The sequence below is a fragment of the Boleophthalmus pectinirostris genome, unplaced genomic scaffold (assembly GCF_026225935.1).
Source record: "Boleophthalmus pectinirostris isolate CB_2022bp ecotype Guang Dong unplaced genomic scaffold, ASM2622593v1 HiC_scaffold_11, whole genome shotgun sequence".
Lineage (NCBI taxonomy): Eukaryota > Metazoa > Chordata > Actinopteri > Gobiiformes > Gobiidae > Boleophthalmus > Boleophthalmus pectinirostris.
Window position 1 is genome coordinate 14,915,440 of NW_026570994.1, and position 144,179 is coordinate 15,059,618.

General features: G+C 37.7%; 5 protein-coding genes and 2 pseudogenes across 6 annotated transcripts; 5 read left to right on the forward strand and 2 right to left on the reverse strand.

Moving 5' to 3' along the window:
• Window positions 1-1,455: 1,455 nt before the first annotated feature.
• On the reverse strand, window positions 1,456-40,468 carry cfap221 (cilia and flagella associated protein 221). Its single transcript, XM_055166914.1, has 27 exons — window positions 40,330-40,468; window positions 39,750-39,862; window positions 38,767-38,944; window positions 36,910-37,010; window positions 34,940-35,026; window positions 34,172-34,267; window positions 32,264-32,364; window positions 31,352-31,455; window positions 28,427-28,586; window positions 24,927-25,029; window positions 24,339-24,450; window positions 22,131-22,221; window positions 21,953-22,046; window positions 19,487-19,576; window positions 18,681-18,776; window positions 16,593-16,680; window positions 13,628-13,716; window positions 12,076-12,153; window positions 11,885-11,992; window positions 11,760-11,816; window positions 11,058-11,162; window positions 10,868-10,965; window positions 10,050-10,098; window positions 9,681-9,784; window positions 4,301-4,387; window positions 2,828-2,917; window positions 1,456-1,577 (listed from the first exon to the last, which is right to left on the reverse strand). Exons 3-27 carry the CDS (start codon window positions 38,891-38,893, stop codon window positions 1,523-1,525), a joined length of 2,370 nt encoding a protein of 789 aa, XP_055022889.1. The 5' UTR covers window positions 38,894-38,944; window positions 39,750-39,862; window positions 40,330-40,468; the 3' UTR covers window positions 1,456-1,522.
• Window positions 40,469-40,762: 294 nt separating this feature from the next.
• On the forward strand, window positions 40,763-50,382 carry sctr (secretin receptor). The gene is made up of 13 exons (XM_020917176.2): window positions 40,763-40,953; window positions 41,032-41,119; window positions 41,706-41,801; window positions 43,129-43,235; window positions 44,113-44,225; window positions 45,166-45,298; window positions 46,612-46,765; window positions 47,259-47,319; window positions 47,396-47,465; window positions 47,550-47,641; window positions 48,905-49,043; window positions 49,125-49,166; window positions 50,206-50,382. The coding sequence occupies exons 1-13, from the start codon at window positions 40,822-40,824 to the stop codon at window positions 50,380-50,382; spliced, it is 1,404 nt and encodes a 467-aa protein (XP_020772835.1). The 5' UTR covers window positions 40,763-40,821.
• A 1,704-nt stretch (window positions 50,383-52,086) lies between these two features.
• On the forward strand, window positions 52,087-56,468 carry LOC129412371 (uncharacterized). 2 transcript variants are annotated; one of them, XM_055166026.1, is made up of 6 exons: window positions 52,087-52,194; window positions 53,591-53,628; window positions 53,765-53,953; window positions 54,752-54,869; window positions 55,535-55,714; window positions 56,302-56,468. In XM_055166026.1, the coding sequence occupies exons 1-6, from the start codon at window positions 52,171-52,173 to the stop codon at window positions 56,392-56,394; spliced, it is 642 nt and encodes a 213-aa protein (XP_055022001.1). In that variant the 5' UTR covers window positions 52,087-52,170; the 3' UTR covers window positions 56,395-56,468. The 2 variants fall into 2 exon arrangements, with proteins under 2 accessions (XP_055022001.1, XP_055021995.1); XM_055166020.1 differs by having other exon boundaries at window positions 53,591-53,627; window positions 53,746-53,953.
• Window positions 56,469-58,211: 1,743 nt separating this feature from the next.
• Window positions 58,212-74,559, reverse strand: LOC110153273 (metalloreductase STEAP3). The gene is made up of 6 exons (XM_020917154.2): window positions 74,522-74,559; window positions 72,758-72,987; window positions 69,000-69,266; window positions 67,564-68,091; window positions 66,439-66,603; window positions 58,212-61,141 (listed from the first exon to the last, which is right to left on the reverse strand). Exons 2-6 carry the CDS (start codon window positions 72,971-72,973, stop codon window positions 60,854-60,856), a joined length of 1,464 nt encoding a protein of 487 aa, XP_020772813.1. The 5' UTR covers window positions 72,974-72,987; window positions 74,522-74,559; the 3' UTR covers window positions 58,212-60,853.
• Window positions 60,222-60,339, forward strand: LOC129407207 (5S ribosomal RNA; annotated as a pseudogene).
• A 7,440-nt stretch (window positions 74,560-81,999) lies between the features above and the next one.
• LOC110153301 (complement C1q-like protein 2) lies at window positions 82,000-83,733 on the forward strand (annotated as a pseudogene).
• Window positions 83,734-102,406: 18,673 nt separating this feature from the next.
• Window positions 102,407-105,323, forward strand: LOC110153319 (homeobox protein engrailed-1-B). Its single transcript, XM_020917205.2, has 2 exons — window positions 102,407-103,191; window positions 104,881-105,323. The coding sequence occupies exons 1-2, from the start codon at window positions 102,693-102,695 to the stop codon at window positions 105,198-105,200; spliced, it is 819 nt and encodes a 272-aa protein (XP_020772864.1). The 5' UTR covers window positions 102,407-102,692; the 3' UTR covers window positions 105,201-105,323.
• Window positions 105,324-144,179: the final 38,856 nt, after the last annotated feature.

Sequence of the window (144,179 nt, forward strand, 5' to 3'; positions counted from 1 at the left end):
TGTTTTATAGTAGCAACAGCTTATGAACATCGGAAACTACATATCCCATGATTCATTTCAATGCAGAAAACATGAAGAAATATGTTTTTGACTTGAATTCTTGGGATTATGATGGAAATAATTCACACCAAAATCCAACCAAAAGTGTTGTAAAAGCAAAAAAGTGTCCCATCTACAATGATATTAGCCTCTTCAAAATATCTCAACAAATATCGTGAGTATCGTGAGATTCATATCGTGATAATATCGTACCGAGAGATTTAGATATTGTTACATGCCTACTAATTTAATAAGACGAATTAAGGTGCAGTTATTATTTTAAAAATCTACCCATTAACTTTATACGTCAAGTTGTGAACAGATAAAACTGAATACTCTCAAACTGAAAACACTCTGTTCCAGGTTGTGATGTCATGTGGTGATACAGGAAGTGCTCATTTGGAATCATTTGGCTAGTTGCGATTCGTGACATCATAATGTGAAACAGAGCATTTTTCACTTTGGAGATGAAAACAGACTAAAAATAGACGGTTACTCAAACAAAACACAAGTCCAGATTCATATTTTTGTTGTAATTCAGTGAGTTCTTGGGTGTTGTAATGGATAGAAATGATCAGGTTCGACATTTGTGCATTTATGTTTTGAATATTTCCTGGCAAAGTATCTAATTTATCGGGAAAACTTATACTACTATTGATACTACTACTACTACTACTACTTTCGAACTGTGAACTGAACTACTGACACAAACGCGGCCATAATCTAATGTACTGACTGTAAATTGGCGTTAAACTACCCACATTTCCATCCAATTTGGCGACATCTCTCTTTCATAAACCTGAATTTGAATTTAGCCGTTAACAGAAATGAGCAGCCATCTTGTGTGCGAGCGTGTGTATCATGTTTAATTGAATGGCGGTACAGTGAGGAGAGAGTGGGCTGAGGAAGGGAGTAGGGATATTCAGGCTTTGTCAGGGCTCAGAGGGGGGCGAGATCTGCGGGGAGTAGAGGAGGAAGAGCCGTGCGGAGCTAGGTGGGCGAGTGAATAGAGACCGCACTGTACACTGTGGCTATGAGTATAATGGGGTTTGGGCCGGATCCAGATAGGATTAAGTTACTGCGGTGAGATATCCGTGTATACCTCCAGCCTGTAGTGTAGTGGCCTTATCTTCGTGTTTTAAAGGTCCTATATTACACAGAAATGACTCTTCTGAGCTTTAAATCATGTTACAATGCTGTTGCCTGGTCAAAAACAGACCTGGAGTTGTGTTTTGTTTCATTCACACGTGTTTGAGTAATCCTGGTTTATTAGTCTGTCTGCCTTTCCAAAGCTCAAAATCCTCTGTTCCATCGTGTTTTGAGAGATTTTGAGAGAAAAACTCAGCCAAAATATGCAGGATATGTGTGTTAAACATGTGTGAATGAAACAAAACACAACTCCAGGTCTGTTTGTGATGAGAAAACAACATTATAACGTAGATCAGAAAACTGTGTAATATAGACCCTTTAAAAATACTTCACTTCACTTCTTGTTGTCTTTCTTGAGTTCTTTCTTCACTGGTTTTGGCGGTTCTGACCTGGAATGGAGAAAAAACAAGTTGAAACAAATAATAGTTTTTTTCTGACCAATATAAATAAATACAAATACAAAATCTGTCAATGCTGAAATATTAACTGTCAATCAAAGGAGCAAAGATTTAACATACTGTATCTCTTAAAGCGTATGTGGCAGGTTAGACTCATTTCACTAAAACAGGGGTCTCTAACTTGTTGCTTAGGAGCTACCAGTAGCTCTTCTCCCCCTTCCAAGTAGCTCGCCAAGGAATTCGGAATTATACATATTCCACTAAATAACTCAAATTTGATTGATTAAATGCCTGTTTGCTTTGTTAATGTATCATTTTGATGCCTCATTTGTGCACTGATGACTGGATAATGGGTTATGTTTTATAGAAGTCTAACTGTACCTCATCTTCGTCTTACCATGGCTCTTATTTTTACAACATTTCTGGAGACTGCTAAAATTAGTAACTCTCTGGCATTTTCATTTTACAGAAAGTAGCTCACAGGAGGAAAAAGGTTGGAGACCCCTACACAAAAACATAGTTAAAGGTGCATTGTGCAGCTTTTCTGATGCTTTTCTCCATGGACATGTTATTGCTTTGTCTGGAATGTTTCCCAGTATGGCTTTAAAGTCAGAATGCCTGTTTTTGTAGGTATTTTTGAGCTATAAAACCACCTATAATTGAATACATGTGGAGTAGATGTGTTTAAAGTCATACTGTGGAGCAATGACAGGCAGAGCAATGACGTATCCATAGAAACAAGCAGGTAAAAAGTTACATAAAGCAGCTTTAACATCAATATTAGATTTCACTAAAAGCGGGCAGCAGGCATGGAGGTACTGTACTTCCTTAACTGTTACCTAGCAACCATAGTGGTAAATGGGCACATTTCTGTATAGCGCTTTTCCAGTGTACACAGACACTGGGGGTGAGGTGGGTTAAGTGTCTTGCCCAAGAACACGTATTCATTTGTGAGAGCTGGAATTGCACCGCCAATCTGTGGGTCAGTGATTCTGAAAACTTGAGAATTGTTTTTTAAAAGTTTCCCAAAAAACTTGAGAAATGACTTAACCAATTATGACGAGGGCAATGATATAATAAAATAACAGAGACAGGCTAATTTCTTCAGTAGAAAACATAAATAAGTGTAGACTATTATAATTTGACATTTGACACTTTAATAAATCAGAACAGCTTGAAGAGAAATATTACAGCATGACAAATTGTAAACAAAGCATTTTTATATAATTATTTGTGTTTACCTGGATGGTTTTGGCACCTCACTCTGAAACACTTTGAGCATCTCAGCTTTTACCATCTCCGGAGTGAGTTCAACTGGAGATGTTGTCGGCCTGAAACAAAACCAGTAAAAAAAAAAAAAAAACAAAAAAAACCTCATATTATCCCATGTTATGATATTTTCTGATCTATGTTATAATGTTGTTTCCTCATCACAAATAGACCTGGAGTTGTGTTTTGTTTCATTCTCATATGTTTAACACACAAACCCTGCTCATTTACTGCTGCAACACTCTGTTCCACCTTGTGAAGTCATGTGGAAATACAGGAAGTGCTCCACTGTGTTTTTAAACTCCATACACCTTCACTAGAATCATTTCAGCCCTGGAATTTCCTACCTCTGCTGAACAAAATGACATCACAAGGTGGAACAGAGAATTTAAAGCTTTGGAGATGTGGACATAGCTACCCCACTAACCACCACGTTCAGGTAGGGAGTAGCACGGGGGCACTTATTTTTCTAATATTTAATGTATTTGTACACTACCGGTCAAAAGTTTTAGAACACACTTTTTCCAGTTTTTGACATTGCACTCTGAAATGAAAGCACATAATATATAGGCAATTTGAGTTGAGTTATAGACCAAAATGTATTCTAAACTTTTGATTCATTAATTTAGCCACCTTAGGCAGATATAACAGCTGAACACACTCGTGACATTCTTTCTACAATAGAAATCAAATATTCTTCAGAAAGTTCTTTGCAAGCTTGTTGTAGAAGTTCCCATAAATGTGTGGCACTTGTAGGGGCTTAAGTCTGGAGACTGTGCTGGCCACTCCATGCTCTCAAGCTCACCATCTTGTTCTTTTTTGCTGAGGTAGTTTTGGCAGAGCTTGGACTTAGGTCATTATGTTTTTGCCTCTGGCTGTTCAGTACTTAACTTTGTACCATTTCAAGCTCTTCATTGGACTTGCACAACTTGAACTGCAATAAATAACTGGAAAAATTAGGGTGTTCTAAAATTTTTGACCGGTAGTGTATGTCCACATATGAAATATAAAACATTAATTTTATCTTTTAATCATTTTGATGGAATGCAGTAAAGTCACAATTGAATAATGATTTGCAAAAAACTATTGAATGCCTGAACAGCCCAAAATGTGTTGAACATATATGTCTACATATGTGGTCGGCAGGTCCTGGGAGGCTACAATGTTTGGATTAACCCTCTCTACATAAATTCCTATTCCTAATATCAACCTGGCTCCAAATTCGCTCCTATATCTTGGTCCTTAGTCGTTTTCTTTATACAGTTTATGAGACAGACTAATCATAAAGGATTACTTAGACATATGTAAACAAAACAAAACACAGCTCCAGGTATGTTTTTGATAAGGTAACAACATTATAACATGGTTTAAAGCTCACAAGAGTCAATTTTAGACCTTTAAATTACCCCCAAAAGCATGGAAATCTAAAGATAGCATGCTCTTACGGTTTGTCCTTCAAGTGGCTCAGCTCATCCGGCAGACTTTGGAGATAAGGTGCTTGAACAGGGAGGAATTCTTTATTGTAGCTGGACCTGGAACAAAAGAGGAGGACACAGGGATATTGGTTCAACAGAGATCAAAGAACCCAGCTTGTATAAACATCTTGGAAAAGATGTTGGAGAAAAAAGCATTCCCAAAAATCACTCTTGGCTTTGTAAACAAGACTCTGGCTACATGCACAATGGAGTTTTGATTATTCTCAGATTTTTTCATTTAAAAAACTATTAAAATGAAATGTAACCACCAAAATCATGTGGTTTCTTTCTCAGTGTGGTCCCTCTCATTACTCACATGGGAATTTGTGGTTTATGCCTAATTTAAATATTGTTAAATGTCTAAAAATGAGATTATAATCAGAATAGAAGCAAAAGCAGACTAAATAAACACAAATGAACTCTTTATGCGTCTCAGTACAAATGAAGGAGGTGGATAGGGCATCTGGTCTAATGATTCAAATTGATTGATTGCAGATTTGTTGTGTTTAATATCCCTGTAATCACTGGGCCTATCCACATGAAAGAATAACAAGTACAATGTTCAAGGCTTTCTCTGTCAGGATAAATAAACGCGAGCTGTAAGGAGCCACAAGATTAATATAGCAAGTTTGGAAAGCCAGTCAAAAAAATAAGTTTGGATATTTTCTCAAGAAAATCTCATAGAATTACTGTATATAGGCCTGTGCTCTCCATCTGTAATTAAATTCAAATTCTGGTACATGAACCCAGCCTGTTAGTCCGTCCATTTGACCCAATCAGCGGAGGAACAGTCAAGAGTATCTCCATATCTTCAACCTTCAACCATATCTTGGCCAGGAGCAGTACCTAGCTGGAGGATTTGCCAGTAGGCTTGATGGAAGGTTGCTAAAAATGAAAGTAAGCCATCCAGACACAGAGAGAACTTGCAAACTCCACACAGAAATGCTCCACCCAGTCTGGGAGTAGAACCAGTGATCTTCTAGCTGCACAACCTGTGGGAGCTGTAGGCGTTCGAACTCACTATCCCTGTCTGAATACAAACCAAAAATAAGTAGCACATTTTCAGGAGCTTGTGATCATGGGCTTGTTTAGGAGTTTGATTTTCAACTAAAAGGTGAGAGTGACTAACTGAAAAACTAGTTGTGACTTTAATTTGATGTGAGAAAGACTTGTTTAACAGCACAAAGCAGCTCTCTTTTTGTAATTCCAACTAAATCAAACTTTAATCTGAGCTTTGTTTGAACACAATTTGACCAGAAATAACTAACAAAGCCTCTTGCAGAACAGTGCCTACAGTTAGCATCATACCCCCAGGTAATGTTGATGACATCAGCTGCAAATTATTAATATAGCCAAAGAATTTTTACTTTTTTTGTATTTTGTTGTTTTAATTTCTGTGTGTATTATAAAAGAGTTGAAAATCAGCACTTTTGTTTTATAACTGTGTCTAACAGTATCATCCCAATCAAACCAATAAATAAAAGCAAAAACATTATAATGTTCAAAACCAGAGCTTACAGGTCACAGCGAGGGCTCTTCTGATATTACCACATGACATCACAAGGAGAAACAGAGAGTTTTCTGTTTGAGAGAAGAACGTGTGAAGGAAACAAACCACAACAAGATGAGAAAAAAACATTATAACATAGATCAGAAAACAGTGGAATATGGGCCCCGTAAATGTGCGGTTACATTTCTAGTGGAGGGTTGAACCTTCTTGTTTCCATGGAAATGTTGTTGCTTTGTCTAGAATGTTCCACAGTATAGATTAAACCCATCTATCACAAGGGAGGCAAGCAGGTTACAGCACTACTTTACATTACAATTCAGATCTGTGGAGAGTCGCCCCTATTCACAGAAGACACTATTGTATTTTTGAGCAATAGAAACATCAGTAATGAATAAATACTAGATGGATATGTTTAAAGTCATGCCCCTTTAAGGACTTGCCCTGCAGTGACTTATCGCAGCGCTAAAAAGCCGTAGATTTCCTGAAAGCAGCTCAGATATGACTGTACGCCGCCTCAGAGCCCGCCCTGACCTTTTCTACATCTGTTAAGAGAAAGTTCACTCTCCTCAGTCACAGTGCGCATCATGAGGGAGCGCAGCCATTGCCCGCTTGGCCTTTTTACACTTTACACTACGCCCCAAGGTACTGCTTACACAAGAGCCCCTTTACTCAACATGGTACATACAAAGAGACAACAACACACGACAGCTACGGTCAACACTATCACATCAACAGCCTGCGAAGGGGAAGTAATATGATTTTGTGTACGTGTGGTTTGACGGTGCTACTACACAATACTACTAATCTGATTTTCAACACGTACTAATACGATTTTAAAGTGGGGCTAAACATCTAAACTGCAGCCGTAACTGCATTTCAGATAGAGCTGCTAAACTGGGCAGTGCCTGGGGTGGGCCAATGGGACAAGCGCACAATGGTGTTTTGTTAAAATAAGAAAAAGTCAAGCATTTTCTCAGTTGGAATGAAGAGACAAAGGCTACTGCTTTCGAAATAAACTGCTAATCTCTTGGCGAATCTTGTTTAAAAGGTGAATTGTATAACTTTTCTGGTGCTTTTCTTCATGAAGATGCTGTTGCTGTGTCTGGAATGTTTCACAGTAGGGCATTAAACCTTTCTATCATCAAGTTACAGGTCAGATCTGTGGAGAGGTGACCCCGCTCACAGTCAGAATGCCTGTTTTTCTAGGTATTTTTGAACTATAAAAACCACCTGTAATTGAATAAATGTAAGGTAGAGCTGTTTATTGTCATACTGCGGAACATTCCAGGCAGAGGTTTGACATGTCCATGGCCCCTTCACCAGAAAGTTACACAATGCACCTTTAAGTGATTGGTACAAAGCACAATATAAACCTAAACTAGATGTTCTTAAGCTTTATGACCTTGGGGCCCGAAAGTATTAAACTCTTCTGATTTTACTGCTTTCAGGTGGGTGCTTGTGGTGCTACTTTGAACCTATGGTTAAGAATCCCTAGCCAAGCTGGCACCACAATGTCTCAATGCTCAATTTCATTTCTCTCCAGTGTCTAGGTCAGGAATCGGAATGCACTTGACGATTTGCAAGAACCCCGGAAGTTGAAGACCGTGCACTGGCCAATCAGTGAAGAGCTGTGAAACCATGACGTCAAACTCAAGCGCCTGTCTGGGTCCCTTTTGTGGTCCAGCACAGCAGTAAACAAAGCGGTCAAGATGGATGTAGACGAAGACAGACATTCTGTGTTGGCAACAATTCCCGAGATCAAGGATTTAAAGCCAGAACAAAGAAAATGTTTGATAAATTTTATCAAGGGGAAAGACGTTATTGCCCTTCTTCCTACAGGATTTGGTGCATTACATACGTCACGACCAAATAGCAGCGACTGGTTAAATAAAAAAGTACCCGCCTACCATTGAGCAAATGAATCCTAACGCTGTGAGGTCAGATGGTTTCCACGAAGTGAAACCGGCTGATGAATTAGGCTAAAGAATCACTGACCTAAACCCTAATATTTAGAGGAATGTGTATACTTAATCTGGTCACAACAAACAGTGATACTACTACTTCAGCTGTGATTACTGCAAATTAATACTTTGCTGTGACGCCACGTTGGGGGTGTTCTACATGCAGCTGAATGGTAGAACAGTTACCATGGTGACACAGTGCAATCATTAGCAAACAATGACAAAAAGTTTTAAGATGACACATTTTCAGGAGCCTGATCAAAATGTACATGTGGTTAGATTGTGTTAAAATAAAGCTCAGATTAAAATTTAACAACACTTCAGACAGAGCAGTGCCTACAGTTAGCATCGCACGACCCCATCACAGGAACGTTGCTGACATCAGCTGCAAAGTATCAACACACACGGCTACTCAGCAAGTCCATACTGTATATCATATTTGTATTATATAACAAATAAACGGTTTGTGTCTGTCTGTTGATATCATAAACCGTTTTCTTTCTTTTCTTTTTTTTCCTTTTTGTCCTTTTATAGAGTTGTGTTCTTAGAAAAGCAGAACATATAGGACCCACCGTGTTCAGCCTGGGGGGAACATGCACAAACCCTGACTTATTTATAGTGTCCATTTAGGCAATAGGCTGAATAAATCATTACAGACAGTATAGGATAGAGAATACTGGCCTAGATACTCCACTGGCCGGAGCTTTACCTTTCACCGAGTCATTACATCTGTGGTAGAAGAAGCTTGTTTCCATGGAGATGTCACCGCTCTACCTGAAATGCTCCACAGTATGACTTTAAGCAGCTCTACCTTACATTTATTCAATTACAGGTGGTTTTATACCTCAGAAATACCTTTAAAAACAGGTATTCTGACTGTGAGCAGGGGCGGCTTTCCACAGATCTGACCTGTAACTTGGTCTGGTTTGGTCTCCATGAAGATAGAAAGGTTTAATGCCATACTGTGAAACATTCCAGACAAAGTAGAAGCATCTTCATCGAGAAAAGCATCAAAAAAGTTACACAATGCAACTTCAAGTAAAAGTACAGATATCAGAGCAGAAAAACTCAAATAAAAGTCTCAGATGAAAAAGTTAAAGTATCAGATGAAAGAAATCGACTCAAGTAAAAGTATCAGATGAAAAAATCAAGTATAACGTAAAGTATAACAGTACATATTTAAAAACGTACTTTAAGAGTAAAAAGTAAAAGTATTTCACACAGATTCAAAGGTTCAAAAAGTATAAATTTTGATACAGATTTGTGCTAAATTTTGTTCAACTGAAACAATTTAATTTGTTGTTTTTTACTACCTGTTTTAATTTGTATATTTTTGTTTGCTCACATTATTAATGTGCTAAAATTAAACCCTCAGCCTTTAAAGCAGGTCTCACACAACCATGAAAAATACTTGTACTTTTGAGTCCAGTTATAAAAAGTGTAGAGGAGTAGATAGTAAAGATACCTGCTCTCAAATGTAGTGAAGTAAAAGTCAAAAGTATCACCTTTAAAATGTACTTAAGTAAAGAACTCCACCAGAAAAGTTACACAGTGCTCCTTTAGGTACAGTACTTTACTATTTTTACTTCTTCATCTTCTACCACTGCATCCACATTCATTCACGAAACGATGTGAAGTGTGAAAATATCTGAACAGCGCCCAGTTCAAATCATTTTCTACCCAGAGAGCTGAGGAAGTGAACAACAGGCTCTCTCCCTTCTATAAACATCTAGAGTAAACAGTGGTGACAAACCACAGATGCATTCGGTTTGACAATCTCTCCACTTGAAGTCAATTTCCTCTTTGGGAAAAATAGAGCCGAGAATGATGGAGGATTTGGAAGATAAATGCATTGTGGGTAGTGGTAGTAGTTTTGTACCTGCTCGGGAGTTCCATGTGGGTTTGAGAGCGATGTTTGGACAGACAGTTGGACAGAATGGTGCCAAAGTCTTTCTTCCAAGTCATTATCTCCTCAGCTACTTCCTGTTAACAGAGAAAATATAGATAGATATAGAAAATAGCAAATATCTGAGCTTTTGAAAGGGATATTACTCCATTTTGTGATCTGTTATAATGTTTCCTCATCAAAAACAGACCTGGAGTTGTGTTTTTGGATCATTTAAAAGTGCAGTATCATTCAAACATGTGTGAATGAAACAAAACACGACTCCAGGTTTGTTTTTGAGGATTTAACAAGAAAAAATGGCGCACAAGAGTAAATTTTGCGTATAGGACCTTTAAGTGTTACCTTGTCCATGAGGTAGTCCTGAGTGACAGCAGAGGCGTCATTAGAAGCTCTGTCAAAACAATAGGAGTTAAAATTATGTCAGCATTTCTCAAATTGTAGTACGTGAACGTGTGCCGACTACAGCGGTATGCAAGGTCATCTACAGTTCTTGTGTTTGTTTAATTTAGAAAAAGATAATAACATTTTGCCATCCTTTTTTATCTTTTCTCAAGTCCTGCTGTAGTTCCGTTTCAGACCAGATTTAGACCTTGTTTAGTCTCTTTTTTCCCCTTAGGTCCTTGGTGAATCATTGGTTTTAATAAAAAAAAAAAAAAAAAACACCAGTTGTGATTAGATGCATGAAGAGCACCACAACAGCGGCCTTTTTTTTACATCAATTTGTCAGGACATTCCCATACTTCTGAACTCATATTCTTGGATCAGTTCTGAGGAAAATCTGTGTATATAAAGTCCATTCACCACTATATATTCACTAGTATCATTTGGATATTTTCATTGTGTAAATTGCCCTAAACTAGCCCTTATGAATTTGAGCATTTTTTGGGGGTGTGGTGTTTGTCCAGCTGCTTCACTCCTCAGTGCACAAGCAGCTAAAAATCAGGACTAAGGTGCACTGTGTTCAAGTTATCCTCTGGGAAATATCAAAAAGTAATCTAAAAACATCTTCTAACTCACTGTTTAATAACTCCCACCCACTACAGATGCCATTATTTATACTGTTTATTTTGCCTTTCAGTGATCGCAATGTTATGTTTGCTCAGTGAAAATATATACCGTATGAGGAAAAGTTTGAAAATTGCATGTTAAAACTAGTTTACTTTTGTTGGTATGTCTGTTGTGGGCACAGGTAGTACTCAGGATAGCTTTCCAAATATTTCGGAGTTGGACGATGGGCGTGGAGTCCTGGAGCTGGATTCTACGATTAAAAGAGTTGGTAAGTTAGTTAGAAAAGTTATGATAAAAACAAATTGTGTAAATAGACTATGATATATATGAAAAATGTCTTACAAAGATGCGAAGCGGATGAGCTGGAGCAGGTTGAAAATCAGGTGCAGTGAATTTATAACTTATAAGATCTTTTAACTTTGGTTCCAGTCCTTCTGTCTTTTCCTCCTGGTATCAAATAAGACAGAATAATAAGTATATAAAGGCAAAAAGGGATTTAACTTGAACATTTTAAAATAGTAAATTAAAGGGCTCATGTTACTCTGTTTTCTGATCTGTGCTGTTTCGTCATACAAAAAACAGACCTGGAGTTGTGTTTTGTTTTGGTTCATTCATACATGTTTAACACACATAATCTGCATATTCAAACTGAAAACACTCTGTTCCACCTTGTGATGTCATGTGGTAATACAGGAAGTGCTCCACTATGTTTTTAAACTCTGTACACCTTCACTAGAATCATACGGATAATTTCAGATGTGAAATTGTCAATCTCTACTAAACTAAAGACAAAAGGGAGCTGTTAACTTGAAAACTATCACTTCATGACATCACAAGTTGGAACAGAGCATTTTGAGCTGTGGAGATGTGACAGACTAATAATAAAGAATTACTGAAACATGTGAATGAAACAAAACACAACTCCAGGTCTGTTTTGGAGGAGGTAGCAACCTTATAACATGACTTAAAACTCACATTTTGCAGATTATAGGACCTTTAAATTCTACATAGTTTCAGTTCAGTAATTTAATCTTGTGGTCTTACATGCTCAACAGCTTGACTCCCATGATCCTTTGCAGCGCCCTCCTCGGCTTCTTCCTCCTGGTGAAACAATGCAAAATGTATCCACAGCTTCTATCAATATTTGGTGATGTTGTTTGCTCACTCACTTCAGGCGGAGAGCGCAGCGGTCTGGCCAAGGTTGTGGGAATATAAGAAGTGTATGCATCTAAAGTTGAGACAGGTTCGTAGCCCATGAGTTTAAAGTGCTGCGGAACCTGGAATGAGAAAGTAGAAATATATTATAATGTAACTTCAACTGTAGATAAATGACTATTATGATTAAATGCAAAATTCTTACTTTCAGTTTGAAGAAGGGTACGCTTGTTGTTATAGACCATTCAGTAGGAGCAGCAGGTAAAGGAGACAAATCAAGTGCCTAGAAATATATTCATCGAGAAAGTTTAATTATTATTAAAAGTACAGTATGGAATGTTCTGGAAGTTGCGCGTCACCTGTATTATTCCACAAAAAAAGAAAGGTAAAACTACACTTTGGAACATTATTCATTTAGTTATGTTTTATGCAACACTGTGGAAGATGACTGACACTTGCTAATTGGAAGCACTACTCTGTTAGAAGCTCTCTTACTCAAGTTATACTTTCATCTGAGTTTTATTTTAACACAATCTGAACAGAAAGAGCTGACTTTGTTGGAACTACAACAAGTGAGAAGATTTGTGCTGTTTTTGTTTTTTTTTACACCTTTTCTCTTGAAAATCAAACACCTACATGACCATGGACTCTCAGATTCATCACAGGCTCCTGAAAGTGTGTTATTTAAATCTATTTTGTATATTTGTCTTGAGTTTTCAAACTTTTTTGTCTGTGTTTGCTAATGTGTGCGAGCCTGATTCATCAGCCGGTTTCACTGTGTGGAAACCGTCTGACCTCGCAGCATTAGGATTCATTCGCTTGACTGTAGACGGGTACTTTTTTATTTAACCAATCGCTGCTATTTGGTCGTGAGGTATGTAATGCACCAAATTCTGTAGGAAGAAGGGCAATAACGTCTTTCCCCTTAATAAAATTCACCAAACATTCTCTTAGTTCTAGTTTTAAATCCTTGATCTCAGGAATTGTTGCCAACGCAGAATGTCTGTCTTCGTCTACATCCATTTCGACCACTTTGTTTACTGTTGTGCTGTACCACAAAAGGACCCAGACAGACGCTTGAGTTTGACGTCATGGCTTCACAGTTCTTTGCTGATTGGCCGGCGCGCGGTCTATAATTTTCAGGGTTCTTGTAAAACGTCTAGTGTATTTTGATTCCCGATCTAGTCCCTGGAGAGAAATGAAATTGAGTGGAGGCACTAGGCAGCACCAGCTTGGCTAAATGTGTGCAATGTGTTACCATACTAACTACTCAACATTCCGCCAATAGAGATACATGTAGAACACCCCCAGCGAGATGTCACTGCAAAGTATCAATAGCCAAAGAAACAACATTTCTATGGAAACAAGCAGGAAGAGGCCCTGCTCTAAGCCAAATCAAAGTCAGGTTTGTGGAGATGCAAGCCAGCTCTGAGTAAGGACACATGCTTTTATCCATTTTCCATGCAATAAACACAACCAAATTTATTTAACTCTAATTATTTGGCTAAAAAGTTACACACTATAGTTTTAAGTTATTCATTATTACATCTAGTATTTGTTTTACACTAGCATGTCTATAGCTTCAATTCAATATGGCAAAACACAGGTAGCTAAAATAATGCATTTTCTAACAACAGCTGAAAAAGCAAGCATTATTATAACAGTGCTTATTGTAGTTTTGAAGCCGTAAAAATCGGGTCCATTTAAATAATTCAGTCCCTTAGCATTAGATGGTATTATAAAGTACAAGCACTCACCAGGGGGTCGTCCTCGGCTGAGAAAGTGGGGTGGGAGAATATGAAGAGTTTTTCTGGAGAGATCCTCGTACACTGCACCACTGCTGTTTCTGAAGCACAAAGGGATGTAATATATAAAATTCATCTCTAAAATGTAAAAATAGATATGGTACAATGCAACAGTAGCAGAGACACATGTGGTTTAATAGGACTAAAAATGTAATACTGTTTGAGAGGTTTTTATTGGCAAGTGGAGAAAGAGAAGAAAGCAGAAATTAAATTCTTTTAACAGACAATCCGTGTGTCATTCGTTCATTCGTTTTTCAAAATAAAACCAAAAATAAGAAAATGACAAAACAACAATTTTCTTCATTATTTGTGTCCAAAACCAAAATGAAAAAAACGGATAATGATTTTTATTTTTTTTTCAGTTTTCGATTTTGTGTTTAAATGAAGAATGGAAAAAACGGATAACGGCTGTTTCCAGTTTCCGTGACTTAAACTACGATGCTGGAATTTTGTGCCGTATAGGGATTGAACCAGGACTAAAACAGGACTAAATCAAAGCTAAATCAGGTCTAATCCAGGAGTAAACCAGGAGTAAACCAGTCTCAGTCCCACTCTCAGTCCCAGTCTCAGTCCCAGTCCCAGTCTCAGTCTGAGTCTCAGTCTCAGTCCCCAGTCTCAATCCCGAGTCTCAGTCCCCAGTCTCAGTCCCAGTCCCAGTCTCGCTCTCAGTCCCAGTCTGGTCCGGTCTCAATTCAGTATCCGTTTTTTCATTTTGGTTTTGGAGACAAGCAGTTGTTTTTTTGTTTTCTTATTTTTTATTTTATTTTGAAAATTTAATGAACGAATGATACACGGATTATAGATAAAGATGGGATTCAAAATGGTGAAAAATTAGGACTGTTGCCATAGCAATTAACAATTTAAATGACAGTATTATATCTTTTGAATGGTGAAAAGTCTTAGAAATATGACCCATGAAAAGGGTTATAAATGAGCTCAGTTAAATCATCCCACATTCAGTTTGGCCCTGTCAGACGAGGCGTAGAGAATATATTGTTAGAAAAATGCTGAGGTTTGAGGCATAGGCCAAAAAGAAGAATTGCAAATGTTGTTAGAACTGTCATGTACGACATATTGACTTGTTCAGTAAATAAAATCCACATTTTATAGTTAAGGTTTATGGTTGAATGAAATCTAGACTAAAATCTTTTTTAAAACTTTGTAAGTCTGATCAATGGTGAATCTCCTTGAGTTGAGATGGGAGTGATTGATAGGTGGATTAACCAATCAGAGAGCACCAAAGCACCAAAACAAATATGGCTGATGTTTGAGTGTTTATGAGGAAAAGATAAAGAGAAAAAAAAAATCACAGGGGACGGAGAAACACGAGACATTTCTGCAGAATCAGTGAGTGAAGCACTAAACCGTTTGAAGTGTGATGGAAAAGTGATTTTGTTTGTAAATGATATGTGACCAGTGAGTTTCCTCTTTACACACGGATCACTGAAATAAACACATCTTATCATTTTGAGTCTCGTGACACAATGGAGGGTGTAGGAACCAGACTGATAACATCTGTAGAAAACATACCATTGAGAATTTTCAAGGCAACACTAGTAGCTGCAAAGGGACAAAATAACTAACTACTGACAAAAACGAAAATCTGTTGGTCTTTATCTAATGCTACAAACCCTATAGATGCTAAAATCCGAAATGCAAAAGGTTTTAAGACATTATAGCAAAAAATAAACAACAATTTAGAATTTGTGTCTTTGTTAAGAGATAAATAAAAAAAAAACTCTAACCTCAAAATTGTATTTGAGCTTCACAAAAAGTATACTTTATGATGATATGTGTAAAATATCTATAGATGAAGTGACAAACTGTAGTGGCCTCATCTTTTTCTGTAAGGACTGGTCCAATAAAACCTAAAACTCTGGATTTTCTCTTTGAAAACCAGGATTAATTTCAGAATATTACAACATATGGAAAATCAAGGGAAATTTGGCAAATGAAAATCAGATGCTTGAGCGTGATATCAGAACCTGGTTTAAAAACATTTTCAATTGTTTTTTTGTTTTTTTTACATTATTTGTTAAGTGATAAAGAGATTAAGATGAAGATTTTGAGGTTTAACTGGACAAATCCTAACAGAAATATTAAGATCACTATAATTACTTCATCTAAAGAAATAGTAGAAAATTCACCAATTTAAATGATACTTTTTCTGAAGTTCAAATACAATTTTAAGGTTAGTAAATTGTATTTTTTCCATTATTTTTTAACAGAGAAGAAAATTAACTATTCAAAATTCAAAATTGTTGTTTATTTTTTGTTATAATGTCATAAAACCATTTGCATTTAGACAGTGTTGGGAAGTAACTGAAGACATGTACAAAAAATACATATTCTATATATTTTGAGTACCTGTATTCCAGTAGAATTACTTTTTCTTTTGGTAGTATTCAGATTACAATTACTTTATCATGTAATTTATGCTTCAAAATGTTTCCATCTCCAATTAGTGATAATAAATGCTTTAAAAATGTGAGGCTAATATAAAGTGTTTTCAATACTAAGTTGCATTTTTACACAATAATTTAAATGTAACTCAGTGTATTCAGAACACAGTACTCTGATTGGCCCATTTATCAGAATACGTTAAGAAACACATATTAATGCAGTAACTAAATACATTTTCGCAGTATTCTTCCCATCACTACACTTAGATCTGTTCATCAGTTAATCCTTGAAAGTACATTTTATTTGCTTCATTTTGCCTCCAGTTGAACTCCATTCTGGATATTTGAACATTCTGATGACAAAGGATTTTAAAAAGTCTGCTATTACTGTATTATTGCTAATATTTTCTTTTCACTACAAGAGTTCATTGGGTGTACAATTCTGCTAAAATGAAGGACGAAGTAGCTTGATGAGAGAAGAGGATGAACGAGGACAGAGATTTGATAGACAGCACCTTCTTGTGTGGTCCGAGGCTCTTTCATTTCCTTGATCAGTTTCCTCAGAGAGAGCAGCCTCCTATTCATACGGCACTGGATCACAATCTGAAGAATCAACATGACACAAGCACTCATTTATATGTACGCTCACGGCGGGCGGCGAGTGGCTAATACCGCGTATACAAGAATCCACTGCCTCCGCTGGCCTCTACTGTAAAGATCAGGTTCAAGTGAAATCCCATTGTAAACTGCCAATATTGTAGAATTGAGGTGGAGGGCAGGTCAGACTCGTGTGCTCTGGTTTATGTTTAATACGGATATTTTGCAGTGATGTCACCCTGGGGGGTTCTATGTGAATGTTTATGGCAGAATGTTCAGCAGTTATTCTGGAGGCACAATGCACATGTCAGAAAACACTGCCAAATAAGTTGAAAACTGGAATTAAACAACACATTTTCAGGAGCTTGTGATCAATGCAGGTGTTTATATTCCTGTTTAGGAGTTTGATTTGTTGGCTGTTGTGTTAAATCTCAGTTCAAAGTCCAGTAACAGCGCAGTGCCTCCAGTTAGCTTCACACTCCAGAGAATGTTTATGACATTACAGCACTTTACAGAACTGAAGAAGCCACTTGAATAACTTTTGCTACGGACATAAAATCAGTGTTCATTTCGTCAACTAAAATATTTCACCAAAGTTTAAATTTTTACTGATAAAAACTAAAGAAATGACTAAAATTAAAATTACAGACATTTTCTCAGTTCTTGTCAAAGTGATTAGTGGTCTAAAGTCCAGTGTGCCCACTTTCTGTCAGCTGTAATGGGTGAAACAAAAGTATCTGAAAATATTACTCAAACATATAGACATGATCGTTGTTGTTATGAAATTCAACATATGTGGATTTTCAGTTTGGATATTTCTCTCTAAAACAGTAAACTGCACAGAGTCACACAGCATATGTCCTCCATCTGACACTATACTGTACATACTATGAATACCAGAAGGTTGTGAGCATGACCTATTGAGTGTCATATATTTAGTACGGGTTTCCATATGACTGAACTAAAGGGTTGGGACCTCTGAGACATGGAAGTGTGCATCAGATCTCTGCTGAAGTTCAGACTGTGTAAACTATAGGCCTGTCACGATAAATACTACATCAACTTATTATTCAAGACATGAAAGTTTTGGGTTTTTTTGCACTACTGGGAATTTTTTTTGGCTATATGGTAAGATATAAGCTGTATTAAGTATAGGAACTAAAAATGTTTATTTAAAAATTTGGAAAAAAAGAGAGAAAAGGAATTTCAATTATAAATTGGTCAAAATATATCAATGTAAGGGGGCCTAGTGGTGTGTTTATGCTGCACTACCACATTACTTTTGTTTTATTTAACTAAATTTGTGTGTGTGTGTGTGTGTGTGTGTGTGTGTGTGTGTGTGTGTGTGTGTGTGTGTGTGTGTGTGTGTGTGTGTGTGTGTGTGTGTGTGTGTGTGTGTGTGTGTAGGGGGGGTTGCATTTGTTGTGTTGCTTTATGTTTTTGTGTTTTGTTTTTATATTGATTATTGTATTTTGTTAAATGTTATATTCTGTTGTCTTTAAAAAACTAAAAAATAATTTCTATGGCTCATTACAGAGGTAAACTAAGTACTAAAGTAGTAGTAGTAGTAATAGTAGTAGTAGTTTGCAGTAGCAGTAGGTAAATTGTGTAACTTTTCTGGTCTAGGATCCATCAAAAGCTTTTCTAAATGGAAATGTTATTGCTTTGTCTGGAATGTTTCGCAGTATGGTATTACACTTTTCTATCTTCTATCCAACTTAGAGGTCAGATCTGTGGAGAGGCAAGTCCGCTCACAGTCAGAATGTCTGTTTTTCTAGGTATTTTTGAGCTATAAAACCATCTGTAATTGAATAAACATAAAGTAGAGCTGTTTAATGTCACACTGTGGAACATTCCAGGCAAACAATGATTTATGTACAGAAACAAGCAGACAGTGGAATAAGTGAGTTTGAGTGTTAACATTTGTCATCTATATTTACTTCAAAATTTGTTATCATGACAGGCCAAGAGCTGACGTAGTACAGAGGAGGACTGGAGAGAAGTACCTTATACGCAGCCTGCTGGAAGAGTTCAAGGCATCTGTGTTTAAAGTCCCAGTTTATACACGGGTGGAACTGGAACTCTGGGGTGATATCTGGAGTCTGCAATGAGTTAAATCATAAACGTTTAAGTAATGAGGACAATCTGAAAACATAAACATTGCATTTTGTGACATGTTAAAAAATAGAAACATAGATAAGAAACACTTTGAAATGTTGCCAAATAGCGATGAGAAGTAATAGAAGCAGCGGGAGGAGTACTTCAAAATCGTATTCTTCACATTAAGCACTTTTTTTTTCTAGATTAGTAGTAGTTAAAATTTGTAACGTTTCTGGTGGCGGATCTGGGATCTGCTTGTGTCCATGGAAATGCTATTACTTGGCCTGCAATGTTTCACAGTACAGCTTTAAACCTGACTACTATCTACACAATACAGCCAGATCTATAGTAAGAATGTATATTTGTTATGGTTATTTTCTTTCTTTTTTGAACAATAAAGCTGCCCAGATCGCCCCAAGACACGCTGGAGGGACTATGTCTCTTGGCTGGCCTGGAAATGCCTCAGAGTCCCCCCGGAGGAGCTGGGGGAAGGGTCTGGGGTGAAGGAAGTCTGGGAGTCCCTGCTTAGACTGCTGCCCCCGTGACCTGGCCCCAGATAAGCGGAAGAAAATGGAAGGATGGACAATAAAGCATCAGTAAATTAATAAAAGCCATTTATATACGTCCATGAACACAAGCAAGTCAAGTGACGTTCCCTTCACCAGAAAAGTTACATAATGTACCTTTAATTACAAAACCATGTGCTACTTGCCTGTCCAACGTCTAAAACCACTCTTTCATTTGACAGTAGAGGTTTTCCAAAATAAATCTCTCTCTGTTCTGTTGCCTCTCCTCTTTGAGCCTAAAAATATAAAAATCCAGGTAGAAAGATTAAGTTGTGTCTACATAAATAGCACATTATTTTATACAGACATATTCAAACATCTTACATAACCTGGCTGGTCCCACATTATGCAAAATTGATTCTTGTGTGCTTTAAACCATGTTGTTATCTCCTCAAAAACATACCTGGGGTTGTTTTGTTTTGTTTCATTCAGCCATGTTTGAGCAATCCTTTATTATTAGTCTGTCTGCATTTCCAAAGCTGAAAATGTTCTGTTCCAGCTTGTGATGTTGTGATAGTGATAGTTTTCAAGTTAACGGCAAATTTTTACCTTTATTTCAGGCAAGGAAAGTTTATTTGTACAGCAGAATTCGTACACAACGTAACTGAAAGTGCTTTACAGAACAAGAAAGACATTAAAGTCGCAATACAAACTAATCAAAGCATGAATAATTATCATAAAATTAACATTAAAAAAGAAGAGTAGAACTTGGCTGAAATTATACAAATTATGAAGATGAAAAGTGAAGATGTACAGAGTTTAAAAACACATTAGAGCACTTCCTGTATTACCAGATCACAGGGTGGAACAGAGTGTTTTCAGTTTGAGAAGAACTCGGCGTAAATGTGCAGGATTTGTGTGTTAAACGTGTGTGAATGAAACAAAACACAACACCGGGTACGTTTGTGATGAGAAAACAACATAGATAGACGCTGTAACCTGTAATGAAAACATCAATCAATTCCGATTACATTCTCTTTTGTTTACAGCCTTTGTATGATTCTAGACAATTCTAAAAGATCACCTGTCCACAGAGGGATTACACTGTCATTATTAAGTACATCCTGACAGCTTTATGCAGTTATGAGAGATTTCATATTGAACATAGATCAGTGTATTGTATTTTTAGCTGTCAACTGGAACGGATCATCCCATTACAAAAGAGCCATGTTCCCATAACACACCTGATGCAACTCGCACCTCGGAATGGAAAATCTATGATATATTTGTATAACTGAATAACTTTTGTAAGGAAATTCAGAGGCCACATTTTAAAAAGTGACAAGGGTTTGGCCGAGCTTGCACTTTTTCAAACTGCGGTCCCAATAAATCGTCTCGTAAAAAGCCAGCGCGCGTCGTATTTTTAAATGCAATGTGATACTAGAGAGGCTACAATAACGCGCTAACAGTGAAGTGTAATGACAGGGACTGTGTAAGTGTCAGAGGAAGTAAATTGGAAAATATGACAAACTGAAGCATATTGTGTAGCCACGTAGTAAACTCAAATTAACTTTGGATTCTGTGGAATTTGGATAATTTGCTTCGAAGTGCAAGCTGCTGTAGTAGTGATAACAGTTGGTAGTGACAGTAGTAAAAGTAGAAGTTGTATTTGTATCTGTCATGATTTGTGTGCGTATTTCAGCTGTCAGAGAGATAGGAGAATCTCAAGGAGTAGTAGTAATAGTAGTAGTAGTAGTAGTAGCAATAGGTTTACTTGTTGAAACAGCTTTGGTGACCATGATAGTAGTAGCCAGTTGCAGTAGTAGTAGCAGTAGTAGCAGTAGTAGTAGTGGTCGTGGTAGTAGTAGTAGTAAAAGTAGTAGTAGTAGTAGTAGCAGTCGTAGTAATTCTATCTATCATGATTTGTATCCTTATTTCAGCTGTCATAGTGATAGGAGAAATCTAAGTAGTAGAAGTAGCCTATTACTACTACTTAGATTCATAGTAGTAGTAGTAGTAATAGTAGCAGTAACAGTAGCAGTAGGTTTAGTTACTGAAACAGCTTTGGTGACTATGGTAGTAGCCATAGTACCAGTTGTAAGAGTAGTAGTAGTGGTAGCAAGAGTAGTAATAGTGGTAGTGGTAGTAGTAGTAGTAGTAGTAGCAGTAGAAGTAGCAGCACCAGCATCAGCAGTAGTAGTACTAGTAGTAGTAGTAGTTTGCAGTAGCAGTAGTAGTAACCCTAGCTGTTGTATCTAAAATGGTAGTAGTTAGTAGTAGCAGAAGTAGTAGTAGTTGTTGTAGAGTAGTTGTATTAAAAAACAGTGTAGTATCGCTAGTGGTAGTAGTAGTAGTAGTAGTAGTAGTAGTAGTAGTAGCAGTAGCAGTAGAAGTTGTAGTAGCAGCAGCAGCAGCAGTAGTAGTGGTGGTAGGTGTAGCAGTAGTAGTTTGCAGTAGCAGTAGTAGTAACCCTAACTGTTGTACCTACAATGGTATTAGTTGTAGTATAAGTAGTAGCTACTGTAGAGTAGTTGTACAGAAACCAGTGTAGTATTCCTAGTAGTAGTAGTGGCTAAAGCTATAGTTTAGATATTTTTCCCAACATCCCCCTATAAAGTCTGGTATATGAACAAGTAGTGATTTTATACTTGATATATTTGTATTTAAAGTACCTTTGTATACATTTGCAGGGCCTCCTCTCTCTCCTCCAGAATGTCCCTCCTCCTCTTTCCACACACGGGCTCCTCTCCCACATGGTCCACCTGCCTGCTCAAACATACACTTTTATACTTCATAGTACTTTCACCTTAAATATATGTACTTTTACTACCTTTGTAATATCAAACGTACCATTGCCGACAGCGCTCTTGTCTGTTCCTCTCATTCTCGGTTACTTTTTTGAGGAACAGGGCCTCCTTTACTTGGCGGCTCAGCGTGAAATCTGGACCCCCCGAGGACAAAAATGAATTGGATACGGAAAATTAGCTTACAGTGTTGCAATACAAATAACTTGGCTGAACAGTGCAGTGTGGTGTAGTTTGAGAAAAGTGATTGTATTTTACAAGTTGATATGAAAACAGTTATTCAAGGTAGTCATTTATAAGATTCAGTTTTTATGGAAAATTCTCTCTTTAATTCCAGTATTTCTTTCATTTTCCATAACTCTTAAATCGAGATGCACTGTGTCATGTTTCAGTTAGGGGTCTGCCACCTTTTTGTTTTTATGGATATGTCATTGCTGTGCCTGGAATGTTCCATAGTATGACATTAAACAGCTCTACCTTACACGTTACTTTATTCAATTAGAGGTGGTTTAAAAAATATACATATAAAAATACCTAAAAAAACAAGCATTCTGACTGTGAGAGGGGTTGCCTCTCCACAGATCTGACTTGTAATTTGGTCTGGTTTGGTCTCCATGAAAAGTTTAAAGCCATTCTGTGGAACATTCCAGACAAAGCAATACATCTCCATGGAGAAAAGCATTTGACGGACCCTCCACCTGAAAAGTTACACAATACACCTTTAAACGAACTATACGTAGCCTGCGCTCATATAGTTTTAAGAAAAATACTACGTTACGCTTGCAGCTGTTTTAGTTATCAGTATTTGTGCAAGTATGGAGGTTTAGGTAGAGAAAATTCAGATTAGAGAGAGTCCTTTTACTTTTAAACCAGCTGAATTTTCGTATTGAATCTGGCAACCCAAATGACAGATTAATAAAGTCAATGGTCTTGAGAACCTAAAAAGGCAAATTGGCAAAGGCAAAAGTACTATAATCACAACTGAACCTAAGTTTTAACCCGCAAATAGATTTGATCATACTATCAGTATTATAGAGGATTCAAATCAGAGAGTCCTTTTACGTTTAAACCAACTGAATTTTTGTATTGAAACTGGCAACCCAAATGATTCACATAAGGCTTCTATTTTCTGATTGTACTCGTATAACGGTCTTGAGAACCAAAATCCTAAATTGTAACACAAACAGCTTCATGTGCAATGTTTTTGCAATTCATTTTGTTAAAGAATAAATCAGTATTAGAGCTGTTATCAGTAAACGCTATATTTAATTTGAACAAGTCTGTCTCTTATCTGCGGATGCAGTTGGGTCATGTTTAAGGAATTTTAATTTAACATCTTAATAGAGCAATTAGTAGAAGAAGTAGTAGAAGAAGAAGTAATAGTAGAGTATTAGCAGTAGCAGTAATAGTAGTAGTAGATTAGTAGCAGTAATAATGTAGGAGCAGCAGCAGTAGTAGTAGTAGTAGTAGTAGTACTAGTAGTAGTAGTAGTAATAGTAGTAGTAGAGTATTAGCAGTAGCAGTAATAGTCATAGTAGTAGTAGATTAGTAGCAGTAGTAGTAGTAGTAGTAGTAGTAGTAGTAATAGTTGTTGTTGTCATAGTAGTGGAGTAGTAGCAGTAGTAGTAGTAGTAGTAGCAGTAGTAGTAGTAGTAGTAGTAGTAGTAGTAGTAGTAGTAGTAGCAGCAGCAGCAGCAGCAGCAGTAGTGGTAGTAATAATAGTAGTAGTAGCAGTAGTAGTAGTAATAGTCATCATCATTATTGTTGTTGTTGTAGTAGTGGAGTAGTAGTAGTAGTAGTAGTAGTAGTAGTAGTCGTCGTCGTAGTGGTTGTAGTTGTAGTACTAGTAACAGTAGTAGTTGTCATCATCATAGTTTTAGCAGCAGTAGATTTAGTTGTAAACACAGTTTGAGTAACAATGGTATTACTTATTGTACTAGTTGTAGTAGTAGAAGTAGCAGTAGTAGTATCGTAAGCTGTTACAGTGTGGTTGTATTGAAAACCTGTCTATGTAGTATTAATCGTAGTAGTAACAGTAGCAGTCTCCCGTATCTGGGGCCACAGTTGGGTCATGTTTATGGAACTTTAATTTAACATCTTAATAGAGCCTTTAGGGAGACTGTGTTTTTCCCCACGTCAACAGTATAAGTAAAATAATGATTCAGGAAAGTATGTACAACTAGTAAAAACAAAAAGGAAAAGAAAAAAGGGGTGGGGAGAGGGGCAGTTAAAAAATTAAAATGACTTTGCGTACCTTCTTTTAAGGCCTTGGAGTGGAGTTTACTGGTTTCCCTGATCATCATTTTTGCAACTCCTCCGTGTGTTAAGATGTCGATTTGATGCTTCGAATCCTTCTCTTTTAATTTCTGCACATTAAAAATATATACATTACAGACTTACACTACCAGTCAAAGTTTTGGACTCACCCTCTCATTCAGTGTTTTTTATTTATTTTAATATTTACATTTAATACTTTCAACATTTGATATACACACGGAAGACCTCAAATATATGAAGTAAGAGGTATGGAATTATGTATCAAAGAAAAAATAATACAAAACACTAAATAATTCCATATGTATTGCTTCATATATTTCAACCCTAAGCAAACACATTTGAGGATTTGGTTATAAATAATTTTAAAATCAAACAGTTATGTAACTTTTTTATTCTTTACTACATAATTCTCCACATTTTGCTTCATATATTTGATGTTTTCTGTGTGTATATAAAATGTAAAAAGTAGTAAACTTAGTACACTGAATGAGAGTATGAATCCAAACTTTTGACTAGAGAAAGTATAAAAAGTATAGAGAAAGTGAGAGATCGTGCCTAGTTTTACCTTGGGTTTGACTGAAATCTTGGTCGACCATGTTTTGCATCGAGTCGCCACTTGAGACGCAGGTGCAGCGGCTTCTTTATGCCCCAACTTTTTCTCCACCTGGCTGTCGTCGATATAAACAAATGTTATTCAAATGTGTATAATCACTTGAATCAGGGCAGTTATGCAGATCTGCGAAGACTTAAATAGATGTGGAAATATTAGTCTGACTAAAGCAGGTGGGGAATATATTTAGAGTTATGTAAATGCCAAGAATGTTAACAGTTCTGCATGATTTGAACATGATCGCAAAAGAAGGCCAAATAATATAACAAATTTCAACCACTAGAGGCCAGTAAGTGACACAATTCTATAGTTTTGTTAGTTGCAATTTTGAGAGGAGGTGTGTAGAGTAACCAACACTTCAAAATAATATTACCTAAGTAGATGTACAAAGGAGAGGCCCAAGAAATTACTCAAGTAACACTTAAAAGGTATTTGTATATTTGTGTTTGCTCAGACTTTGAATGTGTTAAAAATAAACCCTCAGCCACTTCAGCGGGTCTCAAACAGTGGAGTAGAAAGTACAGATACCAGCTCTCAGAAGTAGTGAAGTAAAAGTAAAAAGTATCACCTTTAAAATGTACTTAAGTAAAGTACACATACCTAAAATTTAAACTTAAAGGTGCATTGTGTACCTTTTTTTTCACTCTATGCACTGGAAAAAAAAGTTAATCTACATAAGTTAAAATGACTTAAATTAAGAATATTTTACTTTATTTGTGTAGATTCAACATAAGTACATAGTAGTACATAAGTATGAGTACATTTACAGTATGAGTACAAAAAGACTTATTCCACTGGCAGATAAATTTACTTGTGAAAGTGAAACTGACTCAAAACTTTATAAAACTTTCTTAATTCAAGTCAGTGGTAGATTTTGTTTTTTTGCAATGTGGCATTACACCTTTTTATCTTAACGGAGACCAAACCAGACTAAGTCACAGGTCAGATCTGCGGCGATGCGACCCCGCTCACAGTGAGAAAGCTTTTTTTTTGGGGTATTTTTGAGTTATAAAACCACATATAATTGAATAAATGTAAGGTAGAGCTGTTAAATGTCATACTGTGGGACATTCCTGACAGAGAAATATATAGAAACAAGCTCAAAACAGACCCTAAACCAAAAAGTTACACTGTGCACATTTACTACTTTTACATTTTACATTCCCCCACTGTTCAAACTGTTACCACTGCGAGCTCATACTAATGCCTTGGTAGTGGTCCTTTTTAGAAAGAATTATAAATCACGGAGGAGGTGACACCTGCAGCCCATGCTAATCTCCCTTAAGTACCTGCTCTATATCTCTTTGACACACTGTAAACATGAGCTAAAAGCTGCGATTTACAGCTATATTAACATCTGGGAGAGCTCCAACTGCGTATTTGTAAACTTGATTAAACTTCGGTCATTTCCATCTTAGCACGACACGAGAAGAAGCTATAAAAACAAAACCAAAAAAAAGAAACAAGTCAGCATTATCTGAATCCAGCGCAAAAAGAGGGCGAATGTTTTATATGCAAAACCTCTATCTGGGAGCGTATCTATCTTAATATCACTGCGCTAGCTAGTTTCATAAATTATTAACTTCTGGCCGAGATAAGGCGAAGACAGTGATGTGGATGGAGCTGCTGGGAGTTTGATGGATAGCCCGGTTTTTTCTCATGGGAAAAGAATTAAACATTAGGCCCATACCAGCCGCAAAACAACTCCTGTATTCTGGGTAGCAGCAGGAGAATGTTCCCAGCGAGTTTAATAGAAAAAATAATTATTCTTTACAGTGCATATGGCAGGTTAGACAACGCATTTCACTAAAAGTCAGGAGTGTTGTCACGACAGTACAGTTTCGAACTTGATTTCAATACTAAAGAATAGACTTGTCACTCAATACTGATTCAGAATACACAATGATAATAAAAACACTCACCTACCCTCAGTGGTCCAGGTAGGTTCCACAGTGGTCCATGGGCGTATACTAGTCTATGTGTTCATATACTTGTTCTGACACAGCTCAAGATCATTCTAAAGGTTCATTTCTGTCCTATGAACGTGACTTTTAAGCATTGATACCTGGTCAGATACTACTAGTTTTTAGGGGTGTAACAATATCCAAGTCTCACAATACGATATTGTCACGGTATGAACCTCACGGTACGATATTTATTGCGATATCATGGGAAAGCTCACGATTAGGGATGTAACAATATCCAAATCTCCCGGTACGATATTTTCACTATTGATATCTCACGGTATGATATTTATTGCCATATTTTGTGGAGGGTAAACAACTAAAACTCAAAAATACCTTGACAAGACTTAATCCAAAGAACGAAGACATAAAAGTGCTTAGAACTGTTATTTCTTCTTGTAGTCTACACTAAAATGGAGCAAAGGATCATGGTCTATGTAGTTCCCTCTGTCTTTCTCTTAATTTAAGCAAAGAAGATTTGTAATTCGATATATTGTGATATTCCACGATATTATTGTGAGAACTTTGACGATACAAAATCATGATATTTTCAGTTATTGTTGCATTCCTACTCGTTTAGTATCAATTGATCTGATTTTTGATATTTATACCAAAAATCTTGTCTATGTGTTTTTAGTTGGGTTAATTTTACTTCCTGGCTGGACATGGGCAGCAGATGTGACATATAGTACATTAGAAGTGATTCCATAACTTCTACCTAATAACCATAATTATGATAGTTATGATTAGACTATTAAAAGTAAATGACAACACCTCTATTTAGTTAAATGAAAGTTTAAACTGTCAGAAAAATGCCTTCATTGTGGGTAAATTATCTCTCAATTTTGGGCAGAATCTTTCTATGTTGATGATATAGGTAGAGATATTTTAACTCAGCTACTTCCAGTGTTTTTTGAACTTTTCTTCCACTAACTACCAACTGATGTAAAAGTATAATATTTACAAATAAAACCAAGTAATATTTAGAAAAACATAAAAACCTGTCACTTTAAAGGGACAATATTACATTTATCATTTTGTGATCTGTGTTATAATGTTGTTTCCTCATCCCAAACAGACCTGAAGTTGTGTTTTGTTTCATTCACACATGTTTAAAACAAAAACCCTGCATATTTAGGCTGAGTTCTCTCAAACAGAAAACACTCTGTTCCACCTTGTGATGTCATGTGGTAATACAGGAAGTGCTCCACTGTGTTGCTAAACTCTATAGACCTTCACAAGAATCATTTGGATCATTTCAGGCCTGGAATTGCAAATCTCTACAAAACAAAAGGTTAAAAAGTAGCTGTTAACTACTACTTCATGACATCACAAGGTGGAACAGAGCATTTTGAGCAAATAAAGGATTGCTTAAACATGTGTGAATGAAACAAAACACAACTCCAGGTATGTTTTTGAAGAGGCAACAACTTTCTAACATGGTTTAAAGAGTCAATTTCACATAATATACGGACTTTAATAATGTCTTACCTGAGGGCAACATGGGGCTTAGAGGAACCAGTGACAGTGCACAGAAATGGTTTAGTGTTGAACTGGGAGACGACCAGCTTGAAAGTGATTTGCGCCGTCTCATATTGGACAGGAGTAAAGGTCACAACGATATCCACTTGACTGTTGGCTGGAATCACACCTGTAATGCACAAGAACATCGTAAAAAAAACACATAAAAATCTTATGTATGTGATTTTTACGAGGATTACAAATAGCAGCTAAAGTGGCGTTCCCAAATAAGATACACATTAGTTTCGTGGAGACAGTATTTGAGAGCTAGTTCCTGCTCGTGTTATGATGTTTCCCAGGCCATGAGGAGAGTTTAATTCTTCAGAAAAATACATGTTGTGGCAGTTTTGAGAAAATATTTGGTAAGGGAACGTAATGGAAATGGAGCAGAACAAAAGAAATGTACTTGGTCCTTGAAGGCTCAAGTAGATTACATTATTGGCTTTTCTTAGAGTAAACAGTCCCAAAATACAAAAAGCTTGAGATTCTATGTTTAGTTTGTTCATTTGTTCCTTGTTTCATAATGGAAATACATAGAGCAAGAATGTTGACACTGTTGATAAAATTGTAATCAGTTTTTAAATACACACTTTACATTTTTGTTTAGACACACATATTTAATTTTTAGATTGGATCCAGCTGAAAGACTTCAAATGCCAAGGTAAAGTTCTTTGAGTTTCGTTGCATTTTAATTCAGAAGTACTGATACTTCGTAGGGACATCACACAGGGGGTGTTCTACATGTACCTCTGTGGTGGAATGTTCAGCAGTTACCATGGAGACACAATGCACACATTAGCAAACACTGTCAAAAAAGTCTGAAACCCAAGAAAAAATACAAAATGGATTTAAACAGCACATTTTCAGGAGCCTGTGATCAATATGAGTGTTCATTGTCCTGTTTAGGAGTTTGATGTTATTTGTGTTAAAACAAAGCTCAGCTCTAACAAAGCTTCAGACAGAGAAGTGCCTACAGTTAGCATCACAGCCCCAGAAAATGTTGATGACATCTGCTGCAAAGTGTAAAGTAGCATCAGATCGATATTGGGATATTTGCGTTATCCTGCCACTAAAAACAGTCTTACCCACTTCACAAAACACCCAAAGCAAATCTAATATTACACCAGACTGTCGATGTAAATGTCTGTGTCGATAGAATAATTTGAAAACCTTGCATTTGAAGGATTTATGTCTGAGCAGCAGCAGCAAGTTATACTTCCTGATAGAAAAATCGGCAGCGGCGGACTGATATATGAGAAAATAGTCCCTCAACATGCGTCAATTCATGCGATGCAAGGTTAGTTTTTTTTTTCAAACATGATTCTATGAACACAGACATTTACTCTGATAGTCTGACGTAATAATAGATTTGCTTTGGGTGTTTTGTGAAGTGGGTAAGACTGTTTTTAGTGGCAGGATAACTATGGCCATTGACATGCACAAGCCTAGCACCAGTGACCTCTGCAAATACAAGGACTGGATGGAATATTTACATGTCTCCGACACTCTGGCTCACTAGGAAATGAGGTCCTATGTCCAAAATTCTGAACTGTCCCTTTAACTTCTACTATTTCTAAAGTAGTAGAGGTAAATGCATAAAACTGTTCACACTGGCCCCTTGTGGCCTGAGTATCTTAGCATGGGATAATTTTCAAATATTGGAATTCAAATGGTGTTGAGAATACACAATAAAAATATTTCATCTTCTTCGGCCAATTTTCATAATATCAGAACATTTCATCCAAATTACACCATCCCGTTTTTCAGTCGTCTTGTTAACGGGGAAACAAAACCAACTATGGCTTGTGATAAGAAACAGTAATGACAATTTGAAAACTGAATGTTAAAACAAGATTAGTTCAAAGCCAAATAGATAAGATGTGTATCGATGGTTTTCTGTGTTAAATCAGAAAAGGCAAAAGTCTGGTTTCATTGCTGTGTTTCAGAGGACATCGCGACATTATATAGACCAATAATCAGTAATACAGATGGGAGAGGCAGCTAAAATGTAGATTGTTAAAAGGCCAAGTTCTAGTCTAATTAACTATCTAATTCATTAGTTCGAATTATAGTATTTTTTATTTTATTCTGCCTATATGCTCCCTCAAAATTATGCTCAGGAATTTAACTTAAAACCTGTGATAAAAAAAACTAATAAATAAACTAATAAAAAACAATGAAATTCAAATCAATAATATAAAACGTGATTATAAAAAAATAATATAGTAATTTTAAATAAGGAAAGTTAAAGCAGTTTCATAAATGAATATGATAATAAAGAAGAAGGACATAGAATTACGCAAAAAAGGGGGCCAAGAAAGTATAAGTAAAGTAAAATATTTTGAGAAAGAAAAACAAGATATGGACATGTAGTAGTACTATGAAAACATGTACGGCCAAGTTTATTTAGAATTTTATACGCACTTGGTCACCTTAAGAAATAATAAAAAAATAAATAAAAATAAAATAGAATAAAATTAATAAATAAACCAAGACTGAAGAAGACTAAACCAGGTCTAAAAAAACCCCCAAAAAACATTTAAATAATACTTATGAGTGTTTTGTAAATAAAAATAAATAAATAAATAAATACAAATAATTAAAAAATAAATACAATAAAATGAAAAATAATAAATAAAATAACAAATACAATTTAATAAAAATATATATAAAAAAAAAAAAATACAATGAAATGAAATGAAATAAAATAAAATGCCAAGTTCTGGAGTCTTTTCATTTGTCAGGTTCCACATTTGTGAATTTACCTTTTGAATATTTCATGGCAAAATATGCTGTAATTAAAAGAAAAATCTGTCTCCAACCCCCCCATCTCATTTTTTAATCTGAAAACCACCAACGGAGAAAATCCAGTGTAAAAATGTGAGTTTTTCGTACCAGCGAGAGGTTGTATGGAGAAAGCCTGGCTGTTCTCGATAACAAAGATCTGAAACTCAAAGTCGATGGGGCAGCTGCATCTCAGAGGAATAGCACGAGAGACGCTGTGAGGAAACAGGACACAAAACAAGATCAGGGCTGTGAAAAGACAGATAATGCAATATTAGCTGACGCAATAACGGATAAATAAATATATCAAAACAACACAAGGTTTCCCGTTTCATATAAATGTTCCTTTTCATGGTTTCCCCATGAACAAGAGATGGGTAGAGCAGCCAAAAATTGTACTCAAGTAAGAGTAACGACACTTCAAAATAATATTACTCAAGTAGAAGTACAAAGTAGTGGTCTAAGTAAGAGTTAAAAAGTATTTGAGAAAACTACTCCTCAAGTAAGAGCAAATGTAGGGACGTAACATCTGATTTACAAAGGAGAGACGCAAAAATGAGATGAAACTATCTATCTCAAGAAGCGGTGCAAAAAACACAAATATTTCATTAATTTCATATTGTCAACACAAATTTTACTCAAGTAGGAGTACTATTACTTCAATAAAAATAGTGTTTAAACTGGAGTAAAATGTACAATTTCTACAAAAAGTTACTGTAGTAAATGTAACTCAGTCTTTTATTTTATACTTTTACACAGTTTGAGTAGTAAATAAAGGCATTTTATTTTAATTCAACTGATCTTGAACTGCCCAAATATGATAATACAAAACATATTTATTGAAAGTGGCATGTGTTTTCTTATATGAGCAGCTCTAAAACAAATGTCCATGATTTCTTTATGATTTGACACTAGTGGAGCTGTGGCTGGTTGTGTTGAAGAATGTAATGAGACAGGGGAGCCTTGGGGCAACACACATATACACACATATACACACACACATACACACACACGCACACACACCTCTGCTGCAGCGCTGTGGCCCGGAGGTTGATGTGTGACGGGATGTACAGGTCATCGATCACAGGGTAACCATGAACTGGAATTAACAGGTTCTCCTCGCCCTGATGAAGAGATTCAGGAAGACGGAGAGAAAGAAAATAATCATGAAACAGCGCTTATGATAGGTCTTCAGGTTTTTCTAATTACAGTACAACTCGGTTTGGTAGGAGAGCAGCTGTGGTTGACATTTATAATAGTTTTACATCAGTTAAAGGTACACTGTGTAATTTTTTTGGCTCCTCAAATGCTTTTCATGATGGAGATGTTTCACAGTATGGTATTAAACATTTCTATCTTCATCTACTAATAGGTCAGATCTGTGGAGAGGCGACCCCGCTCACAGTCAGAATGCTTGTTTTTCTAGGTATTTTTGAGCAATAAAACCACCTGTAATGTAATAAATGTAAAGTAGAGCTGTTTAATGTCATACTGTGGAACATTCTAGGCAGAGCAATGACATACCCATAGAAACAAGCAGGTGACAGACCCCCAACCAACAAGTTAAACAGCGCACATTTAAGTTTGTGTGGAAAAAAACTTAGAGAAGAAAATTACACAAATACAGAAAGCAGAAGCTCAAATGAGGACTCCCTAACTCGTGCGGTTGCGGAACTTAACAATCAACAATGCAGCCATGGGAAACAACATTTAGACAAACGAAAAGTATAAATAAATAAAGGTATTAGTTAACTGTGTTTAACGGACCGCAAAAATACTGTAAATGTTGCGGAACACTAACCGCCCCCAGACGAGTTCCTTCTCCACTCTGCATTGAACAAACCCAGTGAAAAAGATTAGGGATGCATCAGGGACTAATAATGACATTTTTTTCCTTTAAATGAAAATAAAATGAGACAAAACTGTTCCAAATGTGTTATGTAGCTATTAGTTATCTTTCAAGTAACTACTGAACAACTTTGTATACATAAAAATCGGCTGATTCAATATTTGGAAGCCGATATCCGATCCAGCAAAATTTTCAGGATTAGTAATAAAAAGATCAAAAAAGTGTTTGGACAGATGTTTATCAAGGCAGCAGATGTGGATATTAAAGTCACCAACAATTACGATTCAGTCATAGTTTGTCCCCGTCAGCCAAAAAAAATCTGCGGGGTCAGTGATAAATCCTTGTTGTGTTTGGGAGGTCTGTAAACACCGGCGAAATATGGAGAGGGCAATAAAGTTCAAATAAACACAGCTCAAAAAATAAGTGCAAGATGGCTACAACGGCTCACACTTAAAGATATGTTTATAAACTGACGCAGTCCCTTCTCCACGCCCTGTCCTCCTCGGGGCATTGAAATAAACTTCGTCTGACTTATTTCCATAACAGTTTTTCTTGTTGACAGTTAGTGCAGCTTCCTTATCAACCTGGACTGTCAAGGTTCATATTATTGGGTTTCAGCTTCTTGTGATAGGCAACATGTTGAGGAGTTTTCCCATTCAAAACGATTCATATTTAGTTTTACAGGTCCTATGTTACGCAAATTTGACTCTTGTAAGCTTTAAGCCGCGTTATAATGCTGCTACCATGCCTGGAGTTGTGTTTTGTTTCATTCACACACAGTTTGAGTAACCCTTTATTATTAGTCTGTTTACATCTCCAAAGCTGATGTCATGAAGCTGAAGTTAACAGCCACCTTTTACCTTTAGCTCAGTAGAGATTGGCAATTCCAGAGCTGAAATTACTCAAATGATTGTAGTGAAAGTGTTTTTGCAAATTACATTCTGAAATTTCGCACAACACAGTAATTTCGCCCCAAACTTGTGTTAGTCATAGAGCATAATCTGCATATTTAAGGTTATCTCACCTGTGATTAAACACACATTCACTGGTTCGTTGAGTATAAGAGAATGCTGCGTCTTTACCTTGCAGTGAACCCGAACGCTGTCATAAAAGTAGCGCCACTCATCGGGACAGAAATGGATCTTGACGGCGTACGCGAGCCCGGGGACCAGTCGATGCTTGAGAGAGAATGGACAGACGTTGAATCATCACAAGTAATGATTTTATGACTTGTATTCCAATCGATGTGTAATTAAAGCTCCTATATTCCACGAAATTGACTCTTGTGAGCTTTGAGCCATCTTATAGTGCTGTTACCTCCTCAAAAACATACCTGGAGTTGGGTTTGTTTCATTCACACCTTTGTGCCGCTTTATTATTAGTCTGTCTACATCTCCAAAGCTCAGAATGCTCTGTTCCACCTTTTGCTGTCATAAAGAGGTAGTTTTAAAGTTATCAGCTCCCTTTTACCATTATTTTAGTAGTTTAGTTGAAGTGTAATTCATCTATCCCCTTTTCAAATCATGTTCGTGTGTATCTGCGTCTGTACTGTTATGTTGTTATATGAATTGTAAATTAAGGTTTAAAATAACTAAGTAACTAACTAGTAGAGATTTTAAATATATTGAGTTTGAAAACACAGGGGAGCATTTCCTCTATTATCACATGACATCACAAGGTGGAACAAGATGTTTTCTCTTTGAGAGAAGAACTAAAGAAGCCTAAATATGAAGGGTTTGTGCGTTAAACATGTGTGAGTGAAACAAAACAACTCCAGGTCTGTTTTTGATGAGGAAACAACATTCTAACATAGATCAGCGTAATATGGGCCCTTTAAAAAGTAAAATTACCTTTTTGGTGTAAGTTGTTTGGAAGTACTTGGTTTGAGTGGGGAGGATGTGAATATTCATGACCTCGGTGGAGATGTTGATGAGTTGCTGAGGATGAAAAAACCCAGAAAAGAATAATTTACACTAGTCTAATCACATCCCATATGCTCTACATGTAGTTTCGTGCTTCATCAAGCAGACAGTGGTTCACAATCACTGCCCATTCACACTAATGCAGTGTGGCTCAGATGTGATCACTGACGTACATGCACAAATGTAGGACCACTCAGGGGGCTAATCTCAGGGTAGAGCACTTTATAGGGATGTTTAAAGATGCATTATGTAACTTTATGGTTGGGGGGTCCATCACCAGCTTGTTATATATGATAGGAGATGTCATTGCTGAACCTGGAATGTTCCACAGAATGACATTAAACGGCTCTACCTGACATGGTTTTATTGCTCAAAAATACAAATAAAAACAGGCATTCTGGCTGTGAGCGGCTGGCTCTCCACAGATCTGACCTGCAACCTTGTCTAATTTAGTTTTCATGAAGATAGATGCTTTAATGCCATACTTTGAAACATTCCAGAAGAAGCAATGACATCTTTCATGATGAAAAGCATTTGACAGACCCTCCGCCAGAAAAATTACACAATTTACTTTAAAGGGAAATTAAAAGTAATATTTATGACACTCTTGTTAGTAAAAATGACAGTAGGGCTCTGCAGATGAGGAAACGTGCAATAGACTAGTCAAGTTTTGAAGTGGTGGTGGCTAAAATGGTTTTATTACATAATCTCATAATAATACTGACCTTGATTTACCCATGATTTTCTTCACAATGTTACTGAGGATGTGGATTCTTCTAGTCTTAGACATTTTTATACTTGTTTTAAAGGTGCAGTATGTAACTTTTCTAGAGGAGGGTTTGGAGATGTTAATGTTTGTCTTATGATGCATTCATGTGGTCCTTGACAACGCTCGATTCTGAGATGAGATGCCGGGATTCTGACTTGTTCATGACCTTTTATCTTGGAATTTCTGGAATTTTATGTCACCATGAATAAAATCACTCTTTGCTAACTAACAGCACTGAAAAGAGGTAGTCATTAAGAGCTGTTTTTGCTGTTGGCCTTCTCAAAAAACAAAACAGAAAACCCCCCAAAACATTAGGTTAATTGTTTACTTTTGGTAGTTAACGTTACTTCAGTAATTAAACAAATTTGACTGATTTGTTGCTCCTATGATCTGGATAACTGACAGTAAACCCCAAATTATAATCATTTTTAGTCAAAGAGCTCAAATAAATTAGATAAATAGACAAATCAGCCAATTTTCATTAATTTCCTCCAAACAGTCACATCAGATACAGAAATCAGGCAGACAGTTTTCCAACTTGTGCTGCATTCAGGTGCCCTGTTCAACTCGCACAAAACATTATCCTGAGTTTCCGAGGACCACATGAACGCAGCATAAGAATGTTCCAAAGCATTAAATGATTAAACTCATCTATGTATCTCCATGGAGACAAGCATGTCAAGCCATCAGGCAGGTCTGTGGAGATGTGACTCTAGGCGACCCCCCATTAGAAAAGCTACATCGTGTATCGTACTTTTTCTTGCTTTCTAGTTTCTACACAACCATAACCGCAGAATGTTGTTGTTAATTAATATATTTTTTGCAAGTGTCTGGTGTTGACAATTTCCTCCTCTCTGTAATGCTTTCTTAGGACCCACTTTGTGAGGAAACATACTGTACCAGAGTCTGAACAGGCTTTGATCAATAAAATAACCATCATTCTTCAGCAAAACCTTGAACCTAACCTTCTGCGCTTCCTGTTAATGAGTTCAAGTCGAAGAATTCTAACCACTTCTTGCTTTCAGTGTCACTTGAGTTATAAAACATACATTCTTACTGAACTGAGGTATTTTGAACCTAACCTTTTACATAAGGGCTGTCAGTGATAAACAGTATATTTTTATCTCACCAAAGTGCTGCAGTATTTCTTTCCCAGCTGAAAACCACTGAAGTGAACTTCTGCCGGCTCTGCTTGGATCAGACTGTTGCTTTTCAGTTTGCCATAAAACTCTGAAAAAGACAATAAGACACAAAGATAATTGTGTTCTTGGGTTCTACTTGGGTTAGTTCTCTTTTGTTTTTAACTTGAGTGTAATTGAGTGTAACTGAGTGTAATTGAGTGAAATTTTAGGGTTGTCAAAACACCGAAAATCTAATTTAGAGATACTAAAACTTGTGTTGAAACTAGATTCTTATTTGAGCAGGTATCAATACTACAAAAGTCACATTCAAAGGACAGAAATTAAACTTTCCTGAATAGTTTTAGAATGATCTTGAGCTGTATCAGAACAAGCATAAGAGCACATAGACAAGTACACGCCCATGGACCATGATGGAACCTACCTGGACCGCTGAGTTATTATACAGATATAAGACCACATGGGAATAGAAAAGAAAGTACGACGAGTTAATGCTGAAAATCACATTCTATTGTCTAAATTAATACAATGTTTTTTTAATACCATTTTGGTATTGGAATTGGTATTGAGTCTATTTCTTTGTATGAAAATCAAGTTTGAAATTTGAGTATTGTGACAGCGAGCCTTAGAAGAGCTACAGTTAGATGCCTTTAAATATAAGCCTTTAATTATCCATTTATTAGTGTACAAAGTTAAGCATCAAAATGATATATGTGGTGACAATGGTAAAAGGCATTTAATTAATCAAATTTTACTTATTCTGCACTAACTGTAATTCTGAAATCCTTTGGTGAGCTACTTGGAAGGGGGTGGAGAGCTACTGGTAGCTCCCGAGCTACAGGATGGAGACACCTGCCATAGACTGTATAAAAGAAGTGGACGAAGTGAGTGTGAAGTCAACCATAGTGTTCAGCGCCGCTCAAATGAGGAATAGGATTTTTTTGACGGACAAAATAGTGAAAAAAAAATCAGGATCATGTGTCACGGGTTAATTTGAACATTTTAAGACCAAAATGACGAGGAGCAGTTACAGATAGTGGGGAGACAAGATCCTAATGTAAGTCAATTGCAGGGTCAGAAGGAGCCGGAAGAGCCTCCTAGCAAACTTCCAATTTGGCACACGGCGGCTAGTACGTTAGCTATGTCTACTCATATTTACGGTCTATGATTGTGACACTAGTATGTTTATTTGACCTTTATGGGCGTTGACCTTGACCATGAATTGTGTATCTCTTGAGGTAAATATTTTTTGCCAGTTGTACAGTCCTAATTATGCATTTTGGATATTACAACTTCTTAGCCTCGGTCTTTTATGTTTTATATCTCACTGTAATGTAACTGATGCTTTGCAGTGACATCATTCTGGGGGTGTTCTACATGTATCTCTAATGGTGCAATGTTTAGGAGTTACCATGGTGACAGAAAACAGCCAAAAATGTTTGAAGATTGTCTGAAAACTCAACTCGAACACGATTTTCAACAAAAATGATGAGCATGAGCTTGTGACTCTAATTTAATGTGCGAGAGATTTGTTTAACAGCCCAAATCAGATCACCTTTACGGTCAGACTGCGTGAAAGTAAAGCTAAGATTAAAGTCTAATAAACCCTAAGACAGAGCAGAGCCTACGTTTAATATCTCACCCCCAGGGAATGTTAAAGTATCAATATGTGTATGGGTAAACATGTTCAAATGAATCAGCCCTAATGCATAAACAATGTTATAACATGGAAGGAATGCTCGAAAATGTGCCGGCTTGCGGAATTTTTCAAACGTTTTTTTATTCAATGAAGTGTATAAAAAGAGCTGCTGTATCGAGTCCCATGTCCCCCGAGGAGTGAGTTATACTTGTTTCGAGCAGGTGAGTGGGGGTGCTGCTGCGACTTCTCTCCGCCACCAGGGGTCTCAGGGGCAGGGGGCTCCCTCGTCCCGGAGAGCGTCTGAACGTGCCGGGGTCGTGCAGGGCCACTTCCATCCTGCAGGGGGGGTCAGGGAGGGCTGCTCCTCAGAGACTAGACAAAGAAGGCTGGAGGAGAGAGAGAAGATAAAGAGGAGAGAAGAGAGGAGAGAGAGGAGGGGAGGGATGAAAGGACTTTTGAACCATATGAGCTGAGTGAACAAAAGAATTATTTATAGATTCCAAATGTATTCATCATGACTTTCAGCTTCCTGTTTGTAATTATTGAGGACATTTGCCCATTGAAAAGATATAATATTTTGTTTTGGGTTGTTTATTGCTATGGCAACGGCGCTCTATTTTCAGAAACCCAGAAACCCATGGGTATGATGAGAATGAACCGCATTTGGAAAACTACATTAACCCTTTCTTTGAATTCAAATTTGAATTAATAATGAAGGTAATTTAATGATGCACTATGTAACATTTAACATGGAGAGGTTATTGCTTTGCCTGTAATGTTCCACAGTGTGTCATTAAACTTACTTAATCTAATCCAATCCAGTTTATTTCTATAGCACATTTCATAAACAAAACAGTTTCCAAAGTGCTGCACAATACAAATAAAATATATCCAATAGAAAAATAAAAAATAAAGCTCTACTTAACTCCACTAATCCTCTTTAAGACAACAAAACTTGTAAAACTGGTTAAGAGCAAGAATATCAATAAAAATAAATAAAAGACACAGAGGCGAGAGATAACTCCCGCAGTGTTAAAAGCCAGAGAATAAAATTGGGTCTTAAGACGAGACTTAAAACACTCCACTGTGGGAGGCTCAATTAAAAGTGATTTTACTTCTTAAAAAAAAAAAAAAAACATAAAAAAACATGCATTCATACTGTGAGCAGGGTCACCTCTCCACAGAGCTGACCTGTAATCTGAACTGGCGACAGCTTTCTTGTCATACCGTGGGACATTCCAGGCACAGCAATAACAATTCCAGGGAAATATGCAGATTCTTCATCAGAAAGTTACACAGTGCTCCTTTAAATTCAAAATGAAGGTCAAATTATGATATACACAGACATAATAATTGAAATGCAAATAAAAAGGATGAGAAGATAAATAGCGTTGATTTGAATAAACATAATTAAAAACTGTATGTATGTAAAACGTAATTGATCCGTGCTGCCTAACCAGACAAATAATACACTTTAATTGACTCTACCTGGACGACTGAGGGATTTTACACGCACGTTTTATTATAATAATGCAAAACAGGGCATGTTGTCAAAACATGAATTAATATTTACCCATAACATTTAATGCAGGTGTATGATACCAAATAAAACTCAATGATATTTCCTGCTACAAAACAATAACATCAAGTAACATTGGCTCGATAACTTTAACCAGCGTGTGAAAATGTCAACAAGCTAATCAGATGCTAGGCTCAAGTGCACGCGATTCAACACTTTTCTGAGCTTTGCGTGATAAAAATTTGAACTTACTTTTGTTCCTGTTGTGAGATAAACACATTAGAGCATCACTAAACGCATTATAATCATTTTTATTTTATTTGTAATTAAGTTTAGTGAATAAATTAACCAACTACGGAGCTATTTCTGTTTCACCGAAAGCCATCAGACGCTGTGGTCGTCATGGAGACACCTGTGTTCTCAGAAGGGGCGGGGCTGTTTGCGACTCCAAACCGGATATTCAACTTCAAAATAAAAGCGTAAGTTTCAAAAAGTTCATTATTTGCCATCTAAATTAGGCTTTTAACAGGTTTTATACTGCAAACAATTAGTATAGACCAAATAAACTGAAATAAATACGCTTATAAGTTTGATGTTATAATTTTGACAAAGTACAACACATTGTTTTACTGTGAAATTCAGATCGATACTTTCTACGCTCGCTTTACAAAGTATTCAAGTGCGTTGAAGGCGCCTGTTCATATGGGTCTTCCCGACTGAAAACCGAAAAAGTTTGAAGATTTGATGACAAAATGCCTGCTTTACATCGGAATAACTCATGACAACTGGATCCACAAGTCTGTCTGTAAGAATCAAGAAATCAGTGAAACCAAAATGATAAGAGTCGGACTTATTGGAGTGTTGCTAGTACCACAGGTTAGTATTTTTCTTCTTTTAAAGTAAATTTGCTATAACTTAAATTATATGTTTGTATCTACTTTTTATTTTCTCCAGACAATAGGTTCAACAGGTTGCCAACCCCATGTCAGTCTAATCAAAGAGGAAGAAAAGTGTCACTTACTCAAGCCAGATTTGGCTACAAGTACGTTTTATTATTTAACTTTATATTTCCAACATATACATCTAATTTAACCACAATATTTTAAACGTTTACGTGAAATTACTCGCCTGTCTTTGCAGTCTCACAACTGTTTTTAATGCAGTGCTATAGTGGCATCTAGTGGTTGATATGCGAAACTGCATTCAACAAACCAAACTATGTTATTAGCATAACATTATAACTAAGCCACTGTTTCGGAGTTGATTATAAATGGACTTAAAGGGGCACTGTGTAATTTTTCTAGTGGAGGGTCCATCACTTGGCTGTTTCTATGGAGATGTCATTGCTCTGGCTGGAATGTTCCACAGATTACCTCACGTTTATTCAATTACAGGTGGTTTTATAGCTCAAAAATACCTAAAAAAACTGGCATTCTGACTGTGAGCGGGGTTGCCTCTCCCAGATCTGACCTGTAACTTGGTCTGGTTTGGTCTCCATGAAGTTAGAAAGGTTTAACAATCCAGAAAAGCAATAACATTTCCATGGACCCTCCACCAGAAAACTTACACCATGCATCTTTAAACAGTACATATTATTTACATGTATTTGTTTATTTGAACTTCTTTAGACTGTTCTGCGTTGTGGGACCACCTGAACTGCTGGCCTCCCTCTGTTCCTGGGCAAACAGTCTCCCAGCCGTGCCCGGACTTCTTCAACTCCGATGGTAAGACTCACCTGCGTTCCATTATTCACACGAAGTTGGAAGTTGCATGGGTTAATCATTATCTCGAATCAGATCTGACTAATTTGTTTTGAGGGCAGACTGTGAGAGACCTCTTCCTCTCCTGATTCACTTATGTAATCTGTAATGCCTGGATACACAGATGCCGGGAAACACACTAAAGTCTATGTGCCAGATTGATTTATAATGGGGTTAATGACGGACGGGGTTTTGCAACAGTGAAAACCTCATACGTTGATGTTGTATGTGGGAGTTTAAGCGTTTTACAGCAGTAATTCACAACTTTTTCTTTACCCCCTAACTCAAATAAATGTTTCGTGCGTGTAGGCTTCGAAATGGTGGAAAATTAGGGCTGTTGTCATAGTGATAAACTATTTAAAACAAAAGAACGCATCCCTCTAGCTGATGAATGCACGAGGTGAGACTTCTCATTTGAAATATCTTTTCTGTGTTGCTATGTTTGCTGAGTTGTTCCCCCTAACTCAAATAAATGTGATAAACAATTTAAAACAAAAGAACACATTCATGTAGGTGATGAACTAGCTGGATGGACTTCTCATTTTAAGTATTTTTTCTATGTTGCTATGTTTGTTTCTATGTTTTGAACTGTGAATTTCCTTTAGGATCTAGTTGTCTGTCTTTTGAATGGGGAAAAGTCCTCAACATGAAACCCAAATAAATAGTTGCTTTGAAAATAGGCAAAATTGTGTCTAAAAATTAAGAGATGGTGTGTAACTTTCTGGAGGTTGAAAGTCAACCAGTGCATGATTCTGTGGAAATACAAAGTTAAAACCATACTTCTGAACATTCCCCATTGAGATAGATTTGTTTTATGCCATATTGAGGAATATTATCGCCAAAGGAACAATATTTCCATGGAACAGGCACTTCTCCAGGCCAAAAATGAGTCAGGTTTATGGAGATGCAAGCCCACTCAGAGTAAAGACGCATGTTTTTCTGATTTTCACTGAAATAAAAAGAAACAAAAGCTTATATTCTACTTTTTTATGGCTAAAAAGTTACTTACTGCAGCTTAAATAAATAATAATAATAATAACTCAAATCAAAAAGATGAAAACTGGTGATTTCTGCACATTTGGGATTAATCTGAAGTACTTTCTCACTGGTAGAATACTTGAACCTTATAACCAACAACAAGATATTTACTGCTATTTCTTTATCAATTTCCAAAACTTCTTCTGCTTATCTTTACACCCCCAAAAGTATCTGTATCATATTTTATTTCTCTGACATTGTATCAAGTTTAAAGCTACGTGTTTTATTGTTTTCTGTTTATGTTTGTGCGCAGGCAAAGTGGAGCGAAACTGCACGGCTCAGGGCTGGACAGACCTGCTCGTCCCACATGAGGAAGCGTGTGGATACAACTTTAACAAAACACTGGCCTTTTTGGGAGAGGTGAGTGAGTGTACGCATTTAACATAATGAGAAGATGTTTGTGTAATCCCTCAGTTTTTTATTTTATTTACTTTTCAGAGTGATGTACTGGCGAAACATCTTCCCTCTAAAAATATATAAATAAATACATGTTTTTAGATTTCTTCTTCCACTTTTGCTATGATAATAAGATGATTTTAAGTCATGACCTCACTATGTTGGCCTATTCATACAAAATAAATGATTAAATTGAATTATAGTAATGAAATCTCCATGTAACCAGAATACCAGAATGTTTATACCCAATTTTATGTGGTTGTGTAAATACAGAAATGGACTTTGATCAGGTTCAACATTTGTAGATTTAAAATTTTTGACATATGAAAACACAATATGACTGATTGGCCTGTCACAATAACAAATTCTGAAGCCTGATATACACTAATACGATAATATAAATGATAATATTGAAACTACTTTATGGCACTGACACAAAAACAATGAAGCAAGTTAATCCAAGCAAAACATTCTTAAATAGACAGCCTCATTAAAAGCCATGAGCTGCAACAAATAAACAGCAGAACGAACTAATAATTAGCCATAAAAGTCACTTATTCAACCTTTTACAGCTCAGCTCTTATCGTATTACAACAAAAATAAACCAAATCTCGTCACTTTTACTAAGAAATTGTACACACGATAAATACAGAACCTCAAAATATCTAGTTCCAGCTTTCATACAGTGAACGTCCTAATGACTACAGAAATATAATCATACAAATATAATTTACAGGCTAATTACTGCAATTTAGAGGACTAGGAAACTATAATACAAGTTACTTACAGTGTATACAATACGATATAAATACGATATGTTTAGCTGCTGTTGTGTTTTCAGCAGGCATCAGAGACCCACATGTACTTCTCCTATGTGAAGACCATGTACACAGTGGGATACGCTCTGTCTCTCATCTCCCTCACCATCGCCATCACCATCTTCTGTCTGTTCAGGTGGGAAATCGCAAATATGAACTGCAATTTTAGATTTTAAATGCATATTATGTTAACCAGTGTATTAAGTTTCAATGATACTCAATATATCGCAATAATATCAAGGCACTATTTATGTTAACAGTGATGTTAAAAAGAGATGTTATTGCTTTGAATGTTTCACAGTATGGCATTAAACCTTTCTATCTTCCTTGAGACCAAACCAGAACAAGTTACAGGTCAGATCTGTGGAGAGGGGACCCCACTCACAGTCAGAATACTTGTTTTTCTAGGTATTTTTGAGCTATAAAACCACCTCTAATTGAATAAATGTAAAGTAGAGCTGTTTAATGTCATACTGTGGAACATTCCAGACAGAGCAATGACATCTCCATAGAAACAAACAGGTGACGGACCCCAAACCAAAAAGTTACATAGTGCATCTTTAAATAAATCTGATGGTCCATTTGAAAGAAGCAAAGTTAAACCCGAAACAAAAGAACTGAAAAAGTTCAAGTTAATGTTATAAAGATGCACTATGTTACCTTTCTGGTGGAACGTCTGCCACCTGCTTGTCTCCATGGAGATGTTATTGCTTTGCCCGGAATGTTCCACGGTATGGCATTGATGGAGACAACAATATTTTTGAAGGTACATTTGAGCAGTAAAAACATATATGTAATATAGTTATATAAAAAGTATGGGTTATAAATTTAATGTCATACTGTGGAACATTCCAGGACTAGTAAGATCCGAAGTTAAGGAGGTAGCAAAAATCCACCAAAAAATGTTAAAGGAGTTCTGTAGTTAAAGATTTTTTGTTTGTTTGAGTGCAACTTTATTACAAAAAATGTTAATCCCTTTTAAAATAGACAGTTACAGTATTTAGCCTTAATACAATAACATAACAGGCTGCATTATTATCTAAAGATGTATGTTTGTTTTTGTATTTTATTTATAGAAAGCTTCACTGTACCAGGAACTACATCCACATCCAGCTCTTCTTGTCCTTCATCCTGAGGGCCATCTTCATCTTCATCAGAGACTCAATGCTCTTCACGAATGAGGAGCTGTACCACTGTGACTACTACCCGGTATCAACATATCAACATTTTATTTATCTCAACTATGCTGGGAAATGTTTACACTGCAGATGCATAGAGATAAGTGATAGTTTAGAGAGCTTATGCCAAAAAAATTGCCCAGAATAGCCCAAAAATATAATACAAATGACTTACAATCTCACTTATGTCAAATACAATATGCTTAGATATGTGTCAGGTTAGTGTAGGCTAAAAAAAATCTTAAAATATAAACATTTTGTGGAAAAATTTGTAGTACTAGGTTTCTAAAATAGATCATAGTATTTTTGTAATTTCTTAGCAGTACTTGTATATGTATAACCCATAGACCTATAATTAGTTGAATGTTTATGGGACAGACTGACAAATTCTAACCCAATTCTAAAATATTCCACAGTTAACCACTAGAGGTCACTGAAGAGTTGCATGCTAAAATAATATACATTATACTTCCACCTTCTCATATTTTAACAAATTATTTCTCTGCATCACAACATGTACCCAACTGTAGAAGACACTTAAAGCTCCTATATTACGCAAACTGACTTTTGTGAGCTTTTAGCCGTGTTATAATCCTATTACCTCCTCAAAAACAAACCCAGACTTGTGTTTTGTTTCATTCACATTTTAATAAACCTTTATTATTAGTCTGTCTACATCTCTTCTTTTTGTGATGTTATAAGAAGTAGTTTTTTAGTTAACATCTCCTTTTTAACCTTTAGTTCAGAAGAGATTGGCAATTCAAGGTCTGAAATTATCCAAATAATTCTCGTAAAGACTAAGGATGTAACAATAACCAAAATACTGTGATATTGTATCATCAAAACTCTCTCAATAATATCGTGGGCCATCACAATATATCGAATCACAAGTTTCTTTGCTTAAATTCATTGTTACGGTGCAGCAGTAGCTTAAAAAACAAAAGGAACTACATCGACCATGATCCTTTGCTCCGTTTTGGTGCAAACTACATAAAGAAATAACAGTTCTAAGCACTTTTAAATCTTAGTTCTTTTGGATTACGTAGCATATTCACGATTCTGTTAGCCTCCACAAAATATCGTACTGTGAGATTTGGATCGTTACATCCCCATAGTGAAGCACTTCCTGTATTACCACATGCCAACACAAGGCGGAACAGAGTGGAGTTTTTATTTTATTTAATAAAAGAAATCAGCCTAAATATCCAGGGTTTGTGTGTTAAGCACGTGTGAATGAAACAAAACACAACTCCAGGTCTGTTTGCGATGAGGATACAACATTATAACATTAGAAAATAGTGTAATAAATAAACACTCTGATACTAACTGTCCTGGCTGTTGTAGGTGGCGTGTAAAGTGGTCCTGATGTTTTCAAACTACTCGATTCTGGCGAACTACAGCTGGCTCCTGTCCGAGGGGCACTACCTCTTCACTCTGATCACTCGCTCCTTCTTCTCCCTCAAGAAGTATCTCACCTGGTACATCATCCTGAGCTGGGGTAAGACCTAGGAACATAAAACAAACAACTCAAACTGTGTTAATAATGTAAAAAGAAGGTCATATATTGGCTGTATAAAAGGAGCACTATGTAACTTTTCTGGTGGGTCCTCGGCCTGCTTGTCAGTACAGAGGTTGAAAATTTTACAACTCAATGGAAATGTTCATAAAAGTATTCCAATTGCGATAAGATCCAGAGAGCTCATTTTAAACATGTCATCAAGCACCTTTTACCTAAATAATAGCAGTCTTTGAATTTTGATAATTGCATCTGCTCAAATTGAAAAACCCTGAAAAACCTTATTACTGTGAGTGAAAAACCTGGGTAATCTGCTTGTTGGCATGGAGATAAACATGTTTAATGCCTCACTGTGGATCACAAGCAATAACATCTCCATGGAAACGAGAAAAGTCGACGAACCCTCAACCAGAAAGTTTCATAGAGCCTATTTACCTGCAGGATGTACTTACAGCCCGTCTCTTTTCATTTGCAGGAGTCCCACTTCTTACCATTGTGTGCTGGGGAATCGCTAAATATTTGTACGAAGACGAAGGGTAAATATAGAGATTTTGGTTTTTATTTTAGTTTATTTTAGTAGGTTTTAATTCTGAATATGATTGAATTCAAAAGGTGTTGGGAAACCAGAAGACACGAGTGGATTTGGTGGATCCTGAGAGTCCCAGTGCTCCTGACCATAACAGTAAGTATTTGTCTTCTTTCTTGCTTATTTTAATTGACAGTAAAATTTTAAAAAATATAAGTATTATTTTTATTTTTGTTCCAGATGAATGTCATATTTTTCCTGGGGATTTTGCGGATCATTGTGAGTAAACTCAGAATGCCCGACGCCCAACGCAACGAGCTCAAACAGTACAAGTAAGAAACACTAACTAAGTTTATAGAAGGGTTTGCTTAAAGGCGTATTGTGTAACTTTTCAACCTGTTTGCCTCCATGGAGATGTTAATGCTTTGGTTAAATTATCCACAGTATGGCATTAAACTAATCTGTCTCGCATTTACTCAATTACAGGTGTTATTTACAGCTATAAAAAATATCTTTAAAATGTTAATTCTTACTTAGAGTGGGGTCGCCTCTCCACAGATCTAACCTGTGATTTTGTTTGCAAGTCTCCATGGAGATTCCTAAAGTCATGGCTATACTGTGTCACATTCTTTTTGGAGAGAAGCAGGTGATGGACCCTCCACCAGACAAGTTACACAATGCGCCTTTGCGGTCAAATTACAAAACTAAACGATTTTTGTATTGTTTATCATTATTTTAAAAAGCAATGCAATTTTTTATTTTTTTTTTTGCTACTTCTTTTACTTTGTACTAGTGTATTTGAGACCAGCCTCAAGACCATTTTTTAGGGTCTGTTTTTTATTTTTTCATATTTTATTACGGCTGCTGTCGGCAATAAACTTGTACCGGTGTGAGGGAGCTTGCGGGATTTCTCACTGCAGCCTGTGCACTTGTCTACAGTCCACGGACAAAAAAAAATCCTACCTACTTTATTCACTTTGAAGTAGTTTTCTGTAAAGTGCCAGTGGAAGTTCTCTTAAAGAAGGGGTTCTTAAACTGTGGGTGAGGGCCCAAAAAAGGGGCACAGAGTGTTTCAATGTAGTGCAGTTTGCTTGGCTCATTTTAAGCTTAAATGAGCATTAATCAGATAAAATGGAGATAGATTTATAAAAACACCGATATATATGTGCAAAAATAACTGTAAAATACAAATAAATGTAGATAATGACAAAGATGGTCTCGTTTTGGTCTCGATGGGCTGTGATCTTATCATGGTCTCGACCTTTAAAAGTCTTAACCTTGTCTCGGTCTCGGGAGTCTGTGGTCTTGGACAGGTCTCGGTCTCGATTAATGTTGTCTTGACAACAACTCTACTTTGTACTATTACTTTCTGTTTGGATCAATTCTCCCTCCCAAAACAACACTAGAGGTCACTATAGAGCTGTGTAAAAATGCTATTCTGTTTTTACTACTGCTTTTACTAGTACTAACACATGGTCAGCGTTTGTAGTTTTTGTTTTATTATAGCTGAAATTATTGAGTCAAAAAGTATATTAAAATATCGCAATAATATTAATAACTGCAGTTCATAATTTTTTGTTTCTATTATTTTCTAGGAGGCTGATCAAGTCCACTTTCTTCCTCGTGGCGTTGTTTGGTCTGCAGTACATAATCTTTGCCTTCTTACCGGTCTCTGTCAGCAGTTTAATGTTCAGAATATGGACTTTTGCAGAGCTGGCCCTGTCCTCCACACAGGTAAACCAATAGACCTGTAAAACAATAACAAAGTACTGGATTTTAAAGCATTAATTGATTTTACTCACTTGTTTTGGGCAGGGTTTCGTGGTGGCTGTCCTCTACTGCTTTCTGAATGGAGAGGTAAACAGTTAAAGTTGCTCTCATGTAATATAATATAAAATCTGACATAAAGTTCTACATAGTCTCCATAAGAACAAATTACCTAAATATTTAAGATTTTTAACCATAGAACTCACTATTTTAATCTTATCTGATCAATTGCTAATAATTATGTTAGTTGAGTTCGAGTTTAAACCTTTCCACCTGCTTGTTTCCATGGACATGTTATTGTTTTGCCAGAATGTTCCACAGTATTGCAATAAACTTATCCATCTCTGTGGAAAGAAGTTGACAGCCAAGTTATAGGTCAGATATTAGCGTCATTTTGAGCAATAAAAACACCTCCAGTTTGGTAAAAGTAAGAGAGATCATTTTAAATTATACTGTGGCAGAGTCCTGCACCGGGTCAGGTACCTGCGGGAGTGGGCAAATAGTTGCTGAAACGGGTGAGTTTTAATGTTCTGGAAGTCCTGGTTTAGTTGTGGTTTAGTCCAGTTTTAGTCCTAGTTCAGTCCCGGTTTAGTCCTCTTTGTTCAGTCCTGGAATCAGTCCTAGGTTAGTCCTAGTTAGTCCTGGGTTAGTCCTGGTTCAGTCCGTGTCATTGTTTCTTCTGCTCAGTAAATAATGCCTATGAAGTGATGAGAGTCGAGTCGTGTCTGTGAATTCGTATTTGCACTGAAGAAAGCGTAACCATTTTATTTAATTCTGTGATTGTAATTCTTGAAGTCGTAACTTTTCAGTTCATATTCTGATGGATGCTTCAGTTAGAATGCTTTTAATCTGTGTGGATTTATCACAGGCACAGGCGGGTAACGGGTGGAATGTTAAGGGGTCCAGGTGGGTGCGGGTTTAACTTTGATATAATCTCGGGTTAATGGGCAGGTGCAGTGCTGTAATTGGAAATTGTAAATGGACCCATGAAGGACTCTGTACTGTGGGACATTTCAGGCACTGCTATAACATCACCATGGAGACAAGCTGGTGGCAGGTCACTCATTAGAAAAGTTACATAGTGCATCTTTAAAGCTTCAAACGAACACACGCTCTGCCTCTGACTCAGGTCCAGCACGAGATCCAGAGGAGGTGGAAGAGATGGAGGATGACCAGACTTCTCCCCAGCAGACCCAGGCAGTACCGGGGCTCCATCAGCCAGAGCGGGTCCCCCCTCACACAGGTCTCCATGCTGCCCTGCTCCCCATCCTCGCCCGGAAAGCACACAGACACTGCGTACATGTAAATCATTTAGATATTGCAGTAATAACAGCTTAAAGGTTCTATATTACACAAAATGGACTTTGTGAGATTTAAGCCATGTTATAATGCTGTTATCTTCTCAAAAACAGACCTGGAGTTGTGTTTTGTATGGTATGAATTCAGTTCTGGCGTTTAAGGTTGCATTCACACTTAGGCCCACAACATTAAACTAGGACTTAAACCGAACCTAAGACTAGACCAGGACTAAACCAGGACTACAACGTGACCAAACCAGAACCAAAGAGAAATACCACACACTGTTAACCTGCGTGTCACTTTGCCCAAGAACTACAGATGAAAATAAATAAGTGTGAATGCAGCCAAATATGCAATGCAGCTTTTTATTTTATACAACCATTTTAGCTGTATAATTTGCAGTGTCATCAATATTCCCTGGGGGTGTGAAGCTAACTGAAAGCACTGCTCTGTCTGAAGCTCTGTTACTCAAGTAGACTTTAATCCGAGCTTTATTTGAACACAATCTGACCAGAAAAAGCGGAATTGGTTAGAACAATTGAGATGATTTGTGCAGTTAAACAAATCTTTTACACATAAAATCGCTGTCTCAGTTTGTCACTCTCACCTTTTTGTTGAAACTCAAACTCCTAAACAGGACCTTGATCATTTTGTATCTTTTCTTTTCAGTTTGCTCAAATTTTGGCAGATATTGCTAATGTGTGTCTTGTGTCACCATGGTAATTGTTGAAAATTCCACCAGTAGACATACATGTAGTACACACTGAGCGCGATGTCACTACAAAGCATCAATACGAAAATAATTGCCATAGTTAACAGGTAGGACACGGGACCTGTACTCTTCAGAAGTCATGAGATATTAAATAAGCGTTAATTTAAATGTCTGTATTGTGTGTACATTTCGTTTGTCATGTTATTATTGAAACTACGTTGTGTTATATCTATTGCTCATCACGTATTTCATAATAAAAATGTTTAAATTCCATGTTTTTCCTTCAGTGATTCCACCACTTTTATATACTTGGCTTCAGTTTCTTCTTCAGAGTCCTGTTATGTTGAAAATGTGAAAAAATATGGTCCAGTGTTGACAAAATACAGCAATAATTTTATTTTTAAAAAGACAGCAAAACCCTTCTGTCTTTCTTTGCTTTCCGTACGTTCCATTTCTCTTTTGCCACAAAGCTCCTCGGTTCACGGTGCATTACGTATATTTTCTAGTCGAGAGGCGACGGCTTGCTTGTTTCCATGGAGATGTTATTGCTTAGCTGAGAAATTTCCACAGTATGGCATTAAAATTTTCTATCTGCTGGGGACAAGCAGGTGATGCAAGGTTAAGTTACACTGCACATAATATATTTGTTTATGTACAGTGTAATTATATTTATTTATTTTTGCTTCTTTAATTGTTTTATAAATCAAAAGTGATAAGCATGTTTTTTTTTTTTAGCTCTTTCTTATTATTTTCATCTGTGTCCGAGTCCCTAGTGGATCAATACAGTTTGTCTACGTCTAATAGTAATAGTAATCTTATGAGAATTATGAGAAATTAGGACCGTTGCCATAGTGATTAACAATTTAAAGCCAAATATTTATTAGAACCGTTACTGTCATAGTGATTAACGTATAAATAATGTTGTTTTTTCAAGAGTTTTGAAAATAAACGTTGCTCAGAGCTCGGCGTTACGATTCAAACAAGTACTCTGAAAATAAACAAACACAATTCAGTTGAAATCTAAGGTTGGCGCTCGTCGGATCGTTTTGGGTGCAGAAGATTATCGAGCGACAGACGGAAAAGATGGAGGCCGAATCTGCATCAGCTGTGAGTCAATAATTACTGTTAAAACTCTCATTTCATGATCTAGTTTTATCTGTAGATTACTGAAAAAGGAGACATGTGCAGGACAGAATGAGGAGAGGAAAGGAAACAGTTTCAGCAGGTTATCAGTAGCTTTTTTTAAATTCAGACTTATATTTTTGCGTAAATTAATGAGTATCCTGTACTATTTTGTGCTCTATGTAATTGTATTCTGGTGAACGGTTCATTAGCTGTGTAAGTTTTTAAGTGAAGCATCCAAAAACGTCTGTTCTCCATGGAGATGTTGTTGTATTATCAGGAATGTTAAACAAAATGGCCTCAAACTTTGTAATCTCCATGGAGACAAGCGAGGGACTCCATCAAAGCAAGTATTTTCGGCAATACAAACGGCTGTAATTGAATAAATACAAATTGTTTATACCATACTGTGTGGAACATTAAAGGCAATAACATTTTTAGAGTGAGAAAAATCTAATAAAATGAAATGTGTAAATAAACATAATAATAAAGTGTTCAAGGTGCATTGTTTTCGTTCAGACGCTTTTCTCCATGGAGATGTTAATGCTTTGTCCGGAATCTTTCACAGTATGGTATTAAAGGGACAGTTCAACATTTTGGACAAAGGGTCTTATTTCCTGTAGACATGTGGACGCACTTTTTTGAAATATTCCCTCCAGTCCTTGTATTTGCAGAGGTCGTTGGTGCTAGGCTAGTGCATGTCAATGGTCACTGGTAGCCTGACACTAAAAACAGTCTTACCCACTCCACAGTGCACCCGAGGCAAATCTATTATTACACCAGACTGTCAATGTGAATGTCTGTGTCAATAGAATCATTTTAGAAATAAAACTAATCTGGTATCGCATGAATCGTTGCACGTTGAGGGATTATTTTCTCAGCAGCGGCGGAATTTTACTCTGCTCTCGTTAGTTGTGATGATATGAACGTGGCCATAATCAGTGTTGGGAAGGTTACTTTTAAAATGTAATCCCCTACAGATTACAGATTACACACCCCAAAATGTAGTTTGTAACGTAATCCATTAAATTACTTAAAGTGAGTAACGTAATCTGATTACTTTGGATTACTTGATATTGTCATGTTTTTTTAAATGACATGAATGTAGCACCACATCCTGAAAATTCTTGTTTGTTGTCTTCAAATTGTCTGAGCCCAAGTCTCCATGAATAAGCAACTGTTTACTGTAGAGAAACAAAGACCACGAGATCTTAATATAAGAGGTTTTGTCTGTTAAAAGACAGTAACAAGATAAGACTTTCCTTCACCAGATTAAAAAATATTATTGATAGAGAAATAATTTTTTATATGAGATCACAGTGAGGCGAAAACTTGTCATATGTACTTTTTATTAACATTTTGGTATTGTGTTTGTGAGTAGAAATCAAGTGATGAGAGCTCTGCTGGAGACAAGAATCAGTGAGTGGATATTTAAAACTAGATAAAATAGTGTGTAGTTTATTCAGTGTTGTATTCATCCTTGAGTTCTAAACTTTTTCCTTTTCCCTGTCTTTTCTACTAACTCAAATCATGACAAAATTTTGCAAATGAATAGATTCTACTCATTTTTTCACTGTACTGAGACAAGCCCACCGCAGAGCCCCACACAGGAAGAGACCTCAGACGACGAGGATCTAACACTAAACATGATCCCGCACCAGGACAGCGACAAAGACAGCACCGACTCCTCCTGCAAGTGCCTTGAAAACAACCAGGAGACCGATGCAGATGTCCCCCACGCTGAGTAAGTCGACTAACTTGCTGGTGCTTACTTGACGTTCAGTTGTGTCAAAAAGAGCTTTCAAAATTCCAAAGTTTTCAGCGCAATATCTGAAAACAAACATGGAAATAGAACGTGTCATTTGTAAAGGAACTGTACGTAAAACTGTGAATTACATAAACATGACACAACGTAAGCATGTTCAAATCAAATATAGCCCTAACTGGTATTGCTGATTTCATTTAATTACAAGTTGTTTACGTTATAATGTGTTGGTTTACACATAAAATGCCGCTCTCTGATCTGAATGGTCACTCCCTTAAACCCCAGCACCAGCAGACAATCATTAACCAGCGCTAGTGCAGCTTTTGCAGCTCAGGGAGGCCGTAGAAGTGACTTATGCGACTCTCTACAGCTCAAATCTGTTTTTATGACAACAAAAATTCCACAAAGAAAATACTGAGCCCCAAAATCTACTGATCCAGAGTCGATATATTAAACAGTAAGTCCATACAGTAATTATCGTGACAGGCATAAGTCAAAGTTGCTTTCATGACATTATCGCCTTTATTTATCCGTATTTCTAGAACTGTAAATCTCGAACACACTCAAATTTTAGCTAAATTGAGAAAACTGCATTCACACGTTTAACACACAAACCCTGCATATTTAGGCTGAGTTCTTCTCTCAAACTGAAAACACTCAAAGTGAAACAGAGCATTTTGAGCTTTGGAGATGTAGACAGACTGATAATAAAAGATAACTCAAACGTGTGTGAATGAAACAAAACACAACCCCACAACTAATTTTAATGCATTTTAGGACAGTGGTTTCTGATAGACGCTTATCCACTTCGACCTGGACTGAGCCACATGGTGCACAGGAGCCTGATATGAAACTGTCTTCAGATCTAGACAACCTCACTCTGGAGTCCTTCAAAGTACGTATTAGACAGGTTTTCATGTTTGTTTGTTTTTTAAATAATTGGGATAATACCTGTATGGTGAATATTTATCATAGTTTTATCAGATAAAGTCAGTTTGTGAAGAGATTTTTGATCAGACTAGTTGAAAATCACAGGAAGTAGCGAAGTAGTACTAGCAGTAAAAAGCAATCCCTGTATCTGTGTCCAAAATTTTAGAACAATTTATGCATTTTTCTGACAATTTAAACCTTAAGCTCTCAAATAAAAGTGTTGTTGTGAATTTTTAGAGGTGAAGTCATAACTATTGAGTAAATTAGACAAGCTTTGGGTATGGTTTACGGCATGGTTGCTATGGCTATGGCTATAAATCTCACCAAAATGGTCAAACTATGAAAAACTAGATAAGATTTTTAGTTACATTTGAAATATAATTAAATGTTACAGTGTTTTCCATTAATAGAGGAGACTATGTTGCCCCCCTAAAACTATCGAACTAACGAATAATAATTTATGATTGTAGTGTTATTTTTAATCTGTAATCCTGTTTTTTGTTCAGTAAAATCAATAAGTGACATTTATACACCAAATATTGCATTAAGGAAAACGACTGAAATACGGATTGCTTGTGCTGCTTGTATTCTGTTAAAATGTGTCGTCTAACCTGTGATTTGCACTTTCAGGAGAGGGACCTGATGCAAGAAAAACCCAACACGACAACTGTGGGAACCTCTCTCCCGTCGATTCAAGAGGACGGAGCGAAGGACGAGCCAGATGCCGCCGCCGCCGCCGCCGCTTTGGATCCTCCTCTCCCTCCGAACGATCAGCGAGTCCAGGAGGCCATCGCGTTCCTCACTGTGGCGGTGAGTGTGCAGTTAAAATCCTGTGTTTTTTGTTTTTGTTTTGTTATCCACAGGTTCCAGAATGATCCAAAATTAAGACCGTTGCCATAGCGACTAACAGATTTGACCAAACAATCAGAATATACTGTAGATTACTTTTTAACCTAATGGGAATGTGAGTACTGCAATAATTTAATTCCTAAATTCATTCCTTTCCTGCGTATTTAAAGCCGCACTATGTCACATTTCTGGTGGAGCGTTCGCCACGTGCTCGTCTCCGCGGAGATGTTATTTCTTTGCCCAGAATGTTCCACAGTACTGCCCAAGCTACAAATCATATATGTGGAGGTATCAAAATATCGTTTAACGAGATAAATTTAGATGAACAAGCCGGGTTTAATGCCGTGCTGTGGAACTTTTCAGACAAAGCAGTAACATAACAAGCAAAACAATTCATAAAAAGTTACGTATCATGCTCTTTTATATAACTTAATGTACAATGACCTACGACAAAAGCATGAATGACAATATTTGGAACCACTTAAAAGCAATCGTTGAGTTTCCAGTGCACCCATGCTTCATTTATTTATTTATTTATTTATCGACAGGAAAAACTGGAGGCCCGGAGGAAGTCACGGTCACTGTGGAGGAGACTGTTGTACTGCGTCTCTGAGTGCATCACCGACCCCCCTCCAGAGTAGACCATCAGAAAGTTACGTAGTGTAGATTTAGTTAGTTAGTTGGACAAGAAAAATTTATTAAAAAAAGCTGGAGTTTCTCTTTTAGTAAATATAACTATCTGAATGAATATTAGTACTGCAAAAACTGCAATTTTCAAAAAGTCATCTTATTAAATCCTTGAAATGACAATGAATTCTTGATTTTTTGTCAACCACCTCTTTTCACTTAAAGACAGAGATTTTAACATACTTTTATATAATCTACTATATTATATTATCTATACACTGTACATGGGCTTCAGATTCCTTTTATAGGCAGCATTTTTAGAACAAATAAATATGTACCAGTAGTTTTAAATGGTTAATTATTATGAAAATGGTCCTAAATTTAAATTTTTATTTTTTTTTTTACCCAAACAGTAGATGAACTGGACAGAATTTTGAGAATGAATCCCAATTAGTCCTGCTTCATTTTTTGCTCATGGTCACACCTCCAGTCTCTCCTATACTACTGCCATTTGTTTACATTGAAGTAAATAGAATAAAACTCACCAATATAGACCGTATAGAGAAGACATTTCCTGTTTTCTTACTTTAGTCTCCTCTGTTGCTTTCAAAAAGGCTTCCTGTATGAATAGATAAAAACAGATAGTATTACGTAATATTTTGTCTATTAATAATAACTTTCTATACACATTTTTGCTGTTATAAAAGATGGAAATACTTACAGTCATGATTTCAGCAGAACCACACGTGCTTAGCTACAGTTCAGACTCTGTTCTTCTCAGCGTGCACTAGGGGTCTAACGATATCCAAGTCTCACGATACGATATTGTCACGGTATGAACCTCACGGTACGGTATTTACTGCGATATCGTGGGAAAGCTCGCGATATGGTGGGGAGGCTCACGATTAGGGATGTAACAATATCCAAATCTCTCGGTAAGATATTTTCACGATATGCATCTCACGGTACGATATTTATTGCGATATTTTTTGGAGGCTGACAAAACTGTTAATATGCTACTTTTTCCTCTTAAAATGCCTTGACAAGACTTAATCCAAAGAACTAAGACTTAAAATTGTTTAGAACTGTTATTTCTTCTTGTAGTCTGCACTGAAATGGAGCAAAGAATCATGGTCTATGTAGTTCCCTCTGTTATGCTGCACCAACTCTTAATTTAAGCAAAGAGACTTGTAATTCGATATATATTGTGATGGTCCATGATATTATTGTGAGAACTTTGACGATATGATATCACGATATTTAGTTTATTGTTACATCCCTAGTGTACACTTGTCTCACTCATCTTGCAAATCAAGTTTTAGGGCGTGTGGCGTCAGACGGGACCTCAACGCACATGATTTGAAAACTAAAAACTGCCATCAGATTAAAACTCAATAATCCCACAAATCTCTTTCAGTTATGTATGTGTATGGAAAGCTATTTTCAGCGAATTCCCAACAGGGGGCGCCAGGACTGCACTTGCTGCGATACTGAGGAGTGAAGCAGTCTGAATACTAGTTTGGATTGTAAAAAGGCAAACTCATATTCAAAACTAGTCCTCTGTCCTTGGTTTTCAGTGATGAATAAGTGATGAAAATGTATCACCGTTGTCATGGTAATTAACAACTCAACACAAAATGGTCGACTACATGAAATCATACGTGTACCATTATTTTTGAACAGCTCAGTAACCTAAAAATCATGAGTATTTTACCAAAAGTGAATGTTTCATTTTGCTGCAATTAACAACTTGACCAGCAGATGGCAGTGCAGTATAACGCCAAACACTATTCAGCACAGACAGGTCAAAGAAAACAAACAACAACAAAAAAACTAGAAAAAAGCATTTTAATGTACAGTGTAAGAATGTTTGCATACACACATTTTACATTGTACTAAAAAGATCAAGTAACATCTTTGGCACAAACAGATAAAAAAAAAATCTTAAATCTTTATAGTCTTAATCTCTGCATAATATACATCTGATTCAAATAATGTTAATAAATAAATTTTTTTAGGAATAGTAAAAGTAAAAGTGACATACCTACAGTTGATTTTTTATTTATTTAATTTTTTTTTTCGTGACACTGACATAAAGATAAAAATTAATAAATAATAGAGTGTCGTAGAGTGTCCTGCTAATTAAAGGCTGTTGACCGGGGCCAGTGTGGCATGAGTCAAAACAGCAGCATCAAAACAAGGAGCAAAACAGGTGACACAAAGCACACCTCATTAGTACAACATGAAATTAACAGAAGTTCAAGGAGAAAACTTGTGATTGAATAAAGCAGTGGGCCATAACATTATAACCATCTATCTGGAGACACTGGGAAAGTCCTACGCGAGACGAGCGGATTCTCTGACCCAGTTTTTCTTGATCATTAGTCAATTAATTTATTCTTAATTCTAGCAATTTTTCAGTCATGATTCTTCGTGCAGCTTTATATCTTTCTGCAGCACGTCTTTTAACCGGCACACATCATAGAGAAAACATTGTACCTATTCTATTCTCATTGCACTGGCTCCTCATTCATTTTAGAGTTAATTTAAAAATGTTATTGTTTGTTTCCCAAAGACTGGGTCGCGATCCTCAGGTGGTTCGCAAGAGATTTTTTTAGGGTCGTCTGATAAGTGCCTGTTGTGCTCTCTTGCTTCACCCTGGACTGGATTGCGCTACAAAAACGCAGACATTCCCACCTATCGCATTAGAAGTGTCTTTTTGTAATTATTTTATTGACTATTTTGTTTCAATATTGCTGGTTCAATTGAATGTTGAAAAGAAACAGAAATGGGCTACATTTAATGTCCAAATAGGCGACTTATGCGTACATTTTATTGCTGCTTCAATGACTAAAACTTGAGTAATACTAATTGTTCAGAGACACGATCACTCAGTCAACAATAAAATATCCTCATTAATGTTCAATAATGGTCAAATCCACCTTTTTTTGTGATTTACGAATAATGTCTATTGACTTGGGTCGCCAAGGTTTGTGACTTTTAAAATAGGGTACCCCAGAAAAAACGTTTGGGAAACACGCTTTTAAAGCACGTCATGGACTGGCCCCAACGTACATTTCAGACCTGATTCCCTCATCGCTACACTCCTTCGCGCGCTGAGGTCTGAGGGCCAGCTACAACTTGTCGCCCCAAAAAAAAAACGAGACTCAAAAGCAGGGGTTGACCGGGCCTTTTCGGTGGTTAACCCCAAACTTTGGAACGCTCTCCCCCTTCTTCAGTCGATTCTTTTAAGTCTCATTTAAAAACACACTTTTACTCACTGGCTTTTAACACGCCGTGAGAACTGTGCGGTCCTCTGACTGTTTTTTTATTGATTTTATTGGCTATTTCTCTATTTGCTAACTTTAGCATTTTTTGTTTTTTACTGACTCACTTATTTATTTATTTTATGCTTTATTGTATTTAATGTGTTAATTTATATTGTGCCTACTCTGTGCAGCGCTTTGGAGTGTTTGCGTTGGTAAAATGTGCTATAAAAATAAAGTTGGATTGGATCTTTTTAAAAGGATAGATCTACAGCCAATCCTTAATACTGAACTGGTGGGTGAAGTGACTTGCTCAAGGACACAATCGCACTCACTGGGCAGAGCTGAGATCACCACAAATTTCTTTTAGAGGCCAGGGTCCACTCACCGGTAAGAAAATATGCCAATCATAGCCCTATCAGTCCCTGCAACAGTAAGTCATGTTTAAAACCAAATCTGAATGAAAGATTTTCTCATAGTATTTACTTAATTGGTGTCATTGTTTCCATCAAAATATTGTATGTTTGGGCTTGTCACCACTGTTCTAACTCATCAAATTTGAAGACGAGGAGGAATTACGTGACCATACCAACTTGTCAAAGCCTGATCCCATCAGATCTCAGAAGCTAAGCAAGGTCGGGCCTGGTTAGTACTTGGATGGGAGAATAGTGGGAAAATCAGGTGCCACAGGGGGGCGCCAGTCACAAAAAACGTTGTTGTGTCTTTAGGCAAGACACTTCACCCACATTGCCTAGTATGAAAGTGGCGTGTGTGTGCGTGCGATATAAAATAAAGATTTAGAATTAAGTGCTAGCCGTTTACATATTTCAATCACCATGTTGCCTTTATCGTGTTGAAAATACTATATTCTGGCATGTTTTTGATCTTTGATGATAACAGGGTACAAAAGTTTTACCCCATCTTTAAAATATGCCACTTACAAAGAGTGACCATGATAAAAACATAACGTACACTTCACTTGTCAGTAGTTAAAATGCTACGCCTGATTTTTGTACAACAGAAACACTGAAAATACAAACACAAACATACAACTTAGTGCAACAAAGTTCATTGGAAAATATCTACATTATGCTTTTAACTCTACAGATTTAGAGGACAGTTAGAAAAGCCTGGAGAGGAGCCTTCAATGCGTTTCAAGGATATATTCGTCATTCATTCCGGCGGGAGTTAGCATACTAGCTTGATCTCAGACATGGCTGACATCTTCCAGCCCGTTGCGGCCGTCTTCGTCTGGCAGCGTGAATCTAATATTCCGACTCTTCTCCCAGCCTCGGCGGATTTTCCCGAGTTTGAGAGCGACGCAGGGCAGGAAGAGGAGCGAGCGGAGAATCAGGACCAGGACGGGGGGGATGACCACGAGGAGGAAGGTGGGGGGGAGGTAGAAGTGGTACTGCTTTGGGTCGAACGCTCTGGTCCAGCCGAACAGACAGGTGTGGAGTGTGGCCATGAACAGAGCGCAGTGGCCCAGAGACGACTGAAAAACAACAAAACAGGAACTGTGGAGATTCATTCTGGTAAATAAGACACTTGATACTATGCAGTGACATCAAACTGGGGGTGTTCTACATGTATTTCTAATGGTGGAATGTTCAGCAGTTATCATGAAGACACAATGCGCACATTCGCAATCAATCATCCTTATGTAACAGATAATACTCCCCACAACTGTACAACTACTCACTCTTTTGTAACAGATAATGCTCCCTACAACTGTACAACAACTCACCCTTATGTAGCAGATAATACTCCCTACAACTGTACAACAACTCACCCTTATGTAGCAGATAATACTCCCCACAACTGTACAACTACTCACTCTTTTGTAACAGATAATGCTCCCTACAACTGTACAACAACTCACCCTTATGTAGCAGATAATACTCCCTACAACTGTACAACTCACACTTATGTAACAGATAATACTCCCTACAACTGTACAATAACTCACCCTTATGCAATGGATAATACTCCCTACAACTGTACAACAACTCACCCTTATGTATACTCCCTACAACTGTACATACTCCCTACAACTGTACAACAACTCACCCTTATGTAATTGATAATAATCCCTACAACTGTACAACTCACCCTTATGTAACAGATAATACTCCCTACAACTGCACAACAACTCAGCCTCATGTCCTGTCAATCATCATATCATTGTTGCACTGTCTTTCTATGACCTCTCGTATAAAGCTGTGATTTTATATTTTATTATTTAGCTTTCTATTTTATTTTGACTTGTACATTTACGTTTATATAATTATGTCTTATTTAACACCTGTCTCTTGCTATCTTTTTTAGAATTTATTATTACCATTTATATTTTTGCTCTTTGTTATTATATTTATTGTGATGTTTGAGCTGCTGTGTCCAAATAATTTCCCTTGTGGATCAATAAAGTTTGTCTAAGTCTAAATAAGAGTCAGGTTTGTTGAGATGCAATCCCACTCACAATAAGGAAACACATTTTTCAGTGAAATAAACAACCAAAATGACAAAAAAACACGCTTTTATTTTAGTCTATTTTTTGGCTAAAAGGTTACATAATGTGGCTATAATGTTGTTTTAAATATAATTGTTTTGCTTGGAATCTTCCACTGTGTGTTATGGGGGATATAACAATATCCAAGTCTCACGATACGACATCGTCCCAGCATGAACCTCACGGTACATCGTTTATTGCGATATCGTACGGAAAACTCACAATATGGTGGGGAGGCTCATGATTAGGGATGTAACAATATCCAAATCTCTCGGTACGATATTTTCACGATATACATCTCTCGGTATGATATTTATAGTGATATTTTGTGGAGGCTAACAAAACTGTTAATATGTGACTTTTTCCTCTTAAAATGCCTTGAGAAGACTTAATACAAAGAACTAAGACTTAAAAGTGCTTAGAATTGTTATTTCAGTCTACACTGAAATGCAGCAAAGGATCATGGTCTGTGTAGTTCTCTCTGCTTAAATTAAGAGTTACAGTGCAGCAATAGCTGAAAAAAGACAGAGACTTCGTAATTCGATATATTGTGATGGTTCACAATATTATTGTGAGAACTTTGACGATACGATATCACAATATTTCGGTTATTGTTACATCCCTAGTGTGGTATTATCCATACTTCATCCATCATCCATCTTGTATTTGTTCAATTATGGATTATGATGCTCAGTGAAAAACATTTTCATGATCAACAGGCTTGCCTCTCCACAGATCTGGCCTAGTGACATCACCTACTTGTCTCCAGAGTCAAAACATCTAAATTGAACCCATCTATACGTCTTACTGTATCAAATAAAGTATTGGAGTCAGTGCGTCCTCTAACCAGTCACGTTCATTAGCTCATGAGGCTCGTAGCTGATGGAGAACAAGAGGATGCGCTCTGACCCAACACATGTGACCTATATGAACCGAGCTGACTCATGCTGTCAGTAATTAGTGAACACAGAGGCAAATCAAGTCAGCAACACCTTCTATGTTTGGTCCCAGGGGTTTTATACATTAAATATTATGTACGTGGTAATGGGGGGAGAGCTGTAACTGTCATGTACTCGCCATTGCACCTCAAGCCACTGCAGCTGAGTGGAGAGAAAATGTTTTAGAACTGAAAAAAATATCTCATTACTATTTAAATTACTAGCCAGCAGTTCACAACAGAAAAAGGAAAATTGGGGGAAAAGTTAAATGCTGATTTTGAGATATTTGCAACTGATAATGACTGCAAAAATTCTACTAGCTTTTCCACAACAGTTTGAAATAATAGTATGGGGAATTGAATTTGATTCATTATAAGTACTGCTACTACTACTACTACTACTACTACTACTACTACTACTACTACTACTACTACTACTACTACTACTACTACTACTACTACTACTACTACTACTACTACTACTACTACTACTACTACTACTACTACTATTATCAGAATTACTGCTACTAGTACTACTGCTATTGCTACTATTATTATTAGAAGTACTGCTACTACTACTATTACTAATGCTGCTACTACTGCTGTTACTACTATTACTATTACTATTAGGGTACACTTTCTTGCCCCACCTAGTAGTACTTAGTAGTAGTAACTACATCTGCTACTACTTCTAACTTCTTTTTCTCATACAACTATTATTTCAGCTACCACTATTGTAAATTGGTATTATAGTGTATGAGCATTAGTGAACTAAACTCATGCAACACAATGCAACACAAACACAAAACACAAAACAAATACAAAACAATACACATGATACTTGTAGGTAAATGGGAAATTATCTAGTGTCCAGCCTAAGGACATGTCAGCAGAATGCAATAACAGTATAATATGTAGAACTATCTGTATTTGGGAACAGAGCAAGTACTAAAGAGTGGATTTTCTATTGGTACGACTTACCAAAGACTTATCATATTGTATTGTAACTATTTTTAACAAAAGGACAGATCCACATAAGGACACAATGCAGCAAATCTGTGTTTAAATATCGTTTCCTCATCACATACATACCTGGAGTTGTTTCATTCACACATGTTTAAACACACAAATTCTGCATATTTAAGATGACGTCTTCACTCAAACAGAAAATGCCCTGTTCCACCTTGTGATGTCACGTGGTAATGCAGGGAGTACTCTACTGTGTTTTAAACTCATAATTTCAACCACTCTCTATTGAACAAAAGGTAAATGGGACTTGAAAACTACCACTTCAAGACATCACAAGGTGGAACAGAGCATTTAGAGTGTTTGAGATGTAGACAGACTAATAATACAGGATTACGTAAACGTGTGTGAATAATAGGGATGTAACAATAACTGAAACATCATGATATTGTATCGTCAAAAGTCTCACAGTAATACCGTGGGCTGTCACAAGATATCGAATTACAAAATCCTTTGCTTAAATGCATGGTTTTATAGTAGTAACAGCTTATAAACATCAGGAACTACATATCCCATGATGCATTTCAGTGCAGACAAGATGAAGAAATATGTTTTTTACTTGAATTCTTGGGATTATGACAGAAATAATTCACACCAAAGTCTTGTCAAGGTATTTTAAAGCAAAAAAAGTGTTCTATCTTAATTAAATTACATCAGCCTCTCCAAAATATCGCAATAAATATCGTACCGTGAGATGCATATCGTGATAATATCGTACTAAGAGATTTGGATATCGTTACATCCCTAGTGAATGAAACAAAACAAAACACAACTCCGGGTACGTTTTTGAGAAGGTAACAACATTATAACACGGCTAAAAGCTCACAAGAGTCAAATTTGCGTAATATAAGACCTTTAATTCTGTGTAACGTGTAACTGGGGCTTTCGTATGTACTGAAGCTAAAGCTAACCAGATGTAGCTCTGTACTAGCTGCCGTGCCTCATGACTCGGCGAGGCTAGCACATGACTAATCTGACGGGCACCGGATTATTTTAAGTGAAAGATGAAGGGGGAACAATATGGCCGATGAGAGGGGACTAGGGTGAGTCAGCCCCCTCCTGATGCATTTGTCACAGAGGAAGTTTAACATCAGAAACTGGGGCATACGTAGAATAACTAAAGACTAAATATGTCCAAGGCTGTCTCCGCTATTGTTACGTGAATGAATCAGGCAAAAGAAAAAAAAATGTTTTGGAAATGTGAGCTATGTAAAAACACTGTCATTGCTGCTGTGAGTTCTCATTAGTGAACGCAAATGTAAGGTTTTGTAGTAAATGACAATAAAATAAATAAACTAAAAAGAAAAGGGTCAAGCCACCGGAGGATGCTCATGCTAAATTAAAAAAAACAAAAAAAAAAAAACAGAAATGGGTCAGAATCCCATATTTTAAGTATCCGGTGAATCAAATGTAGTGTTATTTGGGATGTAACGATATCCAAATCTCACGGTACGATATTATCACGATATGCATCTCACCGTACGATATTTTTCTGCGATATTTCAGAGAGGCTGATATAACTGTAGATTAGCTTTTAAAACACCTTGACAAGATTTTGGTGTGAATTATTACAGTCATAATCCCAAGAATCCAAGTAAAAAACATATTTCTTCATGTTGTCTGCACTGAAATGAATCATGGGAAATGTAGTTCCCCATGTTTACAAGCTGTTGCTACTATAAAACCATGCATTTAAGCAAAGGAACTTGTGATTCGATATACTGTGACAGCCTACAATATTACTGTGAGACTTCTGACGATACAATATCATGATATTTCGGTTATTGTTACATCCCTAAGTGTTATCAGTTATAAATGTATTAAAAAGTATACTTAGAGCTGCGATATGTAACTTTTTTAGTGGAGAATCTGCTCCCAGACCAGGTTACATGTCATATCTGTGGAGAGGCAACCCCAGCAACAACAACAAGAATGCATGTTTTTTGTGCAAAATAACATATTTAACAGTGTAAAACATTGCAGGTAAAGCAATAATATCTCAATTAGGCAAGCAGGTGACCAACTCAGAAAAGTTACACAGTGCAGTCCAAGCAGTCTGCAGTTTTATCTATGACGCAACAAAACTGGCATTTTTGTGTGCTCAGAGAAAATGGCTTTGGATTAATGGATAAATAAAACAAGCATGAAAGAAGCAAAAATACAACTTTGGGTATGTTTTTGATATGACGACAATATAATATGGTTTTAAAGGTAAAAATCATATATAACATTTACTTTTGTATTGTCAGTCGCTATGGCAACAGTGCTCATTTTTCATCATTCTGAAACCCATGGATATTCAGTGACACAACATTAGTACCTGTATGAAGCTGAACTCTCTCCAGTTGACTGTGTTGGCCACAGAGGGCAGTGACGTGACGGCGAGCAGAGACAGGAGCCCGATCGCCATTATCCCCACGGAAACGTACAGCTCCATCCTCCACACCTCCTCATCCACCCACGAGTCCTCTATGCCAGCTTTCACCTGGACATGGATGAACGGATGAATGAATAAATAAATAAATACATAAACAAATACAGTAAAGTTTACCGTATTGAACGTTTTTGACTTCTTCTCATAATATTTATACATTGTGATAGCCCTAATATAGTTGGATATAGTAAAAGGTGGTCTGGTTTAGTCCTGGTTTGGTCCTGGTTTGATCCTGGTTTAGATCTGGTTTAGACCTGGATTAGACCTGGATTAGACCTGGATTAGTTCTGGTTTAGCCCTGGTTTAGCCCTGGTTTAGCCGCGGTTCAGACGTGGTTTAGCCCTGGCTTAGCCGCGGTTCAGCCGTGGTTCATCCCCGGCTTAGCTGCGGTTCAGCCGCGGTTCAGCCCTGGCTTAGCTGCGGTTCAGCCCCAGTTGAGTGCCGGTTTAGTCCTGGTTCAGCCCTGGTTCAGCCCTAGTTTAATACTGGTTCAGTGTTGGTTTATCCCTGGTTTCATTCTGGTTTAGCCCAGGTTCAACTCTGGTTTAGTTCTGGTTTAGTCCTATTATGGTTTTGAACCAAGTTTTGGTTTAGTTTTGGGTTATATTTGCTACATATCCTGAATTAAATCTTTGTTTAGACCTGATTATATCCTGGTGTAGTCTCTATTTAGTCCTGGTTTAAGTTCTAATTCAGGTCCTGGTTTAGTCCTGGTTTAGTCTGCATTAAGCCCTGGTTTAGATTAAGTCCTTAGACCAGTACATCACTGGTTTAGTCCTGGTTTAGTTCTCATATTTACAAAAACATATGGTTACATTCAAATTTTGCTCTTGGCTATTTGGATCTGTATGTCTGCAAATTTTAGACTCTCAAAGTTCACATAAAACACTGACAACATAAGATAAACTAATGTCAAAACATATGCAACCATTTAAAAACATTACTCTTGAATTTGGCAGAAAGAAATGCACTAATCAAGCACAGACAGTATCCAGTACAGCTCTAACGTACCTGTTTAAAAGCCTGGTTTAGCATCGTGTAGCGTGCAGACTTCCTCATCGGTAAACACAGACTGTAGATCATGTGTAATGCAGCACAGAGAAAACTACACAACCCAAACTGCTTCCTCCGAATCAGCCATTTATCCAAAAAGTCCGGGAATCGCTTGTATTTCGTCCCCCACCTCAACTGCAGGAACGCCGCGCATAGACCTGGCACGTAGACGAGCGTAAGCATCACCAGCGCCACACAGGGCAGAGTCACATTCACCAACTCAATCGGCATTTTGTAGAAAGTGTATTTGTTAGACGTCAAGTAAGGATGCAAGACTTCTCGGACAAAGTTGTACAGGTAAAAAAATAGGAAAAGCGCGAAAGAGAGGAGCACCGGGATTTTCCATGACGGGAATAGATATAAAGGCATGTTTTCGATTTCCAAAGAGGCAGATAAAAGGCCCATGTCGACAGGGATGAAGCCCATTCTCCGGCACAGCTGAGAGACCGAAACTTTGGCCGCGCTACTGTCACTGCACAGAAAAACCTGCAAGAGAAAAGACAGGAATCAGTTTAGTATTTGTTTTTTGACTTACGTTATTGATAGGGCTGGGTATGATTAAGAAGTTGCCGATACGATACATATCTCGACACATAGGCCACGATACGATACATTTTTCGACACACTGCACTTTCGATTCATTAAGATTTGACACGGTTCAGTGAAAAACAAAGTCTAAATCATGGCTGTGACATTAAAAGTCTACAAAGTCCACTAAGTGTGCAAAGTTAATATAAAAAACCCTTTTCCTCAGTATATAAAGTTGCATGTATTTTTTTTCTGGTGGAGAGTGCGACATTTTCTTGACACAATGAAGATGCTATTGCTTTACCTGGAATGTTCCACAGTATGGCATTAAACGTATGAGACAAGAACTCGACGACACCATGCCAAGTTATAGGTCAGATCTGTGGAAAGGCAAGCTAACTCAAAGTAAGAAGGTTAGAGTTAGGGTTAAGGAACACTTTATTATTTTGAGGCAATAAAACACCTGCAATTTAATAAATGCAAGATAGATATGATTAATGCCATACTGCGGAACTGTGCTCTCATCTTGGAGAAATGACTTTTTGTATTTTTTACAACAAATTAAGTAAGTAACCAGGCCAAGCTACCGGTCAGATCTGTGGCGAGACAAGCCCTCTCACAGTAAGAATCCGTATTTTTTAAGGTGTTCTAGGTCAAAAAACAAAACAAAACAGCAACTTGGTTTCAACTTGCTGTTTCTAGGCACCATTTTCTGTATTTTTCACTATTTAATGAGACAAAATTGTTGTATTAATTGCAGCCCTGGCAACAGTGCTCAATTTTCTCACTCTGAAACCATGGATACAAATTCTACAACATATTTTTCTAACAAATTAAATAAGCATCCACTCTTTTATCCCATATACCTGTCGACTACCATCTCTGGGTCCGGTCTGTAGCGTCCAGGCGGAGATGGTGTTGAACCCTTTGACCACGTGGCTCTCGGGAAACATGGCGGCGAGCTGTTCGGCGTTTGAGGGTCCGATCTGACTGAGGTACAGCCCATTACTCACATCCACCAGGACCCTCCCGGCCAAAGCCTGCTTCAGCTCCACCAGAGACGAGTAATGCTCTGGGAATAAGGCCACGAAGAGTATGTCAGCCTGGCTCACGGCTTCCAGTTGGGACACCACCTAAACAAAACCAGAAACCGTTAAAGATATACATAAAGTTTTTTAAAGTGCTTTACAGAATAAGAAATACATTAAAATCACAATACAAACAAATCAGTGCATAAATAATCATCATCAAGTTTACATTAAAAGAGAAGAGTGTTGAATAAAAAACCTTTCAGTATATGCACAGTTAAAACAAACCATTGGATTTAATCACAGTCAAAGTAGAGGCCTGTCTCACATCTTTAGGAAGACTGTCCCAGATTTTAGCTGCATAAAACTGAAACTCTGAGCCCCCATATTTGGTCCTGACTCTGGGCACCAGCAGTAGGCCAGGACTAAACCAAGACTAAACCAGAACTGAACCAGGACTACATCAGGGCTAGAGCAAGAGACCAGTCCCTGAGGTCCACTAAGAGACGTACTTTGGTGCTAGGCCATGGCCACCTATTGTGCTTGTGTCTTGTAATTTGTCTTGTAATAGCTGTAATTTGTGACACCGGTGGATCATTTTGTTATTATTTGGATATTTTAAATCTCAATATTTGTCTAAAATGATTTATAAGAAGAAACAAGTTTGCGCAAACGTCATCACAACAAAAGAGTTGTGAAGTTGGTGGCACCTCCTATGGATAGCTACAGATCACACTAACAAGCTTTGTTTTTTTTGTTTTGTTTTTTTTATTCTTAAAAAAAATAATTTGTGATGCTGTCGAATCCTACATGTATCATATATAAAGAAAATAATATCAGAAAATGAAGTAAGTACATAGCCACAGGCGTGTTCCGGTGGTGCACAAAACACTCCAAATACAACTTCAGGTGCGTAAATGAGAAAGGGAAACAACTATAACATTTAGATTAAAAGCTCTGAAAAGTCTAGTGCATCATAGGCCCACTTTAAAGAGCCCATATCACAGTATTTTGAGGAGGTTGTGAAATGAGGTGTCTAACCTCATATGCACTTCAGTTTCCTGAGTTTATTGTTGTTTTTATGCTTGTTAAACATCATCTTCTAGGTTTTCAGGAACACTTCAAGGAAATACTGTGACTATACTGTGACTGTCATAAGACTGTTATAAAAGTTACGGCAGAATACGAGTAATAAAAATATAAAGTATGTGTCTATCTGTTGATAAATGTGCACTGTGCAACTTTTCTACTTGTCTTCATGTTGTGTCTGCTTGGAATGTTCCGCAGTATGCCATTAAACTTCATTTATGAGTGTTTTTATTGCTCAAAACTATCTAGAAAAACGCATCTTTTCACAGACTATACCTATAACATGTACTTCGTTTTAATGCCATACTGTGAATTATTCCAGGCAAAGCAATAACATCTCCATGGAGACAAGATGAAGATGGCATACCCCCTCAAGAAAGAAAAAAGTTACATGATGCATCTTTAAAGTGGCGCAACATTTTTCTGTCTAGAGGGAAATGGTTGTAATTAGGTTAGATTAAAAAAACACACACATAGACATTAATTGGAGCTTTCCTCAGTAGTTTCAGAATTATCTATATCTGAAGTAAATGCTTTGTGTTGAAATTTTAATTCTGTTGTCTACAAAAAATATTTATTGTCGATGGATTACTGAAAATGCTTTTGAGTCTTATGGAGGACTGAAACAAGATTAGGACATACCAACTACAAAAATCGCATCATACTGCAGAGACAATCACTATGTCCTTAAAGGTGCACTCTGTAACTTTCTGTCACCATGGAGATGTTGTTGCTTTGCCTGGAATTTTTCACAGTATGATATTAAACTGATCTATTTTCACGGAGAAGCACCAAGCCAATTTACAGGTCTGATTTGTGAAGAGGTGGGTCTTGTTTTAGTATAAAAAAACACTTATAACTAAATAAAAAGCAAGTTTAATGCCATACTTTGGTACATTCCAGGTAAAGCACATCTCCATGGACACAACCAGGAGCTGGATTCTTACCAGAAAAGTTACATAGTGCAACTTAACATTACATTAGTACGATAAATTATAATCTTAGCATCTTACATTATCATTTTAAAGTAGAACAGTTTAATATTTAGATAGAAGTTAGAATTTTACTGTTACCAAATGTAATTGTTCCAAAAGGGTCCCCCCGTCTGCAATATGGTCATTTTGAGTTGTAAACAGTTATTATCGCAGTGTTCAAAATAAAATCATTAGCGCCAAATAACTTTAACCTTTGTTTTCATCGAGGCATAATTTCATGTAATTATGGGTTTTCAGTTTTGCAATAAGGCACCAGACAATAGCAAACACTGGCTGGAAATTCAAGGTCCTATATTGCGCAAAATTGACTCTTCTGAGCTTTTAACCATTATAATGTTGTTACCTCATCGAAAACATACCTGGAGTTGAGTTTGCGTAATCCTTTATTAATAGTCTGTCTACATCTCCAAAGCTCAAAAATGCTCTGTTCCTCCTTGTGATGTCATGAAGATGTAGTTTTTCAGTTGACAGCTACTTTTTATCTTTTGTTCAGTAGAGATTCGCATTTCCAGGGCTGAATTTATCCAAGTGATTCTAGTGAAGGTGTGTGGAGTTTAAAAACGCAGTGGGGCACTTCCTGTATTACCACATGACATCACAAGGTGGAACGGAGTGTTTTTCTGTTTGAGAGGAGAACTCAGCCTCAAGGTTTGTGAGTTAAACATGTGTGAATGAAACAAAACACAACTCCAGGTCTGTTTGTGACGAGGAAACAACATTAAAACATAGATCAGAAAACAACGTAATATGGGCCCTTTAATGATAAGCTTGTCTATTACCTATTCATTAACACAAAATAAGCTTTTTAAACTTTTTCCCTTACACATGTACCTGCCAAAACAAGTATACTTAACATATTCACTATTGGGAAAAAAAATAACCAAATCTTATTGTTCTCACACAGCCAAGGCTTTGCTCAAATCCTTCAGTCGAACGACAACAGTAATTAGGCTAAGCAGAGGAAATCCACACAAACATAACGTAATTATTATCACAGGGAAGAGAAACAACAGGGGAAAACAGTTTAGAAGGTAAAAATGTATGATTTATACGGAAATATAGTCAATTAGAACAGTCAAGTGGAAGTGTTAAAAAGTATCGGGCAGCACAATATAACGCAATCAAAAGTGTATTGTGTAACTTTTCCGGTGGATCAGATCAGATGCTTTTCTACATGGAGGCATTGGCTTTGTCTGGAATGTTTCACAGTATGGCATTAAACCTTTCTATCTTTATTTAGACTAAGCCAGACCAAGAGTGGAGAGGCACAGTCAGAATGTCTGTATTTTTGAGCTATAAAACCACCTGTAATTGAGTAAATGTAAGGTAGAGCTGTTTAATGTCATACTGTGGAACTTTCCAGGCAGAGCAATGACATATCCGCGCAAACAAGCAGGTGACGGACGCCCAAACCAAAAAGTTACACACTGTGCCTTTGCCATTGCAGGTTAGAGGTCAAAAAATGAAATAATTCTAGTATAATTAGAATATTTGTGATTAAAACCCCCATACCTCAGCCTCATCAGGAAACAGAGCAGCCGATCGTTTTGGGTTACGGCTGCCCACCACCACCTGGTACCCGGCCGCGACCAGACGGCGGGCCAGAGAGCGAGAGAAGTCCCCTGTGCCCAAGATCCCGACCTGAGGAGACCCAGGTTCAGACTGAGCGGCCTCCAGGAGTCTGGCGCCCCGGTCACGGATCAGAGGTTTGTCCATGTCATCAGGCATGCTTAGCAACCAGTCTGCAGGGAGAGAGACACAAAAATTGAGTTATCTGGTGTTACTATGGAAAATATTGGTTTTACATGCATCTCTACAGTGAAATATCCAGAAGTTACCATGGTGACACAATGCACACATGCCAAATATATTTTAAGATAGTCTAAAAATTCAAGAAAAAAAACACTAAGTGGATTTAAACAGCACTTTTCCAGAAGCCTGTGATCAATACGAGCGTTTATGATCCTGTTTATGTGTTTGATTTTCATTTTTTAAAAATTTGAGACTTGTTTTAACAGCGCAAATCATCTCATCAGTTATAGTTCCAGCTAAAACAATTCTTTATCCATTAGGTTGTAGTGAAATAAAGCTCAGATTAACGTCTACGTATTCTAAGGTATTCTGACATTATAGTGATCCAGCATTTTATTAGGCTGTTCTGTTATTTTTTTGTTTACTTTTTTAATATTGTTTCCATATTTTTGGCATCCAACCACAGCTTTAACATACTGCTTTACTTAAAATAAAACAGATCTCTGGAAATATACATCTATTTACAACAACTAAACTGTTCCTAAATCGAAAGATTGCTTGTAGGAACTAAAATAAATCAGATTAACTGCCACAACCTGGACTAAACTTGGCATGAGAGAGTTAGAATAGTTGATTTTACAGCCTTAAGAAATTACTCAATACACAAAAAGATGTAGATATAACAAACTAAGTAAAGATGGTTAAAGCATTGTAGTAAATTTCATTACAATAGTAGTAATTTGCACCATATTACAGCTGTATACATAAAGAGTTTGTTAATTTAGTCCTTGCTCTCTTTGCAATAAGCCATTTGTGATAAGAAAGTTACAACAAAAGTATCTAAAAAGGCCAGTAACAGTAACAATAACAGAAAGTATTTAACCAAGTCCATCGTAATAAGATTTCATAGTCGTCCAAAAATATAACTAGGTTTTGTATCATCACGGGTCAATTGAGGACACCTTTATAGACGCTCTGCAAGAGGAGCTGAAACTATTATCCCAGTCTCAATTGACATGTCCTAGAATCGGCGTGTTAATAATATAAAGCATGACTGAAGAAGACAATAATAGAAAGCGCCTTGTTCGCCTTCTAAAAAGAGCGCTCCGTCTCGTCAAAACGAGCACAACACAGGCACGATTGCGCTTTAATTTCTGAGGCTTAGCTCGTAATTACGTGCTAAAACTGAAAATATTGAATGCCGAGTTTAAGAAACGACTGTCCTTATTTTGAAACGTCTCATGGTTAATTCATTTTTAGTATAGTTAGATTAAAATTGGTAATGACAAATTAAATTGGTAAAAAATATATATGAAGTTTGGGGATACAACGGTGCACAGCGTGATATCACTTCGCTAAGCGTCCTTGGCAACTTTTGTAAACTTTTAACTCAAGAAACAGCAGCTTTGAAAACACTAAAACGAGCTAAAACTAAATGCGATAACCACAGACGTTTAAATACATTGATAATTGATTATGTTTTACTCGTAATCAATAATAAAAGTAGTATTTAGTGGTACTCACCTCGCCGCCTGGCTCCTCGTTGTGCGTCGTTTCTTCCTGATAAATGACGCAAAACGTAAGCCCCGCCCAGACCACGCCCCCGAGTGTGAGCGCGAGATAAAAACACAAGCCCGTATTAAAAATAACCGCTAAAACTGTTGGCAAAGTGCGTGAAATGTTACACCAAAACACATGACAGCTACACAGCATTCATGACTAAGGTCTGATTCATTTAATGGAGCGTTTGGGGTTTAAAATTAAGAATAGCCAACATGAAAAACACAATATATCAGATACAGATAATTCCAAGTATATTTTCAACCTTTATCTTTGCACAGTTTATTATTATTATTTTTTTTTAAAGTTATGTAAGACAAGTTTTGTAGCACCAGATATTATTTCAAGCCTCTTAGTCAAAGGGTGCAAAGTAAGTAAGTAAAATACTCAAGTTACTGTAATTGAGCAGATTTTGACGTAGATGCTTCAGTATAATTCTAGCTTGTAATATAGGTCTACAAAAAATACAAAAAATTTAAACTCAATTTCGATACCAATTCGATACGATTAGACTAAATATTCAAAACCGATTCTCATACCACAATGATAATAAAATTACTCATTATTTAGACAGTAGAATGTAATTTTCAATATTAAATCATAGTACTTTTTTATATTACCATGTGGTTTTTTATCTCTGTAATTCCTCAGTTGTCCAGGTGTATGTCGCAGCTCCATATTCTAAAGCTATTTAAGAAAGACAGACCTTTTTAGTATTGATACGTGTTCAAATGAGTATCTAGTTTCAATACTAGTTTTAGTATCAGTTAGTATATTATTTTCGATACTTTTGGCAACTGTACATGTAATAATAATTAGGGCCTGTTTACACGAGAATGCTTGCGAATAAAAACAACAAAATATTTTATCAGAAGTGCCTTTTGTTTAGACGGTGATGGCGATTTTGGGGCTTAAAGATGCAAAAATCTGAAACCACCCTCCAGAGTGGAAAAGTTGATTGCACTCCGCCGTAGCGTTTCCATCTACACTGCCCAAGACGCAAAACTCTGGTCAGATCTGCTCACGTCGCGTACGCGTTTACGTCACATACATCACCACCTCGCCGCCTGGCATACATACCCAATCGAATTCCACACTTTTGCGTCACCGTATGTGCACAGATTTGCTCCTGAAGACGCTCGTCTAAACACAGAATAAAAAGTGAAGATGCCATGCCACTTCTGCGTCTTCTGTTCAGACCGTTATCAAATAAACATAGCCTTAGTTACCATGAAAATCTGCACCTTGTCGTCTATACTCTGGTTGCCTTTAGCTTTATACTTAAACCAAATGTTGAGCTGTAATTATTCTACTGTTGTACTGACATAATAAAGTATTTCAAATCTAATCTAATGTAACTTTACAGGTAGAAGGTCCAATAAATCACATCTCCATCGAGACAAGACCTTTCACCAGAAAAGTTACATAGTGCAACTTTAAGCTCACGCAACCAGCCTCTATCAATGAATCATATTTAGAAGTACTTGATGTATTTTTCCCCGTTTGTTGTTGTGTCACTGCTACCCTCGCCTACCAAAGCGTGTTAAAAAGAGGTCCGACCCCGGGCTAGACTCTGTCAACATGGCTTCATCATGGCTGCCTTTGCCACTTGCAAAAGGTTGAATCCCTCAGGCTTTCACCACACTGCATCACTGTCACACTCACATACAGTGGCCCCGGCTTCATCTGTTTACAGCACTCTGGGTTATACTAGTAGTCCTTGGCACAGATACCCAAATTTAAAAGCCTCTCCGGTTCATGGATATCACTGACTGGTGGCTGCCGGTGCAGTGACCCATACAGTGACTTTGTCCGATAGGCTGAAATTTTGAGAAGAGAGGATTGCCCAACTGTCCTAGAAAGAAATACATCGTTTTATCAAGCAGTGAAACAGGGCGCCCTATAAAACTTTTCTGGTAGAGGGTCCAAAACCTCCTTCTCTCCATTGAAATGTGTACCCAGGCTGGCACCACCTATAGTGCCTTCGCTCAATTTCATTTCTCTCCAGCGACTAGGTCAGGAATCAAAATACACTAGACAGTTTGTAAAAATCCCCGAAGTGCGAGTTTGGGCACCAACCAATCAACAAAGAGCCATATATTCTGTGTTGTCAACGATTCTCGAGATCAAGGATTTAAAGCCGGAATAAAGAGAATGTTTGGTTAATTTCAACAAGGAGAAAGACGTTACTGTTTTTCTTCCTACGGGATTTGGGAAAAGCTTAATATACCAGTTAGTCCCGTTAGCGACGCGTTACATAAGTGACAGCATTGGTTAAATGAGAAAAAAGTACCCACCTACCGTTGAGTGAACAAATTCTGACACTGCGAGGTCAGACGGTTTCCACAAAGAGCTGCGAAGCCGACAATTACTTGGACACCACTGAGCGTTCTGGCGCATTACGTAGGTCTTGACCAAATAGCAGCGATTGGTTGAATAAATTAAAAAATACCCACTTACCCTCGAGAGAACGAGTCCTAATGCTGCGAGGTCAGGCGGTTTCCACAATTAGAAACTGACTGATGAATCAGGCTAAGAATGTTCCACAGTATGGCATTAAACACATCTATTTCCATGCAGACAAGTAGATGGCAGCACTACGCCAAGTTTCAAGACTATGTAGAAGTAACTCATAGTAACAATGCATGTTTTTCAAGGCAAATTTAACGTGTATTTGAAAAAAAAATTGCTACATAGTAAGTTGAATGCCATATTGTGAAACATTACAGGCATATTAGCATCTCCATGGAGACGAGCAGGGGCAGGTTACATAGTGCACCTTTAAAATTGGCTTTTTGGTTTGAGGGATAGAGCATTTACTCCTTAACTATTCTATATATGAGTGAAGAGTGAAAGAAAAACATTCAATCTGTGAACTGTCTGTCCGGTGTAATTACCTTATATTTATTTGGTGCTAACATGCGATGGGGCTTCAATGTCAAAGCGCTACTCACAGTTAGCCGTGTTAGTTTGTGCTTTCGAGGGCCGGGCGGCGCGGGCGGGCGGGCGGGCGGATGTGGGCGGTGGGAGGAGTCCGTGGTGGTCCTCGTCCTCACTGGGCATTAGGGTCACACTCTGAGACAAGAGCTGATGGTGCAAACTGTCACCGCCATCTTGTTGTTTTTCCTGCAAAGCTTGAACGTAATAACTCGTGACAATTGAAGGAAAAAAAAAAAAAATCTTCTTAAAGCTGCACTATGTAACTTTTTGGCTGGGGCTGTGTCTCCTGTTTGTTTCAGTGGATATGTCATTGCTCTGCCTGGAATGTTTTTAAAGCTCTATTTTAGTTCCAAACATGAGAAAATTCATAAAGAAATGTATCTGATGTGTAATTTATGTCCAATAAATATAAATAAAAAGTGCACCAAAATGCAAAAAAGTTAACAAACATGTCGCAAATTCTAAAAAAAAATTAAAATAAAAAATACAATAATCAGAGTATGGATAAGTCATTGTTCTGCTTGGAATGTTCCACAGTGTGACATTAAACAGCTCTACTTTAGTTCCAAACTAGAGAAAATTCATAGAGAAATGTATTTGATGTGTAATTTATGTTCAATAAATAAAAATTTTTAAATATCTATTGGGTGCACTGATAAAATTGTGTTATAACAGCAAAGTGCAAAAAGCAAACTCTAAAATAAATTAATAAATTGTACAATAAATAAATACATACATACAGTAAGTACATATTTTTATGATTGAAGATGAAATTAAACCATATTTATAAATAAATAAATAAATAAATTAATTAAATCATATTTCACTGTCACTTTATACCTTAGATAATGTGTAATTAAATACGGTAAAAACAGAACTCAAAAAAATTAAAAAAAATTAAAAATCTTTAAAAAATGCAATAGTCAGAGTATGGATATGTCTGGAATATTCCGCATAATGACTTTAAACAGTTCTGTGTTACACTTAATAAATTACAGGTGGTTTTATAGCTCAAAAATACCTCGAAAAACATTCTGACTGTGAGCGTGGTCGCTTCTCCACAGATCTGATCTGTAACTTGGTTTAGTTCAGTCTCCACTCAGATAGAAAGGTTTAAGACCATAATGATACTGTGGAACATTCCAGACAAAGCAGTTTCCATGGAGACAAGGACATTTTGGACCAGAAAAGTTATATAGTTCACTTTTAATACAATGCAAAATCCTCTCTTCTTTTGCTCTCTGTAACTTAAAATCGTAAATAATCTGGCCTAATAACTGTGCTATCATGTGCATACACCTACCTGTAATTTGACCTCCATCGAGATAAAGAAGTTAAATGCAATACTGTGGAACATTTTAACCTGTAACTTGGTCTGGTTTGGTCTCCATGAAGATAGAAGGGTTTAATAGAGGTTCCAGACATTGCAAAGACTAACGTGAAGCACTTTGGTCACCTTGAGCGCTCTACACATAAAAAGTTTGATGGATTGAGTAACATTTGACGGAACCTCCATCAAAAAAGTTACACGATGCACCTTTAATATCATCAAAAGGAACTGCAGAGATGAAATCAAGGAGTTAGATAATGACTTCTGATTCATTTGGTGCTCCACTGGCTCCCAGCATGACACAGCAGTCTACAAACATCATTATATTACAACAGCAGCCATTGGGAAGAAGAAATAAAGCATAAAAGGCAGTGTACTGTGTGTGGCTCACGATGGCCCAAAGACATAGTTAACTGTACGAATCCAAAAAGGTCATTCCAACAGGGATGTTTCAAAGGGGAACTCAGGCAAAACGCAGGATGAGTAATATAAAAGGGTTATAACTAAGGCAATATTTGTGCCAGTCCTAAACAAAAAATATTCAAAGGGAAAGGTATTGGATGTGGAATTTATGGATGTTTTTTAGGATTAAAACAATTTATTTGACGCAAGGGTGAAATTGTAGTGTTACAACAGCAAAATACAAAAAGGGTAGCAAACAAAAAAAGTACATATTATCACTTTATCACTTATTAGGGGTGTGATGATATCCAAGTCTCACAATACAATATCGTCACAGCATGAATCTCAGGGTACGATATTTATTGCGATATCGTTGGAAAGCTCACGATATGGTGGGGAGGCTCACGATTAGGGATGTAACAATATCCAAATCTCTCAATACGATATTTTCACGATATACATCTCACGGTACAATATTTATTGTGATATTTTGTGGAGGCTAAACAACTAAAACTGTGAATATGCTCCTTTTTTCTCTTAAAATGCCTTTTGACAAGACTTAAATGTGCTTAAAACTGTTATTTCTTCTTGTAGCTTGTACTGAAATGGAGCAAAGGATCATGGTCTATGTAGTTTCCTCTGTCTTCTCTTAATGTAAGCAAAGAAGACTTGTAACTCATGATATTGAGTTGAGACGTTGAGAATATTATGAGAATTTTGACGATACAATATCACGATATCACAATATTTCGGTTATTGTTCCATCCGTATCACTTAATATTTTTAATTAAATATGATAAAAACAGAAAATAAAAAGTAAAATTAAATAAAAGTGATATTTTGCCTGATAAATTGATAGAGACATAAAAAGAGCAAAATTAGAAATGATTACAAGTTCAATTCAAACACAATTTCAGATTCCTACCACAATTAATCAGCATAAAGCATAGTATCATTTGTTGCTTGGAAACATTGAAAAAAATATGTTGAAAATATGAAAAAATTTGTTGTTAAAGGTCCTGTATTATGCAAAATTGACTCTTCTCAAGCTTTAAGACATGTTATAATGTTGTTTCTTGATCAAAAACAGACCTGGAGTTGTGTTTTGATTCATTCACTCAGTCTGAGTAACTCTTTATTTTAAGTCTGTCTATATCTCCAAAGTTTAAAATGCTCTGTTGTACATTGTGATATAATGAAGAGGTGGTTTTCAAGTTAACAGTTACATTTTACCTTTAATTCAGTAGAAACTGGCCATTGCAGGGTTGAAGTCATCCATATGATTCTAGTGAAGGTGTATGGAGTTTAAAAACACAGTGGAGCACTTCCTTTTGTTTCTTTTGGGTGTTTTCTTCTGAAGAACTCAGCCTAAATATGCAGGGTTTGAGTGTTAAACTTGTACGAATGAAACAAACCACAACTTCAGGTCTGTTTTTGATGAGGAAACAACATTATAACACAGATCAGAAAATATCGTAATATGGGCCCTTTAACCTTGGTTCTCTCCCTCACCTCCAGACGTCAGCCATTTTGGTGAGTTAAATCTGACTTGAGCATGGCTGAAATTGCTATTGGCCGCTGTGGGCTTGTGTATTAAACCCCGAGTCCCCGGACAGATCCCCAGACATCACCTTGAGCTCTGAAGAAGCAACCCAGACTGCAATTCTATTACACGCACTTTTAGACATATCTTTAGATGCATTTTAGTTTCAACAAGCCACTTACAATCGAAATAACCGGCAGATTAAGTAGCAAAGACCCTATTCAGATCTCTGTTTCAAGTGCTCGCTGTCCTCAAAAAACTAAAGAAGGCCATTGGAGACAAATCTGTATGCAACGCAGTAATGATCGGGTGCGCTCTTGGGGAATTTTAATTTAGCCAAAATCTGAATTCAAAGTCTATTCGTCCGAAAACAAGACATCATCTCCCCAGACTGATGAAGATGTCCTATATGAGAGGAAGAAGGAGAAGGAGGCGAAACTCAATCATAACCGCTCATTTTACATACTCGGTTGAGACGTGCGTATGGCTTGTTTTGGTTGGTTGCTTCGTGAATATTTTGCAGCAGCCCTGAGCCAGAACAGTGACTTTATCTGAGTCAAATGCACACTCACGCACACAGCTGCTGCCTTTAGTTTACACAGTGGCTCTGAGAGAGGAAAAGCAACTCAATGTAAGATTTAGCCTTCATTCAAATCTAAGTATTCTTGAGTATATACAGGCACTGAAAACTCTGGATGAAATGAATGAATGTTGTTCCTTATGTATCTCTAGTGGCAGAGTTACCATGGTGACGCAATGTACATATTACTAAAAACTAAAAATATATAGTTAAAGATAGTTTATAAAGCTAGTTTGCTGTAATTTTATGTGCCAGAGACTCGTTTGAGAGCACACCTCACCTGCTGTAATTCTAACCAAAGTCTAGTAGTGAGTTGTGCCTTCAGTTAGTTTCAAGAGATTATTGCAGATTTGTATTGTAAGACTGAGCTGGGTTTGTGAGGCAGGTGGATGTCCATGTGACAGGTGCATAAGCAAACATCACATTTAACAGTTCAAATGACTCCACACAGTCACACGGGACCGTCTTTGACCTCACTCATGGCTCATCACTTATGCGCCTTAAATCACGTGAGGATGGCCAACAGTCAAACAGTCAAACTAATGTGACATCTGATAAACACATAACTGCCCATCTCTTAATCTGAAGGTCACATCGCGCTCTTCCGGTCTGATTTGCGTTACAACTGTCCACATCTGGCCGCGCGCTCTCCTCCATCCTGCCCTCCCGCGCGCTCAGCCCGGTCCCAGCCGCTGCTCAGGGGCTCGTGCCACAGACAGCCGGAGCGTGGACGCAGAGGGATGCGCTCGTGAGGACCACCGCAGTTTACTGAGTGGAAGTCTTTCGTAGCCACCATTCCCTCTCGGCGCGCCTCCGCGGACTGCGCGCCGTCCGTCTGTCCCGGGAGGAAGCGGGCGCTGCTGGCCGCGGTCAGTGTGTCCGTGATGGTCCTGTTGGCGGTGGTCATCGCGGTCCCGCTCTTCATGCTGCGCTCCACCGAGAGCTCAGCGCATTACTACGAGATGATGGGCACGTGCCGCATGGTGTGTGACCCCTACAGCGGCAAACCGGGGGCAACAGCCATGAAGCAGTGGGAACGCGCTGCCACAGCCTCCCATGGCGCAGGGGACGCGCGGGGAACCGGGCAGACCGGGAAAACCGGGACCCAGAGGACCCCCTGGCGAGCCGGGACCACCGGGGCCACCAGGACCGAGGGGTCCACCGGGGGAAAGGGGACCCAAACTATCCGTACCAACATTAACAACCGGAACTACAGATGCCACCGAGAGTGACAGGAACTCGTCCTTCAACCCTTTACGCATCGCATTTTACGTCGGTCTGAAGAACCCTCACGAGGGGTACGAGGTGCTTAAGTTCGACGACGTGATTACCAACCTGGGAAACCATTACGATGCGAGCACTGGCAAGTTCACGTGCCAGGTGCCCGGGATGTACTTCTTCACCTACCACGTGTTAATGCGCGGAGGAGACGGCACCAGTATGTGGGCCGACCTGTGCAAGAACGGACAGGTAAGACGGGGGGCAAAAACTGTTTGTCAAAAACTGCACGTCCCGAATCAATTACATTGTTGCTATACAAAGGCAGTTTAGGCTAATTTGCAGTCCAGCTGTGATTTATGAGTCAGACATTGTAGTACAAGTTGGAAACGCAATTTCCACTCGTCTCATTTGGTGCGAAATGTCTTGGACTCATTTTTACGCACCGAATGCGCACCACAGGCACGTCTCTTTCATCCAATTTCTTGTTTTGTACGCCTCACATAACATTACAGTGTACTTCATCTATTCATTCAAGTGTCTATATCGTTAGACGAGTCTTATTTGTGTTGTTATTACCGCGTGTACACGCTCTGATGGACAGTGACGCTCGTGCGTAAAAGCTGATGCCTATTCGAATGAATGGCGTTTTACCATCACTGACAACATTCGTGCTTTACATTACAGTTCACGAGGTATTAATAGGGTTTATTTATTTATTTCCGCAGGTCAGAGCCAGTGCCATCGCCCAGGACGCGGACCAGAACTACGATTACGCCAGTAACACGGCGCTGCTGCATCTGGACTCTGGGGACGAGGTGTACGTCAAACTGGACGGAGGCAAAGCGCACGGAGGCAACAACAACAAGTACAGCACCTTCTCCGGCTTCATCCTGTATCCGGACTGACCCCAGGACATGAACATGGACTCTATGTTACAGAAAAGTGTAGACTAATTGGCTTGTTTTGTTTACAATGACATTATATTAATACATTTTTTAAATATCTCATGTTCAGTGTCAGTATAAGGATAAGGCCATTTTCAAAAGCTCACAGACTCAACATTACCTAATATTTTGACTTCTGAATGGGGGATATTGTAAAGCTGTATTGTGTGGATCGTGCCCAAAATCTAATGTTATGTTTTTATTTCATACTTTTCACCTGACTCGCGATAATTACATTTAAAAAATGATGACGCTAAAATTAGTCAAGACATAAGTGATGTTCAGTGTCTCACTTAACAACAAATAAATAAACGAAATTAAAAACATACAGTGGTTTGCTCATTTGCTGTTGGGGTTGTATCCGGTCACTGACTAAACGTGTGGCGCTCCCCGGTGGCCGTTTGTGAGTTTTATTCATAAAGGTCACAGAGCTGACCCCAATTTTGGATACAATCTTCTTCGAGGGCCATTTTAGGTTCAGGGGTTGTTTAAAATGAGCTATAACAACATTTAACCTTATGCTGTGTCAATGCTTATGATGATTTGAATCTGAAATTGAACTTAAAGCTACACTATGTAACCTTTCCAGTCTGAGTTTTGGAGATGTTAGTATGACATTAAACTAAACTGCCTTTCTTGTATTCAATTACATGAGATTTCTATTACAAAAAAGACTTCAAACATTGTTACTGTGAGCAGGGGTGCCTCTCCATAGACCTAACCTGTAACTTTGTGACATCTGCTGGCCTTCATGGGTTACTTTAATGCCATACTGTGGAATATTCCTAGCCAGGCTGGTGCCACCTAGTGCCTCCACTCAATATAATTTCTCTCGAGCGACTAGGTCAGGAATCAGTTGTAGACCGCGCACCGGCCAATCAGCGAAGAGCTGTGAAGTCATGACGTCAAACTCAAGCGCCTGTCTGGGTCCCTTTCGTGGAACAGCACAACAGTAAACAAAGTGGTTGAGATGGATGTAGATGAAGCCAGACATACTGTGTTGGCAACTATTCCAGAGATAGAGGATTTAAAGCTGGAACAAAAAGAATGTTTGGTGAATTCTATCAAGGGGAAAGACGTTGTTGTCCTTCTTCCTACGGGATTTGGCGCATTACATACGTCACAACCAAACAGAAGCGACTGGTTAAATAGAAAAAGTATCCACGTATCCTAATACTGTGAGGTCAGACGGTTTCCACAAAGTGAAACTGGCTGATGAATCAGGCTAGAATATTCCAGGCATAAGAATAAATCTCACTGGAGCCAAGTAGGTAAAAAGTTACCTAGTTAGGCATTAATAGAGCTTTAGCTATGCAGAAAGTTAAATAGTTAAATTATAATTACATTAAATCATAATCCTTGCATAGTGGCAACAAGAACAGGCAATTACAAACTGATTATATATTGTAGTTAACAACCTTATGTTTCAAGTATTTTAAAGGTCCTATATTACACAAAATTGACTCTTGTGAGCTTTAAGTCATGTTTTAATGTTGTTACCTCATCCAAAACAGACCTGAGGTTCCATTTTGTTTCATTCACACATGTTTGAGTAATCCTTTATTATTAGTCTGTCTACATCTCCAAAGCTTAAAATGCTCTGTTTCACCTTGTGATGTCATGAAGCGGTAGTTTTCAAGTTAACAGCTCCTTTTTAAGTAAGGTGGAATTGAGTTTTAGAGTTTTTAGAGAAGAACTCAGACTAAACATGCATGAGTTTGTGTGTTAAACGTGTGAATGAAATAAAAACACAACTCCAGGTGTTTGTGAAGAGGAAATATTATAACATAAATCATAAAATAGAGTAAAATGGGCCCTTTAAACATATTTGACTGGTATGAAGTGGTCTCTTTAGGCTCCACTCCAGGCTCAGGTTTGTTCTATGTCTGCGAGGTGACATGACTAAACATACGCTCTCAGTGAATGACTCATTTTATATTGTTATTCAGAGTATATACCCTGAAAGTGGTACCCAAGGCCGGTTAAGTACAACATTGAAGTAACTTGGTGAGATTGGCACAGACCCCAGTACGCATTCATTAAGAAGATGCTGATTTTTTCTCCTTTTTTCGTCGCTTGTGGAAAACAAACAGCTGTTTACACATCAGGCGGATCTGTTCAAATTGAAATTATGCAGGACAAATATTAACATGACCGCAGATAAACTTTGATTAAAGCGTTGGCGTCGAGTTGCATCTCACCTTGTCTTTGTAGAAATGTGGTTTATTTTACCTAGAATGAAATGAAAGGATATGTGTTACTTTAAAAAAATGCAAAAAATTATACGGGTAACATTAGCTCAGGAAGTGGAGCATTGACCACTCAGGTCTAGATGAGAGTTGAAGAGATGAATCATTCTATTAAAAAAAAAAAAGAAGAACTATGACTCTGTAGTTCTAACACAGGAGAAGTTTATTTACCATCAGTACAGGACCCAACACCAGGAGAAATTAATCCTTAAGACAGTGTGACAGTGTTATCCATTTCATTCTAGTGCAGTCCAGTCCACGCTTCCATTGTAGGGAGTATTATACCTCTTATGATGCAGGCTAAGTGCATCAGAGGTATAATACTCCCTACAATGGAAGCGTGGATGTTTGAGTGTGTGTAAAATCCCCAAGTCGTCCAGATAGACTCCATGGCAAGAGAGAAATTCAGTTTGTTGATTGGAGAAAGTTTGTACGTGCTCATCCAAGCTGCTTCTTCAGTTCTTCAGAACAAACTGACAAACTGAATATCTCCTTTGCATATATGTTTGAGAAGAATTTTTATCATTTGTATTTTTCTATTGTTTTAAGTCTAATAGTTATTTAATTAGACTGGGATTAATCTTGAGTGTCGTACTGCTGACATATATAATTATAGTGTTCCTCTTTAAGATTACTACTAGATTTAATTGATTGTGAATTACATTAGTAAACAACAACGGCAGGTAGTGTTAAAAAAAAGTTTCAAACATTATTCACCTCATTCCACCCTGTCCAATTTAGTCTGTAAATGCACTTTCATGTGGTGGCACTTCTGGTTAAACAGGGATCCTATTCATGTCAATGGAGAATTTGAGAAAAGTTTTGCCTATTAAATATGGTATAAAGTTAGTTGATTTGTAAAAAAAAAAATCCATATTGAATTTATTTGCGGTTAGGATCGGCAGCTCCATACAAAATAAAACAGTCTGAATGATGATGACGGCGCTCACGGCAACATCTGGAATAATTTATGTTATTAGGTTCTTTTTTCTGATCAAGAGTTTGTTTTCATACCTGACAGTTTCGACTCACTCACTCGCGGTCTTCCTCAGAGTCACGTTATGTGTTGCTGTGATATTTTGGCGCTGTCTTCCTACAGGTGGAGGCAGGACGACAGCGCCATCTGCAGTCCGACTTCCTCAGGATGGTATCCCAGGTGTGTGAGAGTAAAAAAGCCCTCTCGTCCCGGTTTATCGTCCTGTGGGTACATATCTGTATTTTGATCTTTATTCCAGCAACGGTGTTTGTTTTCCTCTTCTGGAATAAGGCGAATAGCAGAAAGAACATAATTTCCACAGAAACACGCAGGAGTCCTTCCTCCAGGCCAAATAAGAGTCAGGTTTGTGGAGATGCAAGCCCACTCACAGTAAGAATGCATGTTTTTAAGTGCTATAAACACAACCAAAATGACAACAACACAATTTTATTTTAGTTACTTTAAGAATCTATTTTTTTATTATGACTTAAGTTTTTGTTCATGCTTTATTGAGGTTAGTTTAGTCATTATGTGTCACCTTTGAACTCTTAAAACATTACTACAAACACACAATCTCAGCATATAAATATTGCTATGTGAAAAAGCCATCCATATTTCATAATAGCCTTGTTGATCCTGGCTTCAGACGCGATGATAGCTTTAGCTCTACCTCTGCCACACCATTTACAAATCCTCTTCCTCCTCAGACACATTTAGGATAAAAAACAGTCCCGCCGACATGGACTGAGACATCAACAAGGCTCCCACACGCACCGCCGCATATATAACAGCGCCGCAAATGACACTCCCGCTCACGTCCTGGTGGGGGCGCCGACAGTGAGCGATGGCTGAGTGACAGGTGCGGCCCTGACGGATGAGATAAAGTGGGGCACACAATGTGTTTGGGAGGAGGAGGTGCTTTTTTCGGGCAGCTATTGGAGAAAAGACTGTGGCGGTGATCAAAACAAGGGGAAATTGCAGGAGTCATGGTGTTTTTGTTACGCACTTTTGAGCAGGATTTTGTTGTATGTGGCAGTATACCTTAAAGGTGCACTGTGTAACTTTTTGGTTGGGGGTTTATCACCTGCTTTTTTCTCTGGAAATGTCATTGCTTTGCCTGTAATGTTCCACAGTATGACATTAAACAGCTCAAACTTACATTTATTCTATTATAGGCGGTTTTATAACTCAAAAACAGGCATTAACTGTGAGCGGGGTCGCCTCTCCACAGATCTGACCTGTAACATGGCTTAGTTTGGTCTCCATGAAGATAGAAAAGTTTAATATCATACTATGAAACATTCCAGACAAAGCATCTCCAACATCTTCATGGAGAAAAGCAAGTGAAGCCTGCACCTCCACCTGAAAAGTTACATAATGCACCTTTAAAGTGGTTGAACAAGTAATAGGTTAAGACAAGGTAAATCAATCCAAAAATAATTCATCTCTACAGAAAGTAAAGCTGGAAAAAAATGGAAAATCACCCAAAAAGTATGACAAAACTACATGAATCATAATAATGTAATCCAACATCCAACGCGCTTCACATTCAATCCACACTCTAGTATTGTAGCCACAGCTGCCCTGGGCCAGACTGACTGAAGCAAGGCTGCCAATCTGTGCCATCAGATCATAGACTGTGTATATATGTGTGGACATAGCTAATGCACTAGCCGCTGTGTGCCAAATTGGAAGTTCGCCAGGAGGCTCTTCCGGCTCCTTCTGACCCTGGCTCCAATTGACTCACGTTAGGATCTTGTGGCTCCTCTCTCTGTAACTGCTGCTGTAAGACTCGTCATTTTGGTCTTAAAATGTTTGTATTAACCCGCTCTACATGATCCTGATCCTATGATCCTTTATTCCTCCGCTATTTTGTCCATCTGTTTTTCCTGGCTCCAGATTCGCTTCTGTAGCCGTGAGCATCGAGAGCCTCATTTGAGCGGCGCTGAACCCTATGGGTGATGTCACACTCACTTAGTCCACTTCTTTTATACAGACTATGCATCGGACTCTCCAACCACCACCAACACTCATATATATACCACATTCATACTAGGCACTGTAAATGGTCAACTTTTTATATACAGTGGTCCCTCATTTATCGTGGGGGTTACATTCTAAAAATAAACCACAATAGGTGAAATCCATGAAGTAGTCAGCTTTATTTTTTACAATTATCATTTATGATTTAAGACTGTAAAACCCCTCACCACACACTTTATACACTTTTCTCAGACAGGACGGTTACAACCCTTTTGCATCCTTCTTAAAACTTATTGCTGCTGTCGTCCTTTTGTTATTTTCCTCCTTCTTTATGTAACGAACCGAAGATTAATTTATTCCGTTATGGAGCCTTCAGCCGCGTAACTTCTACCTTCCTTCAGCATGTCCAGAAGTCCAAGTTTTTGTGCGATGGTTTGCATCTTCCTTTGCCTTTTGGGTGCGATCGCAGGTGCCCTTGTCGGCGCAGAACGTTGCGTCGACTTTGTGGGTTTTGTTGTGGAGAAAATTTGCAGCACTTCAGAATCACACTGCTAGAGATGGAACATTTATGTAAATTTGGCAGCTGAACACATTCTGTACTGAACAGGAGACACGGCATGGAGTAGATTGATTGACAATGGTCTACAGTCCCTTAGCCAATCAGGGGGAGGAACACAATGCACAGTGAGGCCGCGAAAGATGAACTGAGTTATAGTGAGGGACGACTGCAGCGCTTTTCCACTTTCAAGGCACTCAAAGCACTTCACAACAAGGAACCCCTCACCCATTTACACACACATTCACACACCAGCGTACGCAAACACTGGGGGCAAGGTAGGTTAAGTGTCTTGCCCAAGGACACAATGACAACATTCATCTTTGGGAGTTGGAATCCCACAGTTAATCTGTGGGTGAGTGGATCTGACCGCTCAACCAATGATGTTTACGTCGAGAGTGGGATTCGCCAACCCAACAACTCGCCAACCTTCAAATCAATGGACAAACGCTCTTACCAACTGAGCAACTACCTGTATGTGGAGTGCCTTGCCTAAGGACACAACAACAGTTTTGCCACTGGCGCTCCACTGTAGTACCTGATAATCCCAGCGTTCTCCCATCCAAGTACTAACCAGGCCCGGCCTCGCTAAGCTTGACGAGATTATTGTATCGGTGAACAACGTATGTTTTGCTGGAGGGTAAAAATTTGCTGAATAAATAAATAAAAAATCACAGATAGACCAGTCGCCGAGAGCATCATCATGTATGACTCTACCCATGAGTGTTCAAATCTACTGTAGCATAAACAACAAGATAGGAGGTCATGGCATTACTGTAGGGAAGCATATAATTACACCGATAGACGATTAATCAAATGTCAATGCTGAAAGTCATTGGAAAATACAATAGTTGTAGTTTTTATGGTCTTCCTGATAACCCCAAAAGAATCATATTGCTTTGTGGGACTGTTGCTTTAATAGTGACTCACAGATCTGTCACAGTGCACTGCGGAAATCTCCTCTATGTTGTAATCAGATAAACAAGGGGACAGAGAGAGAAAATAATGACTGGATACTACACGTTATACTTCATTTAAGCCAAGAAGTACGCAAGTTAGCCGATTCAAACGCATCGCTAGAAGGGTTCGGGCTGTCGGAAGGAGTTTAAAGGGCCCACGTCACGCTATTCTCTGAGCTATGTTCTAATGTTGTTTCCTGGAGTTGTAATTTGTTTCATTCACACATGTTTAACGCACAAACACTGCATATTTAGGCTAACTTCTCTCAAGCGGAAAACAGCGGAATTCCATGCACCTTCACTAGAATATTATCAATCAATCAATCAAACTTTGTATAGCACTTTTCATACATTTGAAAGAAAAATGGCAATAATTAAAAACAGCAGCAACCCCACCCCCACCTCATTGTTTCATCCAAATATACAACAATTTAAACAGAAACATAAAACAAAAACAAAATAAAGCTCTTAAAGGTTATAGTAAAAATAAAAATGGAGAACTAAAATCAGATGGAGACTAAGTAAAATAGTAATGAGAATTTAATTGTAATAATAATAATAATAATAATAATAATAATAATAATAATAATTTCAGAACAAGTAAAAGTTTCAATTAAAAGATAAATCAGAAAGATACGTTTTGAGTTTACTTTTAAAAAATATGTAAAAAAAAAAAAAAAAAAAAAAGCTGAATGACACCTCACTGTGAGTTTTAGTTTGGACTCTTGTCTTGTCTCTTTTAGTTTGGACTCTGTGAATGATTTCAGCTCTGAAATTGTCCATCTCGACTGACGTAAACGTAAAAAGAGCTGTTAACTTGAAATTTGCCACTACATGACATCACAAGGTGGAACAGAACATTTTAACTTTTGGAGATGGAGACAGACTAATAATAAAGCATTACTCAAACATGTGTGAATGAAACAAAACACAACTCCAGGTCTGTTTTTGAAGAGGTAACTTATTATAACATGGTTTAAAGACTTTCTACTGTCTGTGCAAAAATAATAATAATAATCCATAAAACATATAAACTGTATTTGATCATAAACTGACCTGAATTTTGACAAATAGTATTGCGTTTTTTGTCAGTGACATTAATAAATATGCACGTTCTAACCTTTCAAATGGGGGGTTCACCGTTTGGTTGTTTCTATGGTAATGTTATTGCTGTGTCTATGTTCCACAGTATGACATTAAACGTATTTGAAAAGCATTCTTGTTCAAATTGGGGTTGCCTCTTTACAGACCTATGACTTGGCCTGGTACTGCGGAACATTCCATCCAGACAAACAATAAAAAAGATGTGTACTGCGCCTTCCATCAAAAATAAATAACTTGAAATAATCCCTTGTTGCCACTTTTACTATTATTGCAGTTTGTGTTATAGTTTTATAGTTTTATTTGTGTGACTTCTATGCACTGTTTGGCATATTTCGATAGATTTCACTCCAGACGCCTGATTCAACAAGCTGATTTCATCCATGGGTCTGACCTAACCAGGACAGCTGACTTGTCATTCCTTGGATTCTTTTAAAATATTAAGTCTTTTTCCATCTAACCAATGTATGTGCAGTGATGGGGAAAGTACTTCGAAAATGTATTTAGTTACAGAATTCTGATACATGAGTACTATGTTTTCTTAATACTTAATAATAATTTTACATCAAGTTGAATTTTATATTACAAATTATAGTGTAAAAATGTAGCGTAGTGTTAATAACAGCTTTATATTTCTTTTAAATGTTGTAAAGCATTTTCTATCACTATTTGGAGATGGAAGAATCACGCATGCACAAGTTTATTATGAGCAGTCTGTTTTTCTCATTACTTCAGTGCAGTTTGAAGCCTAAATTACATAATCAAATACTGTAATATATTAAGCCAAAGATGTTCATTTTGTCTTCTTATGTACTTTAACTTCTTGGGTTCTTTTTAAAGACAATACAGTAAAGTGTTTTTACCTTGTTTGACGTATTTCGGCTGTTTGCTGCAAGTCATCTTCAGATCTGTCATCGGTGTTGGTGGTGACGTGTTGTACATCAGCTGTTGTTACTTCTTGTAGGTGTGGTCATGTCACTCAATCTGACCGCACCTCCTGTCGTCCGGTGTTCTCTTGAGCAGGGTGTCCCAGGTGTGTGAAAAGAGGAACGTCCCCTCATCTCGGTTAATGGGTCACTGGATCTGGATCGGAAGCAACAAGTTCAAACACTGGATCAGGGAGGCCAGAGGAACCAAGCTGTCGTTTTGCAAGTCTCAACTAAGTCTCATGTCTTTGACCTCAAGTCTGAGTCAAGTTCCAGGTCAAATACAGGCAAGTCCAAGTCGAGTCTCGAGTCACTGGCCCCTAAGTCCAAATCAAATCCAAGTCGTCTGCTTTGAGCTTCAAGTCATTTCAAATCTTTAAACCAATAGCTTAGATTTTTGCATTTTATATGAATTTTAACATAAATTGTACTTAAAAAGTTATAGTATATTTACAGTATTTATAGAGTATATGAGTTGTAGAAAATAATTTTGTTAATTTTTCCTTTTTAAATGTCTTGACAAAATCTTAGAGTGAATCATTACAGTCAGAATAAAACAATTCACATTTAAAAGTGCTTCTCAAGTCCGAGTCACAAGTCCAAAGCCACTGACCTTCAAGTCCAAGTCGAGTCCCAAGTCTTAGTCCATTTTATCAAGTCAAGTCTCAAGTCTAAAAATAGTGACTCAAGTCTGACTCAAGTCCAAGTCTCCACCTCTGAGGGAGGCCATTAAAAATCACAAAAAAGCCAAAACATGTCAACAAGGTAAATATACTTTGCTTGTACTCTCTTTAAAAAGAACCCAAGAAGTTAACTGTAATATATTCCTTTGGTTTTAGTAAAGTAACTGTTTTCTGAAGTAATATATCCAATGAAAAAGTAACAGAAAAGCAGGTACTCAAATTTAATATTCGGTATATGTATTCTCTGTACATGGATTCCCAACACTGTCGCTGTGTCTAGTTCTGTAAATGTAAAAAAAAGTGTGTGCGTGCGTGTGTGTGTGTGTGCGTACCAGCAGGGGGCAGAGTGACCTTTGAGCCGGTCTCAGTGGACTCCCCTCTCTTCCTGAAAGACACCATCAAAGATACAGTCAAACAGTAAAAAGAAAGAGTCAAGTCAAAGTTTAACCTTTAGCATTCAAATGTGACAGATGGAGACAGATAGAACGAGCGAAAACCACAAAGGAAAAGAAGAGATGAATTATTGATTTAATTTAATATAGATTTACAATAACTGTGATAAGAGACGCGGTTTATTTAAAGGTGCATTGTGTAACATTTCTGGTGGAGGGTCTGTCAAAAGCTTTTCTCCATGGAGATGTAATTGCTTTGTCTGGAATGCTTCACAATATGGCATTAAACCTTTGTATCTTTATGGAGACCAAACCAGACCAAGTTACAAGTCAGATCTGTGGAGAGGCGACCCCACTCAGTCAGAATGCCTGTTTTTCTAGTTAGTTTTGAGCTTTAAAACCACCAACTTCTCTATGTTACATTTATTCATTCATTGGTATTCACTTTGAGCAGACTCGCCTCTCCACAGATCTCACATGATCTGACTCGGCCTGGCTGTGTCATTATTTTGTTTCCACGGAGACAGATAAGTTTAATGCCATACTGAGGAAGATTCCAGACAAAGCTATAACATCTCCATGGAGACACCCACCAGAAGAGTTTCTCGAAATCTAAACCAGAAAATATAGATCTTACCAGGACCTAAACCAGTACAAAACTTACAACCAAAATAAAATAAATAAATAAATAAATAAAGGATTAAGTTTGTGAGTTACACCTCCTTCAGAAGCTGTAGTTCCAAAACACAGTGGTATAACAACAAAAATATTAAACTTAAAGCTGGATTGTGTAACTTTGGACTTTGGAGGTGGAGCTGGAGAGTCCGTCAAATGCTTTTCTCCATGGAGATGTTATTGCTTTGTCTTGAATATTTCACAGTATGGCATTAAACCTTTTGATCATCATGGAGACCAAACCAGACCAAGTTACACGTCAGATCTATGGAGAGGCGACCCCCGCTCAGTCAGTCTTGGTATTTTTGAGCTATAAAACCACCTGTAATTGAATAAATATAAGGCGTTGTAAGAGCTGTTTCATGTCTTCGGGTCAATTTCACATTTCTAATTTTTACCCCTCCCCCTTGCCCCTTTAAACTAAGCAACAAGGGTAGGAGTTGAAAGTAAACCTCTACGAACTGGGTCACCCCTTCAACAATCACATATGTCATCAGTAATCTCCGTCAAGTTTTACGTAAGCAGACGCGATGAGCTTTTGCCTGAAATCCAACATGCCGTCTACAATTTATGAACTTCTTTTGGAGTGTGCCTCTGAAAAATCTTCGTTTGGATGGGTTCATAGCTCTACCACTTTCCCCTACCCCTCTGCCATAACTGGGACACCCCTACCCCTGCAAGTGAACGCCTAAACGGAAGAGTAGGGGAAAGTCGTATGGCCCAGGGGTGTAATGGGTTTCAGTCATATTGTGGAACGTTCCAGGCAGAGCACTGACATATCCATAGAAACAAACACTTACATAGCGCACCTTTAAAAATATGTTAGAAACTATTTATTTATCGCAAATTGAGTCCAAATGTTGTCTTGTTCTCGTGAACCTAATGTTGTGTTTCGTCTCATCTTGTGGGAATCGTGTCTCATCCCACCCTTACCAGACACTGATGTGTGTTCTTGACATCTTGTAGATTTCTCCTCCTGATAAACCCATAAACCTGCTGCATTTGTGTGAATCATGTTTTTTTTTTCACTCAGATCAAATGAAAAGGTCAAGTCCACAGCCAAATATGTTTAACACAAAACCAGGCCTGTGATGGAGAGGTGTCTGCTTTGGATTAAGTTCATTTACTATTAGAAGATAAACCCAAACACTATCACTATCATAATTTCTGACAAGTGAAAATTTGATATTATAAATTTTGTATTATGAATGTGTGAAAACAGGAAAAATTTATACAGATTTGAAGTTTGACAAACATGTATTTATCTCTTATGGGTGTTCTAAGACAAAATACAAAATGGATATGAGTGTTCATGGTTCTGTTTAGGAGTTTGATTTGAAACAAAAAGGTGAGAGTGACAAACTGAAAAACTGTTGGCTAATGCTGTAATTTTATAACCTGATTCATCAGCCAGTTTCACTTCGTAGAAACTGTCTGACCTCACAGCATTAGAATTCGTTCACTCGACAGTAAGCTTGTATTTTAAGCTTTTCCCAAATCCCATAGGAAGAAGGGCAATAACGTCTTTCCCCTTGATAAAATTCACCAAACATTCTCTTTGTTCTGACTTTAAATCCTCGATCTCGAGAATCGTTGACAACACAGCATGTATGACTCTTTGCTGATTGGCTGGTGCCCGGACTCACACTTCAGGGGTTCTTGCAAACCATCTAGTGTATTGAGATTCCTGACCTAGTCGCTGGAGAGAAATGAAATTGAGTGGAGGCACTAGGTGGCACCAGCCTGGCTAGTAATTTTATGTGTAAGAGACTTGTTTAACAGCACAAACCAGCTAACCCATTGTACTTCCAACTCAACTCCAAGTCAGCTCTTTATGGTCCAATTGCGTTAAAACAAAGCTCACATTAAAGTCTGACAAAACCTCAGACCATTTTATAATAATGGTCTATCCCCACCCATTTACTTTTGAGTATTAAAAAAATTCAGTCTGAGTCATGTGCGTAGGTTTCAAAAATGTTGTGTAGCCGTTTTCAACAATACAAACTAAGTAAATGAAATCTGGTCTAATTGCGTTACAATAAAGCTCAAATTAAAGTCTAACAAGGCCTCAGACAGAGCAGAGCCTACAGTTAGCATCAGGTGCTAATATCAATAAGAAAAACACTTTGAAACGTGCATTATGTCACTTTTTTGGTGGCGGATCTGTCAAACGCTTTTCTCCATGGAGACGTTATTGCTTCGTCTGGAATTCGGAATTTCTATCTTCACGGAGACCAAACCAGACCACATTACAGGTCAGATCTGTGGAGAGGCGACCCCACTCACAGTCAGAATGTTGTTTATCTAGGTATTTTTGAGCTATAAAACCACCTGTACTTGAATAACCGTAAGGTAGAGCTGTTTAAAGTCATACTGTGGAACATTCCGGGCAGAGCAACGACGTATCTATTGAAACAAGCAGGTGACGGAGCCCAACAAAAAAGTTACACAGTGCGACTTTCACTCAATTCAACACCTGCTTATAGAGCGCTTCCAAACCACTTCTCACAGGCTGTTAACGGAGTCCAGCCCTCGGTCCTCACCTCTCATTAGGAGCCGTGAAAAGTCCTTCCCAAAGCTTAATTATTTATCTGCATTAATAAGAGCTCCATTATTTATAAAAGGTGAGTGTGCGGGCCAGAGATCAGCGCCACCGTCCTCATTAAATACTCACCATAACACTCTTCATGTATTATTACTGAGAGACAGAGAGACAGAGAGAGAGAGAGTGTACAGGATGGAGGGAGGGGAAGTGAGAGAGAGAGAGACAAAGAGAGAAAAAAAAGAGAGAGGGAGGGCAGCGAGAGAGAGAGAGAGAGAGAGAGAGAGAGGGGGAGAGAAGATAGAGGGAGAGAGAGACAGAGAGAGAAAGAGAGAGAGAGAGGGAGGGAGAGAAGATAGATAGGGGGGAGACACACAGAGAGAGAGAGAGAAGATAAATAGAGAGGGGGGACAAAGACAGAGAGAGAAAGAGAGAGAGGAAGGGGAGAGAAGATAGATAGAGAGAGAAAGGGGGAGACACAGAGAGAGAGAAAGAGAGAGAGAGAAAAAGGGGGAGAGAAAATAGATAAAGAGAGAAGGGGGAGACACAGAGTGTGTGAGAGAGAGAGAGAGGGGGAGAGAAGATAGATAGAGAGGGGGGAGACACACACACAGAGAGAGAGAGAGAGAGAAAGAGAGAAAAAAAAGAGAGAGGGAGGGCAGCGAGAGAGAGAGAGAGAGGGAGGGGGAGAGAAGATAGAGGGAGAGAGAGACAGAGAGAGAGAGAGGGAGAGAGAGGGAGACAGAGAGAGAAAGAGAGAGAGAGAGGGAGGGGGAGAGAAGATAGAGGGAGAGGGAGACAGAGAGAGAAAGAGAGAGAGGGAGGGAGAGAAGATAGATAGAGGGGGGGAGACACACAGAGAGAGAGAGAGAGAAGATAAATAGAGAGGGGGGGACAAAGACAGAGAGAGAAAGAGAGAGAGGAAGGGGAGAGAAGATAGATAGAGAGAGAAAGGGGGGAGACAGAGAGAGAGAGAGAGAGAGAGAGAAAGAGGAAGGGGGAGAGAAGATAGATAAAGAGAGAAGGTGGAGACACAGAGTGTGTGAGGGGGGGAGAGAAGATAGATAGAGAGAGAAGGTGGAGACACAAGTGTGTGGGGGGGGAGAGAAGATAGATAGAGAGGGGGGAGACACACACACAGAGAGAGAGAGGGGGGGGAGAGAAGATAGATAGAGAGAGGGGGGAGACACAGAGAGAGAGAGAGAGGGAGGGAGGGGGAGAGAAGATAGATAGAGAGAGAAGGGGGAGACACAGAGTGTGTGAGAGAGAGGGGGGGAGAAGATAGATAGAGAGGGGGGAGACACACACACAGAGAGAGAGAGAAGAGAGAGAGAGGGGGAGAGAAGACAGATAGAGAGAGGGGGGGAGACACAGAGAGAGAGAGAGAGGGAGGGAGGGGGAGAGAAGATAGAGAGAGAGAGAGAGGGGGGAGACACACAGAGAGAGAGAGAGAGAGGAGGGAGGGGGAGAGAAGATAGAGAGAGAGAGAGAGGGGGAGACACAGAGAGAGAGAGAGAGGGGGAGAGAAGATAGATAGAGAGGGGGGGAGACACACAGAGAGAGAGAGAGAGAGAGGAGAGGGGGGGAGAAAATAGATAGAGAGAGAGGGGGAGACACAGAGAGAGAGAGGGAGGAAGGGGAGAGAAGATAGATAGAGAGGGGGGGGGAGACACACAGAATAGAGAGAGAGAGAGAGAGAGAGAGAGAGAGAGAGAGAGGGAGAGAATAGATAGAGAGAGAAGGGGGGAGACACAGAGAGAGAGAGGGAGGGGGAGAGAAGATGGATAGAGAGAGAGGGAGGAAACACACACACAGAGAGAGAGATGGGGGGTAGAGAGAGAGAAAGATAGAGGGAGGGGACAGACAAAGAGGGAGGGGGGACTGACAGAGAGGGACAAAGAGAGAAGAGAGAGTAAGAGAGAGCGGGGGAGGGAGGAACAAATGGAGAGAGAAGAGAAAGAGAGAGACATTGACATAAAGAGGGAGAGAGAGGAGTGAGGAGAGACAGAGAGAGAAAGAGATGGGGAGAGGAAGAGAGAAAGAGAGAGAAGGAGGGAGGAAGGAATAGAGAGAGAAGAGAACGAGAGAGACTTAGACATAAAGAGAGAGAGAAGGGGAGGAGGGAGAGAGAGAGACATGGGGAGAGGAAGCGACAGACAGAGAAAGAGAGAGAGGGAGGGAGAAAGGAATGTGAAGAGAAAAAAGAGTCAGAGAGAGAGAGAGAGAGAGAGGGGGGTGATGAAAAGAATAATAATATAATAGTTGAATATGCAAACATGTCAAACTTTAGCAGACCTGTATATAAGAACAGAATACTGAGAAATTTGAAAATGTTTCTTGAGGTCTTAAGGTTTTAATAGTTTAATAGTAAAACACTCAAACAATAAAGGGATTTGGTAAATTGCTGAGTTTTAGGTGACCACAAGGCCAGTGGCACCACAAGACCAATAATATTTAACACAGATGAGGGCAGCTAAACTTAGTATTGTTATTGCAGGTTTTTTGTTCTGTATCTTGAGGCGACAGTGCTCAGATCCATTCACCCACAGGTTGGCGGTGCGATTCCAGCTCCCACACATAAATGCTGTTGTTGTGTCCTTGGGCAAGACACTTAATCCACCTCACCCCACTGTAAGCATGTGTGTGTTATGTGCTTTCATTGCCTTGAATGTAGAAAAGCGCTATATAAATGTGACTATTTACATTGGGAGTGGTTTGTAGTAATAATAATAATTGTAGGAGCATGACATTTTTTACGTAGTCTTCTTACCTTTTAATTTTTTTCAGAAATTTCAAATCAGGTGATACACATTTATTCTCTTCTCAAGTCTCAATCTATTAAAGGAAAAAAAAAAACATTACTGAAGACAATGCAGAACTTAATTATTCAACAAATACTCAAGTGTAAGGTACTCGAATTTCAAGGTTTACTATCAAACTTTAAGTGGCTTTACACTGACATCTAGTGGAGAAACATTGTACTGCAGAATTTCAAGCGAATTTACACCATCACAGACTCAGAATTAGAAAGCTAAGTTTACAGCAATTATCTTTTTATTCTATTTTATTGGGTATCAAGTCTTCAATTCTTGGTTGTGTTACGGTTCACAATATTTTGACAACTATGAAACAAGTTTGTGGTCGTTATAACCTTGAGGGTAGTAGTAATAACAGCACAATCCCACTAGAGGGCGCCACTGCACTGCGTTTCATTTCATTTACAGGACATGACATGCTTTAACACGTAAGAAACGATGTATTAAAGGTTTCTTCGATTATAAAGTAATTATTTACACTAAGATTTGAGCAAATTGGACTTCTAGCCATTGGGTTTGGCAACATAAAGCAAAAATATTACCAGTACTATAGGAATAATCTATAGGAAGTTAAAAGTTAAAAGATGCTACATTCTTTTTCTGATTAATCCAAACCTTACAAGGGGAAATAATTAAAATTAAAATAGACTTGATGAGCCTTTAACCTGTTATAATGCTGTTCCCTCATAATTCACTTAGCACAGTTGTATATAAATTGATTTGTGCATGTTTGAGTAAATCGGCGTTTGAACCTACCCCTTATCCCCGCTCACTTCTCTATTTACTCTTGATTATTGAAAAACATATACTTCGAGTCACAGGCTTGAAAAATGTCATGTAGCCATTTTTCAACAGTAAAATTACCATGAAAAATACAAAAAATAAAAAATAAAAACAGCACCACTTTCTCATATTAAACCGTGTACATCAATATTGTGGTTTATGATAAAGTGTACAAAAACAATGAGATAAGTGTGTTATAGATGATTCTAATAATACTATTTGACCTTGACCCTAAACTTTACCTAAATTAACATATAGCTTAACTTTAAACCATGTTGTTGATCTAAAATTAAAATGTTTGGGACCTGATGTTTTGATGGTCACAAAGCAGGCTAAGCGTTCACACATACACACACATACACACACACACACGTTTGACTTTCAATTCATGTTATTGCACGTATTGCCTGTAGATGGCAGCACATTTCAGAAATGCGCACAGATGCAGCTCAATGGACAGGAGACAGGTCACAGGGAAGTCTAATTTAGAAAACGTCCTATTAGTGGATTGTTGTTTGTGCATTAATCAAGAGTATCATATATGAAAACATCCATAAATATCAAATACGCCAATGATATCAAAATGTGAGCAACAAAATTCTTACAATGAGTGTGTGACAAGCTGACAACACTGACTTGAAATGTAAACGTTAAAAATGTAAGCATTATGTGAGGGTAAAAATAATAATATTCTACGTTTACGCACAGTATTACGCACGAGTACATGTGTGCGTCACAACAGATACAAAAACACAAATGTGATACAACTCAGAGTGTAACACACATTCTCTGTGGGCCCCATTTCCGTTCTGTCAGCTGGAGTTTGAAACAGCATTTATCCTAAAATACATTATTAATATTATACCCTTTATCTTGTTACAAGAGGATATTTGTTGAGAAAAATGGCGCTGAGCTGAGAACAAAACAAAGGTTAATACGGGACAACACGAGAACAACTTATTTAATTATGTTTTGCTGAACGTGATTCATTCACAACAGCGACATTTAGACTTGTTCATATTAGATATGTGATATCACAGCCTGGTTAGCAGCTCGCGCTCCCGTGCACGTGTGCGTGCGTGCACACGTGCACCTTTCTCTCACTATATGGGCTACTCAATAAAAACGAGGCTGCGGCGCGTATAAGTGCATTTATCATCCTATTACGCGCGACAAATCCGGCTCCCAACACATGAAAGGTAAAATGAATCACCGCCGTTAAGCCGTCAATAAAGTCATTTCTGTAAATGGTGTCTCCGAGGGCCCGCGCTATTATTCAACAAGCTTTATCAGCACCTTGGAAATTAGACGTGGCTCGCGCTCGGCCCCTGCTTCACTTTGATTAAGGGCCCTGCCACGCGCCCTGACAGCGCTTTGACTCGGCTTTTATTCAGCCCTTTACCGGCCACGAGCTCCGGGCGGAGCGCGAGGGATGAAGACTAATTAAAAGCTATAAATTATCACTGGAGGAGCCTCTCGTTGGTGCGACAGATAAGAGCGGACTGAGTGCTCATTTACGCACAATGGCGCCGCAGCTAAACACCATATTGATACTGTCCTAATTGGAGTTTAATGAAGTAGCCTGGCTCACGCTCTCGGGCCCGCGAGGATGAAGATTTCAGCGGCTCAGCACGTCCACTCGCTGCTCTTATATGATCTGTGGGATTTTACAAAATGCTCGGTTTCAGTTCAAGATGTTACTCTTCATAAAAAAGCAACACAAACACAGAGAAGTTGTTTTCGGCTGAATGAGCACCACACCAACAAACTGAACAGACATTAGGCTAAATAAACTTTAAGGCTTCATTATCAATCATCAAGTTTTATATTTTATTTTCCAAACTGAAATCCTCAGTATTAGTACTCCCACTCTACACTTCATCCTTTGGCTTGTGTGCCCATGCAGGGTGAATTATTAATAACATTTATAGTGTATTTTGTTTGGTAAAATTTGAATCAAAATCATCAAAAACGAAATCCATACTAACAAAGCAAAGATAAGTGACTAAAATGCGGGGAAAATATTTTAAATTTTACACATTTCAGTGCTAATTTCCAGGCATTTGTTTGTTTTTTCAACGAGCCTCAGTCGCTTACTTTAAACTGATAGCGTTGTGTGCGTGCGCTGGTGCGCTCGGCGCTCCGCGCTTCTCATTGGTCCTCTTCAGATGTGACAGGGACGATCTCCGCCGCCGATTGGCCTCGTGCACGTGTGCGCTTCCGTCTGGGCGTGAGAGGGGGAAAAACACAAGAGGAGATGAGGCTGGAGAGTTTGGAGAGAATAGTGTGATACACGAGACACGGCCGGACAGAAGACCAGCGTGGAGGTGCGCACCGCCTGTGTCCGCGCTCACAGCATTTCAAACATGCCGCTCAAAGGCACAGAATAGAAGACCACTGCGCCTTTGACCACAGAAGAACCCTGTTTTTGCATGCAGTAGTCTACGTCTAATTTGGATACCACAAAGGAGGGAGTTCCAACGCAACAAGTGGAGTTTGGCGCAATAAGGACAAAAATAACGTGTTTCTTGTCGATGGAAGAGCCAAAGGAGGCGAGCAGCGGCCGAGACTCGACGGAGGACGAGAGCATGTCGCTGTCCCCGAACCTGCCCTCTCCCCCGCGGCTGCTGCCGCACCAGGCCGCGCAGCAGGCCCACAGAACCACAAACTTCTTCATCGACAACATCCTCCGGCCCGACTTCGGCTGCAGGAAAGAGCCGAACTACCGCGAGAGGGGCCAGGCGGCGGGCCGGGACTCCGCGAGCCTGTGTCAGGACTCCAACTGCAGCAGCGACAGCAGCTCCTCCTCGCCCTCGTCCTCCTCCTCCACGTCGTCTTCTCCTTTGTCCAAACAGAACTCGTCTAAACCGGGAGAGGCGCAGAGTAACGGGACCCGCTACTCGGACAGCTCGTCTCCGGTTTTGGTTGTGAGCGGCAACAGCGCAGCCTCTCCGCCGCTTCTAAAGGACCAGAATCAACTGCTGTGGCCCGCGTGGGTCTACTGCACGCGCTACTCGGATCGGCCCTCATCTGGTGAGTCGCTAGTAGGAACGGGCTTTCCCCGTCCCTCTAAACACAGGCTTCAGGAATGGCGCATGGCTCATTCCACAGTATTTCTCAGCTTTGTAGGCTGCAATTTAGTGGGACACGCGTGACAGTTTTACGCACGGCTCTTCTAAATAGTGTTTTGGTTTTCTGTCCCGTTTATTGACTTCACACTGCACTAATTTATGATTTTTACGGATTTAATTCAAAATATTTGGTTCAAGAACAGAGTTAAATTGCTTTACGAAAAAATAACATTATGGAGACTATAACAAGTTAATTATGCAAATTAGCTAGAAAGATATTGTCCCGATGTCAGACAAAGAAATTATCTTTTGGCTTGGCATTAAAATACAGTTCATGGTGTTTTGAAGTGCTGTGTTAAACCTCTGACTCCAGTGTGTTTAAATTTATCATATAGTGCGTAATATTTTCACTAATAGCGTTTGTTTTGTGTCAGCTGCTATTATTACTATTGTTAGAAACGGCTGTGTTGACAATTTATATTTTCTTCGTAACTCCATATCTTAAAACTGAAAATCTATTAAAATGATCACACATGAGATTAGAGTTAAAAACGTGTCTCTAAATTGTAATATGTTTGTATGATGTAGGTGCATTTCTGCTCTTTTTTTCTATTACGCACGAGTGTTTATGGTTCTGTTTTGCTCTGGCGCTGCCCTCGTTGTTTTTGTAGCACGTAGGCCTATTATAATTCAACACTTCCTTTCAATTGTTCTCTTTTATAGACTATAACACACTCTAGCTGAATATTATTTGCAATACTGCTTCTTTTTGGGATGAAAGAGCTTGGCACGTGTCTGCTGTGTTTATTTGTGTTCGTAGCAACTTATTCCAATCATTAAAAAATAATAATAACTGGCTAATTCATGGGAAGGTAGAAAGCGTGTTTTTGCATGTTTTTGTGTATTCTTGATTAAGATTACGTGTTTTATTCCACGTTTTTTAAAATGTTGATGTAAAGAGAAGAGCATAGCGTGTTAGAATACCGCGCGTTTTGTGTTTGGGCTCTTTTCTTTGATCAGTTTTATTATTTTGGAACACTAATTTCAGCTTTTACGCGTTTTTTGTAAACGTAATTTATGAATGTAAACTCCAGGAACTTTAGTGCAGTTACAATTACGAAAATACACGATGACAATTGCGAATTTAGGTGCAGTGTGTATCTTATATGTCAACACCACTTAACAACATTACAAAATTTTAATCTACATGAAATATATTTTAAAATTGATGATGCTGTGTGGATTATTTCGTAATTTTCGGTCAAGAAATTATATGTTTTGTTTTTGTTTTGTTGTTTTAGACGTGTTATGTGTATTAATGGGGTAATTTAAATATTTGATCAACGTTAACATAAAAACAAAAACACAAACAGCAGACGTATAACAAAAAAAATCCTACTTCTGAAATCACTACTTTAAGTTTCCTTCACCTTCCCGTGTATTATCTCACTTGCAGTATTGTTGTGGACCTCTCTTTCCATTTCAATACAAGTATTAGGTTTCTTTCTTGTATTAATCCTACGTGTGTCACTATAGTCGAGTATTTTTCTGTACAGGCACGTGTTTCTTTTGCGCGCGCTTTGTTATTGTCGCCCAAACTTGCAGCTTTGACATTTACGTCTTCTTGGTGTTATTGTTGTCTCCACGCCAGGCCCGAGGACACGCAAACTGAAGAAGAAGAAGAACGGCAAGGAGGACAAGCGACCGCGGACAGCTTTCACGGCGGAGCAACTGCAGAGACTCAAAACCGAATTCCAGGCCAACCGCTACATCACGGAGCAGCGGCGGCAGTCTTTGGCGCAAGAACTCAGCCTGAACGAGTCGCAAATCAAAATCTGGTTCCAGAACAAGCGGGCCAAAATCAAAAAGGCCACGGGGTACAAGAACGGGCTAGCGCTGCAGCTGATGGCGCAGGGACTTTACAACCACTCGACCACGACGGTGCAAGAGGAGAAGGAAGACAGCGAGTGATACGAACTCACGAAAAAGACGCTAAAAAGACGCTAAAAAGACACCAAGGGGGGACTATTTAAAGAGAGATGTGTTAATACTCTATATGGACATAATTATATTAAAGTTTATATAGCCACACGATCATGTTGTATATTTAATTTGGGCTACTACTACTACTACTACTACAACTACTACTACTACTACTTTGTTCGTCGTCATTGTTTTAACTCGCTATAGGATTTTGTGGTCCCTTTTTATTTTGCGTCACTTCATCTTACATATTTGCGTCAAAACTCAAGCCAAAGATTTTAATATGTTCATTTCACATGTAGTCTGAAATAAAGCGAGAACAGACGACGAAAGGGTGCGTACACTTGTGTTTTCTAGGACATAAAACGTAAAAAAAAAAAAAAAAAAAAAAAAAAACATGATAGAAAGGATTATTTAAGTGTACTGAGGATGTTGGGATGCCTACAGTGATGCGTAAAGCTGTTTGACCGTGCGCACTGCTAAGAATAGAAATCTCGGCGCCTTTATAATTTGTCATTTGATAATGTGAGAATCCAGGATATCGTTTTGCCGCTGTGTGATCTCGCCCCGCGCTAAAACTGAGCACCGTTTGTCTCTGGAGTGAAAATAATGCTAAATCTAAAACCTGCGCGTGATTTTTTTGGAGCAACTCGCTCAGTCATGGACGTAAAGCAGCAGGAGTTGTGTAAAAACATGGTCCCCGTCTGGCCTCGCGTGACCCCGGGTTCACGGTGATAGGGCCCGGCTCGTGAACTCCGTGACACGGCGTGTGTGAGCGCGAGGGCTTTTGCGTGGGTGGCGCGAGGTCAGGCCACAGTGCGAGCGTGGGGCTTTGGGGAACGTGCGTAACGATGATGCGCTGTACACACTGCAAAAAATATACTTCAAATCAGAATAGTTAGTTATCTTGGTGATTTGAAACTACTAGATGACTGTATGTATTTTTAAAAAGTCTGGTTTCATTTTTCAGCTATTTTTTAAACCAATGGAGTAGGCTAAAGCGAGTTTAACAAAGATTTTCATGGCAAATTCATGACTAATCAAAATGGAAAACAGCTAAATAATTCTAACGATGCAAATATTGTGTTTTGCAGCGAAATAGACGTGCCATTATTCTTTTACGCACTTGTATTACGCAGCCTGTATTTTCGGCAACAGTGTGAGGAATATTGTTTTGTTTGCTACACACTGAGGTTCTAAAATTGGCTGCAGCAATTCAAAATATGCGCTATGGGCCTACGTCTCACTGCGCGAAACCCACGAAACCCTTTGTAAAATAAATACGTAAACGTGTGTGTTTAAAAATCGCAAAAAAGCTCTTTTACGCACATGTCTATAGATTAAAATTAAATCTTTCGTATCAGATAGGCAAAGAGAAAATAAGAATTTGCGAAAAATACAACCACGAGAAACCGTCCGTCACTGTTGGTCTGGGTGTCAAACTGTATCCACGTGCGCAGGCCAAATATGGTAACAAGGCATGGAAAAACAAAAGATGGATGACTCAGAGCTGTTTATTTTACATTTCTTTTCAAAACATTCTTAATAGAGTCCAACTCAATTTGCATAACAAAAGTGAACGTTTTGGTTAAAATCTTCACACTGGTTTGAGACTGGAATTATCTTTATTTATGGCTTTGTTTGGTTCACATTGCAGTACTTTATAACAATTCTGTCTTATTATTCAGTCTTAGTGTCATGTCTTTTTGTACTAGTTTTCAGTTTGGGCACAGTTTTACGCACCGTGTGTTTTTGACCTTTCCCCTTTAAATTACTAGGCCAGATTTTACGCACAGATGTTATCCAAAACTGCCTCTCAATTCTCCCTTTTAATTGATATTATTAAGCATTGGTCCATATTGCAGCATTGATTAGTCTTAAATATTATCTGCATCTCTGAGCCTAAAGCATTTTCGTATCACTTCTCGACTTCGGCACAGTTTTACGCACCGTGCATTTCTGACCTTTCACCTTTAATTTACCAGACTAGACTTTACGCACAGACCTTCACCAAAACGGCCTCTCCATCCTTCCTTTGAATTGATATTATCAAGCATTGGCCCATACTGCAGAATTATTTTAATAAACCATGTTAGTATTTGCTTGTCTTAGCCTTGCATTTTTGCACCAGTTTTGAGTTTGGGCACATTTTTACGCACCGTGTGTTTTTGACGTTTCCCCCTCAATTTACCAGACTTTACGCACAGACCTTATCCAAAACGGCCTCTCTATTCTACATTTGAGTGGATATTATCAAGTATTGGTCCATACTGCAGAATTACTTTAATAATCCATTCAAGTATTTGCTTCTCTTAACCCTGCATTTTTGCACCAGTTTTCAGTTTGGGCACATTTTTTACGCACCGTGTATTTTTGACCTTTCCCCTTCAATTTACCAGACTTTACGCACAGACCTTATCCAAAACTGCCTCTCCATCTTCCCTATGAATGGATATTATCAAACGCTGATCCACGCTATTTTAACCATTCAGTCTTATATAATTTGCATGCCTTATAGCGTTTTTGTGGCAGTTTTCAGTTTGGGCCCATTTTTACGCATGGTGTATTTTTGACCTTTCCCTTTCAATATACTAGACCAGACTTTACGCACAGACGTTATCCAAAACTGCCTCTCCATCTTCCCTGTAAATGGATATTATCAAGCGCTGGTTCACATTGAGTCTTAAATATTATTTGCTTCTCTTAGCCTGAAGCAGTTTCGTATCAGTTCTCCACATTGGCACAGTTTTACGCCCCGGGTATTTTTGACCTTTCCCCCTCATTTTACCAGACTTTACGCACAGACGTTATCCAAAAGTGCCTCTCCATCTTCCCCTTTGAGTGGATATTACTGAGCATCACTGGCCTATGTCAAATATAAAGCAGTTCTCGCATTACGGCGTGATAACAGTTTCCATTAAACGTGTGGATAGCTCGTTAAGAGGCCGTAGTCTCAGTGTGGCGCGTGTATACGTTATTTGTTTACGACTGAGCGCGCGTGTGGTTATTTAATTAAGAGCTAACGAGGCCGTGTGCGCGCGCCCGCCTCACCCTTTAATTATTTTCCGTGAGTGCATCTCGGCCTATAGAGCGTATATTTAATAACACTCGAGCACGTGCAGAGGCGTAATAATTGATTGCGATAAAGACAACGAGGGATTTGCTGTTTGGTTTATGGGCCATTCCTCAGGTCGCGGAATTTAATTAATATTTCAGCGTGTATTATTTATTTATTAGTCAAACTCGGGAGGTGACGGCGCCAGTGGAGTGAAGGGGAGTCTCGTGTGAAATAAAAGCCTAAGGACGATAAACGTAATGATCGTGCGTAAAGCGTCATCCTGAGAGACGGTTCATTGTACACTGCAAAGGGAATAAGCAAGAGTCTATAACACATGAAATTAAAATAAAAGACATATTAATTTACAATACTGCCACTATCATGTCCAACATAGAAGCCTGTACTACCAGAAAACACTAGAGTACCACAGCAATCCAACAAATGTATGAACGAGGAAATAGTTTATCAGAACAAAAATCATACAAAAGATACTAATTTGTAGTAATGGCAGTATAATTTTCAAAAGAGAAGTTTAAATATAAGCTATACATATACTTTTAACTCTATACCATAACAATATTTATAAAGATGTATGAATAATAATTTGAGAAGACATATATGAAGACTAATCTTATCTGATTTGCCAATTGCTGTTGTGGTTTAATATAAGTCTGACGTTTTTCTATATAAATATTTTACCTCAAATAATAATTTCTTGCTGTAAATACATTCATAATGATTTCACTTTCAAATGAGACTTTTAAAACCACAGAAGGAAGCTATTGTCTATTGTCATAGTCTAGTTTGCCGCAATGTTTAGACAAAAATGTAGGTGATCAAATATTCAAATGGGCAGATCTATGTCTTAGCAGTATTTTAAGGTTAATAAACAAAACAAAAGTGAAATACTGGGGGAAAATGTGCAGCAATATATTAAATTAGAACTGCATGAGTGTAAATTATGAATCAGAAATACAACTCTCATGCCTGACTCAGTGTTTTGAAGCTAGAGACAAAAAAACAGGACTGAAACTGACCTAAAAATCATAATATGCAAAGATAGAGAATCCTTAATCAAATCTATTGTATTTCAGCGACTAAAGATACCGTTTTATAACTGAAAATAGAAGGCTTAAAAAGTCAACCAGCCCTTATAGTCTTAATATCGTGCTCCCTGCTGTGAATACGTGAGTGGATCTTAAGTCAGTATTTAAAATTCATACAATTACCAAAGACTACCATTTCTTTCTTTGCTCTCCTCTTTCTTTCTCTCTATTTCTCCGTCTCTCCCTCTCTCCACACATCCTCGCCTTGCCTTGTCATTTAGGAAGCTTGCGATTTATCTGTAAAACAAAGAATGAAAAAAAAAAAAAAAGGAAAGAAAGAAATCGTTTGCATAGTTAGCACAGTGAGCCTCGCGGGCACAATATGGATTTAATTTATATGCAAATGAAAGCAATAAAAGGGGAGAATACACACTGGAAATGTGGTTTTAAAAAGGGGGGAGAGTTGGATTCAGAAAGCAGGTACAAGTCTAGATTATGAGCCTCCTATGAGATGTTCAGTGTTATATAATATCCACTAAACGCACATTACAGACCTACAGAGGACGGATCTGAATTAGACAGTGAAATGACATATGGTTTAACATGGCCATGAATACAGTGAATAGAAAAGTGGACTGCAATTATAATGAATTATAAAAGGAAATTAGAATAAATAGGTCTAGCAGAATACAGTATAATGGTTGAAAGAAATTTAAGCTTTTTGGAATTTTTCTTAACATTTCTCCATTCTATTCTGACAGTAATTATAGACTTCAAATAGCCCATCCAAACCAAATTATTATTATTCTTTTTTTTTCCCCCCCATTTCCATTTCCCCCTAAATGTTTATTATTTTAATAAAAAATTTTTTTAATTTAATTTTTTAATATTTATATACTTTGATAAAATTTCACAAAAAATCATAAAAAAATAAAAAAAAAAAAAAAGTGGTATAATTTTAAATCACGTCCCCCTAATAAGAATAAAAGTGAGGGGTCATAAGATAAAAATAACAAAAATACAAAAATAAAATTGAACTCTATTCTATGCTGTAAATTCAAAACTGCCAAATTTGTGTAGTAATTTCCTTCAGTCACATTTCTCAATTAGATTATTAAAAAGATGATGTAAGAAAATGTGTACATTTAGCAGTAAGTAGCTAAAATTGCAATTTAAATTTTTATTTTGTATGGCCAAAATTCAAATCTGTCATAAAAATGCGCATCGAACCGTAGATTGTATTGATGAATGGACATAACGAACGCACCAGCCACTGCATTCTAAATAGGAAGTGTTCATGGGGGCGCTTCCGGCTCCATCGACTCTGGCTCCAATTGACGTTACACTGGAATCATGCATCGTCGTTATTTTAGTCTTAAAATGTTCGTATTAACCCGCTTCGACATGCTCCTGGTGTTTTCTATTTCTCTATTTTGTACGTAAATAAATTCCTGTTTCTAATACGGACCTGGCTGCAAATCCGCTCCTATAACTCCCAGCGTCGATGAGCTTCATTTGACTGGGGATGAACGAACACTATGTGCAATGCCACGCTCCTTTAGTCTGCTTCTTTATACAGTTTATGATGTCAACAAGTGAAGTTTTAATACAAGTTTCCGGAGGGTAAAAATGGCGCATACGTAGGTAGAATAGGACATTTAAAAAGTGCTTCTTAGCCCAGTCCGCTGTGACGAAGCTTAAATCCTTCTCGCCTCCATTATAGTCTATTGAGAAAGCGAGGGAGAGACGGAGGAGAGGAAGAGAGGAGAAGAAGGAGGAGGAGGGAGGATGGGCGAGTTATTCTACAAAATGGTACCTGACATGTGAGCGCGCTGTGGATTTGTTAACCCGAGCAGACTGCATATAATGATACGATTTGGCATGCACAGGTTGCAAACAAGCGGAAAAAGACTTCTCCCCGAATGCTTTCTTTGGGTAGTGGAGTGAGTTTTGACAAAAGCAGTCCTGTTTTTTGCCTTTTTGGAGTGTGGTTTAGGCAAATAATATGCATGAAATTGAAAAAAAAAATTAACGGGGCCATATTACGCTATTTTCTGATCTATATTATAATGTTTCTTCATCGCAAACAGACCTGGAGTTGTGTTTTGGTTCTGTTTCATTCACATGTTTAAAGCACAAACCCTCCATATTTAGGCTGAGCTCTTCTCTCAAACAGAAAACACTCAGTTCCACCTTGTGATGTCATGTGGTAACACAGGAAGTGCTCCAATGTTTTGTTTTGTTTTGTTTTGAAGCTGAACTCATGAATAGTTACATCATCATAGATTCTAAGAATGAATATTTACTACTAGAGATGCTTTATTATGGGTTTCAGAATGACCGTTGCCATAGCAATTAACAATTTAAAACAAAATACTACATCTTTAGAATGGGAGAAAGTCCTCAAAATGTTGAATATAATACAAAGCAACAGCGCAAAGCAGTTTAAATCAAGCTAAACGCCAATAAATCAGGGTTGTCAAACTCAAATTCACAGACGGCCAAAATTAAAAACTAAGTCTAAAACTACTTATTGAAAAAGTATTTATTGAAAAATTTCAGTTCAATCTGCATGTTTTCTCTTCTTTCGAGATATGTAATGTTAAACCTTTTTTTATTCAAATAAATGTTTAATAATAGTTTTGCTTAAACATTGAATCCAGAACAAGCAAAATATAAAATAATAACAACATTTTAAATAAATAATGTCTCTACAGTCTATCTTTAGTTTGGAGAGCAGCCCTAATACATATTTGGTATGATCTCGCCGGCCAAATATAATTATATCTTGGGCCCAATTTGGTCCCCGGGCCTGAGCTTGACATGTCTGCAATAGATGAACAACTCCAGGTATCATGATATTTACTATATCGACTTAACGTTCAATACCTGAAAACTGAAATTATATATTTTGGGGGGTCAATATTTATCGCGTGTACATTTTCTTTGGGTTATTTTGTGGTTTTATGTTAAGATTTAAGCTGTAAAAGGTTGATTTATAGAAGCAAAGTGTTTCATTCGGCTATTTATTCATCGCAGCTCATGTTTTTTTTTACTATATTGTAGATTTAGAACAGTTTTTGTGGTTTAAATCTGCTTTTGGGTTATTAATCATCAATATTTACTTCAAAATTTGTTATCACGACAGGCCTAATGCGTAGTTTTACACATAGAACACTTTAGTCTTATTGTGGTCTTGTCTATCTCCCGCCCGAGCACACACAAAGGTGGCATTGAAGAAAACCTCCCACAGTGCATTGCAGCGTCCAGGGGGGGCCGGGTGCAGAGACAGCCGTGGTGTTAGCGGCTAAATCCAGATTACATGGAGGATCTGCACACAGCCACTTGTTTACTGTGAGAGGGGCTGAAAAGGGGCAAAGGGGGCAATCGTTCACACCACACGGGGCATTAACATCACATTTTGGATTTGGAAATGGGCGAAATAAATGAGTGGAATTCGAATTTTTTTGTGTGTGGAGTTTTTCAAGTCAGCGAAAGTCGTGCAAGGTTTTTATTCCAGCGATTCACTTCAGTTTGGCTGGAATGTTCCGCAGTGTGACTCTCCGTGGAGACAAGAAGATGACACAGAAGTTAGAGGTCAGATCTGTGGAGAGAGGTAAGAGCCCATGTTTTTTTTTTTTCTTTCCAGGTGTTTCCAAGTTGATTAAATGTAAAATAGACATCTTTAATGCTTTACTGTGGAATATTCAAGCAATCTCCAAATCTCCATGGAGACAAGAAGATGAAGAACCCTCCGAAATAAAAGTTACACACACTTTAAATATGACGAAACGAGAGAAAACCTAGACCTAAACCAGAACTTAAAACAGACAAAGGACTAAAGACGCACTGTGTAACTTTCCAGGTGGATCGTCCGTCACCATGGGGATGTTGGTATGATATAAAATTGATCTGTTTCCGTGGAGACAAGCACCAAGCCAATTTACAGGTCCGATCTATGGAGAGGTGGGCACGTTTACATTAGAATGGATGTTTTTAAAGGTTTTGTTTTATTGTCAAAAGAAACACGTCTAAATATATAATAACCAAGTTTAATGCCATACTGTGGGACATTCCAGAGAATCCATATCTCCATGGACACAACAAGGTGCTGGACTGGTACCAGAAAAGTTTCACAGTGCAACTTTAATGTTTTTGACATCAGCAAAAGTCATGCAAGATTTTTTTTTCTCTATCATTTTCTTCAAAAAGTGACATAAACATTTTACACATACAATATTAATTTAATATTTCAGCTTTTATTTATTTATTTATTTATTTATTATTTACTTGAAATTGTGTTTATAGTGATTCATGCATGTTTGTGTAATCTTTATTCTCCAACATTCAAGACACCATTGCTCAAAAAATTCTGAAAATTTGACATGGTATGGAGTACCCCGTCTTTGGACCACATTTAAACATAAAAAATCCCAAATATTTTAAGTTTTAAAGCTAGAAATTATTTAGTTAATGCAATTAGGACATGTTAAACTATAAGATTCTACAATATTATTAATGTAGGAAAAACAGATGTACGTACTAGAAAACATGTTTCGCCGCTTTAGGATTTTTTAAGATGAGAGTGTGTTTGCGTGTGTGTGGGTGTGTGTGTGTGTTTCGCCGATGTTTACGGGAGGTCAAAGGTCAAGACACACCACGGGGTTACCCAGAATGCACCTGCAGTCGGTCCTCCTCACAGGTGCATGTGTGGTTATGTTGGTGAATTCTATTTTAATGTAAAGCCTTGTCATAATACGTTACTCAGCTGTATTTTTATTGAATTGTTAATAAATTTTTTTGTTATTTTTATGGTGATGAAAAATGACTACAACTTATTATTATTATTATTATTATTATTATTATTATTTATTTTATTTATTTTTGGACACAAATTAATGACAAATATTTCAATAATTCTTGTGTGTGTTTAAAGTTTTGTTGTATGTATAAAGTTAAGTTTTGTTATAAATATTTCTACATCTACATTCTCTCACTACACTTTAAAATTTTTATTATTTTTTCTGTATTTAAAAGTCCACTATGTAATTTTAGTAGTTTGTGGGGGGGTCCAGCACCTGCTCGTTTTCGCAGAGCTGGTTTTGATTTGCCTGGAATGTTCCACGGTATGGCATTAAACATATTAATCTTTAAAGTGCTTTTCTATTACCATAAAAAACATGCATTCTTACTGTTTTTTTTTGTTTTTTTTTAATTACAAAAAACATGCATTGAGCGTGTCGTTTCTCCGCAGCTCTGACTTGTAACTCGCGCTGGTTCTGTTCTACTTGACCCCACGTTTAATGCCATACTTTGGGAAATTCCCTGCAAAACAATAAAAAAACATCGCCATGGAGATTTGTTGGCTTTCTTACTTTAATATACTATGATGAATGAGTTTTTGCATCCAAATAATTTCCCCTCGTGGATCGAGAAAAGCATACGTCCAACTTACCAGACGCAGACCTACCACCAGACAAAAGTTACACCGAACACGAGTATGAAATAAAGCCTAAAGATCTGGTAATTGAATTGAATTTGACAAAGCGAGCCCGGACCCCCCTTCTCCCCCCTCTCCTCCCTCTCCCACAGTGAGAACAAAGGCCTTCGCACCTGGGACGGGCCTGTTATATGGGTGGCCGTGAGCTCTTCGGCCTCTTCTTCATGCCTCCAACATATGGTAATGCTTTATCATTCCTCAACCTGTCTTTGTGAATGTCTGCTGTAAGTGTGAGAAAGAAGAAGAGCATTTGTAAAGAAAGATCACAGGATTATCAATAGGACCAGACCGGAGTGGATTTTTACACGTTTGAGATTGTTGTAGGGTTGTCAAAAGTATCGAAAATCAGATGCGAATCGAGGCTGAAACAAGTATCGAATCTAGACGCTCACTGATACAAAAAAAATCACATTCTCAGGACAAAAATGAGCTTTCCTGAGTAGTTTTAGAATGATTTTTAGTAAATTTAAGAGATCATAAACAAGTATACGCCCATGGATCGCTAAGGAACCTACCTGGACTGACTTGACTTGGACTCGAGTCAGACTTGAGTCACTATTTTTAGAATTTGAGACTTGATAAAATGGACTAAGACTTGGGATTCGACTTGGACTTGAAGGTCAATGACTTGGGACTTGAGAAGACTTTGTGCTTCTCTTAAACTTTTCTCTTTGCAGTTGATAAATACGGTGCTTAATTTTTACAGGAACAAACTGGAACATGTCCCTCCCACTTTGTTACTTTGGATGGAACTCAAGTACTGTGATGTGGTGTCCTAAAAAGTACTACAGTAATATACAGTACAATACAGTAAAATCGAGGGAACTACAGAGAACATGATCCTTCCATTTCAATGCAGATAAAATAACTTATTTAGCACTTTTAAATCTTAATTCTGTTCTGACCGTAATGATTCACACTAAAATCATGTGACTTTAAAGTACAATTTATCTTCATATCTTCAATTCATATAAATTGCAAAAATCTAAGCTACTTTAGTTTAAAGACTTGAACTGACTTGAAGCTCAAAGCAGACGACTTGGACTTGACTTGCAATAACATCTGCATGGAGACAAGCAGGCGAAGGACCCTACACCAGAAAAGTTACATATTGTGTCTTTAACTATGACTAAACCAGGATTTCAGGCCTAAACAAGGACTAAACCAGGTCTACACCAGGTCTAAACCGGGACTTAACCATGAGACAAATTCAGGATTAAACCAGGACTTAAACATAGTACATAATCAGGACTAAACCAGGAATAAACCAGAACTAAACCTGGACTAAACCAGGACTAAACCAGGTCTAAACTGGGACTTAAACATGGGAGAAAATCAGGATTAAGCCAGGACTAAACCAGTCCTAAACCTGGGCTAAACAAGGCTGAACCAGGTCTAAACTGGGACTTAACAGTGGGACAAAATCAGGACTAAACTAAGACAAACCCGGAACTAAACCAGGAATAAAAAAGAACTAAACCTGGGCTTAACAAGGACTGAATCAGGTCTAAACCGCGACTTAACTATGGGACAAATTCAGGCCTAAACCAGGACTATACCAGAACTAAACAAGGAATAAACCAGAACTAAACCTGGGCTTAACAAGGACTAAACCAGGTCTAAACCGCGACTTAAATATGGAAGAACAAAACCAGGACTAAACCAGAACTAAACCAAGAATAAACCAGAAGTAAACTAGGTCTAAACTAGGTCTAAACCAGGACTAAACCAGGACTAAACCAGGACTAAACCAGGACTATCCCTAACCTACATCCCACCAGCTTTCCCAGCCTGAGCGCCACTTGTCTCTGTGGAGTTTTCTTACAGATGTGAAAACAAAGTGCATCTCAGACACTTCAAACGCCACGCCGACAGATCCGCTCTTTCAGCGCCGGAGCGTGGAGGTGGCGAGGGGTGAAACGGGGGAGCGATTAGTCATATTCGATTTACATACGGTTGTCATGGGAGCGTCCCGGGCTGAGCGGTGATGTCATCCGTGCGTGGGGTCCCAGGAAAACTGCTCACTGTTCGGAGAGGAGAGAGAGAGAGACACGGCTTTTCCTGTGATGGCTGGTCAACGTCAATGATTAATGTTGCTTTGTATGAGTGTAAAATTTCAGCTCTTGCTTTGAGCGATAACACTTTTAAGGCACATTTAGACGCAATGTTTCAAACGATAATACACGTTTAGTGAAGAAAAAACGTCTAGAGAAAGTCTGTTAAAGATCCCGTACTATACGAAATACCTGGATTGTGTTTTGCTTCATTTACACATCTTTGAGTAATCCTTTATTATTAGTCTGTCTATATCTCCAAAGCTCAAAATGCTCTGTTCTACCTTGTGATGTCATGAAGTGGTAGTTTTCAAGAGCTTAACAGCAGCTTACAGTTCAGTCGGTCATGTTTAATTCACATCTAAGGTCACAAACAGGCTTAAAATTGCCTTAAATGTGGAACCAAAAATAGTATCTAGAAGCAAAGGCAGGTTTATAAGTTTATGTACCATTGTGTACCAAAGCAGGGGTCATCAAACTAAGGCCCGCGGGCCAACTCCCGGCCCTCCACGCCCCTTTGACCGGCCCCCAGCCCCTCTGCCCCCCACCACTTGAACTGGCCCTATGAGGCAATCCTCAAAAGTTTCCATGGCCTATTTTACCTTGTATTTTGTTGATTTTTTGCTGCCAAATTTTCATCACCTGACAAGCTCGAGCTCAAACAGTGACAGTTGACACACGCGCAGACTTCAGTTAACTAGTTAAGTAGTGCAGTTAAGGAAAAAAAAACGCAAAACGGCGAATGTTAAAATACGAAAAATTGACAGGGAGTGCAGAGTTTTCAAAGAACAGTGGACGACCGATTATTTTTTTGTTCAGTGTAAGAACCGTGCAGTTTGTCTGATATGTAAAGTAAGTATGTAAGTAAGTCTTTATTTATATAGCGCTTTTCACAGATATTTTCTGTCCCCAAAGACGCTTTACAGAGCATTATTCAGCATTATTCATTCAGCATTCATTCATTCAGCATTATTCATTCACTTTATACCCTGGTGATGGTAAGTTACTATTGTAGCCACAGCTGCCCTGGGGCACACTGACAGAAGTGCGTAAACAATGTAAACAAAGTCTCAAAGGTTCAAAGAATATAATCTGTGTCGTCAGGATACATACAATTCTGTTATATGACCCGGTCCCCCCATCACAGTGAGGTGTGATAATGGGCCCTCTAGAGAAAAAAAGTTTGGTGACCCTTGTATTAAAGGGTACTGTGATTTTAAACCCCATATGCTTTCACTACACTAGAATTATTTGGATAATTTCAGTGCTGCAATTGTCAATCTCTACTAAATTAAAACAAAAAAGTACATACTAAATTAAAAACTACTGCTTCATGCCGTGACTTTTGTGAGCTTTGGAGATGTAGACATACTAATAATAAATTGATTACTGTGTGAATGAAACAAAACACAACTCCGGGTATGTTTTTGATGAGGTACCAACATTATAACTTGACTAAAAGCTCACCAGAGTCTTTTTTGCATAACATAGAACTTTTAATAACAAAGTCCCATCAAAATCCATTCATCTATTCGACCAAACAGACCGCACACCAGAGCATAAATTTACATACGGACATTAAGTATCCCAGACAGACAAATAATGTGACCAAGACAAGAGCAATTCCTGGAAAATAGTCTTAACTCGTCTCTAGGGTAACTACAGTCTTTTTTTCATTTTTTTTCCCCTTTTTACATACTCACACGTTGGCGGGGGTGCATGGGAAGTGGGGTGGTCGGCCTCTTTAAGTCTTCCTTGGAGAAATATTAGCTTAAATATGGCTCTGAACTGCAGCAGGGGTCAACAGCCGGCAGTCCATTTTGCAGTGATCTGTGTAGAGAGAGAAAGAGCGAGAGAGAGAAAGAGAGAAGGAGAGAGAAAGAGAGTTTAGTGTAAAATATTGGCGGGTGTCCAAAAAGGAAGTCCTGCTCATTTACGACTTGACAAAAGCGCAGTATAGCGTCACACTTTTTAGCTCGCAATGAATCCAATATTTACTATAGTTTAACGTACTTAAAAAAGAAGATAATTGAAGGTAAGGAAAGGCGAAATTAAAGGTGCACTGTGTAACTTTTCTGGCTGGCTATGGATGTAAATATATGGTGTTAAATTTTTCAATCTCCAGGCCAGTTTACAGGTGGGATCTGTGAAGAAGCGATGTTTTTAAAAGGTATTTTTGAGCAATAAAGACACCCATACTTGAATAAATGCATCTTATATAAGTTTATTACAATATTGTGGAGTTTTCAATTAATTCAGTGGCTGTGTTTGTGTAGTTCACCAGTAACGTGAGCTTGTTTTCATTTGGGATTTAATATCTGGAGTGACCACAGGGAGAGAAGTGTTAAGCCACACGACCTTCCCAGTTGAACCTTCTTGGCTTAACCATAATTAGGACTAAATACTATTTGTCATCAACATATTAAATACACTATGTTGTGAATAAAACCATAAACTGTGTACAGAACACTGTTGTTTATGCAAAATAAGAATGAAGTACAGTATATTATTGATATGAAAAGGGAATTTCTTCACTATATTATTACACATATTGGATTATTGTGAAAAATACAGTACAGATGAATTTTAAAAATACATAAAACAGAAAATAAATAATTAAAATAATGTAAATATATTAAATAAAAATAAAATAAATAAAATACAAATAAATAAAATACATAAAACATAATTAAAATGTAAAATGTACCTATGCAAAATTATTATTAATATAAAAATATGAATATATAGGCAAATATCATATACAAATTAATGGTACTATTGATTTACCATATATGTTAGAATTAGTAATTTGGTTGTTTTTGCATTTTTATTTATTTATTTATTTTTTTAGTCGAGAAATGGTTTCACACCAAATACCAACCCCCAAAAAATGCCATAGCACCAGATCCAAACCAGATTTAAACCAGGTCTAAACCAGATCTAAAGCAGATCCAAACCAGGTCTAAACTAGGTCTAATCCAGATCTAAACCAGGTCTAAACTAGGTCTAAACCAGGTCTAAACTAGATCTAAAGCAGATCTAAACTAGGTCTAATCCAGATCTAACCCAGGTCTAAACTAGGTCTAAACCAGGTCTATACCAGGCCTAAACCAGGCCTAAACTAGATATGAAGCAGATCTAAACCAGGTCTATAACAGGTCTATAACAGGATTACTGTATACCAGGCCTAAAGTAGGACAAAGAGTTCTGTCGTAGTCATCGAAACCCGTGAACTCATCAAACCCGGCTAATCCTTAAGTGAAGCGCCGTAACCTGCTAGAATTACACCTGTTAGCACCAGTTTGTTGACCAAAACATGTGTGCTCCATAGGGCACGGGTTCAGGGTGCAGGGGGAGCGCTGTCTGGATGTGCGCGTTAGCTCGGAGCAGCGTGGATAACTGTTTTAACACAGAGAAATCGCTATGTGTGGTCCAGGACATACCACGACGGAGGCCATGTTGGATTTTGGCTGGGTCTGTATGTGTGCATGCCTGTATGTGTATATACTCTATATGTATGTGTGTGTGTGTGTGTGTGTGTGTGTGTGTGTGTGTGTGTGTGCAGTACATGTATTTGATGTGCACATGTGTCTCCACTACACAGCATTTTATATATATGAGGAATTCAGATGGCTGATATCGCTTCCCACACACTGTCTTCAGTAGTAGCAGTAGTAGTAGAAGTAGTAATAGTAGTAATAGTGGTAGTAGTAGTAATAGTAAGTAGTTGTCATAGTAGTACTAGCAGTAGTAATGGTAGTAGTAGCAGTAGTATAGTAGTAATTAGTAGTAATGGTAAGTAGTAGTCGTAGTAGTAGAAGCAGTAGAAGTCATAGTGGTAGTAGTAGTAGTAGTAGTAGTAGTGGTAGTAGCAGTAGTAATTAGTAGTAATAGGAGTAGTACTAGTAATAGTAGTAGTAGTAGTAGTAGTAGTAGAACTAGTAGTAGTGGTAATAGTAGTAGTAGTAGTAGTGGTAGTAGTAGTAGTAATTAGTAGTAATAGTTAGTAGTCTTCGTCGTAGTAGTAGTAGTCATTGACATCGTCATAGTAGTAGTAGTAATTAGTAGTAATTAGTAGTAATAGTAAGTAGTAGTCGTAGTCATAGTCATAGTCGTAGTTTTCGTCGTAGTAATTAGTAATAGTTGTAGTAGTAGTAGAAGTGTCATTTCACATCCAGGACTGGGTATCATTAAAAAAAAATTGTTAAATCATGGCTGTGATACTAAAAGTGCTTTTTAAGTCACTTCTTGTGCAAAGTTAATATGAAACCAATTTTAATCATAAAAACATTGAAAATGTCAAATTTGTCGCATAAACAAGTTTCCTTTCACTAAACAAGCAACAAAACTGTAGCACTGTAACAAAATAATTTAATAAAATATACCAAAAAATACTCTTGGCGATATATCGATACAGCAGCCCATGATATTGATACCGTATCATCACATTAAACGATACAATATACCAATATTTTGACATTTTTGCACACCCCTAATCACATCACAACATTCTAGTCAGTACAGACAACTGAGCAGGTGAAAAAAAACTATTAACAATATACACATTTTGTGATTGTAACCATAATTTTAAAACTTACAACAAGTTTTTAGAATTTGTGGATTTTACTATTAAATATTTGTTAACTTATTGCATTTATTGTCATTGTAGCAGCAGTAGTAGTAGTAGTAGTAGTAGTAGCAGTAGTAGTAGTAGTGAAATTGCTTATTAACAATATAACTGAAATTTTAAACTTACAAATACATTTTACATTTGTGGATTTTCTAGTTGGATATTTCATTAATAAAAGTGTTAAAAATCATAAGTAAGTTTAATTTATTTTGTCTAACACTTTAAATTACACTGAAAATTGTCGAACCTTCTCTACAACTTTTTCCCGTTGCAATGTTGTGTTGTTGGACGCCATTTTGAGGACCATTCAAATGATAGAAATCAAATTCACTACTGCGACAATCCTAATTCAGTCTTTACTTCATAAATTTAAGCCAATATCAATAACATACAGTGCATAAAGACTGTAGTAAGTGAAATTAAAATCTAAAGAAATATTTATTTTTATGTATTTCTTTCTTTTATTAGGTGCCATTTTGAGGACTTTTTGACATTCAAAAGACATGATATCTAGTTTTGAATAGAGAGACCGTGTGTATTTTATTGGACTATTTTTCCATGGCCGTTCTGCAGGTGTTGGACTCCACACCTGGGCTGGAGGCCGTGACCAATGGAGGGGGTCAAAGTTCAAACATGTGAGACATGTGAGAGGCATCCCCCCGGTGAAGAGGAGTTTAACACAGTGGAAAAACCTGCGCGCGTTTACAAGGAATAACTGTAGACGGGCAGGTGTAGTCACAAGAACCACCAACGCTACACACGGTTATGATAAGGATTACACTTATCAGTCAGTGCGGGTAACCGATTTAGTTATTTTTTCTAAATAATAATCATACATTTTAATTATAATCATCTTTCTAACACCCAAGGTCACTTTAAAGGGCATAAACACAATAAAACAACATTAATACGATTATACGAAAACTGAAAAAGACTAAAAATGTGGGTTTCGAGGAGGGACTTGAAAATGGATCGTTTTTGTTTTAAAAAATTTCTAATACAGATATAATTTATAAGCAGCTCTTGGGGTAAAAATAAGACTTGTGTTGTGTCTGTACCCAGTTATAATGCATTTCACCCCCTCTGAGAATCTGGATGTGCGCTGTTAGCATGCTAGTTGTTGCATTACAGTACAGTCGTCCCTCACTATAACGTGGTTCACCTTTCGCAGATTTTTTTTTGGGTGCAATTTTACATGCTTTTTTTTTTTTTTTTTTTTTTTTTTACAGAGTATGAACGTGCATTGTGTTCCTTCCCCTGCATCCTGATTGCCGTGTCTCCTGTACAGTACAGAATGAATTCAGCTCGCCAAATTTAAACGAATGTTTGATTTCTAGCAGTGTGATTCTGTCTATTCAGTGCTGTATGTTTAAAAGTTTTCTCCCCGACAAAAACCACAATATCGACAAAACGTTCTGCACCGACAAAGGCTCCTGAGGTGGCACAAAGAAAAAAATACAGAAAAAGCTGGACTTCTGGACATGCTGAAGCAAGGTACAAGTTATGTGGCTCTAGGCGCCATTACAGAATAAATTTATCTTCAGTTCATTACATAAAAAAGAAGAAAAATAATATAAGGACGACAGCAGCTTTAAGTTTTAAGAAGGATGCAAAATGGGTTGTAATTGTCCTGTCTGAGAAAGTGTATAAGTGCATAAGTGTAGTGTATAAAGTGTGTGGTGAGGGGTTTTACAGGCTTAAAACATATATAATAATTGTCAAATATAAAGCTGACGGGTTATTTTTAGAACATAACCCCCGCGATAAACGAGGGACAACAAACTCTGGCTTCAGAAAGTTTTGAAAAGCGCTTATAAACTCATTACGGTGAATAATTATGATGCTCATAATGTATTTACCTGACCAGCCAGAACCACGCGCTTTGACGAAACTACAAGACGAGTGGATCTGGAGCAAGACCCGGGGTTTCAAAATGGCTGCTCATTCAAGTCAGAGGGTCAAGCTCAATGGTGCATGACTCCAGGTTATTCCAACTAGAGTGTAGCCTTGTCTGTCATGTGATCGCTTTGACCAATCAGAGTGAGAGGAGCTAAAGCGGAGCCAGAGTGAACGATTATAAAGCGTTTTTTAAGACAACGGAAGGATTTTGAGCTGAGAAAAAGTTTATGATCTAAAAATAGGTAAAAATCGCCACAAAATCCGACATTTTTTAAAGTTGTAAGTGCCCTGTCAGCCAAACACGAGCAGTTTGTGATTACATTGCGCTCTATGAGAAAAATCCTCTCTCGGCTCAGGGGATTTTTTCCGCTGAAGTACCAGTGAGTGGCCACTACGTCAACTGGAGACAGCTACAAGCAGCAACACCCTATCCAGTTATTTTAATACATCCATGATCTGGGGCCGTGTCCAGTCTCCCTGATTTCAGAGGGTGTGATTGACAAGTGGATTAACCAATCAAAGAGGCATGCTCTGTAAAACATGTAAAAATTGAGAAAACAGAACAGCTTTTTGCCGAATCAACAATTGAAGCACCAAACTATCACTTATCTGAGGTAAAAGAAGTTATGTATTTTGTTCTGCATGATATTAGAATTTTCTGAGATGTCTTTTCCGTTTGAGAGACAAGTTAAAAATGAGCAGCTGGTTGGGTCGCCTCAAGTTTGGACTGAAATTTTCATGCTCTATGGTCCAATCCCAGAACCTTTTGGATTCGAGACTGGCTGCTCAGGCAACAGACTGGATTTGGGTATATTGTTTTATTAAAGATACCAGAGTAGTAATTAGAGGAAAGAGGAGCATTTTGATCTATTTAAATTTTTATTTCATTGCAAACGTGGCAGGGTTACTTCAAAATTCTAGTTCTAAGTTTAAGTAAAATAGTTGACTTCTATACTTATAAAGAGTGTATTAAATTGGCTGGTTTAATCATATAAAAGATAACAGTACATATATTAGTTTGATTGCGAGCATATGGCTAGGACACTCACAGCACACAGTCTTATGGAGTTCCCATTGAAAAGCTCGGCGCAGATGTTGCAGACAGAACGCGCTAACACTAACAGCTGCTTTGGGAGCACATTCACGTCAATGAGCTGAGGACCTCCTGCGTCGCTACGATGTGCCAAAGACCAGATGCACTACCCTGGAAGAAGTTTCACCGTGGCAACAAGTTCTACGGCTAAAACGGCAACGTGGAAGTCAACGGAGTTTGAAGAGAATAGTACAATCGAATAAAACGTTACTTGGAGTTTTTGTTTAATTCACATGTTTAACTCAAAAACCTTGCATTTTTAGGCTGAGTTCTTCTCTCAAATAGAAAACACCCTGTTCCACCTTGTGATGTCATGTGGTAATCCTCCTGTATTAGTGCTCCACTGTGTTTTTAAACTCCATACACCTTCACTAGGCTCATCTGGATAATTTCAGCTCTGGATTTGCCGATCTCTACTGAGCAAGAAAAGAAAAGAAAAAAAGTAGCTGTGAACTTGAAAACTAATGCTTCATGATGACATCATAAGGTGGAGCAGAGCATTTTGAGCTTTGGAGATGTACACACACTAATAATAAAGTCAACAAACACGTGCAAATGAAACAAAACACAACTCCAGGTTTGTTTTTGAGGAGGTAACAACATTATAACATGGCTTAAAACTCACAAGAGTCAGTTTTGTGTAATTTTGTTCACTAATAACAACAGAAAATTGTGTACTTGGGATTTTTAAGTCCAAACACCTTCACTAGACTCATCTGGATAATTTCAGCTCTGGATTTGCTGATCTCTACTAAGCAAGAAAAGAAAAGGAAAAGAAAAAAAGTAGCTGTGAACTTGAAAACAAATGCTTCATGATGACATCACAAGGTGGAGCAGAGCATTATGAGCTTTGGAGATGTACACAGACTAATAATAAAGTCAACAAACACAACAAACAAACAAAACACAACTCCAGGTTTGTTTTTGAGGAGGTAACAACATTAAAACATGACTAAAACCCCACAAGAGTCAATTTTGTGTAATTTTGTTCACTAATAACAACAGAAAATTGTGTACTTAGCTTTTTTCACAAATATCCAATTCAAAAATACACAACTTGTAATTGTTTTCAGACATTAAATGAACCCAAATGAAAAGTTAAAAGAGTTTCTTTGAATAGTTTACACATTTAATAAAATCCCCATGGAGACAAGCAGTACCTCAACCAGAAAAACTACACTAAAGAATGTTTACAAAATTATCAACAAAATAAATTAAATTATTTTACTTGAGTAATAAAAATATGAATATAGTAAATAAGTCTAAATATAAATATGTGCCAAGTATAAATATATATATGTTATCTGATAAATGTCATAAATGCAACTGGAAAAATTTCTAACACAAAAGTGAAGCTTCGGAAAACTGAAAAAGTGAAGTGATTTTGCATTACATTTCACATCTAACTATATAAAACTCAAACTCAATTTGACGACAGCAACTTACACAACAAAAAATATGCAGAAATATTTAAATTGCTTGACTTTTATTTTCATATTGACGTAGTAAATTAGTAACAGCTTTGCCCTTCAGAATTGTGAAAGAAAAATCACCAGTGAAATCCAACCAAAACATTTAAACTGCTTATACAAACTCATCTGCTTTGCCTTTCCTGTGGTTTACTTCAGGACATGGTTGAACAACATTATCCAAAAACCGAGTTAAAGGAATGACAACAAAACTGTCCGGAGTTTTGAGTGAAGAGGTAGAGAAACAAGTGAAAAACCAGCACAGACATGTCAGAGATTGGAAATACGAGCTGTGGGTACAAGAATAAAGATGGATTAAAGGGTTCAGATTACACCATTTTCTGATCTGGAGTTGTGTTTTGTTTCATTCACACATGTTTAACACACAAATCCTGCATATTTAGACTTTAGAGTTCTTCGCTCAGACAGAAAACACTCTGTTCCACTCTGTGATATCATGTGGTAATACAGAAAGTGCTCAAGTGCTCAGAAAGTGTGCAAAAATATTAAAATATCAATATATCATATCGTCTAATGTGACGATACAGTATCGATATCGGGGACTGCTGTATTAATATATATATAGCCAAGAGTATTTTTTCGTATATTTTACTAAATTATTTTGTTACAGTTTTACAGTTTTGTTGTTTGTTTAGTGAAAGGAAACTCGTTTATGCAACAAATTTGACATTTTACTGTTTTGATGATTTAAAAGAATGAGAACTTTGCACATCAGTCACTTGAGACAGGTGCGTTGGAGGAGAAGGAGCAGCCCAAGAACATAGAGAAAGATCCTGTACACTGTCTTACTTGCAAACTGTGAGATTTATTTGGACAAACTGTGCAACATTTCTGCACTAGGCCTTCATCAGGCAAAAGATATACTATACACTGTTTTGATGATTCAAATGTTTGTGTTTCGTATTCACTTTGCACAAGAAGTGGTTTAACAAATCAGCCATCATTTCGTCATTATATTGTATTGAACTGATTTGAAATATATCGTATCGAACCAAAAGTGCACTGTATCAAAATATGTATCGAGGTATGTATCGTATCAGCAACTCCTTAATGATACCTAGTCCTAAACTCTATACAGCTTCAGTAGAATCAATTGGATGATTTCAGCTTTGGAACTACACAAAATGTACTGTTATAATGCTGTTACCTTCTCAAAAACATACCTGAGTTGTATTTTTGTTTCATTCACACATGTTTAATATCGTCTACCAAAGGTGGGGACTTGCAAGACTTGGACTCGAGTCAGACTTGAGTCACTATGTTAGGACTTGAGACGTGATAAAATGGACTAAAACTTGGGACCCGACTTGAACTTGAAGGTTGACTTGGGACTTGACTCAGACTTGAGGCCTGTGACTTAAGAAGCACTTTTAAATCTGAATTTGTTCTGTTCTGAAAGTAATGATTCACACTAAGATTATGTCAAGACATTTAAAAAGGAAAAATGTGCATTACATACTCTGACATACTATGACTTTATTAGTACATTTTATCTTAAAATTCATATAAATTGCAAAAATTTGGTTTAAAGACATGAAATGACTTGAATCTCAAAGCAGACGACTTGGAATTTACTTGGACTTATGGGCCAGTGACTCGAGACTTGACTTGGACTTGCCTTAACACACAACTTGACTTGGGACTTGACTTGGACTTGAGGTCAAAGATTTGAGACTTACTTGAGACTTGCAAAACAACGACTTGGTCCCACCTCTGTCGTCTACATCTCCAGAGTTCAAAATGCTCTGTTCCACCTTGTGATGTCATGAAGTGAACACCTCCTTTTACTTTTTTTTCAGTACAGATTGGCAATTCCAGAGTTGAAATGATCCAAATGATTCTAGTGAAGGTGTATGGAGTTACAAAACACAACTCCAGGTCTGTTTGTGATGAAGAAACAACATTATAACATAGATCAGAAAACAGCATCACCTTTAATAATCTATACAAAAATGTGTATGTAAACAAAAAATACCTTATAATTTCTTCTCAGTAATAGCTATAAAACGGCCCATTCTTTGTTTTAGGCCTTCAGACTGAATCAACACTATTCTAGTTCATTCCCTGTGATCAATGGGCCTCTATGGGAGCAGGGGCCGGATTGTTTTCCCATTAGCGGCTATAGAACCATGAGTCGATGCGCTGGTCGTTAGCCTCATTATAATTTACCACTAATGCGAGCTCAATGTGGCTAATGCTAACACAATGCAATCCTACGGGGAGCGTCGCGGCTTTAGCTGTTTCATTTAGTTCATAAAGGATTCAAATTGGGTCTAAGGAATACACGAGGGAGCTACAGCCCTGAACGCACCCGGGTCGGGAAATTAAACGGTTTGTGGTGTAAAGATGCAGTTTTAGTCTCTAGTCTTTTATGGGAGTTACGAGTTTAGTTCGGGCATCTGAAACAAAACAAAAACAAATACATATGAAATAGGGCTGTGTATCATTCAGAAGTTGCCAATAGGATACATACTTTGATACATAGACCAAGATACAATACATATCTCGATACAGTGAGCTTAGGGTTTGATACGATTCAATACGATATATTTCAAAATGATTCAATATGGTTCAATTAAAAAATAAAGGTTAAATCATGGCTGTGATTCTAAAAGTGTGTGTTAAACGATGTCTTGTGCGAAGTTCAAATGAAACACAAACATTTTAATCATGAAAGGTTCGTGTACCATTCGTTCTTTTGAATTTCAATTAAGAATGAAAATCAATAACAATAATTATTCAGTTTTTTCCAATATTTAATTTAAAGTTTATTTCAAATAACACCAATCAAAAAACAGTCTCAGTGCCTATTTTAATTTTAATATTTTATTGTCTCTGGCTTATTTGCCCCGGAAGTTCTGCTGCAGTGTCAACCATGGATCTAAAATATAAACATATTTTTATTATAGTTCTATGGTGTCAAGTGAACAAGTTTATCGTCTCGCTGCTTCCTGTTTCTCGTCATGGAGTTCGAAAATTACTTTCTAGGACACGAAAGTAAACGTGTCATTATAAAGGAAGACGACATGTTTGGCCACAAAACTGCAACAATTTTTCAGTTTTCAGTCCTTCTAGCAGCAGAACTTCATATAAATCAGAGAGATTAAAATATAAAAATTAAAATAGGCACTGAGACTGTTTTTAGATAAGTGTTAGCTGCAATAAACTTCAAATTAAATATTGGAAATAGAGGTTAAAATCTTTTTTTTTGTTGTTGTTTGCTTGTTTAACACTAAAGCAGAATAATGAAATAACAACCTGTTTTCCCATTTTATTAATTTTTTTTGTTCTTAATTGAAATTCAGAAGAACGAATGCATAAACGAGTTCCCTTTCCTCTGAACAAGCCACAAAACTGTAGCGCTGTAACAAAAGTAAAATATACCAATAAATACTCTTGGCAATATATCAATCAATAAAATGTTTATGTTTTCACAATGTTAAATTATAATCCCACAAATATAATCAATACAGCAGCCCGTGATATCGATACTGTATCATTACATTAAATAAGATATATCGATATTTCAATATTTTTGCACACCCCTAACATGAAGATCACAATAGCAAAATTATAGATTAATTGTTAGTCTTGAATCTCTATGAAATGTAAAGATTCACTGCGCAACTTTTCTGGTGGAAGGTCTGCTACATACCTATTTGTCTCCGTGGAGATGTTATTGTTTTGCCAGGAATGTTCCCTGGTATGACATTAAACATTTCCATCTAGTATTTGTTCATTACAGGTGTTTCTATTGCTCAAAAATACAATTATTCCTTCTGTGAATGGCACGACTCTCTCTCCACAGATCTGACTTGTAATGGTGTAGTGCTGTAACCTGCTTGTCTCCCTCCTGATAGATAGTTTTAATCTGTGCAGTGGAACATTCTAGACAAAGCAATAACATTTCCATGGAGACAAGAAATACTAAACAGTGCACCTTCAAATGCAAGGTAGATCCAATTTTTTTGTACTCAGAAAGTGTTAAAACTGTGTCATATTGTTTGTTTTTGTGTATTTCTAAATCTGCAGTTTGATGGAAAAAAGTATCGACCGGCCCTTCATCTCAGTAGGTCAGCTCTGATTGGTTAATTATTCCACATTGACATTTAGTGATGGTGAAATGCAAATCTGATTGACATTTCGTGGCGTAATCCGTCATTTTCTGGACAGCGGTGAATGAGGACCATAATTAAACACTAAATAAAAGTCAACAACACATAAAAAAATAGCCTGTATTTCTTAATTAGCAGCGGTTTGCATGTGTTGATTAAGAATATGAAAATAGGCTTTTGAGGACGACTATATTTAAGACATTAAAGGGGCTTGTTTCTATGGAGATGTCATTATGTCCGCCTGGAATGTCCCACAGTATGACATCAAACAGCTCTACCTTAGATTTATTTAATTACAGGCAGGTTTATAGCTCAAAACACAGAGAAAAACAACATTCTGACTGTGAACAGGGTCACATCTCCACAGATCTGACTTGTAACTTGGTTTGGTTTGGTTTCCGTGAAGATAGAAAGGTTTAATGCCGTACTGGGAAACACTCCAGACAAAGCAATAACATCACAATCCACCAAAAATGTTACACAATGTACCTTTAAAACTGGTTGTTTAATTTTATATGTTTATGTAAAGACTTGTAAATTTATGTCAAGGAGAAAACTTTATGATATTGTAAAATTTAAAAAATTTGTCCAAGTGAATGACATTTCCTTTAAACTTAATATTTAAACTTAAACTTATTTTTTTAAACTTAATATTCTTTCAAATTTGGTTTCTTCATCTAAATGCTTATTGGTACAACTACATAGGTGATAACATATAAGTGATATAAAACAAATCAGTATAAAGATTATATATTATTATTAGTATTAGTAGTAGTATTAGTATTAGTATTAGTACGAGTAATATAAGTATTAGTATTAGAATTAGTAGTAGTAGCAGTAGTAGTAGTAGTAGCAGCAGTAGTAGCAGAATTAGTATTAGTAGTAGTAGTAATAGTAATAGTAGTAGCAGTAGCAGTAGTATTAGTAGTAGTAATAGTATTAGTAGTACTAGTCGTAGTAACAGTGTTAGTATTAGTAGTAGTAGCAGTAGCAGTAGTAGTAGTATTAGTATTAGTAATAGTATTGGTAGTAGTAGTAGTAGTAGTAGTAGTATCTTTTTAAGGTACGTCAGCAAGGTAAATACAGCTTCTACTATTTTGTTTTTTAAAAGAACCTCAGAAGTTAATGTCCAAAAAAAGAATGTCTCTTGCGATCTTTTTTGCTACTTATTCAGAATTTATTATTACCATTTATATTTTTTACTCTTTGTTATTACATTATATTGTGATGAGTGAGCTTCTGTGTCCAAATAATTTCCTTTTTGGATCAATAAAGTCTGTCTAAGTCCAAGTCTAAGGACAACATTAGCGTTTTTGGATTAGCTTTATTTATTAGCAACTAGCTTCCGGACACAAAAACGCCAACTTCGCATCGCTGACCCTTCAAAATGACATCATCAACATGTGACGGCCAGATTGCTAATTACCGGAACTAAGCGCGTGGTGGTGGGGACAGCCTTGGCAGATATACACGAGCTAAATTTAAGCGAGCGTAAATAGGGTGATCGATGGTGTTGTTTTGCGTGGGGAAAAGGGCCTGAGCGAGGCTAAGCTAAAGTCTGTGTGGTATTCATCCATCAGTCTGACTGTCTGTGCCAAATGTACATCTGCTCACGCTCAGATCTGCACACACTTCACACACGGGGGCTGCCAGAAGAACTGCAGGGTACACTGCTACTGCTACTGCTACTGCTACTGCTACTGCTACTGCTACTGCTACTGCTACTGCTACTGCTACTGCTACTGCTACTGCTACTGCTACTGCTACTGCTACTGCTACTACGAACTACTGCTACTGCTACTGCTACTACGACTACGACTACTGCTACTGCTACTGCTACTGCTACTGCTACGACTACTGCTACTGCTACTGCTACTGCTACTGCTACTGCTACTACTACTGCTACTGCTACTGCTACTGCTACTATGCTACTGCTACTGCTACTACTACTACTACTGCTACTGCTACTGCTACTACGACTACTGCTACTGCTACTGCTACTACGACTACTGCTACTGCTACTGCTATGCTACTGCTACTACTACTACTACTGCTACTGCTACTGCTACTACTGCTACTACTACTGCTACTACTGCTACTGCTACTGCTACTGCTACTGCTACTGCTACTATGACTACTGCTACTGCTACTGCTACTGCTACTGCTACTACTACTACTGCTACTACTGCTACTGCTACTACTATTGCTACTACGACTACTGCTACTGCTATTGCTACTACGACTACTGCTACTGCTACTACGACTACTGCTACTGCGACTACTGCTACTGCTGCTACTACTACTACTATTGCTACTACTATTGCTACTACTACTGCTACTGCTGCTACTGCTACTACTACTGCTACTACTGCTACTACTGCTGCTACTGCTACTACTACTACTGCTATTTCTGCTGCTTCTGTTACTAGTATTACTGCTACTACTACTACTGCTACTACTGCTACTACTGCTACTACTACTGCTACTGCTACTGCTACTGCTACTACTGCTGCTGCTAATACTACTGCTACTGCTACTACTGCTGCTTCAGACATGGTGGACTGGAGGATAACTGTAGGCTATATGGCTTCTGTTATTACTACTACTATTACTACTGCTACTGCAAATACTACTACTAATACTAGCACTACTTCAGACACTGGGACCTAACTTGCTAACTGTAGGCTAACTGTAGAGTATACTGGTACCATTACTACTACTACTACTACTACTACTACTGCTACTGCTAAAGTGGGAAGAGTAAACAGTGAACTATCCAGTAAATTTTCTTGTTTTTAAAAAAGCACAATGAAACATTTCTAGTGTCCACCAATTGCTTGTTTTCATAGAAAAAATTTGAATATTCAATATTTCAATTGTTCAATATTTGCTGGCAGCCGAGGGTAGAAAGGAGTATTTCAAATCTAGTAGTTTTAGTACTATAAAACTGGAAAATAAAATGTTATTTTGAAGGATTTTGTTGTTGTATTTGATTACAGCGTACTCCCAGACTGTTTTATCGGGCTTTTGTAATGTAATGTATAATATTAAAGTTATACTTTTCCCCAGCTCTTGGAGTGAGGAGTACCAGCTCATGTATTAGTACAATATTTTATTTAAATAAAAAATACGCTCAAGTTACACACACTTTTGATTGTGCTGACTCATGTACACTGTAATGTTCCAGACTGATGCATTAGCTGAACATTTCTTCACTGTTCTTCTCAGTCACATCTGCCTCCTCTGCCCTTTCTGTCTCGCTCTCTCTCTCCCCCGTTCTCCCTTTCTCTATCTCTCTGTTTCTCTCTCTTCCTCCGTCCCTCTCTCTTTCTTCTCTCTCTCCCCTCTCTCTCTTTTCTCCCACTCTTTCTCTCTCTCTCTTCCTTTCCATCTGCCTCTCTCTCTCCATCTCCCTCCATCACTTTCTCTCCATCTCTCTCTCCATTTCTCTCTCTCTCTCTTTCTCTCCCTCCATGTGTGTGTTCAGAGCAGCTGTGGTCGGTTAGCCCACTGGGAGCCTTCGTCCCGGCAGGTAGCCCCCTCTCCGTCTAAATCATCTGGACCAGCGCGAGCGTGAAATCCTACGGTCCGGGACAGATGGTCGGGTCCTGGGTTAGTTCTGGGTTAGTCCGGACTTTCCTGACCCTTAAGACCTTTGAGGAGGAGCAGGGGAGAGCTCTGTAGTCCTAAAACCGGACCAGCTGGAATATAAGCACTGGGGTTTATTGTATAGACTAATGCTTTGACAAATCCAGACTCAGATCTTTCTGTATTTTCATATATTTGTATCTTAAGCCACTCAAACTGTATGAACCAATCACATTTATTTATTTCATATATATATTCATTGGTCAGCTATCATTTACAAACAATATCAAATTTCTTTCACTTCAGATTCACAATTAAGAGTTTAGTGCCAAAAGGACATGTTTTTCAGTCCTCTGTGAAATGTTTTCCCTTCTTTTTTTTCCACGGACCACATGTGTCCGTGACTGGCTAATCCACCTGTCAATCATGCCCATCTGAAAACAGAGTAAAGTATTGGAGAAGTGAGTATTCTGGGTCCCTAGACTAAAACAACTGTTGATTATGTAGAGTATAGAGAACAAAATATACCAGGTAGCTGTGTATTCATGTAATTATACTTTCAACGCAATTAATTATATACTTTTTGTTTTGTTAAATAAATGTATACGTGAAAAATACGCTTCAAAACAATTACTTCGCTCAAGTGAACCTAACTGTGTCCTCTACAATTTTTTATTTCATTCCTACCAGAAAAAAAACTTTATTGCCATATCAATAAAATAATAAATAATAATGTAATGTAAAATGTACTAGTAAAAATAAAGGCATGAATCAAATAAGGTATTACCAGAGGCGGCGCTACCATTAGGCAAAAGTAAGCAGCTGCCTAGGGCCCCCAAACCTGGAGGGGCCCCCAATCAATTGCCCTCAGTGCTAATAATGGCTGAAGCCTCAGTGCAATTAGATTTTCTCTCAATATGACATAAAATGAGCATAGTTTACTTTTAAACAATAATCATAAGAAAAATAATAATAATCATATGTAATGGATGTAAACAAAAATGTAATTGTACTAGCAAAAAAAATAAAACTACCTTCAGTTCTGATTATCTAGTAAACGACTAAACTAATAAGACAAGTTTCCTATCCACCATTATTCAAATAAATGTGTGTGTCTCAAGAACAATGGGGAAAAACAGACGATAAATATATGTAATTAATATATTTAAAAAAACAAAACAAAACACCTAGTCTGGGGCCCACAAATTGGGTATTACAAATCAAATAAACTAAATATAGATTGAAAACACAAAATGGACATCAAAATCAGTGTTTCTCCAAATCTTTAGAAGGATTACAAACTAATAATAAATATAAGGATAGTTTGAACTGAATATTTTAGTATCTATCCTGCACTAGTTCCTTCGTTTGTTTGTCTTAACCCCAGTATGTGTTGTTTTGTTGTCAGTATTTTCAGACACACTGTTTGGTGCGATCCTGACGGCCATATGTTGTGATGGAGTCCAGAGATGCCAGGACCAGGTCAGTCAGAGGCTACACTTTGTATTTGTGGGTAGGGCTGAAAACGCCGCCCACTTTGACCCCGTGACCCCAGACCATGTGCTCCATACAACTTCACCTACATAAACACATTTATATACATATAATATCTACAGTATTGAGTTATGAACAATATTTTTGTGAAATCTGTGTAGAAATAGATACTAGTATAGATTTTTTGGTCAAGATTTAAAGTGTAGGTGAGACTATTTAATTCACCAGGACCAAAACTTGATTAGACAAATTTATTACTCATGGATAGCTAATTAAGGTAGATTTCAATTTGAACACACTGAGGTCCACTCTCCAGTCTTCAATAGTCTATAGAAATCAGCAAAATATCTGGAGAAAATATTTTAACCACTAACCACTAGAATCTAAATTAAAGTTACATGACGTAAAAGTTAATGTAACTGTTATTTTTGGTTTGGTTCTCAAGCCTCATGAGCTCCTTTATTTTGGGTTGTCAGATTCTGTGGCTTAATATATAAATAAAATAGAGGTTATTCAAAACTTCTGGTAACAATAATCCGACAATATTGTGTCAGTCAAACAGAAAGAAAAAAAAAAAACATGCTAAAAACATGTCTTAGTCCAGGTTTAAGTCTATCACTTCATATACTGTTTTTCGTTTACAACAAGTTTTGCCATTTTCCTTTTTCAGAAGCTCAACTGGCAGTGTTTCATTTATTATTAATATTTTTAAATTATATATTCAAAATGTTTCAGAAATCCCTCAGCTGTCCAGGTACAATCCATAGCAAAGGAGAAATTTACTTCTGTCAACTGGACATAAGTTTTTTGAGCGAGTATGTCACTGAAGAAGCCGCTTGGATGAGCTGCAAAACGTATTTGATCCAAAAACTTTTGTCCAGTTGACAGAATTGAATTCGTCCATTGCTATATTATGTAATCAATATTAATTTTTGGATCTTTAAAACAACATTTACAATATCAGCAATGCCATTTCAATCATCTACCAGCAGCTCTCCATCCCGTCGTAAGTAGCTCGCCAAAGGATTTCTGAATTACGTGTCATACTGAATAACTAAAATTTTATTAATTACCATTTTAAATGTGTTATTTTGAACTTTGTGCACTAATAAATGGATAATGGGTTTATGTTTTAAAGGCATCTACAACATCTAAGGCTTGCCCTCTTATATCGATTCAATTTCTTACAACGCTAAAAATAAGTTGCTCTCCGGTATTTTTGTTTTCTAAAGGTAGCTCACTGGATGCAAAAGGTTGGAGATCCCTGCTCTATGGGATGTAATGCAGTTTTATTTAAGAAATAGACATAATACTTTTTTCTAATATGGAGCAACATTCACAAAGCTTTAGTAAAAATCCAATTGCCCAGCTACATTTCAAACATAATCCCATAGTGGCCATGAACTAAAAAGCCAAAACCTCAGCCTCGTTTCTGCGCTTATGAAAAAGTGCGATGTGAAGTGTTCTGTGTGTAAACAGGAGCAGTCTGCCCCTCTGCGCTCGTCGTATCAGCTGATGGAGGTGCTGTTATGTTTTGGTGCAGGGTTCAGTGCTGTTCTAATGTGTTCCAGATGGAGGCGTGTGTCTGCATTAAGTCCTCAAGTGGAAAAGTGGCTGCAAAGTCAAACCACCTGGAGAGCCCCAAGTGTGAGGTGGACCCAAAGAGAGCTTTAAAGTCTATGTGACAGGTTAAATGACTACTACTATTACTACTACTACTACTACTATGACTAGTTATGGTAGCTTTCTGATCTATGTTATAATGTTATTTCCTCATCACAAACATACCTGGAGTTGTGTTTTGTTTCTTTCACACATGTTGGACACACAAACCCTGCATATTTAGGCTGAGTTTTTCTTTTTTCTCCCACTGCATATCTGACAATAGCATGATTTTTTTTTTTTTAAGTTTCTCTGTCCAGCAGGTTTAAATCTTACAAGTCGCTTGCGTATGGCCGATGTTAGACCTACATGTTTTAATCACGCTGAGGAAACATGACTTTGTTATAGGGATGTAACAATAACCAAAATATCATGATATCGTACCGTCAAAGTTCTCACAATAATATCGTGGACTATCACAATATATCGAATTACAAGTCTCTTTGCTTAAATTAAGAGTTGTGGTGCAGTAATAGTGCGATGTGAACTGACCGAGGGAACTACATAGACCATGATCCTTTGCTCCATTTCAGTGCAGACTACAAGAAGAAATAACAGTTCTAAGCACTTAAGTCTTAGTTCTTTGGGTTAAGTCTTGTCAAGACATTTTAAGAGGAAAAAGTAGCATATTAACAGTTTTAACTGTTTAGCCTCCACACAATATTGCAATAAATATCGTACCGTGAGATGTATATCGTGAAAATATTGTATCATGAGATTTGGATATTGTTACATCCCTAATCGTGAGCCTCCCCACCATATTGTGAGCTTTCCCACAATATCACAGTAAATATCGTACCGTGAGATTCATACCGTGATGATATAGTATCGTGAGACTTGGATATCGTTACACCCCTAGTTATAATCTCTGGTGAAGCTCCTTCCTCTGAAATTCCACTCCCCAAAAGACAGTTACAGGAGCAGAGGACACGCTCAGGACACGGTAAGGTAACGTAAGATAAATATGTGTATTCAGCCTGATTTGCCTGCCAGCTTAAAAATGATCAAAACACAAAGAAAATGTGATTAAACTGACTCACATGTTAGTCATGAATGAGCCAAGTGCGTAAAAGTTTCCTTAATTACACACTTGTTTCACAATTTTATTATTACCAACCACTACAAACCAGGGGTGTCCCAGTTTTTGTTTTTGAAAATCTGGTCACCCTAAACTCTGTAGAATTTTTGTTTTGTAAAGGAGCTCACTGAAGGAAAAAGGTTGGAGACCCCTGGTGTAAAGGGCCTGACACCTGCTTGCCTCAATGGAGATGTCGCTAGAATGTTCCACAGTATGGTCACATATTTAAGCCATTGCGAGCCAAATTTAGGTTAGATTTGTGGAAAGGTGACCCCGCTCGCCATAAAAATTGATGTTTTTAAGAAAATTTTTAAGCAATAAATAAAACCTGTAGTTGAATAAATACAAAGCAGATTAGTTTAATGCCATACTGTGGAAAATCTGAACCAAAACAGGACGCAGACCCTCTCCAGAAAGGTTACACATTGCAGCTTTAAGTTAGAAAGTCACAGATCTAAGCAAAAATTTCAGTTCTTTCCCATTTGCAAAGGTTCTGGTCCCAGTGCGTTTCATAACACGTTTGAATGGTCCACATCAGCGCAGCTTTAATTACACAACTGTGGCCTTGTCAGAAGTGGAGCTAAAAGACAAGAGTGGATAATTGTTTTACAAGCAGCATGACAGGACTGACGCCGACCAAATATAAGATTTCACAAGTGTCTGAAGAGGAAACCCGGCAGCAAATCAGCTCTGACACATGCAAGCACCAGCCGTCACCTCCAGGATCCTCCATTTTACACACTCACAGTACAGGCAGGCTTCAAGAGGTCAAAGTACTGGTTTAGAGCAGGTTTAGACTGGGTTTAGAACTGGTTTAGACATGGTTTAGATCTGGTTTCTGGTTTAGATCTGGTTCCTGGTCATGCTTTAATGGAAAGTTACACCTGGTTTATAGCTGGTTTATTTCTGGTTTACACCTGATATAGTCCTGGTTTAGACCATGTTTAGCCCTGATTTAGTCCTACTATTTTTGTAAGTTGAACCTGGTTAAGACAGGTTATGGTCTGATTATTATAAAGCTGGTTTAGACCTGGTTTAGACCAAGTTTAGACCTGGTTTAGACCAAGTTCAGACCTGGTTTAGTCCTGGATTAGACCTGGTTTAGTCCTGGTTTAGACCTGGTTTAGACCTGGTTTTCTCCTGGATTAGACCTGGATTAGACCTGGTTTAGTCTTGCTTTAATTGTAACATGAACCTGGTTAAGACAGGCTATAGTTTGATTATTATAAAACTGGTTTCGACCTGGTTTAGTCCTGGTTTAGTCCTGGTTTAGACCTGGTGTAGACCTGATTTAGTCCTGCTTTAATAGTAAGTTAAACCTGGTTAAGACAGGTTATGGTCTGATTATTATAAAGCTGGTTTAGTCCTTGTTTAGACCTAGTTTTTGTCTCAGTGGGGTCTGGTTTAGTCCTGGTTAAGATCTGACTAATATAAAGCTGGTTTAGGTCTGCTTTAGTCCTGGTTTAGTCATGCTTTAACTGAAAGTTACACCTCATTTAGAGCTGGTTTATTTCTGGTTTTCACCTGGTTTAGACCAGATTTAGACCTGATTTAGTCCTGCTTTAATTGTAAATTGAATCTGGTTAAGACAAGTTATGGTCTGATTATTATAAAACTGGTTTAGTCCTGGTTTAGACCTAGTTTTTTGTTTCAATAGGGTCTGATTTAGTCCAGGCTAAGATCTGACTAGTATAAACCTGGTTTAGATCTGCTTTAGTCCTGGTTTAATTCTAAATTAGACCTGGTTTGGACATGGTTGTAAAGCAGCTGGTTTAGTCTTAGTTAAGGTCTGGCTTAAATTAACTCCAAGTTTTAGACGTGGTTGAGACTTGGTGTTGGTGGGTAATGCCTGGGGTTTAGTCCTTATTTTATCAGTCTTGGTTTAGTCCTGATTTGAGTCCCATTTTGGTTCTGATTTAATCCTGGTGTAAACATGCGTACAATTAAAGTAATCTCTCTGCTCTTCTTAAAGCCTACAGAAGTACTTGAAGAGGCAGGAGCATGTCTTATTTAAAACTCTGGTCCCAAGTCCCTGGCAGTGCTCCAGTCTAAAATGCTAATGCTACTAAACAATGTGAAATTAGCATCTTTTTCATCCCTGTCCCTCTCAGATCATTTAACTGTCTCCACATGAACCGGGAACAGCTTTAAATTTAGCCTTTTAAACATCTGTGCTTGGTTTTGCCTGTTGGAAATCAAGTCCGAGCCACGAGGAGTCTTCTAACCCCAACTCGGAACACTTGCGTTGCCTGGAATGTCCCACAGCATGGCATTATCACCATGGAGACAAGTGGGTGGCATCGCCGGCCAAGTCACAGGTCAGATCTCTGGAGACAAGAGTCCGCTCACGGTAAGAATGCATGTTTTGAGTGAAGCTCTGAAGTCACTTTATCTGCTATTTATTTTGTTCATATTCTGCACTAATCATTGTCAGAAACACTTATGAAGACTTCTACTCCATATTTTAGAATTTAACATATTTGCAAAGACATTTTCTATTTTCTATTTCCAAATCCCTGCAAAAGTCAGGAGGGCTCATAACAAACGCAAACACCGCAACAAATGCAAACACCACAACAAAAAGCTACAACAAACCAAATAACCCACAATGGAAGTGACCACAGGATTCTATTTTCCGTCGGACTAAGTGATGGTCAGACAGTGACATCGATTCTGGCCACAAAACAATAAATAATAATTTCCAACTTCGTTCACTTCTCCGTTTCTCTACTTTTCAACGTTCTTGTTCTTCTTCTTCAACCTTTTCCATTCACTTCCTGCTTGATCCTACAATGCTTTGCTTGGGCTGTCGGAAAATAGAGTCCCGTGGTCACTTCCGTTGTGGCATTTTTTGGTGTGTTGTGGCTTTTTTTTGGTGTTTTTGTTTTTTTTTTGGTGTGCTGTGGCTTTTTTTGGTCTGTTGTGGCTTTTTTTTTCCTGTGTTGTGGCTTTTTTTTGTTGTGTTGTGGCTTTTTTTTGGTCTGTTGTGGCTTTTTTTGGTGTGTTGTGGCTTCTTTTTGGTCTGTTGTGGCTTTTTTTTTGGTGTGTTGTGGCTTTTTTTTTGGTGTGTTGTGGCTTTTTGTTGTGTTGTTGGATTTGTATTTGTCGCAGCGTTTGCATTTCTTTTGTTATGAGACCTCCCGGCTTCTGTAAAATCCACTTTATTTCTATAGCACATTTTACAAACAAAGCAGTTTCCAAAGTGCTACATAGAGATAAAAAAAAAAAACACACAAAAAGGTAAATTGGTAAAATAAATATATATAACAATAAAACCAATAAAAGCTAAAAACTTTATAAAATAGCAGTAAATAGTAGGGCAAATTTATGAAGCTGGTGGAAAATACGCGAGAGATTTCCAGAGATATTTTGCCATAGAAATCATTAACGTAAGTGACATTTACTCTACATTGCACAGAACTTCTGTTGTGAAAAAGGTCTACGGGGTCTATTGTGGGACAAATATAGTTTCTCTTTTCAGTCCTTTATTCTCATCTTATACTTCAAATACGCTTTTTTCCTGTGAGAACAATCCGATCTGACGACACTATATCTGTAACAGTGATACGTTAGACAAGAAGGTGACAATACCTCCCAGCAGAAAAGTTACACAGTGCATCTTTAAGTCAAAAACATCGCCATAAATCCAGCCAAACTACCGCTCTTTAACTACATCTCCATCACAAAACATATATCTCGGGTCATCTGCAGCAGCCCACATCTCAAACAGAGCGCACTGATGAACTGGTGCACGTATTTATCTAAACAGCGCAGCAGCTACATCTCCACAGGCATTCGGGGGTCTTGCAGCAGAGAGCGCACTGATGAACTGGTGCACGTATTTATGGGGGTCCTGGTAAAGGGAGAGAGGGGGAGGGGGCAGGTTTGCGGGAAGACGAGTCCTCTCTTCGTGGGACATCCTGATAGTTTCCATGATAGCACTCCACATGTCACACACACACACACACACAGAGCTGTCACAGGGGCCAGGGTTTATCAGGAGGGGCCATAGGAGACGCTTCATCAAGAGCAGAGGACAGAGATGAGAACTTAGAAGAGCTAAAGAGAACACCAATCCAAGCCTGAAATCTAAAACGAGCAACGTAAACTCACTTTTTTTGAATCGTATAATTGAGTAAAATTTTGGTGCATGTTGATTACATTTCTAACACAAACTACGGATGTTTTATAGGATTATTTATTTATTCATTCAACTAATTTTGGAGTTTTGAATCCATAACTATTAATTTATTACTATTACCTGTACCTGTAGCTCTCCATCTCCTTCCAAGTAGCTCGCCAGGGGATTTCTGAAGTAAAAATTTAATTAATTACCTTTGTAAATGTATAATTTTGATGCCTATCTTGGTGCACCAATGAATGAATAATGGTTTATGTTATATAAGCATCTAACTGTTCCCATCTAAGGTTTTGTCGTGGCTCTTATATTTACTCAGTTTCTTTGTGACCGCTGAAATTTGTTAGTCAGGCTGGTGCAACCTAGTGCCTCCACTCTATTTCATTTCTCTCCAGTGACTAGGTCAGGAATCGGAATACGGTTACAAAGGAGGTTTGCAAGAACCCCAGAAGTTGTAGACAATGCGCCGACCAATCAGTGAAGAGCTGTGAAGCCATGACGTCAAACTCAAGCACCTGTCTGGGTCCCTTTTGTGGTACAGCACAACAGTAAACAAAACGGTCGAGATGGATGTAGACAAAGACAGACATTCTGTGTTGGCAACGATTCCCGAGATTGAGGATTTGAAGCTGGAACAAAGAGAATGTTTGGTGAATTTTATCAAGACGTTATTGCCCTTCTTCCTACAGGATTTGGTGCATTACAAACATCACAACCAAACAGCAGTGATTGGTTAAATAAAAAAAGTACTCGTCTACCATCGAGCGAATGAATCCTAATGCTGCGAGGTCAGACGGTTTCCACGAAGTGAAACCGACTGATGAATCAGGCTAGAAATTTCTATCTCTCTGGAATTTTTGTTTTGTAAAAGTCGCTCACTGGAGAAAAAAGGGCTCTTGGGCTCTTAAACAAGTCTCTCTCACATAAAAGTACAGTCACAAACTAGACCACGAACGCTCGCATTGACCACAGGCTCCTGAAAATGTATGATTTCATTTTTTAACTTCAAACTTTTGCATCGTGTCACCATATTACACCATAGAAATACACGTAGAACACCTCCAGCGTGATTTCACTGCAAAGTATATATGAATAATCACATCGTCCATCATTATTTTATCCTTGTACATTTTCTTTAATTCCATAATAATAGTTCGGAATTAAAATTCTTCGAGTTTACATGGAAATAATAACTCCGAATTGATGTTTACATGGAAAACACGTTAAATCGGCTTTATTTAATTCTGCTCAACGTCTGGGGGTTGGGAAGGGTTCTGATTGGACAGAGACACGAACGCATTTACATCGAAAGTGGAATTTATTTTATTCAGAATGAAATTAGTAATCAAAACTCTCATGTAAACGTGGCAATTACTAACCTGAATGTGATTTGACGTAAGCCATACCATTTAAATATTATACAAAAGGGACATTACATAAAGATAATATCATTGTTTATTTTTCTCTCTATGCAAAACAAATGTCCCACAGTAGTTTAAAGCTCTGCACAAGTCCATATCTAGCCCAGCTCCTGTGGGCATCTGCTCCGTGGTCCGACCCGCTCCGTGTTGTGTCTCAAATATTGGACTTGACTCCGGCAGTTGCACGCCTGTCATTCACTGTTTAGAAGTAAATAACTGAGACTTGTTTTGATTTTATCTGTGCAGTTAGGAACACAATGGGAGCTTAGCAATGCAAAACCGCAATTTGTAACATCAAAAGTGGACCGTGGGAAATTCAAAATCCCCTGTCATGAATACAGACAACAGGAACCAATAGTTTTAGAGGGGTTTGTCAAGCTGTTTCAATGGTGGTGCAATGAAGGATGTAGTCCTGGTTTAGACTGGGTTTAGACCTGGTTTAGACCTGGTTTAGATCTAGTTTTTGTCTCAGTTGGATCTGGTTTCCTCAGTGTTAAAGTCTGACTAGAGTAAAGCTTGTTTAGATCTGCTTAGTCCTTGTGTAATAGTAAGTTAGACCTGGTTCAGACCTGGTTCAGATCTAGTTTTTGTCTCAGTTTAATCTAGTTTCCTCAGTGTTAAAATCTGACTAGTGTAAGGCTGGTTTAGATTTGCTTAGTCCTGTTTTAATAGTAAGTTAGACCTGGTTTGGGCATGGTTTA

Coding starts and splice junctions, on each gene's coding strand:
- cfap221 (XM_055166914.1), bottom strand. CDS start 38,893: ATGGAAGTGGCCCTGCACGACCCCGGCACGTTCAGACGCTCTCCGGGA. Junction 25,030..28,426: donor AAGCCCCATGTTGCCCTCAG/GTAAGACATTAT, acceptor TATCGACGACAG/CCAGGTGGAGAAAAAGTTGG. Junction 24,451..24,926: donor AGATTTCAGTCAAACCCAAG/GTAAAACTAGGC, acceptor TTTAATGTGCAG/AAATTAAAAGAGAAGGATTC.
- sctr (XM_020917176.2), top strand. CDS start 40,822: ATGACAAAATGCCTGCTTTACATCGGAATAACTCATGACAACTGGATC. Junction 44,226..45,165: donor ACCATCTTCTGTCTGTTCAG/GTGGGAAATCGC, acceptor TTTTATTTATAG/AAAGCTTCACTGTACCAGGA. Junction 47,642..48,904: donor AACGAGCTCAAACAGTACAA/GTAAGAAACACT, acceptor ATTATTTTCTAG/GAGGCTGATCAAGTCCACTT.
- LOC129412371 (XM_055166020.1), top strand. CDS start 52,171: ATGGAGGCCGAATCTGCATCAGCT. Junction 53,628..53,745: donor CTCTGCTGGAGACAAGAATC/AGTGAGTGGATA, acceptor CAAATCATGACA/AAATTTTGCAAATGAATAGA. Junction 55,715..56,301: donor TCGCGTTCCTCACTGTGGCG/GTGAGTGTGCAG, acceptor ATTTATCGACAG/GAAAAACTGGAGGCCCGGAG.
- LOC110153273 (XM_020917154.2), bottom strand. CDS start 72,973: ATGCCTGATGACATGGACAAACCTCTGATCCGTGACCGGGGCGCCAGA. Junction 69,267..72,757: donor TGTTTCCTGATGAGGCTGAG/GTATGGGGGTTT, acceptor GGTTTTGTTTAG/GTGGTGTCCCAACTGGAAGC. Junction 61,142..66,438: donor GAGAGTTCAGCTTCATACAG/GTACTAATGTTG, acceptor GTTGTTTTTCAG/TCGTCTCTGGGCCACTGCGC.
- LOC110153319 (XM_020917205.2), top strand. CDS start 102,693: ATGGAAGAGCCAAAGGAGGCGAGCAGCGGCCGAGACTCGACGGAGGAC. Junction 103,192..104,880: donor CTCGGATCGGCCCTCATCTG/GTGAGTCGCTAG, acceptor TCTCCACGCCAG/GCCCGAGGACACGCAAACTG.